Source organism: Cuculus canorus, chromosome 7 (assembly GCF_017976375.1).
Source record: "Cuculus canorus isolate bCucCan1 chromosome 7, bCucCan1.pri, whole genome shotgun sequence".
NCBI classification, from domain to species: Eukaryota; Metazoa; Chordata; class Aves; order Cuculiformes; family Cuculidae; genus Cuculus; species Cuculus canorus.
The window spans coordinates 874,317-1,012,504 of record NC_071407.1 but is presented as its reverse complement, the minus strand read 5'-3'; the positions used below and the strand labels follow the sequence as shown (position 1 = coordinate 1,012,504).

General features: G+C 47.8%; 9 protein-coding genes and 2 long non-coding RNA genes across 23 annotated transcripts; 7 read left to right on the top strand and 4 right to left on the bottom strand.

The window, feature by feature from the left end:
- Positions 1–2,412: 2,412 nt before the first annotated feature.
- Positions 2,413–26,488, top strand: DMBT1 (deleted in malignant brain tumors 1). Of its 7 annotated transcripts, XM_054071116.1 has the most exons (43): positions 2,413–2,513; positions 2,997–3,038; positions 3,718–4,029; positions 4,223–4,252; positions 4,912–5,062; positions 5,351–5,562; positions 6,059–6,100; positions 6,281–6,592; positions 6,786–6,815; positions 7,475–7,625; positions 7,914–8,125; positions 8,622–8,663; positions 8,844–9,155; positions 9,349–9,378; positions 10,039–10,189; positions 10,478–10,689; positions 11,186–11,227; positions 11,408–11,719; positions 11,913–11,942; positions 12,602–12,752; positions 13,041–13,252; positions 13,749–13,790; positions 13,971–14,282; positions 14,476–14,505; positions 15,165–15,315; positions 15,604–15,815; positions 16,348–16,389; positions 16,570–16,881; positions 17,367–17,408; positions 17,914–17,955; positions 18,136–18,447; positions 18,641–18,670; positions 19,330–19,480; positions 19,769–19,980; positions 20,513–20,554; positions 20,735–21,046; positions 21,240–21,269; positions 21,929–22,079; positions 22,368–22,579; positions 22,813–22,985; positions 23,810–24,198; positions 24,810–25,075; positions 25,611–26,488. In XM_054071116.1, exons 2-43 carry the CDS (start codon positions 3,008–3,010, stop codon positions 25,775–25,777), a joined length of 6,609 nt encoding a protein of 2,202 aa, XP_053927091.1. In that variant the 5' UTR covers positions 2,413–2,513; positions 2,997–3,007; the 3' UTR covers positions 25,778–26,488. The 7 variants fall into 7 exon arrangements, with proteins under 7 accessions (XP_053927091.1, XP_053927094.1, XP_053927096.1 ...); XM_054071119.1 differs by lacking the exon at positions 6,059–6,100; XM_054071121.1 differs by lacking the exon at positions 8,622–8,663.
- Positions 26,489–29,090: 2,602 nt separating this feature from the next.
- Positions 29,091–33,451, bottom strand: LOC128852669 (uncharacterized). Its single transcript, XR_008450638.1, has 3 exons — positions 33,321–33,451; positions 32,356–32,603; positions 29,091–30,287 (listed from the first exon to the last, which is right to left on the bottom strand). It is a non-coding gene; the product is annotated as an uncharacterized LOC128852669 (long non-coding RNA).
- Positions 33,452–33,963: 512 nt separating this feature from the next.
- On the top strand, positions 33,964–36,899 carry LOC128852668 (scavenger receptor cysteine-rich type 1 protein M130-like). The gene is made up of 3 exons (XM_054071140.1): positions 33,964–34,064; positions 36,037–36,129; positions 36,493–36,899. Exons 1-3 carry the CDS (start codon positions 33,992–33,994, stop codon positions 36,894–36,896), a joined length of 570 nt encoding a protein of 189 aa, XP_053927115.1. The 5' UTR covers positions 33,964–33,991; the 3' UTR covers positions 36,897–36,899.
- Positions 36,900–37,147: 248 nt separating this feature from the next.
- LOC128852687 (uncharacterized) lies at positions 37,148–53,231 on the top strand. Its single transcript, XM_054071526.1, has 16 exons — positions 37,148–37,191; positions 37,291–37,320; positions 38,456–38,506; positions 39,129–39,190; positions 39,502–39,573; positions 40,019–40,099; positions 41,204–41,404; positions 42,401–42,502; positions 46,672–46,704; positions 47,690–47,731; positions 48,472–48,507; positions 48,653–48,685; positions 48,802–48,858; positions 49,712–49,747; positions 50,332–50,437; positions 52,904–53,231. The coding sequence occupies exons 1-16, from the start codon at positions 37,148–37,150 to the stop codon at positions 53,118–53,120; spliced, it is 1,203 nt and encodes a 400-aa protein (XP_053927501.1). The 3' UTR covers positions 53,121–53,231.
- Positions 53,232–56,744: 3,513 nt separating this feature from the next.
- On the top strand, positions 56,745–66,997 carry CUZD1 (CUB and zona pellucida like domains 1). Its single transcript, XM_054071525.1, has 10 exons — positions 56,745–56,826; positions 57,439–57,451; positions 58,642–58,833; positions 59,001–59,215; positions 60,257–60,407; positions 61,759–61,982; positions 62,811–62,983; positions 63,594–63,979; positions 64,268–64,536; positions 65,762–66,997. The coding sequence occupies exons 1-10, from the start codon at positions 56,745–56,747 to the stop codon at positions 65,926–65,928; spliced, it is 1,872 nt and encodes a 623-aa protein (XP_053927500.1). The 3' UTR covers positions 65,929–66,997.
- A 196-nt stretch (positions 66,998–67,193) lies between these two features.
- C7H10orf88 (chromosome 7 C10orf88 homolog) lies at positions 67,194–73,397 on the bottom strand. Its single transcript, XM_054071131.1, has 6 exons — positions 73,267–73,397; positions 71,732–71,929; positions 70,558–70,630; positions 69,811–70,017; positions 68,645–69,114; positions 67,194–67,690 (listed from the first exon to the last, which is right to left on the bottom strand). The coding sequence occupies exons 1-6, from the start codon at positions 73,380–73,382 to the stop codon at positions 67,462–67,464; spliced, it is 1,293 nt and encodes a 430-aa protein (XP_053927106.1). The 5' UTR covers positions 73,383–73,397; the 3' UTR covers positions 67,194–67,461.
- Positions 73,398–75,312: 1,915 nt separating this feature from the next.
- Positions 75,313–94,529, top strand: LOC104058563 (disintegrin and metalloproteinase domain-containing protein 9). 2 transcript variants are annotated; one of them, XM_054072025.1, is made up of 22 exons: positions 75,313–75,560; positions 77,913–78,010; positions 79,168–79,244; positions 79,895–79,973; positions 80,916–80,992; positions 81,160–81,376; positions 81,894–81,959; positions 82,041–82,112; positions 82,790–82,962; positions 83,456–83,540; positions 84,978–85,099; positions 85,980–86,151; positions 87,090–87,179; positions 87,680–87,875; positions 88,000–88,105; positions 88,281–88,455; positions 88,855–88,935; positions 89,530–89,635; positions 90,356–90,488; positions 90,907–90,970; positions 91,376–91,428; positions 91,817–94,529. In XM_054072025.1, exons 1-22 carry the CDS (start codon positions 75,491–75,493, stop codon positions 91,893–91,895), a joined length of 2,391 nt encoding a protein of 796 aa, XP_053928000.1. In that variant the 5' UTR covers positions 75,313–75,490; the 3' UTR covers positions 91,896–94,529. The 2 variants fall into 2 exon arrangements, with proteins under 2 accessions (XP_053928000.1, XP_053928001.1); XM_054072026.1 differs by lacking the exons at positions 75,313–75,560; positions 77,913–78,010 and adding an exon at positions 78,683–78,802.
- On the bottom strand, positions 86,295–94,513 carry LOC128852732 (uncharacterized). The gene is made up of 3 exons (XR_008450760.1): positions 94,407–94,513; positions 88,250–88,439; positions 86,295–87,163 (listed from the first exon to the last, which is right to left on the bottom strand). It is a non-coding gene; the product is annotated as an uncharacterized LOC128852732 (long non-coding RNA).
- Positions 94,530–94,538: 9 nt separating the features above from the next.
- PSTK (phosphoseryl-tRNA kinase) lies at positions 94,539–98,435 on the top strand (the record flags this gene model as incomplete). Its single annotated transcript, XM_054071524.1, has 6 exons — positions 94,539–94,790; positions 95,161–95,440; positions 96,032–96,230; positions 96,672–96,747; positions 97,528–97,621; positions 98,227–98,435. Coding segments are annotated over 6 exons (1,107 nt in total), but the record flags the coding sequence as incomplete, so codon positions are not given.
- A 30-nt stretch (positions 98,436–98,465) lies between these two features.
- IKZF5 (IKAROS family zinc finger 5) lies at positions 98,466–112,430 on the bottom strand. 6 transcript variants are annotated; one of them, XM_054071708.1, is made up of 8 exons: positions 112,373–112,429; positions 111,097–111,181; positions 110,340–110,405; positions 109,424–109,518; positions 108,960–109,125; positions 108,237–108,419; positions 104,165–105,043; positions 98,466–98,844 (listed from the first exon to the last, which is right to left on the bottom strand). In XM_054071708.1, the coding sequence occupies exons 5-8, from the start codon at positions 109,090–109,092 to the stop codon at positions 98,729–98,731; spliced, it is 1,311 nt and encodes a 436-aa protein (XP_053927683.1). In that variant the 5' UTR covers positions 109,093–109,125; positions 109,424–109,518; positions 110,340–110,405; positions 111,097–111,181; positions 112,373–112,429; the 3' UTR covers positions 98,466–98,728. The 6 variants fall into 6 exon arrangements, with proteins under 6 accessions (XP_053927683.1, XP_053927682.1, XP_053927685.1 ...); XM_054071707.1 differs by lacking the exon at positions 111,097–111,181 and having other exon boundaries at positions 112,373–112,430; XM_054071710.1 differs by lacking the exon at positions 112,373–112,429 and having other exon boundaries at positions 110,827–111,480.
- Positions 112,431–112,525: 95 nt separating this feature from the next.
- ACADSB (acyl-CoA dehydrogenase short/branched chain) lies at positions 112,526–133,237 on the top strand. The gene is made up of 11 exons (XM_054071141.1): positions 112,526–112,588; positions 118,213–118,372; positions 118,581–118,681; positions 119,442–119,648; positions 120,073–120,243; positions 124,745–124,870; positions 125,644–125,736; positions 126,987–127,076; positions 128,609–128,746; positions 129,437–129,536; positions 130,205–133,237. Exons 1-11 carry the CDS (start codon positions 112,547–112,549, stop codon positions 130,273–130,275), a joined length of 1,299 nt encoding a protein of 432 aa, XP_053927116.1. The 5' UTR covers positions 112,526–112,546; the 3' UTR covers positions 130,276–133,237.
- Positions 133,238–138,188: the final 4,951 nt, after the last annotated feature.

The window sequence follows — 138,188 nt, the reverse complement described above, 5'->3', positions numbered from 1 at the left end:
CCATACATTTTTAGTACTCTGCCACCCTGCAGTTTTCTCATTCCCCTTATTTTTCAAGAAAAGGCGGTGCATTTTTTTGCTGTTTTCCCCTGCACCAACAGCAGAACAGCACGAGCTGCGACGTGGCTCATAAAAACCCATTGTTGAGGTGTTTTATGCATACTGCAGTTTCCACGTTTCCTCAAAGAGGAAGAGCCCAGAGAGTTTAATTCACGCTGGAAGGAAATGCCAGCAACTTCAGTGTTTGTGTTTAGAAGAGAACAGCAAAGCTTGCTGTGATGCCTCTGTTACTGTACGTGTAGAGTACTCAGTGCCTTATTTCAATGCCATTTGTTTCTTGCCTTTGCAGGCCCAGTGGCTGCTACAGAATGGCCATATCTAACAGGTAATTCATACTGGCCTGATCCACTCCTCGCCTTGAGCCAAGCACCACCCCAAACCCCTGCCGGGGCTGCTTCTGGGGATGACCTGAGCTTCCGCAGAAGGGTGACTGTGGTGGTGATGCTGCCCTGCTGCAGCCAGCAACCCTATCGTTCCCTACTCCATGGCAAGAGCCTGCGCTGTGGCGTCCTGTGGCTGGGAGCCAGTGCCATGTCTGTGCCTTTCCCTGCTGTCACCATCTGGAAATACCACTTTAAAGAAAAATTTGCAATTGGCTGTTACCATATCTCCATTCTCTCTGCTGACCTCAGTCAGGATGGAGTATGTCCTGACTATAATCCATAACGGTTTCACTTTGTTCTTGAAGACATGGGCTTGTAGCTAACTTAGAGTTGTACCCTTTGTACAAGCATAGTCCTCATGTGGGTGGTGTTATTCTTCCATATTTACAGGAAGTACCTTTGAAACACTGATGACCTCCACAGTGCCACCAACCTCAAAAATGGAGACAATCTTCTCAGGGGAGACTGCTTCCATAGAGGAGACAACTGCCTCACTACTAGCAACCTCTCTAGCAGAAACCACCTCCCTGGTGCAGATGACCTCCACACCACCACCAAACTCCCAAGCAGAGATGATCTCCCCAGCACCAACAACTATCCTAGCAGAGATGAGACCTCCACCACCAACGACTGCCCTAGCAGAGACGAACTCACCAACAACAACTGCCCTAGCAGAGATGAGCCCACCAACAATGGCTGCCCTAGCAGAGATGAGCACACCACCACCAATGACTGCCCTAGCAGAGACGAGCACACCACCACCAACAACAACTGCCCTAGCAGAGACAAACTCCATAGCACCAACAACTATCCTAGCAGAGACAAGCCCCCCAGAACCAGCGACCTCCACAGAGACATTCACCATTCCAGAGATGCCCACCATTGCAGAGACAACCACTACAGTGCAAACAACTCCCTTCTTCACAACAGAGATGACCACGAGAGCACGCATGGCTGACACAGCAGACGAGGACACACCAGGTAACCCTGTCCACAGCCACTTGCTGGACTCCTCGGTGCCCCTGATCTCCCTTCCCAGACCTGATTGCACTGGAGGGAGTCTCCCAATCCTGGGCCAATCCAGCTAGGCTGTTCCTGGCAGCCAATTTCATGGTGAGGACGCAAGCAGAGCAAGAAGAAGAGGTGGTAAACTGGGAAGTGAGGTCTGAGGTCAACACCTCTGTGGCCGTTGCTGGTAAAAGACACTGTTGGGGGTGGGCTTTCCTCTCACTGCAGTTGGGCTGCAACAGGGGACCATTCTACCTTCGCCCCTCCAGCTGCTGCACAGGTAGTACTGTAGCTATCTCCTAGATGAGCTTTGGGATTTGAGATGTGTCTGGAAAAGTGATAGTCGCTGCGTCAAATGGTGTGTAATGCAACTCAGGCCTCTGTGCCCATGAGATTCCCGCCCAGAGAGCAGAGGGCTGTGAAACACAGATGTCGTGAGGTCATTTCTATTGAATTACAGTCCTCCACATGACATGAAGTGCAACAGGACAGGGGCTCTTTCAAGACAGGCTGATTCATGTGCATGGCCTGCTCTGACTCTGATTGGAACCCTTTTCATTGATGCCAAATTCTTCCTTGCATCCATAGCTCCGGCACACACCACAGACTGGCCATCTTCAGCAGGTAATTAATGCCCACCAGATCAGCTCTGGCCTTGCAGCAGCCATGCAGCTCCCTGCTGCATGAACCCACTGGGAAACCGTGGGTTCAGGGCTGGGGGGACCCTGACCCGGTGCCCGTCTCACCCAGGCACCCGCCTGCGGCTCTCGGGCGGGAGGAACGGCTGCGAGGGCCGCGTGGAACTGTACGACGGCAGCAGCTGGGGAACGGTGTGTGACGACTCGTGGGACCTGAGCGATGCACGGGTGGTGTGTGGGCAGCTGGGCTGCGGCCAGCCCACGGCTGCCCCAGGCAGCGCACACTTCGGCCCTGGCACCGGGAGCATCTTCCTGGATGACGTGCGGTGCCGCGGGGATGAGCCCTCCCTCCAGATGTGCGGGCACAACGGCTGGGGCATGCACAACTGCAGGCATGTGGAAGATGCCAGCGTCATCTGTGCAGGTACGAGGGCAGCAGCAGCCACGGGTTCTCCCACAGGTCCCATGAGGCTGCATTCAGTGCCCTTCCTTGTTAGAGCCAGGGTGGAGGGGACACATTGGGGCTTTTCGTGCATGGTACTGGCAGCTGGGCTCATGCCAAAGCCCTGTTTTGCTCAACAAGGGCCCAGCCGGCTCTCCACACTCACAGGGTACGGGCTGGATGTGGAGCAAATGGCGACATTGGGGCATCTCGGTGTGGGGAACATGCGGTGGCCCTGTGGGCACTTGAAGCTGGTGTTGGGTGGGGGATGGCAGCAACGAGCACCACACTTGCTGTCCCCATTGGTGCTCCAGCCTTGTTTTTCCATGCCCACATCCATTTTGATTTCCATTCACACGTCCCTGTCCCTGTCTGTGTCAATGGAAATGTCCCTGTCCCTGCCCACGTCCATCCATCCCACGAGCTGCTGCATGCACTCTCGGTTCACTCTCTGGTTCCTTGCAGCTCCATAGCCAATGCTTCCTGACGAACGGCCCATCTCAACTGGTAATTCTTCCCCCGTACCCCATCCCACACTTGAGGCTGGTGTTGGGTGGGGGGTGGCAGCAACGAGCACCGCACTTGCTGTCCCCATTGGTGCTCCAGCCTTGCTTTTCCATGTCCACATCCATTTTGATTCCCATGTCCATGTCTGTGTCCCTGTCCCTGTCTGTATCCACGTCCCTGTCTCTGTGCCGATGCCCGTCTCCATGTCTTTGTCCCTGTCCCTGCCCATGTCTGTGTCCATGCCCGTGTCTGTGTTGGATGGGGCATGGCAGGAATGAGCTCCACGCTCCCTTCTGCCTTCACCACTCCAGCCTTGCTTTTCCACATCCACAGCCATTTTGATTTCCATTCCCAAGTCCATGTCCCTGTCCCCACCCACATCCACCCACCCCGTGAGCTGCTGCACGCGCCCTCTCTTCACTCCCTCTTTCTGTCTCTCTCCCTGTCGTTCTTGCAGCCCCAGAGCTGACCCTTGCTGCTCAACAGCCCCTCTCAACTGGTAATTCTTTTCCCCTCTCCATCCCCAGCCTGGCCGCAAGCCCCAGACCCTGTCCTGGTCCCTCGGGGGCCGCAGCGCCCCAGCTCATGGGCACCGGGGACAAATCCCAACCCGACTGGGGAGGTGGGGACTGTGGGTGCGGGGCTCGGGGGACCCTGACCCGGTGCCCGTCTCACCCAGGCACCGGCCTGCGGCTCTCGGGCGGGAGGAACGGCTGCGAGGGCCGCGTGGAGCTGTACAACGGCAGCAGCTGGGGAACGGTGTGCGACGACTCGTGGGACCTGAGCGATGCGCGGGTGGTGTGCAGGCAGCTGGGCTGCGGCCAGCCCACGGCCGCCCCGGGCAGCGCACGCTTTGGCCCCGGCACCGGGAGCATCTTCCTGGACGACGTGCGGTGCCGCGGGGACGAGCCCTCCCTCCAGATGTGCAGGCACAACGGCTGGGGCGTGCACAACTGCAGGCATGTGGAAGATGCCAGCGTCATCTGTGCAGGTACGAGGGCAGCAGAAGCCACCGGCTCTCCTGTGGAGCTCCCGGCTCTCTGTGCCCGGCCACCGTGTCCTCGTTCCCTCCTCGCTGCCATCCCAGCCGTGGCAGCGCTTGCCCCGAGCTGGGGCCGTGTCTGTGCCCCATTGCCTTTCTCCTGAGCATCCTCTCACTCGTGGCTCTTCCTCCTCACCCACAGCTGCTCTGGCAACCCCGACTCCTGCATCAGGTAAGGCTCTTCTGTGCTTCCTCTCACCATTTTTATTTGCGGGCTGTCTCCTTGTAGGGCTTTTTTACATTTGATTTCTCTTTCTATGTCCATCGGCTTTAAATCTGTGTGACAGCTCTTAGGCAGGCTGTGGTTTCCCCTTGCATTTCGGTGATGTTACAGCTTTTTGCAGCTACGCTCCTGGGGAAATAAGATGTATTTAAGACTTGGCTCAGAAGCCCGGAGAGCGTGTTTTAGTCTGAGACCACCGAACGACAGCTTCATAGAAGACTTGCAACTTATTTATCCTCCAGAGTCCTTGGGGAACAAAGAGAAGCAGCAGAGTAGCTGAGGGGATGCTGTCTGTTCAGGGAGGTCCTTCCCCTTGGACTGTCGTGATACCTCCCAGAGTCAGAGACCAGGGCAGAAAGCACCCAGGTGTCACCAGCACAGCCTGAAGAGGGAGGTGTGACACCACGGGTGTGACAGGGAATCCCCGATGCGACAGGAAAGTAAACCGAAGGCAGAGCCAAGTATTTGTTTTGCTGTGGGTCACACAGAACGTCACCTGCAGCCGGCAGGAGACCTGCTTTTCAGCAGCTGCAGATGAGACACTAACAAGTCAACTACAGGTTTGTAGGCGTCCCTGTAAGTAAATTCTCTTCCATTACTTTCTGCAGCATCCTATTCTTGCGGCGGCCTCATTTCAAATTCCTCTGGGATACTGCAGAGCCCCTTCTATCCTGGAAATTACCCAAACAACGCTGACTGTGTGTGGCAAATACAAGTACAGGACAATTCCCGCATCATGCTGACATTTAGAGATATCGCGTAAGTGAGACATTGATCCCCCGGGAAAATCACAAACTCAAAACTTACCTGAGAAATCGGAAAACCTACTTGGAACAGGCAGCCTTCCCAGTTTTAAAAGTACTTCCTATGCCGTCCAGCAGCTGGAAGACCAGAACAAAATCTGGATTGTTGTGGTGTTCTCTGCTGACAGTTTTTTACTACACCTACAAATAAAACTTGAAGCACTGAATGATTTTATCATGTGTCAGGCAGTTAAATCAGAGTTTCTGAAGCTCGTTTGACGAGGTGTTGACGTTTTCTCACCAGGATGCAAAGCGGCAGATGCCAGTTTGACTACGTTGAAGTCTATGACGGGCCCCTGCACTCTTCCCCACTGCTCGGGAGACTTTGTTCTGGTTGCTTCCCCACGTACACGTCCTCCTCAAACATGATGACCATACGCTTTCGCAGTGATTCGAGATACACCTTCCGAGGGTTTCAGGCTCATTACTCCTCCATTCCAGCAGATCTCAACACTAGTAAGTTCCCAGTCCATGTGACAAGCTGGTTTGTTGGTTTTATTAGCAAAATAATGGCTCTGGGGACACTTGAGGCTGGTGTTGGGTGGGGGGTGGCAGCAACGAGCACCGCACTTGCTGTCCCCATTGGTGCTCCAGCCTTGCTTTTCCATGTCCACATCCATTTTGATTCCCATGTCCATGTCTGTGTCCCTGTCCCTGTCTGTATCCACGTCCCTGTCTCTGTGCTGATGCCCGTCTCCATGTCTTTGTCCCTGTCCCTGCCCATGTCTGTGTCCATGCCCGTGTCTGTGTTGGATGGGGCATGGCAGGAATGAGCTCCACGCTCCCTTCTGCCTTCACCACTCCAGCCTTGCTTTTCCACATCCACAGCCATTTTGATTTCCATTCCCAAGTCCATGTCCCTGTCCCCACCCACATCCACCCACCCCGTGAGCTGCTGCACGCGCCCTCTCTTCACTCTCTCTTTCTGTCTCTCTCCCTGTCGTTCTTGCAGCCCCAGAGCTGACCCTTGCTGCTCAACGGCCCCTCTCAACTGGTAATTCTTTTCCCCTCTCCATCCCCAGCCTGGCCGCAAGCCCCAGACCCTGTCCTGGTCCCTCGGGGGCCGCAGCGCCCCAGCTCATGGGCACCGGGGACAAATCCCGACCCGACTGGGGAGGTGGGGACTGTGGGTGCGGGGCTCGGGGGACCCTGACCCGGTGCCCGTCTCACCCAGGCACCGGCCTGCGGCTCTCGGGCGGGAGGAACGGCTGCGAGGGCCGCGTGGAGCTGTACAACGGCAGCAGCTGGGGAACGGTGTGCGACGACTCGTGGGACCTGAGCGATGCGCGGGTGGTGTGCAGGCAGCTGGGCTGCGGCCAGCCCACGGCCGCCCCGGGCAGCGCACGCTTTGGCCCCGGCACCGGGAGCATCTTCCTGGACGACGTGCGGTGCCGCGGGGACGAGCCCTCCCTCCAGATGTGCAGGCACAACGGCTGGGGCGTGCACAACTGCAGGCATGTGGAAGATGCCAGCGTCATCTGTGCAGGTACGAGGGCAGCAGAAGCCACCGGCTCTCCTGTGGAGCTCCCGGCTCTCTGTGCCCGGCCACCGTGTCCTCATTCCCTCCTCGCTGCCATCCCAGCCGTGGCAGCGCTTGCCCCGAGCTGGGGCCGTGTCTGTGCCCCATTGCCTTTCTCCTGAGCATCCTCTCACTCGTGGCTCTTCCTCCTCACCCACAGCTGCTCTGGCAACCCCGACTCCTGCATCAGGTAAGGCTCTTCTGTGCTTCCTCTCACCATTTTTATTTGCGGGCTGTCTCCTTGTAGGGCTTTTTTACATTTGATTTCTCTTTCTATGTCCATCGGCTTTAAATCTGTGTGACAGCTCTTAGGCAGGCTGTGGTTTCCCCTTGCATTTCGGTGATGTTACAGCTTTTTGCAGCTACGCTCCTGGGGAAATAAGATGTATTTAAGACTTGGCTCAGAAGCCGGGAGAGCGTGTTTTAGTCTGAGACCACCGAACGACAGCTTCATAGAAGACTTGCAACTTATTTATCCTCCAGAGTCCTTGGGGAACAAAGAGAAGCAGCAGAGTAGCTGAGGGGATGCTGTCTGTTCAGGGAGGTCCTTCCCCTTGGACTGTCGTGATACCTCCCAGAGTCAGAGACCAGGGCAGAAAGCACCCAGGTGTCACCAGCACAGCCTGAAGAGGGAGGTGTGACACCACGGGTGTGACAGGGAATCCCCGATGCGACAGGAAAGTAAACCGAAGGCAGAGCCAAGTATTTGTTTTGCTGTGGGTCACACAGAACGTCACCTGCAGCCGGCAGGAGACCTGCTTTTCAGCAGCTGCAGATGAGACACTAACAAGTCAACTACAGGTTTGTAGGCGTCCCTGTAAGTAAATTCTCTTCCATTACTTTCTGCAGCATCCTATTCTTGCGGCGGCCTCATTTCAAATTCCTCTGGGATACTGCAGAGCCCCTTCTATCCTGGAAATTACCCAAACAACGCTGACTGTGTGTGGCAAATACAAGTACAGGACAATTCCCGCATCATGCTGACATTTAGAGATATCGCGTAAGTGAGATATTGATCCCCCGGGAAAATCACAAACTCAAAACTTACCTGAGAAATCGGAAAACCTACTTGGAACAGGCAGCCTTCCCAGTTTTAAAAGTACTTCCTATGCCGTCCAGCAGCTGGAAGACCAGAACAAAATCTGGATTGTTGTGGTGTTCTCTGCTGACAGTTTTTTACTACACCTACAAATAAAACTTGAAGCACTGAATGATTTTATCATGTGTCAGGCAGTTAAATCAGAGTTTCTGAAGCTCGTTTGACGAGGTGTTGATGTTTTCTCACCAGGATGCAAAGCGGCAGATGCCAGTTTGACTACGTTGAAGTCTATGACGGGCCCCTGCACTCTTCCCCACTGCTCGGGAGACTTTGTTCTGGTTCTTTCCCCACGTACACGTCCTCCTCAAACATGATGACCATACGCTTTCGCAGTGATTCGAGATACACCTTCCGAGGGTTTCAGGCTCATTACTCCTCCATTCCAGCAGATCTCAACACTAGTAAGTTCCCGGTCCATGTGACAAGCTGGTTTGTTGGTTTTATTAGCAAAATAATGGCTCTGGGGACACTTGAGGCTGGTGTTGGGTGGGGGGTGGCAGCAACGAGCACCGCACTTGCTGTCCCCATTGGTGCTCCAGCCTTGCTTTTCCATGTCCACATCCATTTTGATTCCCATGTCCATGTCTGTGTCCCTGTCCCTGTCTGTATCCACGTCCCTGTCTCTGTGCTGATGCCCGTCTCCATGTCTTTGTCCCTGTCCCTGCCCATGTCTGTGTCCATGCCCGTGTCTGTGTTGGATGGGGCATGGCAGGAATGAGCTCCACGCTCCCTTCTGCCTTCACCACTCCAGCCTTGCTTTTCCACATCCACAGCCATTTTGATTTCCATTCCCAAGTCCATGTCCCTGTCCCCACCCACATCCACCCACCCCGTGAGCTGCTGCACGCGCCCTCTCTTCACTCTCTCTTTCTGTCTCTCTCCCTGTCGTTCTTGCAGCCCCAGAGCTGACCCTTGCTGCTCAACGGCCCCTCTCAACTGGTAATTCTTTTCCCCTCTCCATCCCCAGCCTGGCCGCAAGCCCCAGACCCTGTCCTGGTCCCTCGGGGGCCGCAGCGCCCCAGCTCATGGGCACCGGGGACAAATCCCGACCCGACTGGGGAGGTGGGGACTGTGGGTGCGGGGCTCGGGGGACCCTGACCCGGTGCCCGTCTCACCCAGGCACCGGCCTGCGGCTCTCGGGCGGGAGGAACGGCTGCGAGGGCCGCGTGGAGCTGTACAACGGCAGCAGCTGGGGAACGGTGTGCGACGACTCGTGGGACCTGAGCGATGCGCGGGTGGTGTGCAGGCAGCTGGGCTGCGGCCAGCCCACGGCCGCCCCGGGCAGCGCACGCTTTGGCCCCGGCACCGGGAGCATCTTCCTGGACGACGTGCGGTGCCGCGGGGACGAGCCCTCCCTCCAGATGTGCAGGCACAACGGCTGGGGCGTGCACAACTGCAGGCATGTGGAAGATGCCAGCGTCATCTGTGCAGGTACGAGGGCAGCAGAAGCCACCGGCTCTCCTGTGGAGCTCCCGGCTCTCTGTGCCCGGCCACCGTGTCCTCGTTCCCTCCTCGCTGCCATCCCAGCCGTGGCAGCGCTTGCCCCGAGCTGGGGCCGTGTCTGTGCCCCATTGCCTTTCTCCTGAGCATCCTCTCACTCGTGGCTCTTCCTCCTCACCCACAGCTGCTCTGGCAACCCCGACTCCTGCATCAGGTAAGGCTCTTCTGTGCTTCCTCTCACCATTTTTATTTGCGGGCTGTCTCCTTGTAGGGCTTTTTTACATTTGATTTCTCTTTCTATGTCCATCGGCTTTAAATCTGTGTGACAGCTCTTAGGCAGGCTGTGGTTTCCCCTTGCATTTCGGTGATGTTACAGCTTTTTGCAGCTACGCTCCTGGGGAAATAAGATGTATTTAAGACTTGGCTCAGAAGCCCGGAGAGCGTGTTTTAGTCTGAGACCACCGAACGACAGCTTCATAGAAGACTTGCAACTTATTTATCCTCCAGAGTCCTTGGGGAACAAAGAGAAGCAGCAGAGTAGCTGAGGGGATGCTGTCTGTTCAGGGAGGTCCTTCCCCTTGGACTGTCGTGATACCTCCCAGAGTCAGAGACCAGGGCAGAAAGCACCCAGGTGTCACCAGCACAGCCTGAAGAGGGAGGTGTGACACCACGGGTGTGACAGGGAATCCCCGATGCGACAGGAAAGTAAACCGAAGGCAGAGCCAAGTATTTGTTTTGCTGTGGGTCACACAGAACGTCACCTGCAGCCGGCAGGAGACCTGCTTTTCAGCAGCTGCAGATGAGACACTAACAAGTCAACTACAAGGTTTGTAGGCGTCCCTGTAAGTAAATTCTCTTCCATTACTTTCTGCAGCATCCTATTCTTGCGGCGGCCTCATTTCAAATTCCTCTGGGATACTGCAGAGCCCCTTCTATCCTGGAAATTACCCAAACAACGCTGACTGTGTGTGGCAAATACAAGTACAGGACAATTCCCGCATCATGCTGACATTTAGAGATATCGCGTAAGTGAGACATTGATCCCCCGGGAAAATCACAAACTCAAAACTTACCTGAGAAATCGGAAAACCTACTTGGAACAGGCAGCCTTCCCAGTTTTAAAAGTACTTCCTATGCCGTCCAGCAGCTGGAAGACCAGAACAAAATCTGGATTGTTGTGGTGTTCTCTGCTGACAGTTTTTTACTACACCTACAAATAAAACTTGAAGCACTGAATGATTTTATCATGTGTCAGGCAGTTAAATCAGAGTTTCTGAAGCTCGTTTGACGAGGTGTTGACGTTTTCTCACCAGGATGCAAAGCGGCAGATGCCAGTTTGACTACGTTGAAGTCTATGACGGGCCCCTGCACTCTTCCCCACTGCTCGGGAGACTTTGTTCTGGTTCTTTCCCCACGTACACGTCCTCCTCAAACATGATGACCATACGCTTTCGCAGTGATTCGAGATACACCTTCCGAGGGTTTCAGGCTCATTACTCCTCCATTCCAGCAGATCTCAACACTAGTAAGTTCCCAGTCCATGTGACAAGCTGGTTTGTTGGTTTTATTAGCAAAATAATGGCTCTGGGGACACTTGAGGCTGGTGTTGGGTGGGGGGTGGCAGCAACGAGCACCGCACTTGCTGTCCCCATTGGTGCTCCAGCCTTGCTTTTCCATGTCCACATCCATTTTGATTCCCATGTCCATGTCTGTGTCCCTGTCCCTGTCTGTATCCACGTCCCTGTCTCTGTGCTGATGCCCGTCTCCATGTCTTTGTCCCTGTCCCTGCCCATGTCTGTGTCCATGCCCGTGTCTGTGTTGGATGGGGCATGGCAGGAATGAGCTCCACGCTCCCTTCTGCCTTCACCACTCCAGCCTTGCTTTTCCACATCCACAGCCATTTTGATTTCCATTCCCAAGTCCATGTCCCTGTCCCCACCCACATCCACCCACCCCGTGAGCTGCTGCACGCGCCCTCTCTTCACTCTCTCTTTCTGTCTCTCTCCCTGTCGTTCTTGCAGCCCCAGAGCTGACCCTTGCTGCTCAACGGCCCCTCTCAACTGGTAATTCTTTTCCCCTCTCCATCCCCAGCCTGGCCGCAAGCCCCAGACCCTGTCCTGGTCCCTCGGGGGCCGCAGCGCCCCAGCTCATGGGCACCGGGGACAAATCCCGACCCGACTGGGGAGGTGGGGACTGTAGGTGCGGGGCTCGGGGGACCCTGACCCGGTGCCCGTCTCACCCAGGCACCGGCCTGCGGCTCTCGGGCGGGAGGAACGGCTGCGAGGGCCGCGTGGAGCTGTACAACGGCAGCAGCTGGGGAACGGTGTGCGACGACTCGTGGGACCTGAGCGATGCGCGGGTGGTGTGCAGGCAGCTGGGCTGCGGCCAGCCCACGGCCGCCCCGGGCAGCGCACGCTTTGGCCCCGGCACCGGGAGCATCTTCCTGGACGACGTGCGGTGCCGCGGGGACGAGCCCTCCCTCCAGATGTGCAGGCACAACGGCTGGGGCGTGCACAACTGCAGGCATGTGGAAGATGCCAGCGTCATCTGTGCAGGTACGAGGGCAGCAGAAGCCACCGGCTCTCCTGTGGAGCTCCCGGCTCTCTGTGCCCGGCCACCGTGTCCTCGTTCCCTCCTCGCTGCCATCCCAGCCGTGGCAGCGCTTGCCCCGAGCTGGGGCCGTGTCTGTGCCCCATTGCCTTTCTCCTGAGCATCCTCTCACTCGTGGCTCTTCCTCCTCACCCACAGCTGCTCTGGCAACCCCGACTCCTGCATCAGGTAAGGCTCTTCTGTGCTTCCTCTCACCATTTTTATTTGCGGGCTGTCTCCTTGTAGGGCTTTTTTACATTTGATTTCTCTTTCTATGTCCATCGGCTTTAAATCTGTGTGACAGCTCTTAGGCAGGCTGTGGTTTCCCCTTGCATTTCGGTGATGTTACAGCTTTTTGCAGCTACGCTCCTGGGGAAATAAGATGTATTTAAGACTTGGCTCAGAAGCCCGGAGAGCGTGTTTTAGTCTGAGACCACCGAACGACAGCTTCATAGAAGACTTGCAACTTATTTATCCTCCAGAGTCCTTGGGGAACAAAGAGAAGCAGCAGAGTAGCTGAGGGGATGCTGTCTGTTCAGGGAGGTCCTTCCCCTTGGACTGTCGTGATACCTCCCAGAGTCAGAGACCAGGGCAGAAAGCACCCAGGTGTCACCAGCACAGCCTGAAGAGGGAGGTGTGACACCACGGGTGTGACAGGGAATCCCCGATGCGACAGGAAAGTAAACCGAAGGCAGAGCCAAGTATTTGTTTTGCTGTGGGTCACACAGAACGTCACCTGCAGCCGGCAGGAGACCTGCTTTTCAGCAGCTGCAGATGAGACACTAACAAGTCAACTACAGGTTTGTAGGCGTCCCTGTAAGTAAATTCTCTTCCATTACTTTCTGCAGCATCCTATTCTTGCGGCGGCCTCATTTCAAATTCCTCTGGGATACTGCAGAGCCCCTTCTATCCTGGAAATTACCCAAACAACGCTGACTGTGTGTGGCAAATACAAGTACAGGACAATTCCCGCATCATGCTGACATTTAGAGATATCGCGTAAGTGAGATATTGATCCCCCGGGAAAATCACAAACTCAAAACTTACCTGAGAAATCGGAAAACCTACTTGGAACAGGCAGCCTTCCCAGTTTTAAAAGTACTTCCTATGCCGTCCAGCAGCTGGAAAACCAGAACAAAATCTGGATTGTTGTGGTGTTCTCTGCTGACAGTTTTTTACTACACCTACAAATAAAACTTGAAGCACTGAATGATTTTATCATGTGTCAGGCAGTTAAATCAGAGTTTCTGAAGCTCGTTTGACGAGGTGTTGACGTTTTCTCACCAGGATGCAAAGCGGCAGATGCCAGTTTGACTACGTTGAATTCTATGACGGGCCCCTGCACTCTTCCCCACTGCTCGGGAGACTTTGTTCTGGTTCTTTCCCCACGTACACGTCCTCCTCAAACATGATGACCATACGCTTTCGCAGTGATTCGAGATACACCTTCCGAGGGTTTCAGGCTCATTACTCCTCCATTCCAGCAGATCTCAACACTAGTAAGTTCCCGGTCCATGTGACAAGCTGGTTTGTTGGTTTTATTAGCAAAATAATGGCTCTGGGGACACTTGAGGCTGGTGTTGGGTGGGGGGTGGCAGCAACGAGCACCGCACTTGCTGTCCCCATTGGTGCTCCAGCCTTGCTTTTCCATGTCCACATCCATTTTGATTCCCATGTCCATGTCTGTGTCCCTGTCCCTGTCTGTATCCACGTCCCTGTCTCTGTGCTGATGCCCGTCTCCATGTCTTTGTCCCTGTCCCTGCCCATGTCTGTGTCCATGCCCGTGTCTGTGTTGGATGGGGCATGGCAGGAATGAGCTCCACGCTCCCTTCTGCCTTCACCACTCCAGCCTTGCTTTTCCACATCCACAGCCATTTTGATTTCCATTCCCAAGTCCATGTCCCTGTCCCCACCCACATCCACCCACCCCGTGAGCTGCTGCACGCGCCCTCTCTTCACTCTCTCTTTCTGTCTCTCTCCCTGTCGTTCTTGCAGCCCCAGAGCTGACCCTTGCTGCTCAACGGCCCCTCTCAACTGGTAATTCTTTTCCCCTCTCCATCCCCAGCCTGGCCGCAAGCCCCAGACCCTGTCCTGGTCCCTCGGGGGCCGCAGCGCCCCAGCTCATGGGCACCGGGGACAAATCCCGACCCGACTGGGGAGGTGGGGACTGTGGGTGCGGGGCTCGGGGGACCCTGACCCGGTGCCCGTCTCACCCAGGCACCGGCCTGCGGCTCTCGGGCGGGAGGAACGGCTGCGAGGGCCGCGTGGAGCTGTACAACGGCAGCAGCTGGGGAACGGTGTGCGACGACTCGTGGGACCTGAGCGATGCGCGGGTGGTGTGCAGGCAGCTGGGCTGCGGCCAGCCCACGGCCGCCCCGGGCAGCGCACGCTTTGGCCCCGGCACCGGGAGCATCTTCCTGGACGACGTGCGGTGCCGCGGGGACGAGCCCTCCCTCCAGATGTGCAGGCACAACGGCTGGGGCGTGCACAACTGCAGGCATGTGGAAGATGCCAGCGTCATCTGTGCAGGTACGAGGGCAGCAGAAGCCACCGGCTCTCCTGTGGAGCTCCCGGCTCTCTGTGCCCGGCCACCGTGTCCTCGTTCCCTCCTCGCTGCCATCCCAGCCGTGGCAGCGCTTGCCCCGAGCTGGGGCCGTGTCTGTGCCCCATTGCCTTTCTCCTGAGCATCCTCTCACTCGTGGCTCTTCCTCCTCACCCACAGCTGCTCTGGCAACCCCGACTCCTGCATCAGGTAAGGCTCTTCTGTGCTTCCTCTCACCATTTTTATTTGCGGGCTGTCTCCTTGTAGGGCTTTTTTACATTTGATTTCTCTTTCTATGTCCATCGGCTTTAAATCTGTGTGACAGCTCTTAGGCAGGCTGTGGTTTCCCCTTGCATTTCGGTGATGTTACAGCTTTTTGCAGCTACGCTCCTGGGGAAATAAGATGTATTTAAGACTTGGCTCAGAAGCCCGGAGAGCGTGTTTTAGTCTGAGACCACCGAACGACAGCTTCATAGAAGACTTGCAACTTATTTATCCTCCAGAGTCCTTGGGGAACAAAGAGAAGCAGCAGAGTAGCTGAGGGGATGCTGTCTGTTCAGGGAGGTCCTTCCCCTTGGACTGTCGTGATACCTCCCAGAGTCAGAGACCAGGGCAGAAAGCACCCAGGTGTCACCAGCACAGCCTGAAGAGGGAGGTGTGACACCACGGGTGTGACAGGGAATCCCCGATGCGACAGGAAAGTAAACCGAAGGCAGAGCCAAGTATTTGTTTTGCTGTGGGTCACACAGAACGTCACCTGCAGCCGGCAGGAGACCTGCTTTTCAGCAGCTGCAGATGAGACACTAACAAGTCAACTACAGGTTTGTAGGCGTCCCTGTAAGTAAATTCTCTTCCATTACTTTCTGCAGCATCCTATTCTTGCGGCGGCCTCATTTCAAATTCCTCTGGGATACTGCAGAGCCCCTTCTATCCTGGAAATTACCCAAACAACGCTGACTGTGTGTGGCAAATACAAGTACAGGACAATTCCCGCATCATGCTGACATTTAGAGATATCGCGTAAGTGAGACATTGATCCCCCGGGAAAATCACAAACTCAAAACTTACCTGAGAAATCGGAAAACCTACTTGGAACAGGCAGCCTTCCCAGTTTTAAAAGTACTTCCTATGCCGTCCAGCAGCTGGAAGACCAGAACAAAATCTGGATTGTTGTGGTGTTCTCTGCTGACAGTTTTCTACTACATCTACAAATAAAACTTGAAGCACTGAATGATTTTATCATGTGTCAGGCAGTTAAATCAGAGTTTCTGAAGCTCGTTTGACGAGGTGTTGACGTTTTCTCACCAGGATGCAAAGCGGCAGATGCCAGTTTGACTACGTTGAAGTCTATGACGGGCCCCTGCACTCTTCCCCACTGCTCGGGAGACTTTGTTCTGGTTCCTTCCCCACGTACACGTCCTCCTCAAACATGATGACCATACGCTTTCGCAGTGATTCGAGATACACCTTCCGGGGGTTTCAGGCTCATTACTCCTCCATTCCAGCAGATCACAACACTAGTAAGTTCCCGGTCCATGTGACAAGCTGGTTTGTTGGTTTTATTAGCAAAATAATGGCTCCGGGGACACTTGAGGCTGGTGTTGGTTGGGGGGTGGCAGCAACGAGCACCACACTTGCTGTCCCCATTGGTGCTCCAGCCTTGCTTTTCCATGTCCACATCCATTTTGATTCCCATGTCCATCTCTGTGTCCCTGTCTGTATCCACGTCCCTGTCTCTGTGCTGATGCCCGTCTCCATGTCTTTGTCCTTGTCCCTGCATGTGTCTCTGTCTGTGTCCCTGTCCCTGCCCATGTCTGTGTCCCTGCCCTTGTCTGTGTTGGATGGGGCATGGCAGCAATGAGCTCCACGCTCCCTTCTGCCTTCACCGCTCCAGCCTTGCTTTTCCACATCCACAGCCATTTTGATTTCCATTCCCAAGTCCATGTCCCTGTCCCTGTCACTGTCCCCACCCACATCCACCCACCCCGTGAGCTGCTGCACGCGCCCTCTCTTCACTCTCTCTTTCTGTCTCTCTCCCTGTCGTTCTTGCAGACCCAGAGCTGACCCTTGCTGCTCAACGGCCCCTCTCAACTGGTAATTCTTTTCCCCTCTCCATCCCCGGCCTGGCCGCAAGCCCCTGGCCCTGCCCTGATCCCTCGGGGGCCGCAGCGCCCCAGCTCGTGGGCACCGGGGACAAATCCTGACCCAACTGGGGAGGTGGGGACTGTGGGTGTGGGGCTGGGGGGACCCTGACCCGGTGCCCGTCTCACCCAGGCGCCGGCCTGCGGCTCTCGGGTGGGAGGAACGGCTGCGAAGGCCGCGTGGAGCTGTACAACGGCAGCAGCTGGGGAACGGTGTGCGACGACTCGTGGGACCTGAGCGATGCGCGGGTGGTGTGCGGGCAGCTGGGCTGCGGCCAGCCCACGGCCGCCCCGGGCAGCGCACACTTCGGCCCTGGCACCGGGAGCATCTTCCTGGACGACGTGCGGTGCCGCGGGGACGAGCCCTCCCTCCAGATGTGCAGGCACAACGGCTGGGGCGTGCACAACTGCAGGCATGTGGAAGATGCCAGCGTCATCTGTGCAGGTACGAGGGCAGCAGCAGCCACTGGTTCTACCACATCATGTGGGAGAGGTTGCATTCAGTGCCCTTCCTTGTTAGAACCAAGGTGGAGGGGCCACGTTGGGGCTTTTTCTGCATGGTACTGGCAGCTGGGCTCATGCCAAAGCCCTGTTTTGCTCAACGAGGGCCCATCCGGCTCTCCACGCGCACAGGGTACGGGCTGGGTGTGGAGCAAATGGCGACATTGGGGCATCTCGGTGTGGGGAACATGCGGTGGCCCTGTGGGCACTTGAGGCTGGTGTTGGGTGGGGGATGTCAGCAACGAGCACCACAATTGCTGTCCCCATTGGTGCTCCAGCCTTGTTTTTCCATGCCCACATCCATTTTGATTTCCATTCACACGTCCCTGTCCCTGTCTGCGTCAATGGAAATGTCCCTGTCCCTGCCCACGTCCATCCATCCCACGAGCTGCTGCATGCACTCTCGGTTCACTCTCTGGTTCCTTGCAGCTCCAGAGCCAACGCTTCCTGACGAATGGCCCATCTCAACTGGTAATCCTTCCCCCGCACCCCATCCCACACTTGAGGCTGGTGTTGGGTGGGGGGTGGCAGCAACAAGGAACGCACTTGCTGTCCCCATCGGTGCTCCAGCCTTGCTTTTCCATGTCCACATCCATTTTGATTCCCATGTCCATCTCTGTGTCCCTGTCCCTGTCTGTATCCACGTCCCTGTCTCTGTGCTGATGCCCGTCTCCATGTCTTTGTCCGTGTCCCTGTCCCTGCATGTGTCTCTGTCTGTGTCCCTGTCCCTGCCCATGTCTGTGTCCATGCCCGTGTCTGTGTTGGATGGGGCATGGCAGCAATGAGCTCCATGCTCCCTTCCCCCTTCACCGCTCCAGCCTTGCTTTTCCACATCCACAGCTATTTTGATTTCCATTCCCAAGTCCATGTCCCTGTCCCCATCCCTGTGCCCACCCACATCCACTCACCCCGTGAGCTGCTGCACGCGCCCTCTCTTCACTCTCTCTTTCTGTCTCTCTCTCTCTCGTTCTTGCAGGCCCAGAGCTGACCCTTGCTACACAACGGCCCCTCTCAACTGGTAATTCTTTTCCTGTCTCCGACCCCGGCCTGGCCGCAAGCCCCAGACCCTGTCCTGGTCCCTCGGGGGCCGCAGCACCCCAGCTCGTGGGCACCGGGGACAAATCCCGACCCAACTGGGGAGGTGGGGACTGTGGGTGCGGGGCTGGGGGGACCCTGACCCGGTGCCCGTCTCACCCAGGTGCCGGCCTGAGGCTCTCGGGCGGGAGGAACGGCTGCGAGGGCCGCGTGGAGCTGTACAACGGCAGCAGCTGGGGAACGGTGTGCGACGACTCGTGGGACCTGAGCGATGCGCGGGTGGTGTGCGGGCAGCTGGGCTGCGGCCAGCCCACGGCCGCCCCGGGCAGCGCACACTTCGGCCCTGGCACCGGGAGCATCTTCCTGGACGACGTGCGGTGCCGCGGGGACGAGCCCTCCCTCCAGATGTGCGGGCACAACGGCTGGGGCGTGCACAACTGCAGGCATGTGGAAGATGCCAGCGTCATCTGTGCAGGTACGAGGGCAGCAGCAGCCACTGGTTCTCCTGTGGAGCTCCCGGCTCTCTGTGCCCGGCCACCGTGTCCTCATTCCCTCCTCGCTGCCATCCCAGCCGTGGCAGCGCTTGCCCCGAGCTGGGGCCGTGTCTGTGCCCCATTGCCTTTCTCCTGAGCATCCTCTCACTCGTGGCTCTTCCTTCTCACCCACAGCTGCTCTGGCAACCCCGACTCCTGCATCAGGTAAGGCTCTTCTGTGCTTCCTCTCACCATTTTTATTTGCGGGCTGTCTCCTTGTAGGGCTTTTTTACATTTGATTTCTCTTTCTATGTCCATCGGCTTTAAGTCTGTGTGACAGCTCTTAGGCAGGCTGTGGTTTCCCCTTGCATTTCGGTGATGTTACAGCTTTTTGCAGCTATGCTCCTGGGGAAATAAGATGTATTTAAGATTTGGCTCAGCAGCCTGGAGAGCGTGTTTTAGTCTGAGACCACCGAACGACAGCCTCATAGAAGACTTGCAACTTATTTATCCTCCAAAGTCCTTAGGGAACAAAGAGAAGCAGCAGAGTAGCTGAGGGGATGCTGTCTGTTCAGGGAGGTCCTTCCCCTTGGACTGTCGTGATACCTCCCAGAGTCAGAGACCAGGGCAGAAAGCACCCAGGTGTCCCCAGCACAGCCTGAAGAGGGAGGTGTGACACCACGGGTGTGACAGGGAATCCCCGATGGGACAGGAAAGTAAACCGAAGGCAGAGCCAAGTATTTGTTTTGCTGTGGGTCACACAGAACGTCACCTGCAGCCGGCAGGAGACCTGCTTTTCAGCAGCTGCAGATGAGACACGTACAAGTCTACTACAGGTTTGTAGGCGTCCCTGTAAGTAAATTCTCTTCCATTACTTTCTGCAGCATCCTATTCTTGCGGTGGCCTCATTTCAAATTCCTCTGGGATCCTGCAGAGCCCCTTCTATCCTGGAAATTACCCAAACAACGCTGACTGTGTGTGGCAAATACAAGTACAGGACAATTCCCGCATCACGCTCACATTTAGAGATATCGCGTAAGTGAGACATTGATCCCCTGGGAAAATCACAAACTCAAAACTTACCTGAGAAATCGGAAAACCTACTTGGAACAGGCAACCTTCCCAGTTTTAAAGGTACTTCCTATGCCGTCCAGCAGCTGGAAGACCAGAACAAAATCTGGATTGTTGTGGTGTTCTCTCCTGACAGTTTTCTACTACATCTACAAATAAAACTTGAAGCACTGAATGATTTTATCATGTGTCAGGCAGTTAAATCAGAGTTTCTGAAGCTCGTTTGACGAGGTGTTGACGTTTTCTCACCAGGATGCAAAGCGGCAGATGCCAGTTTGACTACGTTGAAGTCTATGACGGGCCCCTGCACTCTTCCCCACTGCTCGGGAGACTTTGTTCTGGTTCCTTCCCCACGTACACGTCCTCCTCAAACATGATGACCATACGCTTTCGCAGTGATTCGAGATACACCTTCCGGGGGTTTCAGGCTCATTACTCCTCCATTCCAGCAGATCACAACACTAGTAAGTTCCCGGTCCATGTGACAAGCTGGTTTGTTGGTTTTATTAGCAAAATAATGGCTCCGGGGACACTTGAGGCTGGTGTTGGTTGGGGGGTGGCAGCAACGAGCACCACACTTGCTGTCCCCATTGGTGCTCCAGCCTTGCTTTTCCATGTCCACATCCATTTTGATTCCCATGTCCATCTCTGTGTCCCTGTCTGTATCCACGTCCCTGTCTCTGTGCTGATGCCCGTCTCCATGTCTTTGTCCTTGTCCCTGCATGTGTCTCTGTCTGTGTCCCTGTCCCTGCCCATGTCTGTGTCCCTGCCCGTGTCTGTGTTGGATGGGGCATGGCAGCAATGAGCTCCACGCTCCCTTCTGCCTTCACCGCTCCAGCCTTGCTTTTCCACATCCACAGCCATTTTGATTTCCATTCCCAAGTCCATGTCCCTGTCCCCGTCCCTGTGCCCACCCACATCCACTCACCCCGTGAGCTGCTGCACGCGCCCTCTCTTCACTCTCTCTTTCTGTCTCTCTCCCTGTCGTTCTTGCAGCCCCAGAGCTGACCCTTGCTGCTCAACGGCCCCTCTCAACTGGTAATTCTTTTCCTGTCTCCGACCCCGGCCTGGCCGCAAGCCCCAGACCCTGTCCTGGTCCCTCGGGGGCCGCAGCACCCCAGCTCATGGGCACCGGGGACAAATCCCAACCCGACTGGGGAGGTGGGGACTGTGGGTGCGGGGCTGGGGGGACCCTGACCCGGTGCCCGTCTCACCCAGGCGCCGGCCTGCGGCTCTCGGGCGGGAGGAACGGCTGCGAGGGCCGCGTGGAGCTGTACAACGGCAGCAGCTGGGGAACGGTGTGCGACGACTCGTGGGACCTGAGCGATGCGCGGGTGGTGTGCGGGCAGCTGGGCTGCGGCCAGCCCACGGCCGCCCCGGGCAGCGCACGCTTCGGCCCTGGCACCGGGAGCATCTTCCTGGACGACGTGCGGTGCCGCGGGGACGAGCCCTCCCTCCAGATGTGCGGGCACAACGGCTGGGGCGTGCACAACTGCAGGCATGTGGAAGATGCCAGCGTCATCTGTGCAGGTACGAGGGCAGCAGCAGCCACCGGCTCTCCTGTGGAGCTCCCGGTGCTCTGTGCCCGGCCACCGTGTCCTCGTTCCCTCCTCGCTGCCATCCCAGCCGTGGCAGCGCTTGCCCCGAGCTGGGGCCGTGTCTGTGCCCCATTGCCTTTCTCCTGAGCATCCTCTCACTCGTGGCTCTTCCTCCTCACCCACAGCTGCTCTGGCAACCCCGACTCCTGCATCAGGTAAGGCTCTTCTGTGCTTCCTCTCACCATTTTTATTTGCGGGCTGTCTCCTTGTAGGGCTTTTTTACATTTGATTTCTCTTTCTATGTCCATCGGCTTTAAACCTGTGTGACAGCTCTTAGGCAGGCTGTGGTTTCCCCTTGCATTTCGGTGATGTTACAGCTTTTTGCAGCTACGCTCCTGGGGAAATAAGATGTATTTAAGATTTGGCTCAGAAGCCCGGAGAGCGTGTTTTAGTCTGAGACCACCGAACGACAGCTTCATAGAAGACTTGCAACTTATTTATCCTCCAAAGTCCTTGGGGAACAAAGAGAAGCAGCAGAGTAGCTGAGGGGATGCTGTCTGTTCAGGGAGGTCCTTCCCCTTGGACTGTCGTGATACCTCCCAGAGTCAGAGACCAGGGCAGAAAGCACCCAGGTGTCACCTGCACAGCCTAAAGAGGGAGGTGTGACACCACGGGTGTGACAGGGAATCCCCGATGGGACAGGAAAGTAAACCGAAGGCAGAGCCGAGTATTTGTTTTGCCGTGGGTCACACAGAACGTCACCTGCAGCCGGCGGGAGACCTGCTTTTCAGCAGCTGCAGATGAGACACTTACAAGTCAACTACAGGTTTGTAGGCGTCCCTGTAAGTAAATTCTCTTCCATTACTTTCTGCAGCATCCTATTCTTGCGGCGGCCTCATTTCAAATTCCTCTGGGATCCTGCAGAGCCCCTTCTATCCTGAAAATTACCCAAACAACGCTGACTGTGTGTGGCAAATACAAGTACAGGACAATTCCCGCATCACGCTCACATTTAGAGATATCGCGTAAGTGAGACATTGATCCCCCGGAAAAATCACAAACTCAAAACTTACCTGAGAAATCGGAAAACCTACTTGGAACAGGCAACCTTCCCAGTTTTCAAGGTACTTCCTATGCCGTCCAGCAGCTGGAAGACCAGAACAAAATCTGGATTATTGTGGTGTTCTCCGCTGACAGTTTTCAACTACATCTACAAATAAAACTTGAAGCACTGAATGATTTTATCATGTGTCAGGCAGTTAAATCAGAGTTTCTGAAGCTCGTTTGACGAGGTGTTGACGTTTTCTCACCAGGATGCAAAGCGGCAGATGCCAGTTTGACTACGTTGAAGTCTATGACGGGCCCCTGCACTCTTCCCCACTGCTCGGGAGACTTTGTTCTGGTTCCTTCCCCACGTACACGTCCTCCTCAAACATGATGACCATACGCTTTCACAGTGATTCGAGATACACCTTCCGAGGGTTTCAGGCTCATTACTCCTCCGTTCCAGCAGATCACAACACTAGTAAGTTCCCGGTCCATGTGACAAGCTGGTTTGTTGGTTTTATTAGCAAAATAAATATTTGTGTACATTTGAAGATCTTAAGGGAGTGAAATAGTGTGTGTAAAATATGATGGGTTGGTGTGTGAACTGCCTACCTTCTAAATTAAGGGAAAAACTATCATTTGGTTCAATTTCAACCTTTAATCATTAATGAATTTGTGAAGTCACTAATATATTGTATCTTCTTCTCCCAGCTCTGCTGTGCTTGCCAGACTACATGCATGCAGTGGTTAGCAGAGACTACCTCCAGTCTCTGGGCTACTCAGCGCAGATGGTCACCCTTAACGACGGTCGCTGTAGACCCACCATCACATCCCATGAGGTGATATTCAACATCCCCTACAATGGCTGTGGAACAGCACGCGAGGTACGCCTGCCTTGTGTGCACTGCACCTCAAGACTCACCATGCAAAAAGCTGCAGAAAGGACATTGTGGGACGCAGTGCTAAGAAATGAGCCAAGGAGATCCAGAGGTTTTCAACCTGCCATGCTTTAGGGAATCCCCGTGCTTATTGGAAATGAGCGTCCAGGGAGGAATGCACAGGAAGAATTTAGGTGAACCTTCTGTGATTTAAAGCAGAGGCAGTGTTTTGAAGTGCCGTGCAGGTTCAGGGCAGCTGTGTGTTACACAATCGGTGCTTCGTAGAGATGTTCAATGAGTTGGCTTTGTCTTGTCTTTAACAAAGAGGTTTTTCTCCTCTGATTTCTGTTTAATCAGATAGAATTGTGGAATCATAGAATCATGGAATGGTTGGGCTAGAAGGGACCTTAAAGATCATCTAATTCCAACTCGCTGCCATGGGCAGGGACACCTCCCACTGGATCAGGTTGCTCAAAGCCGATCCAACCTGGCGTTGAACACCTCCAGGGATGGGGCAGCCACCACTGCTCTGAGCACCCTGGGCCAGGGCCTTCTCACACTCATTGTGAAGAATTTCTTCCTAATGTCTAAACTCAATCTTCCCCCTTCCAATTTAAAGCCATTCCCACTCATGCTATCACTTACGTGCCCTTACAGTACTTCATCAGTCTTATTTGCAATGTGTGAGCAGAAAAGACCAACATCAGCCTTCTTGGTTTAAAGAGTTTAAGATGAGTCTACATTTGTAAACTACATATTACTCTATCAAAGCTTAGAACGTGGAATGTGATCAAAATTGATGTCCTCATTTTAAATTATGTATTCAACAGGAGAATGAGGATACAATCAACTATTCCAACATGATCAAGGTTACATCTTCTGGGTACATAATCAAGAGGAAAAAGGATATTCACTTCCATATCAGTTGCAAAATGCTCGAGAACACATGGGTGCAAGTAATGTATATTGCTGAGGATATCATAGACATGAACGAAAATCAGTTTGGAAGATACGACATAAACATCACGTTTTATGATTCCTCATCCTTCATGCAGCAAGTGCATGACTTCCCATACTACATTGACTTGAACCAAAATCTGTACCTTCAAGCTTATCTTCACAGCTCCGACCCAAATCTCACCGTGTTTGTGGACACATGCATGGCATCACCTAATCCTCATGATTTTAACACTCTGGTCTATAATATAATCAAGCATGGGTAAGAGCTTTCTCAAGTCACTGAAAACATAGCTGTAAACTCCTTTCTGCATATATTTAAAAGAACAGAGCCAATCTGAACCATGGATCAAAAGACTGTTAAAAGGGGTGTTTGGGTTTTTATTTTTATAGCATGAGCCTGGAAATAAGCATTCACATTTAGACCTTGCTAACATTTCATTTCACTTCCTCCATCCTCATCCTATATGCAAAATTCAAAGTAGTGGGAGTGAGGTAGATGAGCTGAGACAGTGAAAACTAGGAATCTAGTGTGCTACGTTTTAAATATTTTAATAAAAACCAGGTCAAGCATTAGGCTCATTTTTTTTAATACCTTGTATAGCAATGGACATTAGTAAGAGTCTGTTCTCACCTCTTCACCACTTACAGTCTCTTTGTCTTGGGGAAAAAAAGAGTCACCAATTCCCTAGCTGTTTCATAGGACTCAAATAAGTCTATATTTAAAAGTCTACACCATGCTATGGAAGTTGCACTTTTATCCCATTGTGTTCTTAGCACCTGGCTCTGATATAATTTTGTTTTACTGTATTTTTGCAGCAAAGTGCATGTGTGAATCCATGAAGGCCAATTTTCTTTCCTATTTCTTTCTAGATGTGCTAGAGATTCCTCCTATGCCACGTACTACTCCCCCCACAGCCACTGTGCCCGGTTCACGTTCAGTGGCTTCGAGTTCATCAGCCGTTACCCGTCGGTGTTCCTGCGGTGCGAGCTGGTGGTGTGCCAGCTGTGGGACTACTCCTCCCACTGCTACCGGGGCTGTGTCAGAAGGTCCAAGAGAGATGCAAGTCCTGACAGGGTGAACGTGGTTGTCGGACCGCTCCAGCTTCGGGAGGGAGCTGCGCAGAGCAGGAACACCGGTAACGTTGAATCGGTGTCTCTCATATTTACTCCTAAGACTGCATAGGGCTTCAGGAAAAGCTGTAGCTCTGCATTCTGGCACCTGGCACTGAATTCTGCTTTTGCTGATCCAAATGCCTATAAAAGTCTTTCTTTCAACACCTTGCAAACCCCATGTTTTCACCTGCATGTACAAAGAGTGCAGCTGCCTGGGCTGTCCCAAAGCAGAGGCAGCGTGCGACCCATCTCAGTGCTGTACCTCCAGGGCGCTAACTCGCTCTGCTCTGCCTGTGTAATGTGACGGCCAGCTGACTGCAAACCCCCAGCCTTCTTGAGAAACTTTTCACTGCCTTGGCTGTCTTCCGCTTACGAAGTTTGCTTGGTGAAGTTGCCACCTGTGCTGATAGAAAGCCTGTTCAAATAGTTTAAAGCAGTGGTTCTATAAGATGTCAGCGCATGTCTGACTGCTCTGGCAGCTACCTTTTGGAGTGCAGCAGCTCTTGGTTCTCCAGTCTTTAATACAGTGAGATCAGCCCTCTCTGCCTTCACTTGCAGGGCTGGACTCTCCTCTGCCTCCTTCCCAGGTGGTTCCCACCGAGGCTGATAAAACCCTCACGCCGGTCGTTGCTGCTCTCGCCATCCTGGCAGCTGTCGTTTTCGTTCTTGCCGGTTTGCTGGTGAGGCCCACACTGAAGAATCCGCTGTCACATGGAGTAATGTGAGACTGAATGTCAGCATCGTCCACTGAGTGACTGCTGAGCAAACATCACGTATTACAGCCACCCCAATGCTCCATTGATGACAGCCACGTGTGCCATTTGTGAGGAGCTCTGATGTCTTTATCTACAACGAATCCTAGCCTGTCACAATGATTTAAAATGCCTTTGTAGTCCTAGCACCCCTTAAATGATTAGGAAATAATCATAGAATGGTTTGAGTTGCAAGGGACCTTAAATTTCATCTAGTTCCAACCACCCCTGCCGTGGGCAATGACACCTTCCCCTACCCATGGCATCCATGTTACAAGGTGTTTGGTGCAATCATTATCTCCTTTTTCTCCTCTTTATTTCTCTTCTCACGCCCTTCCAAGACCATTTATCCAATGCCTCAAAATTCTGTGAGTTGGAGAGAAACTATGAATGAGGCATCAATAAATATTTCAAGGTTTATTAAAAGGGAGAAAGATTTAATTTGGGGAGAAGTAATAGGTCATGTCTGGAAAGGAAATGTAAACTTGATCATATTGTGGCATCTGGAATTCTAGCTCTACAATATTGTCATTTTTCTGAGCATAGTTCTTACTGTCAGATCTCTCAGTGATACACTGATGGAGCTGGGCAGAGATTTCCAACCTGAAGCAACGTGTTGTGTGAGGAGTGTAGTTTAAAATCAAAGGAACAAATGTTTACAAAGCAGTAATTCTATTCTGTCTTTCAAACTAACATCTCTGTGATTAAAATGCAAATGAATTTTTAATGTGTTGTAGAGTGTGGTCCATTGGATTAAAAATTCACCAAGAGATGGACTGAGCCCCACTTCTGAAATACATTGGGAATTTCTCAATATCGGCTTCAAAAGGAACTCTTTTTTTCCTTCTGCACATGCAGATTTACAGAGATATCTGGCCCTAGGAGGCTGGACTGCTGACTCTTGAGTCAGAAATGCCTTTCCTTTTGGCTGTTACTTCCTCCTGAGATGTCACACAAAAGCAAAATGACCCACATAGTCCAGGGGGCTCTTGTCTACCTGCATTCCCCATCCCTCTGTTCCCTCCAAAGCAGGTGGCTGAGTCCCCGCGCATCGCCTTCCACCCGAACAGGTCCCACTGCTGCTCCTACAGCTCTGCCAAAGGTGAAGACCTCAGGACAAGAGCCTCCCCTGGGTGCCTGCGAAGGATAACGGCCCTTTACAGCCAGGCTGTTTCCCCATGTTGTTGGAGAGAGAGCTTTCCCACCAGTATTGGGCTTTCTGCCTCTTGGTTGTGCTTTGAAACACTTCTACAGCCTGTTGTGAGGAGGAGTGAGGTGTCTCTGGTTTCTATGAGTGCTGGGCACACCTCTGGGTGTGGGGCTGGGCAAGGCATTTTCATAGAGTTAAACTATAAAGGGCAGGTAAACAAAGGAAAATCCAGCAGCGAAAAGAAAACCAATGTGCAAAACTGAAAGGGAACTCCTTGAAAGACTCCTTGGGTCCTCAGTGATGACAGATTTGCAAAGATCAGGAACATCAGAGCACAGGAACCGTCATGCCTTGAGGGATCTAGAAAAAGGTCCCCAACCTTTTAAGAGTAATTACCATTGCTTTTTTCACACTTGTCATTCCTATCATCTCCTTATGACACTCACCTCCTGCTCCTCCGATCCCTACTACAGCCCTGGTCTCGTCATTCCACATTGTGGCTGTTGTCCCCATGAACACTGCAGCCCGTTTCCCACCAAGCTGTTAGGTCTGGGCTGCTGCCACCGTCCTCTGTGCCAGCCACCCCTGTGCCTCAGCCACAGGCACCTCTGCTCGCCCAGAGCATCAAACACACGTGAGCTGGAATTTCCTCAGCACCACCACCTCAGCCCAACTTCTCCCCAGCAGAAGGTTCCCTAACTTGCCCAGGCAATCCTTTCTCATGCTCAAGGAGACTCACTGTTGGAATTGGCATCACTGCTGAAAAGAATTTTCATAATGCCCACTCTCAGCTCTCACAGCTGCCATTCATTGCCATTAGTTCTTGTCCTGTCCTTCTCGCCATCAGTAATCATTTTCTCCCCTTCTCTTCAGGTGTATTTCACTTGTTCGGTGTTTTTTTCATTAAGTTTTCACTTCTCTAGATTAAATAAATTCAAGAGACACAGAGCTGTTAAAGGCGTTTTGCTTGCAATATTTAAGAATCATAGAATCATAGAATAGTTCAGGTTGGAACGGACCTTAAAGATAATCTAGTTCCAACCCCCGTACCATGGGCAGTGGAGGCTGAACCACACAATCCGATCTAAAGCCTTGTTGAATCAATTGAAAGTTTCCTATTTATATACATCCTAAACCAAACAAACCTGGAAACCTCATCCAAGAGATTGAATCTCAGTGAGGACACTTTTCAGGCTTTACCAAAACATCATTTAAATATTGCAACACATTTCAAGTCTCCTTTCAAGAAGGAAGAAATTAGTTCAATTTTTAATACTGCCCATGGTAGGGGGGTTGGAACAGGATGGGCTTTAAGGTCCCTTCCAACCCAAATCCTTCTGTGATTCTCTGAAAGGCAGGCCTTTCCGAAGGGCTGGCTCCTAGTGCCAGGCTCAGAAAGCCAGCTGTGCAGCCCCAGCTGCAGAAGGGTGGCCAAAAGCTGTCGCTTCAGTTTCTTTTAGAGCTCCTGGGCAGTGTGCTTTTGAAAGCTGCGCACTGTGCAGGTAGAATAAACACTTGATTTGAGCCTTGCCAGTGCAGAACAAGTCATCTTTGTTTCACCAAAGTTCACTGGATTCTCTAAGGATCCTATTGTTTGGGAAGACAAGTGGGCTGCTCTCTGCCAACACTGCAAGCATTGATCCAAGCGTCACATGAGATGCTTCCCGAAAGCTGTGCAGTCTGGCAGCTGGGGTGACACTTCCAGATCAAGCTGAAAATGAACCCTTTGAGATACAGCCTGGAACCCCTATTGTCTTGAGGGGTTCCTGGCACTGCAGTTTGAATTCAATTTTTCTCCCCCAGTTTCTAAGGAGGCTCAAAGGCTGTGTGTTTGCACTGCCTCACACGTGCAAGCCCACACTGCAACCAACACCACTGTGCAGACAAGAACCAACATAGATGGTCTTACTTCTTGAGTGAGCAAAAAAGTCAGCATCTGGTCAGACTGTGGGCTTCAACCATTCATCTCTGTTTATTACTGCATTGATTTTACCATCAAAACCTAAGTAAAAGTCATTTAAAGCAGTACTAGTCAACCTCACTCCCCAGCAGCCCCAACGCCTCAGAAAGCCGCTTCCATTTTCACGATAACAAGTGCTTGAAGGATGCTGGAGACCATCACTGGCACCGCTGCTACCCAGTGTGACCTCCACCCATGGTGCCTGCTGAAAGTGAAGGGATCTCCTAGAAGCTGAGAAAAACCTCCTTATTAAGACCGTACCATTGCCCACATGAACATGAAAAGCAGGAAAACTTCAAGAATGCAGCACATGCCAAGATAAGCAGCCTGGGTTCACCCTGTGTTGACACAAAGCTTTGGCTGCGCTCAGGATGACATAACCCCCTGAAACGTGAGCAGAGCCAAGATCACCGGTACCCACTGACACTGGCAGAGCCTTCATCTCTGATGAAGATTTTCCCTCACAGGGGTGGACTGGATCTTCCAGAGGCTGGAAGGTGACACCCTTATCTCAACACAATTCTCCTCCGGGATCAGGAGTGCAGACCCAGCACTCAATATTCAGTTTTGTCCATAGAAGATCATTCACATGTGAGGTTTCCACTTTAATTACCAATAAATTCACCATCTTTTGAAGGTTGTTATCTGGGATATGATTTACTTCACCTAGGTTTGCCCTTTCTCCGTACATTCTGCCACGTGCAAAAATACCTTTCCCTTCAGAACTTACCAGGGTTGAAGTTAGTGCAATGAGTGGCAGAGAGAAAAAGAATGTATTGCAGGAATATGCATTTTAATTTCAATTGAGAATATGTCTGGGCAGGTAAGCAACAAAGATTAGGACACTACACAGCTCCATACAGATGGCACGAGTAACAGCAGCACTAAACGTACAGCACTGTGGGTCTTGACAGGAGCCAGCAGCCAGGCACGTACGCTGGGTCTCCAAACCTCAATGGAACATTGCATTTCCAAGCCCAAGCCATACCACAAAGCTGTATAACTGCTACTCACCATCCTTTGGGGCACACACATTGCACCCAGTCCCCTGGTGACCCCAAGCATGCAGAGGTGCACGTGTGCACAGGAGCAAGGACTGCTGTTATCAGGGCAGCAGGGACTGGGGCTGAGAGAGCAGGAGGAAAGGCAGCCTTTGGCTCCCCTGCCTGCTCACTTCTCCTGCTGCATCCTTTCCACCCTGCCACTCTTTGACAATACATTATTTTATTCCTGTGTTCATTACCAGATTTTTTTCTCAAAGCAGAAAAAGTAAGGAACCTTCGTTCACCCATACGTAGAATCACAGAGTCATGGAATGGTTTGGTTCGGAAGGGACCTCAAAGCCCATCCAGGTGGTCAGTCCCAGCTTATTCCTGCAAAGATATTTCAATGGAATCCTTTACAAACATTGGCTAGGAGAGTCATTAGGTGTCATGGTCTATAACCTCACTAAGTAATGAGTGAAGAACTGTAAGAGAACATGAAAGAGATAGACACCTCCAATCTTGGCAAAAGACAGGTGAGCAATGGAAACAACCATCCTGCTGTTTGTAGCTGTCTCTTATGCATGCTTTTATTTTCATCTCTGCTTACTTTCAACGGTATTTGACAAAGCAGAGACCTCCTTATGGACCCTACGAAAGCACCACCTCATCCAGAGGAGCTCACTTCCCAAGGACAGTGCCTGGCTGCCCTCCAGCGGCTGCAGTCTCCGGAACAGCTTCGCATTTTCCCATTGCTTGTGGCCTTTTAAACGGTGTTGGACCCAAATCCTCATGGTAATTGTACCACTACAGATTTCTATGAAAATTAAGCATTTAAATGCTTTTTGTGAGCTCCTTTTATTTGCTGGTGGTGAAGTTGCCCAAACAGGACTGCAGAGCAGCACAGAGAACTCATCCTTATGGTAAGGTGTCCTGTAGAGAATATGTGACATACACAAATATATGTGTGTGCGGACCTCTGTGTCTGTATTTCACAATGCAAAACACACACCAATATTCATATCCAGTTTGAAAAATCTGGAAAACGTCGTTTCCAGGGAGGGATGGTTTTGCCAGTGCAGCAAAACTTCACAAAGCCAAACCCCGAACCTGCAGTGTGAAAGCGTTACAGGAGAGACAAACAGCACTTGTTCTCCGTGAGCGGATTCGGACGGATTTCTGTCAGGGGATGTTCTGGGAAACAGACCACAAAGGTCATCCCTGCTGTCATCACCGCTGTTCCTGCCACACAGGATTACTCTGCTTGCTTAGCTTTGGATTGAGGATTTATCACCTCCTTTTTGACGGCACCTTCACTATCCGTGAGAGGAGCTGCAGTGTTTAACGTGGAGCATGGGTGTTCTTTGCCACCTACCACTACCCAATACAAACCTTGTACAAACCTTCTGCCCTTGCTCACATTTGTGCCTGCAAACATTACTTCTTAGATGTGGTGTAAAACAGCCTAAGGCGAGCTCAGCTTCACTAGGCAAGAGCTGGGGAACAGAGTTATCAGCCCTTCATGTGTTCGCTGGGTCCAACAGTTTCTTTGACATCTGTCTTACAAAAGAGACTGAGGGATCCTGAAAAAACAAACCTCGACACTTCTTCGTATTCAAGACACTGGCATTGAGCTGTGTTCCTCGTATCTTCCTTCCCCTATACTCAGGCTCCAAATGGAGGGGCCATGAAATGCCACCAATTAAGAGCTTAGTTAATAAATAGATGAGGTGCCTACAACCAGATAACGAGATTTACGTCCTCGCTTTCCATTAGCGCCCATGCTTCAGCTGCATGGGATTTCTTGGGCAATCAACTTCACTGCTGAGCCCACTGTTCGGCTGAGCAGCCAAACCGACACCTTAGCTACTTCTATAGGACTCTACTCCTCAAGAAAAAATGTCGTTGGAAGCCCAGCAGCCGGCAGGTTCATTATAAGCTGGATATGAAGTGCACTGAAATGGCGCAAGCACATCCAACTTCTGCGTCTTCCATGTGACATTGTTCAGATCCAAATCTTTAAACCCAGAGTGCTCAGACTTGGGTTGAATCACAAGATATAAAGAACTTGTTTGCCTTTGTTTTGAGAATAAATTCTTCATGAGGTTTCTTTGCCCTTCAAAAATGTTTGCATAAAATAGCTTAATTGCTGTCGGAAATACAGCTGGTACATCCCGTCCTGTTCAAGCCCAGCTTGGAGCTATTTGGATAGAAATGTATTGATAAGGATCTACCATAAAGCCACGTATTCGCTTCAGCAAATGACACAGAATTAATGTAACCACACACGGATCTAGGAGCTTAGGTACCTGACAGGACAGGCTTTGCTCAAGAAAGAATGGTGACGGTAAGAACAGGGGTGTCTCGGCAGGTATCGCACACCATAGTTAAGAGTTAAGAAAATAAGAAAAGCATTCATGGAAAGAATGTACCTTCCTTTTTTAAAATGGCTACAAACCTTTAGCTTTGGTTTCTTTCTCTCCCCAGCAGAGCCCCATCTTCTCTGGTACAGAGAGAGGTAGAGCTGAAGGCGTCCCTTTGGGGTATCGGAGGCCACAGTGGTGTAGACACCACCACCTCATGTCAGGGTCAAAATTATGTGGCCGAAGGGCTCCTGCTGAAGACATTCGCTGGAGGTAAATCTTTTCCAGTTGTATAGCATGGCCTTTCTAGGTGGCATTCCCTTTTTTTCATTCAAGTAAAAATCTGAAAAGACATCATGAAAACAGGTGAGGAAGGAGAATTTCCAGCATAACCCATTGCGCATTTCCTCATTGTGATGCCTTTTTTTTCATGCTTTCTCCAAGTCCTTCATTCATTGGTATTTATACTGGCACTACAATATCTTTTGCCCCTCGTCCCATGATCTCGTATCTCATGTGAGTAGAATAAAAATCTGTTTCTAGTTTCTCCTCTTCACCTGAAAAATAATGTATGTTGTGCCTTAATTCTTTTGTGTGCTATCTCCCAGAACTAAAATCACATCTCATAGCTCCTGACACGCAAAGGCTCTGCTCCCTTGGGCTCTGAATCTGTGAGGGATGTAACACACGGGACTGTGCTCGACCTCTGAAGACGAGAGAGAACTCTCAACCTACTTCAATGAGGAACACGCCAGCTGAGGAACTGCTAGATGGACAGCAAGGTTTGAATTGTCAGTGGAGTCTGCATCTCAACAAGCATTTATGATTACTGTAAAGTAATGAAGGCGTCAAATTCCCTTTGACAACTTCATGGCTAGTAAGGATCACTGGGATTTTCCCCACAGTGCTCACCACAGCAGATCAGTGTAGATCACTGCACAGAGCCCCTTTACCTCAGTCTGTACAGAACAGGGCATAGCAGCTGGCTGTGTCCTTCTGATTTTGCACACAGATTCCATGACCCGCACAGTTTTAGCTTGATTTAGCCCTTTGGCCTTACCTTGCTCCATTTCTTTGGTTGATGCAGTTCAGCAATGGTCTTTCTTTATGCCCAAAGAAGTTCTTCTCACCCAACTGTGCCTTGGCCAACGGCTCTCTTGGCTCTGTAGGCTGCAAGTGAAAGAGAGAGAACTGAGGATCTGAAACACACTGGAGGGGCCTCATCCCACACTAAAGAGGAGTCAGAGAAATACGGAAAGGTATAGAAACCTCATTTCACAGGAGTATCTGTCCTTTGGTAGAGACTTTCTTGATGTTTTTAGGATGCCAATTTTCTTTTCGCACAATTCTCACACCAATTTAATCTGGTTCAGTATGGTTGCAACTTGGAAACCAACTTAACTGGGGGTATGAGAAACCTTACCAAACAGCCTAATCTCCGAAACTAAACCACTGCTTCCTGGAACAACCACATCATCGACTCATGGCCACAAAGGTGCCCAGGGAGTGTTTGGGAAGATCTCAGGAGCCAGTCCGGAACAGCACTGTTGGGATCTATTTATCCGGGTGTCCAAATGTACACTGCAAAATGAAAATACACAGTAAATCACTTCCTTGGCATCGATCTGGAAGTTAAGAAGGAAGATCAAGTTGCACAGCACACGCCTTTGGTGTCAACCAGAACTCATCTCGTATAAATTCTGGAATTGCTTTGGGTTGGAGCAGAAAACCATGATGAAAATGGACCTTCATGTGAGTCTCATCTGGACGCTTCTGTTGAGTGCTGCTCTTCTATCTGAACCAGGTACCGTGTCTGATGTGCTTTCATGCTTGCAGGGAGATGTTACAGACAGCATTAGTTACTGAGACAGCCTGGCTTACCGGGAACCGGTGGCAAAGTCTCCTAGAATATTGCTGGCAAGATTTGTATTATCAAACTGATGGTTTCATTTGTCTTCTCATTCAAAAATTCAGATAAAAGCCATAGGTTGCATTTCAAAACATGATCCATGGAGGTTATGGACCAAGAAGGCTGAAGAATGTTTTTTGTTTCTCTTCTGTGAGGGGAATAGCTTGGGAAAATTGTTCTCCAAAAGTTCTTATTCTAATATTCTAGTTTAGAGTTTAAATTCTCTATTCTGTACATTTAAAGATGTAGAGAGAGAAAAAAACACAGAGAGCCTGCCAAACCCAGCTGGGAACATCGGTTAGTGCAGTGCCACGCTCATTCAAGTGTCAAAGAAATATAACCACAAACCTTCCTTATCATCTCGCCAACTGGAATGAGATACATGGATCTGTAATTGCCAGCATGGGCGCCTCAAATAAAGTCTCGGCAATCCCTGACACAAAAAGAATCATTTCATAGAGCGTAGATTAAGGGCTTGGCTACGTTGAATCATTTATGAGAAGAGAGCAAAGGCAGCCCAGAGGGAAGTTCAGATCAGAGAGGACTCAGCTGCGTTTCAAGAAGGTGGTCAAATCCCAGCCCTGTAATCTTTGTGCCTATGCAATACATTCACTTTTGTCTTTGATTTGACCTGATGTGGGCTGGATTAACTTTGACTGGAAAAATCACTTAGGATCCTGTCTTGAAAACTCAATATTTAGTATCCCTGATGCATTCTTGCAGGTAAAAGTCTGTGACAGTGAAGTGCCCGAAGAGCAAAAGCTAATTTGAAATCAAAGAAAAAAATTCCAAACTGAAATTTCTTCCCATTTTAGTGACTGAGGCACAGCTCTTCAGAGCACAGTAATTCTGACAGAGTGAGGATATTCCTGCCAAAAGCTGCCATTTGAAAGCACCGCTTTGACTCCTGGCAGCCTAAATAGCTTTCAGTGACTATATGCAGATTTGCAAAGTTTTTTATGTGACTAAAACTAGAGATTATCCAGACCACACAGTTACACTCCATGTTCGCATTCTGTTTGGGAAGACCATTTCATCCCCTGGGGTCTGAACCGTGATGCCAGAGTCTCATTTAATCAAACACAGAGTTTCAAATACCTTTGGCGGTGCGTAGTGCATTCTTCATAGAATCACGGAATTGTTTGTGTTGGAAGGGACCTTAAAGATGATCTAATTCCAAACTCCCTGCCACGGGCAGGGATGCCTCCCACCGGATCGGGGGGTCCGAGCCCCATCCAACCTGGCCTTGAACCCCTCCAGGGATGGGGCAGCCAAGACTTCCCTGGGCAGCGTGGGCCAGGGCCTCCCCACCCTCAGCGTGAAGAATTTCCTCCTGATGTCTTCACCGCAGAGCCAGACAGACAGAGCTGGGCAGAGCCAGACAGACCCGAGCGGGCGTGTGCAGAGCGCTGCGTGAGCTGACACGTGGGGCCGTCAGACAAAACAGACCTCATGGTCTGCACGGGCAAATGGTCCTCAGCCCCCAGTTGTTGTGGGAATCCCAAACAGCTCAGGTAATGCTTTCTACCGCCCCAGTGAAACCCGCAGAGCTCAGCTCCCAGAGGCCCATGTCTTCACTGGAGGTGAAGGACGTACATGAGGATGAATGGGGTCGGAACCCTTTTATTTTCTGTGCTGCCATGGAATAGGTCGCCTACAGTCATTATCTACTGAAACAGGAAATGAGCACGTCCTTCCAGACACAGGGAGGAACCGCAGGGCAGCTTCGAAAACACACCACGTGCCAGCTCTTATTGTACCTAACTCTGTCAACACACACTGGGTACCATCTCACAGCGCAGTGTCAAATGTACCCGGAACTGCGATGTGCCACAGCAATGCTAAGGTGTTCTCTTCTCTGCCACAGCGAGCGGTACCTGGTGGAACTCATCTGGAAATGGAGGTCAAACCCTATGGGACAGATTTTCAAAATGGATAAAAGAGAAATTTGAACGCACAGGTAAGAGGGCAAGAGATGCTCCTGGGTGTGAACACATCCGGCAGCGCTGCAGGGATGCACGAGCCGGCTCTGAGTGAGCTGGCTGTCTCTCCAGCACAGCCAACACTAACCGGCTGTGACAGGTGAGGTCCTGTACGCAGCAGAGCGGTGTGAACCACGCCGATGTGGGCTCTGCTGCTCAGCTCCCTGCCCTGCACTGTTCCGTGTGCTGCAGACCTTCCCCAGTAACCCCTGGGTACCGGGGACACAGCAACACCAGGCAGCTCGTCCCTGCGCAGGTGGGGGTGCAATCTTAGATGGAAGAAGTTTGGATATCCTGGGAATGAACAAATTGAGACGCTTACCTGTCAATCCTGGCTTCAGTTTCAGAAGATCCGCAGCTGCGACTGGTATCCGGAGGGGACCGATGTGCCGGGAGGGTTGAAGTGTACTACAACGGCAAATGGGGGACAGTCTGCGATGATCACTTCACTATAAGCAGTGGCAGCGTCGTATGCCGACAACTCAACTGTGGTGAAGTTGTTTCTGTCTTGGGATGGTCTTACTTTGGCTCTGGCAGCGATGACATCCACCTGGATGATGTGCAGTGTAGGGGAACCGAATCTTACCTTTGGGACTGCCAGCACGCCGGCTGGAGCACACATGACTGTGGGCACAACGAGGACGTCAGTGTCATCTGTTCGGGTAAAAAAATAAGTTATGCGTTCTTAAAAATCTCTTTGGGTTTTCTTGCGCATAAATGCACAAAACATCAGAGTAGAGCTTGAAAACGAGACTAGAGCAGAACTGTGTATATGTGGACACTCCTTGCATTTAGGCTGGTCTGCGTGGTTAAGGAACAAAAGGATGCCCTGAACGCAACAGCAAGAGCGGTAACAGCAAGCACCGAGTATGAAAATGGGGAAAAGAAGGCAGTTCAGGACCACTTTAGTCAGTTCTGACTATAGCCATTCCCAAGACAGGAAAGGCAAGCAGTTAAAAGGAGATAGATAGAAGCACATCCAGGTGAGCACCGGGCATGTCTGAACCGAAAATAGAAACTAATCCTCTTGTCATAAACAGGTGAAATCAAGGGCTGCATTACTAGAAGCAGCCTGGTTTTGAAGCAATATAAATAATCGCACAATAAAAGTAATTTTTTGCTTTCTCCCCCGTTCGCAGGTGCAGCACAGTCCACGGCTGCAGCCACAGGTAAGGCAGGGCTCTCCAGACACGGCTCCCTTTGCTCTCCACAGTCTCCCCAAATGCTCAGAGAGTAACTGTCAACTAAAAAATGACACAGTTACAGCTACGGCAGACAGCATTCTAGAAAGGTTTATGCTCCAAATTACTAGTTATTGCTCCACATTACCAGTTATTGCTCCAAGTTAACAGTTATTCATCCCCTGTAACATTATCTCTGCTCTTTGGATTGCTCGTAGGAACCGTATTGGCCACGAGTCTGCTACCAATTAGGGAAATCATCAGGCGAGTCTGAACACTCCAGGTCTAAGTTTCTGACTCCCATTTTTTTACTGTTCCTAAAATAATCATAGCACCCTGGAACCATTAAAGGATGGACACGACTCACCTCTCCTGTGGTTTCTAAGTGTTGAGTTAATTACTAATGCTCTTCACAACATGCAGCCACAGAGGACCAGGTGCTAAATTGCAGGGTTTTATCATACGCAGCCCAGAACTGAAAGAGCAGTTTTGAAAATCATTTCTTGTCAAGACTTGAGCCTGCAAACCCACATTGCTGTAGTCCTGAGCCGCGGCTGCACACCCTTCATGCCCTTCCTGCACAGATGGCACCACTGGCAAATATCTCTGAAGGGCATTTAGAACTGCCATTAATGGACACTCACACTGCCAGAGGTTACAGTCTGGTGCACTTACCCAGAGTGGCATGAAACCCAATCATAGACTCAGTGGGGTCAGAAAAGACCTCTAAGATCACCCAGTCCAACCATCAGCCCAACCCCACCATGCCAACTACTCCTTGTCCTGAAGCGCCACGTCCACACGCTTTCTGAACCCCTCCAGGGATGGAGGCTCCCCCACTGCCCTGAGCAGCCTCTGCCAGGGCTTCACCACTCTTTCAGCAAAGAAATTTTTCCTAATATCCAATCTGAACCTCCCCTGGCACAACTTGAGGCCATTCCCTCTCATCCTATTCCTGGTTACTTGGGAGAAGAGCCCAGCACCATCCTAATGTCTAAATTAGTTCACCAGTGTCTCAGTTCTCACGACCATTGTTACAGTTCTCTAATAAATTATTTTCTTTAAGATCCAGCAACCTCCAGTGAGCCCCAAACTTCCACTTCTGCATCAACCTTTTCCACAGACAGCACTGCTATGACATCTACTACAGAGCCCTGGACATCAGCCGGCAAAGGCAAGGGAAAAAACAAACTGCAAAAGTCATGTGCGGGCATTCTGAGTAATATATGTCATTTGTTTAGAGCAGACAGGTGGAACAGTGGGAATTCGGTGAAATATTTAATAGCTCTGCTTGCCATTAGCCCTGGGAGAGCCAATGGCCAATAGCATCTTCATTTCCATAGGAAAATGTGGTCAGAGGGAAAAAGGGCACGTGATTAAGTCTGCCTGCACATACAGTTATCCAGACAGCACGTGTGTGCGGTGAGATCTTTACTATTGGTTCATTTGAGGTGTTCCTACCTGGATATTTTCTTCACCTTTTAATAACTTTGCTTAATTTTTCGTGGTCCTTGAGCCGGTGCAGAGGTAGGATGGTGACAGGGTGTGCTTGTACCCTGCGCAGAGGGGCACCGGTTGCACCACCGCCCCTCCCAGATTCACTGATAATCACTAGCAGGAATGTGCTCTTCTGAGCCGCGTTACCAAAAGCTAAAGTCCAAGGAACTGTCTTGCCCGAAGTATTCATGATTTCACAGATCCTTGCAATACGTTTTCTTTTACACGGTGGTGTTTTTACCGAGTCACACGTTTCCCCCCGCTCCAGCCACCTCCGCAGACTCCTCCTCTGCCCCCAGCTCAAGCCCAGCAGAGACGGAGATGCCATCTGCTCCAGGGACCTTGGCAACCCTCGAGGAAGGTGAGGCACATGGGAAGTCACCTCCAAAGCATAAGGCAAACCTCATTCTTTATTCCCCCAACAACGGCCACTTTGCACCTTTCCACATGACCACTGCATTTCTATGAGTAAAAGAATGCATCCGGAAATACCTGCTGTCTTTATTATTAAATGAAGGTGAAAGTCTCCTTTTTCAGAAAAAAAATTAAAAAAGGAGCTATACATTGGCTCACTGTCCTGCAAAGCCCAAATCTACTTTCCTCCATCAAGATTTCGGTTCACTCCTAATTGCTGCCAATCTCCTTATTTCCTCAATTCTCTCCTGGCCTCAGTCACATCCGCTGCACCCACTACGGACACAGAGGAAAATACCACATCAGCTCCCAACAGCACGACTCATAAAGGTAAGAACAGCCATTTTCCACGTGCTATTTAAAATAAATATTCTATTAATTTGGAGTTTTCAGCCACATTAGGGTGTGACCACATAAACCTGTAACACATTCATAGCAGACAACTACAAATGAAACTCCCCTGTGAAGGAACAGCTCCCAGTATGGGCACTTTAATACAGGGCTGCCAGGATGTCGGGAATTTATGCTTTTAATGATTAATACATCTGAGATTGTAGCTATAAATACAACACATAAAAAAACCAAAAGCATTGGGGAGCTCAGCCAGGAGCTCACGTTTCTCTCCCTGGGTCAGACCTCTGCTCCCCACTCAATTGCCAGGCTGATAATGCAGCTTTTTTATCAAGTCTGAGACCCAAAGCAAGTGACTAGCTCCTCAAATCACTCTTGTACTTGTATTCGCTCCTTGCAACCATTTAATTTCTCATCTTTACAGTCTCCTTTTGTAGCAGAGGTGCCTCCACCGCCGTCACCAAGGAAAGCAGGACATCAGAAATCCCAGCTCCGCTGCAGACAGGTAACGGGCATTGCCCACCATGAAGCGTGTTAGAAACACGTGGTTAAAGGTCTTGATTAGGGGGGGACATCGATGCAAATGCCAAGGAATACTGCAAACCCACCTCCCAGTGCAGCTGGAGCTCGCTGATGCATCTGAGCCGCTTGGTCCCAGCGCGTTGGCTTTCTGGCTGTCAAAGGCACCGCTGCTGCCATCATCAACTGTGAACGCTGCGCGCAAAGGCTGCCTCGAGGCAAGCTCCACACTGCAGGATCTGAGCCACAGGGTCTGAAGGAAACTGTTATCTTCATTTTTGTTCCGTTAAGAAGTGAGGCTCGAGAAAAAAAGCCACCCACTCTCTGTTTTTCTCCATCTGTAACAGTACCTGTCAGGATTCTGAATAAGTTATAAACCTCCAGGCTCGAGTTCTCTTACCTGGCCAGTCCGGGATGAGTGGCTGATCCTGTACTCCCTCTCGAGGACCCCTCAGCTCAGATTTGCCCTCTCCCAGCCTGTGGTTCAGGATGCTGCAGGCTCAGCCCGGGGAGCTGGGGATGAGAGAGGCACAGCTCCCACCTCTAACGGCGATGCTCAGGCAGATCCAGCAGAGACCTGCGGGAAAAGCAGGTGCTGTATTTCAGCATCAGTCCTGATGGCCTCTCCCTCCCTTCTCCAATGACTCCTGCACCTGTGGGAGAAACACTTGCAGGCAGATAAGCCAGGAATAGCTGCAATAAACATCTCCCCCTCTATAGGGCCACAATACCCCTCGTTATTTCACTTTTTTAACTCCTTAATAACATTGACAATGCACACCCACTGCAGTGTTGAGAAACCAGATCCAAATAACGCCACTGCCAATTTCCAACGCCCATTTCTGTTCTTGCTCCTCACATTCCTTCAGCTTTTCTGACTCTCGGTGAGAGGAGCCTGAAACTTTTTTGATACTTACAATGCAAAGCATGAACATGAAAATCCATCTCTGAGCTGTGTCAGTGGCTGTGGACAGACTCCCTTTATCCACAAAGCCTGAAGGCAATTAAATTCATCAGGAGCTGATTTCAGTCACTCAGCCTCACCTGAATGCTTTCTCCTTCTCGTTTCTGCGGTTCTTTCTTTTCACAGCCTCTGAAAACACTGCAGAATCCTCCATTTCGCCCACCCCACCCACGGAAGGCGGAGATACCTCAGCTCCAGGAGTCTCATCCATTTCACCCACAGAAGGTGAAGATACCTCAGCTCCAGGAGTCTCATCCATTTCACCCACCCCACTCACAGAAGGTGAAGGTACCTCAGCTCCAGCAATCCCTTCTACAGCTGCAGAAGGTAAGAACAGACAATAAAGCCAAAAAATCTAATAATAATAGTGTTTATGTTTGTTTAAAATTATGCTGGTAGGATTACACTAACTGTACAACATATAAGATAAGACAAATGCTAATTAATCATCTCAGTGAAGAAAGAAACCAGCTTCTAAAATCTTGACTTCTAACATATTTGGCTTTTAAAGCTTGAGAAATGTAGAATTACGAATAATTTGGGGCTTTAAGCTGCTCATACTTTTTGCATCACTTGAGCATCACCACAGGTGCCCAAATATCAGGGCTTTTGTCTAGGGAAAAGTGGTTACTTTACTGTGGAGAGCACCAACGAGTAATTCAGATTGTGACATCTTCACATCTTCACCTGAAAGATTTAATAATCCTTGCTCTTCCCCAGACCTAAAGATGGAGATGGCAGCACGTGACACGGTACAGAAGCCATCTCTCTCGGCTTTCCCTCACTCACCCCTGTTGAACCCTCACACCAAGGAGATGGACGCTTCTGTGCAGGAATGGCTTTCCTCAACTCTTTCACAGTCCCTTCTCCTCTCCCACGTTCCTGCTTTGCAGCCACTTCAGTAAATGAAGAGGCTGAGCAGCATCCGCCCCAGGAATCCCGAGCACAGCTTAGGAAGACAAAAGTACACCTGCAAAAACAAACTGGAAACTGAGTGAGCTAAGGGAAAGCCATGTTGTGTGGAAAATGGATGCAATGAAGTTTTAATAAAGAGGGCTGTGAACACATTGCTCATTCTCCAGTAACTAAGTTTAAAAATGCAGATTTAAAGTATTTCTTTATCTCACCATGACGTGGTGGTAGGGAGTTGGGCAGAAGTGTGAGGGATGGGACCATGTGTGCTCTCTGCAAAAATCTCCCCCCATTTCCACACTTTTCTAGCAAAATGACAAATCCCGGTGATTTTAACCAAAAATTTAATTCTGGTTCCCATTGATGTTTGGTCATTACTGCTCATTGTTCCTAATTTTATTCCCCCCAAAGCTTTGACGGAACGTTCTCTGACAGAAGGTGACTTGGTCACATCTGCCCTGGCCAGAACAGAGCCGTTCACATCTCCAGCATCGCCATCCACGCTGAGTGAAGGTAACAGACAACCGGGTACAACCTGTGAGCTCTGCATGGTTTAGGGGCAAACCTGACCCTGTCCTGCATCACAAGGCACTGTCTGGGGCTCTGAAAGCCCCCGAGCTGCAGACAGGTGCCTACGAGACAATCCTGGGCACATCTCGCACGCGTGTCCTGTTCATACCCCCTTCCACACCTCTACGTGGTCCGTGCTGGGGAGGGGAAACCATCCCCACTTACACAGAGCTCTGCTCCAGCCCTTCTTCGGTGCTGGTCGTGCTGCAGGGCGTGTGCCTCTGTCCCACCCTTCCCCATCCCCTTTGCTGGGGCAACTCTTCTTCTGGCATCTATTGCATAAGACACATAGTTTTTAATGAATGATCCATTTTAATGACTCTATGAAATAATTTCTTGGGTATCAGAAAGTCTTAAAGCCAGGATTTCACAAGACAGGGTCATTTTGCATCAGCCACAAGCTGAGCTGAGCCCTCCCTACCCTACAGGCTGTCCCCACTCCTCTTCCACTGGAGCAGGCACTGGTGGCTCCAGTAGGCTTAAACTCCACTGCAAACCTCCCCCAGGGAGATGTACTTTGTCTCTGAACTTGACAGATACTTTCAAGATACACCAAAAAAATTGTGTTGGGCTCCGTACTCAAAGTTTTTTTATCGATGGTCGTTTTCTGTAGTGCCTATAGTGGCTTTTTTAGCTCTCTGCATCCTCCAGAGAGCAACAGAACTGGTGGACATCCTCCTCAGGACAGTGAAAGACACTTCCCACGTAAAATCTATTCAGCTCTCTCAAACTTGCCTTAGAGGTCACAATTTTCAAGCCTATTCCATTTCTGGATTCATGCACCCAAGCTCTCCCCATCATCTCCATCTTTCTTAAACATGCAATCACGCGCTGAGCAGCTGAGGTCTCTTCAGCGCCAGGAAGAATAACCAGCTCTCGTGAATCATTCAGAGCAAGACTGGATGGGCTCCCTGCAGCGTTCACATTAACAACAGTCCATTTTTCAATGATCCTTCTATGCCAGCTGAAAGGATGATGTTGCCCTTGTGCATTGGTCTTCTCTTTCCAGTGAGCAGCCCATTCCAACCGTCTTTATTGAATTTCAGCTTGCTGACTTTTGACATTGATTCAGTTTATGAAGATCACTCTGAACTCCCAGAGCCCGTAGCTCTTACCTCACCTTCTGCCACTGTCTGCACGGTTCAGGTTTCAGTGGCCGCTGCTCAGAGTCTCATTACAGGACGGAGGCTGTGGCTGGTGAACACCCACACCATCTGTTGGCCCCAGGTGCTGCAGAACATGACAAACAATTAGCAAGGCCACTGATAATTCCTCTCTTTACAACATTTTTTTAACACAAGTTTTCTTCTTCAGCCTTATCTGCCGTACCTGTGCACTAATAGATCGCACCCCTAAGCACTTCATCTGCCCATCTTTTAAATCCCTCCACCACCCCTCTGGGCAGCCTCTGCCAGCGCTTGAGAACCCTTTCTGTGCATTTTTCCTGATGCCCAGTCTGAACCTCCCCTGGCACAGCTTGAGGCCATTCCCTCTCGTCCCACCACTTGTTACCTGGGAGAAGAGCCCAGCACCCACCTCTCCACAACCTCCTTTCAGGCAGTTGTAGACGGTGATAAGGTGATGGGGTCTCCCCTCAGCCTCCTCTTCTCCAGACTGAACAGCCCCAGGTCCCTCAGCCACTCCCTGTCAGACTTGTTCTCCAGCCCCTTACCAGTTTAATTGCCCTTCTCAAACAGACAAACCTTCGTCACAGCAAGGAAGAAATCTCAGTCAGTGTGTTCCTACCTTTTCCTGCCATTAATCTCACTTGCAAAAGGATGGAAGTGAAAGCTCTTCTACCTTGAAGAACACTTTACAGAGCTCTGATCAGACCTTGCTCCTTGCCTTCCTTACCCAGGCTGGGCTGTGTTACAGCTGAGTAAGAGACATTTGCACTGCTTTGCTCATGCCAGCGGAACTGAGAAATTAATATGGTCCCTCAGCATTTACTTGTATTTGCTCGGTGTTCAGAAGTTGAACTTGAATTTCTCAAACGAGTGCCCTCTTGACTCTTGTGCGAGCTCGAGGAACGCAGTGCCTGGTGTGTGCGGTGTCCTGGGAACCGCTGGGTGCTCATGGCTGTCAACGGCTCTCCCTGTCTCTACTCAACCAAGTGTCTGAGCAAACCATTTAATCCTACTTATGCAGACTGTGTGTGTGTGGGGTGCTGTTCAATGGTTAAAGCGAGAAACAGGCTCCTCCCCAGCTCTAACATCCTCAGTATTTCATCTGTACTTGCTGCAGGCACTGTGGTTTGTGCTGAAGTCTCAGGAAAACTCAGTGCTCTCCAATTCCTTTCACTATGTTCTTCTCCTAACTAAGCACAAAGTGCTGACTTTGAAGAGATACAAATATCAATTAATTCCTTTTATTAATTTGCTGAAAGTAAAATGTTCCTTTTCAGCTGCCTGCAGGCACCCCACAAGAACACATTAGAGATAATTTAATTTGTTTCTCTCTGAAAGTGCCTCCGCCCAAAAAGAATTTCAGATTGATGTTCATATTTCAGATTAAGGAAATACTTCATTAGCTTAAAAACTTCAAAAGGACAGACCTCTCCCTCCCAGTAAAGCCATTTTTAATATCAGCTGAACCACAACAAACTTATTTCTGCCTGTAATGTGTAAGTCACGATCTGGATATAGAAATTTTACTCTGCCTCTCTCTCGCTATTCCCACCTGGATTTAGGGAGCTAAAGCAGTCCTTAAACTTTTTATCGAAGACTTTTCACCATCACTAGTGAATACTCAGTGCCAGGATCAACAGGTTCGTTAACTTTTGTCTCAATTACCTGTCTTCCCCCTGTGACATCTGGCAGTCTTGTACAAGTTCAGACCTAGGTCCTGGGGAGCGAGCCAAGCCCGTTGCTGCTGGTGCTGCTGTACGGGCAGCTCTGCCGAGGCACTCGGATGGAAGGAGCTTTGATCATGGTCAGCAGGAGGGAATGAAGGACAAAGAGAGCCCTCGTTCTGCATGGATGTGCTTTACTTGGTAACAAATGGCTGCCAGGTGACAGCAAAACGTCCCCAAACAAAAACCTCATAAATACCGACCCACCGAGGCGTAAGGCAGGTGTGTGTACTTGGAACGGTTTATGATGGCCACAAACCAGGAGGACCTCGCTTACATTGTCGGTAGTGTGCCTGATTTCTTTCTCTGAAAGAAAAATACCCTCTGGGCTCATAAAACTCATTTGGAACTTCAGCTCTCTGAAAGCCTTTCTCTCTGAAAGTGAGATAAATGTGTGGAGCGGTCTGTGAGCACCCAGCGCTCAGAAATGAGCCCGCTCTGCACAAACAGCTCTGCTGCTGCTCCAGGGAAATGAGGCTGTGCCAACCATCTGCCAGGCCAGAGGGTGAGCAAGGATGGGAAACGAAGGGGAACCAGATGCTGTTTAAACAAAGGGTGAAAAAACCCAGACCATATACCTCAGATTGCAAAGTATCCCAGGTAAAGGTTGGCTTTGGGTGTCTGAGTCCATGCTTTAGACAGCACTACGGTATGGAGGGATTGGATGGGGCTTTGAGCACCCTGATCCAGTGGGAGGTGTCCCTGCCCATGCCCATGTATCTCTAAGGTCCCTTCCAACCCAAACCATCCCTTGATTTTATGATTTTATTGATGAGAATGATGGTAAAGAAAAGGTAGAAACCCTTCCCTCTGTTGCGCAAAGCAACAGAATCATGGTTTTACACCATCACTACCACATTTCAGTCCTTCTCGTCCTGATTTCCCATAAATTATGAACTGTGACCAGTAAATCAAATTTCATCCTCTTGCATTTAGTACAAATCCATTTTTAGTAACTTGCTTCAGGATTTTTCCAAACTGATTCCCAGTGTTCCTGCAGTTCTGTATTCTGACTGGAGACAGCAGTGCAGTGGGGAGCCCAAGTCGCCCTGTGACCATGGCAAGGGGTGGTCCGTGGGCCAACAGAAGAGCACACTGCACGGCTTGGCAGAAACACCCCCAGCCTTCTCCAAGGCTTCGGAAAGCATCACCTCAGTTATGTTTCTGGAGAGAGCCCTGGCCGTGCTGCTGCGTGTCTCGCGTTAAAACTGAAACACTGATCCGACATTCCTTCTTTTGATATTCTTTTCTCTCCCAACAGTCCCTCTGGAGCTCACCACACCTGCATCAACAGGTATGGAGCACTTCAGTGTCCATTTGTTCGTCTCAGGCTTAGTCAAATACAACTTCTGCCACAGCAGAGCACTGACTCCCCTGGGCTTTAGCAGTGCTGAGCCAAAAGCCAGGCTCCGTCAGAGGTGAGAGCGCCCTCACCTCATCGCTAGCCCCAAAGAAACCAGGGCTCTCGGGGGAACACGAGCCCCTGGTGGGAACTGTGGCCAGAGGTGTCCAGCTGTGCTGAGCCCTTTGCCTTCGTGGAGACGCACACAGCCATACGCACGGCTGCCATCCCCCTCGGGGGCGGTGGAAATACCACAAACTGCTCTGCACAAATGCCAAATGATGGGTTAAGCCACTATAATGGACTGGATTAGGGATCTCATTATACCACGCCTAATTACCCCTAAATGACAACACGGCTTTGCTTTGTCAGTCTGTGCTTTGTTTGCTCAAGGTTGGACAAGCTGAGGCGTGCTCTTTGCTTTCTCTTTGACAGCCGTAGCCAAGCACACAGAGGCTGAAACACCAGGTATTTATTGCTGGCCACTCACTGAACCCTGGTGAGCAGAGGGACTGTGAGGGAGAGCGGGATCCCTGGCTCACACGGCCACCCCCAATCAAGTCAAGGGGTCAATTAATAGCCAGCAGCAGGAGGGAGCTGAGGTGTCTGCTCAGGCGCTTCCATTTTCGGTCTCGATTCAGGATTTGGCAGACTCCCTGCCTTCCTGGCAAGGCGATGCTGGCTGCCAGAGCGGTGTCCCGTCCAGATGTGCCATTTACGTCCCTGCCCAAGCCCAGGTTGTCACTGGAGGATTTCCCACAGGTGCGCACACCACTGCGCCAGCTGCAGCCCCGCAGCATCTGTGTTCACAGGCAAACACAGCAGCCAAATGTTCCCAGACACCTGCATGTGGCTGAGGCTGCTGCTCTGGGGCTCAGGGCAAAAAAACACATTTAGAATGCAGACAATATTTAATTGCACCTTTTCTCTCTCACAGTAACAGTCCCTCCAACTCCTGAACCAGCAGGCGTTACCACTCGTAAGTAATACTGCATTACTCTGGTTTAGATGCTTACTCTTCTGTCCAAGTTGTGACCACACAGTCACCACCTCCCTGTTCCCATTGTGTATAATCTTACGGATTTAGCTTCAGAGATAATCCCAATTGCCTCTCCCTTGGCTTCCATACACGACACAAGAGGGAAACAGGCTTGGTCTAGGTACCGGAGAAATCCCTGCCCTGATGAAGCACAGGGAAGGGGCAGCTCCAGGGGCAGACACACCACAGCAGGATAAATTCAGATTCCACTCCATGAAAGTCTGCCTGCACTTTCCAGGCTGTGCTTCCTGTGGGAACAGCCAGGCTCAGCGCCTGCTGACGCAGCAGCACAGACCTCACCACCATCAGTGCAGCACGCGCCACTGCTGTGGGCACCACACACCATAAACTGTACCTTTCTTTATCGCCTAATCCCTCAGCATCCAAACAGTCGTTAGCAAATATCCTGTGGGTTCCCAGGCCCCTTCATGCAGGACAGGAGCCTGCCGGAGGTCACGGCAGAGCCAGCCTACATGGGGGGTATGTGTTTTCTTGCCATTGAAAATGCTCCCACTCTGGGCAGACTCTGTTGGTGCCCACCCTGGGCAGCAGCGTCCAGGGTTGTGGCTAACCATCACTCGAGGGAGAGCCACAGGCCTCCTCTGGTTTGGGTGCCTGCCACCTCACCAGGGCTGGGACAACGGTTAACCTGCAGTTTTGCTTTCTCTGATGTCTCGAAGAAGCCCCTGCAGAAAGCACAACACCTGAAGCAGCAGGTATGTGCGACCACAGCTTCGGGAGAACTACTCTTAACACTTGATCCTGGGAGTAAACTGATTCCCTCCCCATCAAAAGTCCCTGCTCTGCTCATACAATAACAGAGCAGTTACTGAAGCTTGGCTTTTCCTTTCTCTTTGACAGCCCCGACTGAGCCCACCACGGCGGCCAAACCAGGTATTTATCGCTGGTCATTTACTGAAGTGTAGTGAGCAGGTCACTACATTTCATGTGAGCCATCAACGTATTTAAAATGTGGACAATGTTTAATTTCTTGTTCGTTGTTCTCACAGTAACAACCTCACATACTCTGTCGGTCGCTCCAACTCCCACAGCACCCATCACCACCAGTGAGTAACGCAGCATCCCTCTGCTTTCCAGCCTTCGTTATCTATCACCATCATAATCTGATTACGTGCTAGCATGGCTCCCTGTCTCCACTGTGTCCAGAACCTCATGGGTCTGCCATTTAACTTCGGGGAGGGTTCCTTTGCCTCTCATAGAAACCAAGGGATGGAAAATGCTCTTGGTACCAATATGGGAGAAATCCCTGTGCTGCCAAAAGGACCAGGGAAGGGGAAAGCGCTGGGGCAGACGCTACATCAGTATAAATGAATATCGGCTCTAGATCATCTCGCTCCTAGAAAGTCAGCATTCATGCTCTTTCATATCCCACCCTCACTGGAAGTCTGTGAGAATCCTTCTGATATAGTCATTGTAGAAAACCAAGGTCTACAATGGGATTTATTGAGAAATTTGAATTGCGATTTCTGCTCATTAATGGGAAATATTCTACCTCACACGCTTCGATAATGACTGAAGTCTTCTGTTAAAGCCTGTCCCTACCAGCTACGCACGAGCGAAAGGCACACAGCTGCCCCAGTGAAGCACACAGACTTGTGTGTACAAGATGCAGCAGCAAAGCATGCACTTCAGCACAGACTCTGCTTACACAAAGGAAACCATTCACTCTTGTTCCCACCGATGCTGGCAAGGGCTCATCTTTAGTACTCAGCCTGTACACTTTTCTTATCACGAGCACTTTGTCCAGGACAACTCTGTTCCTCTGAGCTGTTCCTACTAACATTTCCCAATCTGAACACATGCCGCTGACAACAGTTTATATTAATTGATGACAGAGAAAGCACACATTTTCATTATTCAGTCTCAATTGTTGTCTTTTTTTTTTTCCTTCATTGAAAGCCCGTCTGAAAACAACCCCAGCACCTACAGACCCAGGTAAGACATCCTCAGTCTTTCCTCTTTTTAGTGACTTCTCTTTCCAAGTGCGGAGTAATTGATGTGAGCTGGGAGAGCCTGGCAGTTTGCGGCAGAAGGTATAGGAGTGCAGAGGGAAGCGGGAGAGGCTGGGAGCAGGCAGAGGGCATGGGGATGCTGCATCTTACCCAGGGATGCTGTGAACCCTCCTCGGCAGTCAGTGTCAAGAGGATGAGCTGGTCTGTGCCTGCAGCATTGACGGAAAACCCACATTTAAAATGCCTGCCCAGGCAAGTGTGCACAGACTCCAGAGGGCTCGCAGGCAAAGGAACAGCTCATCATCACAGTCAGCTCACCCTCTTCCCACAAGAACGAACAGCAGCGCTAACTTGGTGACCTCGGGGTGAGTTGTAGGAGGCAGTAAGGAGCTTTTACTGGCACCCCATCAAAGAGAGAGCAATTAATTTCCTCCCCACTCAGTGCCATTTCCAGCCTCAGCAGCAAGGACCATGTTTCTATTTGCAAACATACCCGTATTTAACACGTGCTGCGTTTTATTCTATGCTCACATATGGTTCACTAACATTAAACTTCTCCTTCCCCAGCAATCCCCCCATACCTGCCCACCTACACGCAGCTGATGCTGCTGAGATACCTAACTGGGCTGTGTGGGCCGAGGAGGCCTGGGATGCCACGCGTGACGCTACAAGGGTAAATATTTACTCACGCACACGAGGTGTCCCAGCCAAAATGGGGCACCTCGAATGTGGTTTTACACTGGGTTCTTACACCCCTCAAATGCTCAGGTACAACATGACAGTAGCTGGAGCTACTGATCTATGACACCAAATGATGCTGAGAGGCTTTCAAAGATGTCTCAGAGGGGCGGGGATGCTGGTGTCACCTCAGCTGTCCCAGGGAATCCTTTGCAGGTAGCTCTAAGCTTCCAGGAAGCAAAGCTGTCCTTTCCAGGGCTGGGATGCCCTTTAGTTTATTTTAATGAAGCAGGAACAATACCAGAGTGTCCAGTGAAATTCCACTACCTTGTTACATTACAGTTTATAAAGTGAACTAATATATATTAACAACGTTGATACACTTCCACCCTCTAAATACTGACTGATAGAAGAGTTAGGGAAGGGAATTGTAACAGTGACCACCAGACCCTACTACCAGGCAGTGAACAGACACACGAGTAAGCCCAGTGCCAGCTGGGGATCGACTCCTGTGCTATCTTGCACAGAGGCTGGGGCACAAGGCAGCTTGTAGGAACAGATGGGCTTGAAATTATCCCATGAAAACACATCAAAATTATTTCTAAAAAGTCAAGAATATGTTTAAAGCTTGATATCAGATGAGGCCAACCCATGGCTTTGTGAGCGCCAGGACTCAGGAGGCCAACATGGAACATCCAAGGCACAGACAAATGTTACATTAACACCACAACACAATTAAGCTTCTAAAAGCTCATTATTCTAAGTTAGATGATATTATCAGCCTTCCCCATCGCACACACCTCCCAGCTCCGCTTCCCTTTTGTAACCCTCCCTCGCCAGGTCACTTTGTGCACGGTTAAATGTGACCGAAACAAAGAGACTTTGTGAGTGGGATACAGCCACGATGTACAAAGCGATGGTGTATCCGCTCCAACCTATAACAGAGAGCAGATTTAATGAGCTGGGCCTCAGCATGCTCACCACACACGGAGACTCCCAACGCACCTTGGCCAGCCAGGCAACAGTCTGTCAGGGCAGGGTCACTCTTCCCCTGTGGCCCTTCACACAGACCCTCCTATGTGTTCAGCTGCTGATCTCCATCAGTTTGTTCCCTTTAGGACTTTCTGCCTTTACACGCTGGTGTTTTCCCTCTTCAGTCCTTGAGCTACTGACTGAACCCCAATCAGCAGTAACTGATTTGCCAGTGATTTTGCCTCTCTTATCTTGCATGGCTCTGTGCACTTTCTCACAACCTGGCAATGTCCTCTGCTGGGAGCTGTTGCTGGGCCCCCACAGGTGGCCCAGGGTTCTCCCGGCATGGACCCCGTTACCCCTGAGTGCTCCTGACTTTCTGGAGACATCCAGAAACAGGCTTCAGCCACGCTTTGCAGCTCTGAACTTGTAACCCACCCAGCTGAGACCCATTTCAACACAGTGGGAGGACCCATTTCTGGCACCTTCTGCATGGACATTCAAATTCTCTTGGCAAACATTGACTGCAAATCTCACAGAGAGCGCTGGTGCCCAAACAATATCCACCGTTAGTGTCTCCATACCAGGAAACTCTCTCAAGCTGATTTATTGTCAAGTTTGCCTTCTTCAACTCACCATGTTTTTCAAAGTCAGTGAAGGCTTCATCTCTGTTCAGCCAAACCAGGATCTCTTTGTTTGTGCTGTCCTCCACAGCACAGAACCACGTCTGATCCTGCTGACAGATACAGGGCAGTCTCTCCAGATCCTCAGGACTTTACAGCAGTGGCACCTGATTTAGCCAGAATAGTAAGGAAAATATCTCAACAACCATTTCAAAGTAATTCCTCACAAATGACTGACTTCACACAGACAACAGCTACAGACACCAAAGATACATAGTCCTAAAAGACAGTTGAGTGACCGGCTTGCAAGCAGCAGCAGGATTTTAAAGGAACAAGCTATGAGAACAAACCCACACAGCTTTGGTAGTTGGCTTTCCATGTTTCACTCACCAAAGCAGGTTGCTAGGGAGGAAGAATTGGCATGAATTCGCAAAAGGCATTTCCAAATCACATAAAGAATTTAGAGAAAGATGAAGCACATGACTAGAGGGGTTTGGATGGTTTGGGACATGGAATTGTTTCTTCACAGCTCTTTTCTAAGGCTGAAATAAAAAAAAACGAAGTGCCTACACAGTAACTCTTCCTTCCATATTTAAAATTCCATTGGGTGTTCGTATTTCTGCACACACACACGCGCGCGCGCGTGGTGTCTGTGGGTGTTGTGTTACGTATTATACCAACACGCACAATTCCACGTGGCTGCATCCATATCCTGGAGTTCTGCACTGTGAATGGGCATGAGCTGCACAGGTAGAAATCTTTGAAGGAAAGGTTCTTGTAACTAATGAAATGAATGGGCTCTGTGACCATGCCATGATTTTTGTGTGACAATTACAGGTGGGTTTTCCCTTTTTTCCTTTTCTCAGGTGTGTCAGGGACCCAACCTGTGGGAATTACTACTCACCAGGCAGTAGGATGTTCTGGTTCAGGGTCAGAGGTCCCATATACCGAAGAGTTTGCCTGCGGTGCAGAATATCAGCGTGCTACAGATACAGCTACTCCTTCCACCACTACCAGGGCTACCTGAGGAGAGGCAAAAGAAGCACAAGTGACAGCATCACTATTATTATCGACCCCCAATAACAACAGCCCAAATAATGCTGCTTCTAACCACAATGTTGCTTTGATTGTTTATGTATGTGATCAGCATGTTGCACAATTACTAATTTCTAAAAATACGTTATGGTTGTAAATCTAAAGTTACTGCAATCTTAACCCTACTTGTGTTCCTTAATTTTGGATCTTTAGGATCTACATTGCAGATTTGTAAACCCTGAACCTCAGTAAATGTTGTGAGTGACAAAGAGTGCTCGGATCACATGGCTGTTTTTTCTCATCGAGTCTTTGTTTCACTCTTGCCGCTCTTCCAGTTCCCCCTATTGTACCAAACAGCTCAAACACTGAGGATGATTAACGTGCACACACCACAGGGTGGCTTTCTGAGCTCATGAGGAGATACAAATCAAAGGAGAAGCCTCCCTTGTAACCAGTAACGTCTGAGCAATTACCTTAAATAGCAACTCCAAAATACCGGGATAAAATATTATGCACATACTGAGCTAAAACCTCTATAATACACAAACTATTATAGCCTTTCCATATATGAAGTTTTATTACTGGAGATTAGAACTATAAAAAACTGTACGTCTAAATTTGCTTCATTATAAGCATTTGTTTCATCCTTTTTTTATTCAACACCTGTTCAAAGGATAACATTCTGAGCCAAGAAAGTGCTCTGCATTTTAATATTAAATTGTCCTACTTGGAATTACATAGTGAGAAAAATTAATAATTTTCAGTTCATAATAAATAAAAAAGTCTTGTGGATTGGAGGAGAACAGCACTCATCCCAGGGAAAGAGCTGGGTTAACTCTGGATAACCTGGGGAACTGACCTGCGTTTGAAAAGCATCTCGAAGGCCAAGACTCCGTTTCCATACAGTGAGGACATACGGGTGACTCGGACTCAGAGTGAGCTGCTCTGTACTGAGTGAGGATGCCAAGTGTCCAGAGGCTGTGCCACACAAGACGGAAAACATCCTCTTCTTCCAGCAGCTTTTCCTTTCACGCCCATCCCTTCAGAGAAGGGACTTGAGTCACTCTGAAGCCCAGCTTCTCCACGAACAGCTTAGCTTTCAGACACCAGAAGCCCACAAGCCCCCCAGCCAGGCTCCAGCTCTGATCTCCTGCCTGGGAGTTAAGCCCCGGCATCAGCCGAGCAGGGTCACAGCCAGAGCCCTCATCCTGCCCATTCTGAGCCCAAGTATTTCCTAAACATCCTTAGGTCACACAAAATTCCATCACACTCGCAACCCTTCTGCTCTGCTTCTCCCAAGGAATGATTTACAGTGCTCGAAATCCCACTTTCCTGCTATCCCACTCCTGGCTGCAGGCAGTGACAGAAAGTGCCTGTAAATACCATCATCTCATGGCTGAACCCGTGTTCCTTGGTGCTAAAAGGCACACTGACTCGGCCTGAAGATCTGCAATCTTAAAATACCTTCTGAACCATTCTCACCTTCTGTGAAGGCTCGCTAGCCATCCTCTTTAGAGGCAGAAAAGAGAGTTCAAAGCGGGCCGTTAACATTTCAGCATCCCTGATAGATAAACATGTCACATGATCTGAACAGGGGCTCAGCACATGGGGTTTGACAAGAGCGTGGACTCGCAGCTCCTCCGAAGCACAAGCATGTGGGGACCTCAAAGCCCATCCAGTCCCACCCCTCCCACAGGCAGGAACACCTCCCACTGGATCAGGGGCTCCAAGCCCCATCCAACCTGGCCTGGAACCCCTCCAGGGATGGAGCAGCCACCACTGCTCTGGGCAGCCTGGGCCAGGGCCTCCCCACCCTCATTGTGAAGAATTTCCTCCTAATGTCTGATCTAAATCTCCCCCTCATCCTATATCACTCCAGGCCTTTGTAAAAAGTCTCTGCGCTGCTTTCTTTTACATCCTCTTCAGGTGCTGGAAGCTGCTCTAAAGTCTCCTTGGAGCCTTCTCTTCTCCAGGCTGAACATCCCCAGCTCTCTCAGCCTGGCCTCTTAGCAGAGGTGCTCCAGCCCTCGGATCATCTCCATGGCCTCCTCTGGACCTGCTCCAACAGTTCCATGTTCTTCTTATGTTGGGGATTCCAGAACTGGACACAGGACTTCAGGTAGTGTCTCACAAGAGAGGAACAGAGGTGCAGACTCCCCTCCCTTGACCTATTGGCCACACTTTTGATGCAGCCCAACACACAGTTGGCCTTCAGGGCTGTGACCAGGCTATCAGAGCCACAGGCAGTTTTTCTTGGCTCTGAATGGACAGAGCATGGACTGGCAGGGCCATACAGCCAGCACACACATTGAATGCATATAAGATGGACGTTAGGTTGCAAACTTCCTTGCAAGTGGGGGGGTGGGGGTTAAGAACAAAAGGCTACACAGACCAAACGCAAATTTAGCATTTCCAGAAGCTAAAAGGAATTCAAATGCTAAGCAACCTCTGTATGCACCTATTCAGTGCCACGGGTTTAAAGGCAGTGTAAAGACCTGTAGTGATGAAGAGGGAGTTGCATTCAAAATCCCCAGAGTGAGTTAGAAATCAGAGAGAGCTGTTTTTTAAAGGCAACATTGGTCCGAGATCAAAAATACTTAATCATTACAGTTCCATTGTATTTCAGCTTTTAGAAAGTTTAGAAAAGAAAAAAAAACTAACGAGTTTTGCACAAACCTCCCAGTTTTCACAAAGGAAAAGCACCTGAGTGCATTCCAAGGAGGTCAGTGTGCAATGTGACTGGGAAGAGCGCCTGTTTGCACAGCTGTGGGATCCCGCTCTCCGGTATCAATCACCAGCTCTGGGGTGAACCCTACCTGCTCGCACACTGTGAGGTCAGGGTAACGGCACAGCTGTGGCACTGGCACAGCCTCTGGAAGCTTGAAAGACTGGGAATCCAATGCTGCAGCAGGAATCGCTCTGGAGTTCAAGAATTTTGGTCCTTATGGAAAGACAAAGTAGCATAAATACATCGGAGCAGGTACTCATTCGACTCATTCCAGGAGGAATTGAGGCTCTCCAGACTGCGCTTGTTCCCTTTCCTGGAGAAAGAAAGGCCAATTCATTGGATTCATAGCACCTACTGCAGGACTAAGAAGGCTTTATCTGCAAAATGGTTGCAGTGTGATCACCTTCTAAATCCATGACTAACGTGAATCTGGCCTTTTTTACTCATTATTGTTTCAGCAATAGGAAAATTAGTACTCACGACATCTCTATGGCAAGAGTCACACTTTAGACCCAGAGGAATCCCCAGCAGGGACAGTGAATGGTTTGCCCAGAGTAACCTAAAGGGATGGGCATCACAACGAAGGGGGGGAAACCAAGCTCCCGGTGACCAGCGCTAAGAGCAAACTGCTGAATGTGTCTCCCAGGGGAGTCTGTCAATCCCTCCAGAACATTCCTGCTCGTGTCAACACCCCTGAACAGATGCTTAATGAAATCCATTGAACAACGCGCTTTTGAAGCCATAAGGGCGCAGTTAAACTGACTCCACGTGATACACATCAGAAACATTGGCACAGCTGGTGCCTTCTCACTTCTATCTGTTAAAAAGAAACAGAAACGGAGAGGTTACGGCCTCCCTCCGTGATACCGTGCAACCCAAGCCGATTATGAAAGAGCAGGAGGTATAAAATGGAGAAAAGCTGAACCTCCGCAGCTGCCATCAACATGCAGGTGCTCCAACAGCTCCTCCTCCTGCCTCTCGTAGCTGCTTTGGCTCTCGCCGAAGACAACTCGATAGAACACAAAGGTATGGAAGCCTAGTCTTCTTTAATCTGTGAAATATTATTAACTGGGACAACTGGGATTTTATAGGCAACTGAGGGGGGAAAACATTAAACACGTCTCTAGAAGTGCATCTTATTTAATGCCCTGCTGCACAGCACTGACACCCAAACAGATCAGCGAGGGTTAGCAATGGCAAATAATAAAAAAAAAAAAAAATCAATATACAGCAAATTTTTAAGTTAAGAACTTGATTTTGAAGAGATTCTAATCTGGAATGGAAATTTGCATTTATAAATTAACACTATAGTGGAGAGACAGGAATAAAGTGACTTAAAAGGGAAACGGTTGCTTTTTAAGAGAGATGTGTTCCTGTTCCCACTGTTCAATCAGAAGCAATAAGTAGCCGTCTGTTGCTCAATTTAGGATCGCTGCTCTGCACTCAGATCATTTACTCGAGGTGCACAGGCACTGCAGGACAAGGAAGCAGCACTGCAGAGCTGCTCCAGGGGCGCCCAGCTATGGGAACAGCCCAGAGGATGCAGAGGGAGGGCAGAGCTGGCCCTGTAAACTCTTAAAACTGGGAGGTTTCGGGTGTGATGAAAAGCTCTCTCCTCGCCCTTTCTTTTCCATCCAGAGTTCATCAAAATGTGCGACCTTTCTAACCAGAACTGCGTACACTGTATAGGAAATCCTTCCTGATGGTTTAGGCCATTATTTTTAGATCGATATTGACATAGAAAAGAGATCTTCTGTTCAAACTGGGTGAACTAAAGTTTGTAATACAATGGCTATTACTGCAACCACCTTGTAACTTATTAACGTTACCTAACTACTGATGTCAGTGATGTCAACCCTGTTTGGTCTGTGGTTCTTTTCCTAAGAGAGCTGGGCTGCAGCCCCACATCCCGTGCCCCCACACAGCCAAGAGTGGACACGCTGGCAAAAAACACGGATAAAGGCCTGCACGCCCCTGCCCCAGACCCTCCCCCTCACCAACAAATGTGGATCAGGATATCTGAAAGAAAGGAAATGCTGTGTTTGTCTTTAATAGCCACCAAAGGCTTTTTCTTTCATGGATTTGACCTGTTTTATATTTTATTTTCACCACCCACATCCTTCTGCATCAAATATCCATGTGCAGAAAGCCAGTTCCTTTTGTTTGAAATTCACCACTTACTGGTTTTGTCCTAGGCCACCACGTTGCTGTATTGGAAGGGAACATCTCATATTAATCCTCTCCATCACTTTACAGACCACTAGCACCTGCTTTCACCACTCATTCTCCCCCTTCTGACCTGAAATGGTTCAGTTCATTCACTTATGCCTTGTCTGGAAGTTCTTCTAAACTTTTGGTCATCTCTGTGGCCATCTCTGAAGCTTTCCCTGTTCAGCAGCACCCCTTTGGAGATGGAGGAGCAGAATTGTGTCCTTTGGAAGCTCAAATCTGAAAAGCCTTTTTGATTCCCAAACACTTTTGAAGTAAAGGGCTGAACCTTAGAATTGGATTCAATGATCAGAACAGGGGGAAGCCTAGAGGGCTTGAAGTGCTTGTGGCGACAAACCGTGCTGAAGAGAGCTGCTGAAGTGTCCTGCACCACTCTGCATTTCCAGTTCTGCCGCTGGTTTCATCTGTGACACATGTTCCTGTAACTCCCTTTTCTCTGCTACTGCGAAAATGAGGATGAAAACTATTTTTGGATGTTCATTTGACTTTTCAGGTTTCATAAACCGCAGTAATATAAATGAAAACAAATAAAGAGTGCAACATTTTGCACGTCTGTTCATGACGAACTGTCCCAGAGTCTTTGCACAGGGGAGGGTGAAACACTGCTGCAAGAGAAACCTTGAGAGAGCCCCTCACAAGCTGGTTGTGTTGTTGCTGTTCTTCAGCAGGCGCCCCTCACTGCGGTACATCGCTTCACGACATCAACAAATCCCTGAAGATCGAACTAAACGCAAATGCCAACTGCATCTGGCAAATCCAGAGGGACACAAATCGAACAATTAGGCTCATTTTCTCCTATTTTAAGTGAGTATTTCTTTCAGATGCTTCTGTACTGTTTTGTTCTATTAAAGCACAGCACAGACAAGCATTATCTCCCAATATTTCCCTGTACTGAATCCGTGTTGAGGACTCTGGAGAGCTGGGGTATCTGCCCATGAGTTCAGGCAGTTCTCACTGTGCTTCTCCGATAGATTTGCTCCTTCTTCAAGCTGCGAAACAGAAAGTATCAAAATATATGATGGGCCCTCAACTAACGTATCCCTTCTCGGCCAAGTCTGTAACAACACCAATGCAGTTCCAGTACTTCAGTCATCCTCAAACAGTTTAACTTTCCTCATCACAACAAACTCCGTGCCTTTCACGAGGAACTTCTTCGTCTTCTACTACTACTTCTCACCAGAAACAAGTAAGTCAGAACTTGAGGCAGCTACCAATTACCATTTGAATTCCATCATTAAAAGAAACTTTCCCATTGAGGGAAAAGGTTAGGACAGCAATTAGAGACTACTCCTGGGGGGGGGAGGCGGGGGGGGATGGGGGCGGATGGACGGGAACTGGACAGGACAGTGGAAGGAAGCAAAACAAAAGCATGCTTGCTCGAGAGCTGAGAAAGTGCCATTTTATTCAGAAAAATGATTGCAAAGGCGGCATTGCAGGAGACTGCTGTTACTTACAGGTTTCTCCTGAATGTGCTCCGTTTGCTTTTACCCTAAAAGAGAACAAGTCCATCCAGTCCTGCTGAGTACGGGTCACTAATTCAACATGCTCCTTACCGTTTTCTCCCTAAGAGATAGGAATAACTTGGACAAAACCAGCCTCAGCTTGTGACCTCAGCTTCTGCTGACCTGAGTGGGATGGTGTTAAGCTCTGAAAAGCTTCAGTTTTACAGAGTAGTTACCACATCCCAGTTTATGCTGCTCCAGCATTTGATTTTGCTGCTGAAAATTGTGCCCTGTTTCTAGCCTACATTTGTCTCTCTGAGGTTTCCGCTGCCCTGACTTTATTTTGCCTTTGTCCATCAGGCAAAATCTCTCTCAAACTTGAACATTTTACGCTTACATGGATCATGACCAATGTTCCATGGTTCCTCTAATATTTTATGGGTTCTTTTGGTGGCTGTAGCATCCAGTTTTTCAAGACAGTACCTAATTAACTCAAAATGTAGACATCACTATATTGCTCACGTATCAAAGGGATACATCTGTCTCAAGCGCCATCGCACTGTACCTCATAGATGCTAAGTAGGGACCACAGGCTCCAATTTATAACACCCGCTTGACCTGAAATTCTCTACACAAGTTCTATCCTTAGTGCCATTCGACATTTCCAAAGGAATGGAATCCTAAAGAAATGGCCCTGCTCGTTCTAGAACGTTTGATTTTTAATGTGTTTTTACATTTCATTACATACACCGTTGTGTTAACCATGTCTCTATTCCTCTTTTCAGATATTGAAAACTGTGGGGGACAATTAACGGGTCCCAACGGGACATTTATCAGCCCCAACTACCCAGCGCCGTACCCTGAATTCGCATACTGCGTCTGGCATATACGAACACCAAAAAACACAAAGATAAACTTAGAATTTAAGGATTTCTTGTGAGTAAATACCCTAACACTCTAGTGCTCTTCATTCTGTTTACACGCATCACTTTAAACACAGGCAGAACTGCTTCCCAACTTCATAACATCCATGCACTTCTAAAACAAACGTGCCTTGCTGACTCTTTTGACATTGCAGTGCGTTCCACCTGGCTGTACGTTACGCTGTAAGTTACCCCACACCACCCACAGTGCCAGTCGGTGGAACACAGAAGGCACCTTGGGTGACTGGCCATGAGATGGAGGTCTGCTTTAAGCCACCCTGAATGATCCGAGTTTAAATCCAACAGTATAAATATAGCTTTAGCATGCTTAAAACAACCATGTGTATTGGAATTGCGATTTAGAACTTAAGCTCAAAAGAACAATAAAGCAAATATCACTCGCGATATGCTTGCCTCACTAGTAATGCCTTCAGGCAAAGAACATAGCAGAGCCCTGGCTAAGTATGTCCAAGTCTAAATGCCAAAGGATGCACTGGCATAAGGAAATCACACTAGCACAGGCTTTCCTGACCCATATCACTCTATATCAGGGTTGCTCTCGCAGATGTGGCGGGTGGGCTGGTAGCCCTTTCCCCTCATCACCTGGCACTGTGCATGGAGAGTCTCAAGATGAAGGGAATTAAAAGGGCAGTATTTTCAAGATCTTTTCCTGAGATATTCCAGCTGCAGAACGCTGTGTAAGAATTCAGCACAGAATGTATTCTACAGAAAATCATTACCTTGGCAACTGTCCTTTGAGACACAGAATGCTGCAGTGGTGTGTGTTCTTGACAGTCATGGCCAGGGTCCATCTGCTGGCTCAGGAACAGTGATGGAGATAGCTGGAGATAACACGCACCCCAGCATAGCCAGTACATTCACCAAGGGCAGCAAGCACAGAGATAAGCTCATACAGAGCACTGAAACAGTAAGAACCTTCCTCTGGTGACACACACAAGGTGTCAGAGACCTGCAAAAGAAACCCTACACTTTAAAAGCTCTTTAAGATATAAACATATATAAAATGATTCTGTGTGGTTCTTTTTACTAAATGAGTAGTAGTCAATACCTATACACTATCAGACCTATAACAACACAGCTGACCCAGCCTCTGCCGAGAGCAATAGCAAAACATTTGTTACCTCAATGGGAGCAGAACCATGCTCCCAAGTACTGCTTGCCTTTGAGGGCCGCCTTCTGTGTTTTCTTTGGTTTTAATGATGTTATTTATGTGTTTTTTTCTCCATTCTTGCATTTCAATTGACTGGAATTCAGACACTTTACCTGCCCTCAGTCCCCTATCTCGTATGAGCAATGTTCTCTACACTCAGATTCCCTTGTGATGATTTTTACTCCCTCTGCAGCCTGGAACTAGACCAGAACTGCCAGTTTGACTTCACAGCAGTCTACGACGGCCTTACCACTAACACTGGCTTGATAGGAAAAATCTGTGGTCGTGTTCAGCCCACATTTGAATCCTCTTCAAATACCATGACAGTTGTGCTGTCTACAGACTACGCCAACTCCTACCGAGGGTTTGCTGCTCAGTACACCAGTGCTGCGCTGCCAGGGCCCGTAGAGCCCAACGGTAAGCACGCTTGCTGCATGAATAGGAAGCTCTTTCTTTTTCTCATATATGCTTCTTCCAATCCCTCATAAATATCAAAAAGAACTGATGGTTGATGCTGGGGATTTAAACCTTTTTATAGGTAGCCATTAATTCCCTTTAAAACCCCAAGTCCCACTCAGATTCACCTACAGAGGATAAGTTATTACTTGACCCACCTGTCAAAGAAAGCCTGTTCCTCCACTTGTTGGTCTGTTTTCTGGCTGGCATCAGTGAAAAGATGAGTTTTCTCTTCTTTTGGACAAGGCAGGCACTGTTATCATTCTAGACAAATAACAATAAACTGGTGAAATGCTTTTATTCCCAGAGACACTCGGGAAACAGGTCTGCACCTGTTTGTCACAGGCTTTGGGTGTGTTGTGACTGCCTTTCAGAACTGCGCCAACTTCCTCACTGGTTCCTATGTCTGCGTGTCCACCTTCCCATTAACCACAGTGGCAAGGGAGCCTCTAAAGCCCTGTGTCTTCCACAAAGCGATCTCCTCACCCTGCCATTCTGCACTAATGCTTTAAGTCCTTTTCCCTTTCATAAAGGCTGCAGTTAATTCTGTTACTGGGATTCAAACTAAGGTTTCAGCCTGAGTTTTACATGAGTTTGGTTATCTCACGTCTTTGAAGCCAAGCATGAAATTTTGTTCCAACCTCTGCACAGTTTCAAATGTGCACAACCTGTTTCAGACTGACAAACAAGAACTGTGCAAGAGACTCAAGAATATAGAGCACCTGATGAATGAGCACAGTGCATGGTAACATGTTCTGTTCTCTGTTTTTAATCTCTCTTCACTGGCAGCATTCCTGACGTGCTCTTCAGACACCATGAGGATTGTTCTCAGCAAGGCTTACCTGGCCTCCCTCGGCTACAACGGAACTCACCCCCAGCTGAACGATCCATCCTGCAGCCCAGTTATAACAGATTCAGTCATCTTCTCCTTCCCATTAGGCGGCTGCGGAACAACTAAAAAGGTAAAGGGAGGGAAAGTTACATGAATAAGGTAACAATGGCTTCTGAATAATGACAGATTGTGAGAGCAGTCTAGGAACAGCTTGTGAATGAGCACATTTACTGTCACTTCACTCATCCACTCACACATGCCCAGTCTGGCAGCAGAAAGAGCGCTTTTCCTCTTGAACAGCCTGATGGTCAAGGAGCCTTTCAAATGAAGCCAGGCAAATCCACACAAACTAACTCAGAACGCTTTACCCCTCCAGACACAGGTTATCAGGAGCAGCATGAGGTTTGGTACACAACATAAACATTCTCTGCAGGCGATACGGCTGGCATTTACCTGGGAGGCCCAGAGCTAGTTGGCAGCACTGTTCTGATGAGGACTCTGAAGCATTCCTCTGGCACTTCCCACACTCCATGCAGCATTCCTTTTTTTACACATGGGTTGGTTCAGTGTTTTGCCAAGACGGGAGGAGGGTGGATGATAGTTTTTGGTTGCACCCTGTTTCAAATTTCAGAGGGATCTTGAGTTCTGATAACACAACCGGGCAGCTCTCACTTCAATACAATCGCTTTCATCCGCTCTGCTCACAGTATCACTCACAGTATCACCAATTCCTTCCACAGGATGAAGGCTCGAGCATCACTTACACCAACATCGTATCTCTCTCTGCGAATGGCAGCATTATCACTCGTCAGAACAGCGTAGAGATCATTGCCAAATGCAAAATGGAAAACAACTCAACCTTGGAAGTCATTTACATAACGAAAAATAATGTAATCCAGGACATAACAGCTATGGGACAGTACAACATCAACATGTCATTCTACGAATCGGATTCATTCTCCAGGCCTGTACAGCAGTCCCCATACTATGTAGACCTGAACCAAACTCTTTTTGCTCAAGTCAGTCTCAACTCTGCTGACCTCAATCTCCTGGTGTTTGTTGATACCTGTATAGCATCGCCTCAGCCTGATTTTGGATCACTAACATACGATTTAATCAGAAGTGGGTAAGGCCAAGTTAATTTGTTACTGTCTCCTAATCTAGATGTCAACCACAGTTCTTTCGTTTGTCTCTCTTCCACTTATCTTCTTTAGTAGACCGGTTGAAAGCCAAATCTCATAGGAATTTGAAGGCATTGCACACATAGAGCGAGAGACAAACAAGCACCACTCAGCACTGGGGAGAGGAAACCAGCCCATCACTGCCTGCCTGTACAAACCACGCCTTAAATGCCACAATTACAGGTAACACAACTTAGCCAGGACGACTGTTGTATGCGTACGTTCTCTTGCAGCTGCAGTAAAGATGACACTGTGGTAACCTACCCACCCCTCGAACACTATGGAAGGTTCAAATTCAACGCCTTCAGGTTCCTGCGGAGCTCTCCATCTGTTTATCTCCAGTGCGAGGTTTTAATTTGTGACAGCAACACCACGAACTCCCGCTGCACCCAAGGCTGCATCTCTCGGCAAAAGAGAACGGTTTCCTCATACAAGTGGAAAACCAGCACCATGATGGGTCCCATCCGCCTGAAAAGGGATCTCAGGTCTGCTGATCACTCAGGTAAGAAGAACACAAACATTAAGAACTTGATTAAACCCTGTCATGGTGTAAATCTATCACCTTCATTTCACTAGCGAAGTGAGTGAGGTTCACTAGTTCAAAACTAACACGGCAGCAGAACAATGGGTTTGGTCTGTGTTCTGTTTGAGCACAGAGGGACTTTTCAAACTGAACAACTTTTTGGACTTTTTTGTGCTCTCTGAAGTAGAGAAAGCAGCACTTGCTCCTAGTCACAAAAGCGGTGCATGTGGGATCCGACTGTGGATTCAGAGAGAGTTGGGAATGGCAAGAGATGTCAGATCTTCCAACATGACCCTTCTGATGAAGCACATGCAGGGACCAGGGCTCAGTTCTCAAGCTACACATTACTGAAAAAGCACATTCCAAATCAGAGCCCAGCTTTGTTCCAACCTGCGTATCTCCTCACAGCCCACTCAATCTCACCCAGCTTTCTTTGCTGGCATCGCAGAAAAGCTACGCCAGCTGATAAACACAGATGACTAATTCCAGGCTAGGCTACATCCTCACACTGTACATACTGCCTAATAGAAACAGAATACGAAGAGGACAGACACCAGAGCAGTAATCCAAATCACCACGCTTTAAATCAGAGCTGCAGAGCTGCTTGTAAGCAACCACACTTCAGCGCTCCAGGCTGACATGCTCCTTAGCACCATTTGCAGTCTGCCCTACAGCAGTCTAGATGAGCGCTGAGAGCCAGAACAGACTATGAAACACAGAAAAGTTCTTTTTAAGGGCTTGTGCCTCCCACTGTGCTCACCGATTCAACTTTCATGAAGCCCAAAGCTTCACCTAAGAAAAGCACCTTGTGCCACTGGCCACAGTACCTCTCACAACGGAGCATTACCAAGGGCCATCCAGTGACCCATTAGAGGGCACAGGGTCAGAATGACGAGTTTCCTTCTCTCCCAGCTCTGCTTCAGCCATGTTTCCCACCTGTCCAGCTCCACCACCAACAGCAGCGCTGCTGGGCAGAGACTCAGCTGCAACAACACCAAAGGATTTGTTAATGTTCAGTGCTCTTCTGCACAGGTTTTTATTACAGATTTTCACAACTCCTCAGCACTACAGATTCAGAATTCGCAACCGGTAGGGGTCAGTGCCTCAGAAACAAAATACTTGAAAAAATGCTTATTTAATTCTCATTGAAACAACATGGTATCCAAAATGTTAAACATCCCACTTTCTTTTTTTCTCTACACAGAATCCCTCACTAAAGCAAATGCTGAAGAAACACTGAACCTGCACCAATACAGCTTCTACGGGCTTTTGTTTCTGGTTTTACTTTCAAATATTGTCATTGTGGTAGCTGTGATCATAAACTATTACAAACGTCAGCCAGGATACGGGTACCACAAACTCCAGAGCTAGTATTAACTGCTTCAGGTTATTCTGAGTTTAATATCAACTCCTACTCAGATCTGCCACCCAAAGAGGGGAGAGGGAAAAACCCAAACCAACCAAAAATCAATAATCAGCCTTCGAATACACCACTTCAACACACATTTCTACTTTGTTTGTAATTAAATAAAAACCACCTCAATCTAGCATTGTACCTGAAATCACTGAGTTGGAAAAGCACACAAGCGTCTACCTCTGCATCATTGGTCTAAAAATTATCTAAAAATTACCTTTTTATCTTTTTGAATCCCGTTGCAAGTGCACCTCTCATGAGTTAACCTGAGGGACAACTGCAAGATGCCTCTTCAAAGTCTGCTCCTGCAGGGGGCTACCATCAAGATCTGACAGTCCTCACAAGGCATCGGATGCCCTGGAGAAGACGCAAACACTAGGTAACCAGCTAAAGACACCAGAGTGTACGTGCCTACACTGCTTGTTGTGTCAACACCTACTTCCCCACCAACAGCTTTTGCTCAATGCATTTTAAGACACCAAACACAACCGATGTCTGCACCTCCAGCTTAGGGGGTTGCCATGAAGTTGTAAGTTAAGTCGTGCATCCTGGAGTTCAAAGAGCAACAGAACAAAGTACGAAGTTTAACCTTCCACAAGAGAGGGACTTCAAGTCACGTTTCTGCCTCCCCAAATGACACCAGAACTGACCCCAGCAGGTTAAAGTAACTATAATGCAGTAAGGCTGTTTCTCTGGCATAAGGCTGGTGAAATGCAGCAGTTTTGACTCCAGCGCATTTTACCTGGCAGCGAGACCCCCTTGAGAGCAACCACGGCTTAAGTACTCATATTTCTTAGGATAATGAAACATGGACAAACACAAGTCTACTAAGTACACACATTTCAGTTGTTCCTCATGGCTCAATTAATTCAGGAGGCAAAAAGCATAATGACAGTCTGATTTACCACCTGAGGAGCCCAGATTCCTAACTTGGGTGCCTGTACTGCCCATAAGGCTGTAAAGAACTCAGGCCGGGGTTCCAGTCTGCCTGTCTCTCCAAACAGTCTCAGTTAGGCAATGCCAGCACTGCTCTTCTTCTTATAGATGGAGTAACAAACACCTCCAACAGAAGCACCATGAACACAAAGCAGCCATATCCTGTTCTACCAGTAACAGGTTACACATCAGAAATCAACACAATAAAAAAGGGAACTGATTACACATAGGTAAAAAGATAAGCTATAACTCAGTTTATTAGAGTACTTCTCCATTGTTCGAACCAAACTGGGAAACTGTTTCATATGGCTTTTAGTGACGTTCTTTAAATAAATAAACCCCAAAGGGCATACAAAATTCTTATATCTAGGAAAAAACACACTTTGAGATCTTTCAGAAAACTAACAATTGTGTACAACAGGATAGAATTACAGTAACAAAATGCAAGTCAGCAACACTGAGGTTCTTTACACTTCTAACTCGATAAATACTGAGCTTTGTAAAGTACAATTGCCCTTAGAGGACTTACGCTGCAGTCCTCCACCTACTCACATCTACCTCTCTCCATTAGAGACTGCCTCATTAGAGCCATAGTGCGCTTGTGAAATTCTGCCAGGCTTTGAGCTGTGAACCAAGTCCATCAGGAGAACCATTTTATCATCTATGTGTGCCTGAAGAGCCTGCAGCTGGCGATCAATATAGTCCGTTAGTTTCTTCTCCATCAGATCCATATTTTTTGAAATAATCTTTTCCAAATAGGAGCAAATAGGCTGCTGTTCTACTCTGTGAAAAGAGCAAAGATAAGAGTAAGTATAACCTGTTTCGTAAAGACACGAAGCATGACAGAGACTCAGGTACTTGTACTTCTTTTAAACGTAAACTTCTAGTTATGAGAAAATAAACTCGGGATGACAGGTTTTTAGCACAAGTGAAAGACCCTGCCTGCCACACTGTAAATGTTAGGAATGTTTGCAAACACGCTAGGACACAGAGCCAGCTTTCCAAAGGCTCAGTTATGGATGAGACAGCTTGATTACATGTAATAAAATCCACACAGCTCCACAGTGCACACAGAGCTCAAATCCTGTCAGTATGGTAGGCTTCATTCTTCACAGCTAAAGTGTTTCAACAGTCACACAAACCATGCAACTCTCTTTTTATCTGCTTTCTTTACACACACTGCACTTTGCCAGGAGCTGGAAATACTCAGGCTCGATTAGAGTTCCTACACCACATTCCTGCATGGAACCATCTCCACCAGTGATCCTCGGGTACCAAACTGGGTGCACTACAACCACTACCTACTCTGCACAGTAGATGCCAACAAATGACAAGGAACAGGAAAGATCATGGCATGCCATGTGAAAAACAGGAAGACAGAAGAATTTAGGAGGTACAAAATGAAAATGTAACAGACAAGACAGACAAACTAAATGTATAGAAACTGCAGAAATGCTAAACTATTTTTGAAACCACCAAAGGTGGAGGCAAAATACACATAGTTTAGTGACAACAAATGATGTGATTTCTTCTAATAACACTTCCGTATTCAAGCAGCTCATCTGAAAAATTACCTATAATCACGTTCATCACCACACAGCCTTCAAAACCACGCATCTTAAGTGATTGTTGTTAATGAGAATAAAATGCTTACACTATGTATTTTGTTTATTCCTTAAACTTGTCAATAAACACAGCCAAACGATTAGTTCAGTAAGCGCAGCAAACTGGACTTACCCATTACACTGAATGCCTTCCTCTTTGGTCACTGCGCTCTTCCCAGAAGGCCTATCACCACCTTTCAGCCGCAGATGATTCACCTGAGTGCACAAGCTTTGAAGAAATGGAAGCAGCACCTGTGGATCAGCTACCACTGGGGCGGTGCTCGCTTGCCCCTGCACGTGCAACGACTCCATCGCTATAAGAGAATTTCTGAGGCCAGCCGCGTTTTGCTGGGCAGTAAGTCTCTCAGCAGCAGAAGCACTCCCTCTCTCGGGTATGCATGTGTTCTGATGATGACTTCTTTGTAAGTCCTTATGTTCTATTTCACTCGTTACATGATTTCTGACAGGCAAAGGCTCACCGGCCAATGGATCTAATGGTGTCCAAGCAGCTGCCCCACACAATCCGTCGATTACACGGTCACCTCCAAAGTCTGCAGTTTTCCCAAAGATCCAATTAAGTCTGTCTCCAAGAGGTAAATTGTTCTGGTGGGAAGAAAAACATGATTAACATTTAAGTATTAAAATACATTGGAAACTGCACAATAATAACAACAGGTACTTTATAACTCAATAATTACAGCACTCTGCTAGGGTGATGTAGAGATTTATAAAGTAGTTGTGAGTTATATTCTTAGTAATAGTTTTTAATGTTAATTATCTTGTCATTCTCTAAGTAACAAAAGTTTCACTGACTTTGTTTTCCCCAAGACTGAACATTATTAACGCCAGGTGGATTTGGAATTCTGTTCAAACAGTCCACTTTGCCGGAGCAGGATCTAAATCAAATCAACGCTCTGTAAGAGCGTGTCCTGTTTCGCTCAAGGTGATACGCATTTAAAAACAACAAAGGGGACAAACTATCAACAAGCAGTCACCATAGAAATGAACAAAGGAGAGTAGTGTGGCAGGGAAGCTTAAAACAATGATGATACAGAGTTCTTAACTCTGGACTTGGGGTATATGCAGCGACTCCTTGAATACATAATCATTATTCGCTGCACTCCTGATCTACAGGCAGCACAGCCAAACCAGGATTAAAATGGCAGAACATTTTGGTTAAAAAAGAATAACAATCAAGAAGCTTTTTCACCAACTCAGCATAAAACAGGCTTAACCGTTACAGAAGGTAAGGTCACAGCTCAGCACTGTTTAAACTTAAGGAGAAGCACAATGACTCACTTTCTGCTGACACCGGACCATGTCCATGAGCTGCTGAGCTCCTGGAGACAGCTTAGATCCCATGGATTCCATTATCATTTGCACTCTGTCCAGGTCTATGTGCGAGCCTAGTGGAGGAGGATCCATCACTGGCTTGGCAGGCACTGTTTGCACCTGCACAACTATTTTCCTGATGAGCACTCTCTGTTTCTCACCAATGGAGAGCAGCTGTTGTAAGAAGGACAATGCGTTATTCTTTGAGTCTTGGGAAAAACAACACTAAACTCATTTTCAGGGAGATGAAGCAGATTTCTCCTTGCTATTACTCTTTGCGAAATTCTGACTGGAGCAGAGGTGCCTGCAGGACACCAAGATAAATCAGACTTGGATCCTCTCAGCAACTGAGAGCAGCGGCCATACAGACTTTCATAAGGCTACTGAACTGCACCAGAGCTGATGGCTCTAACAACACAGGGACTGTTGATTAGCTGCAGTTTACCTGCTTTACGAAGGGTTTTCCCCCAAGAGGTTATCATCTTTCTCATATAAAATATTTAAGCCTTCATAACTTAAACATGAAGAGAACTGTGATACAAACGTAAAAGGAGAACTCTGATACCAAGACAGAGCACCCTCACAGATTTAAGTGATTATACAAAGTGCTGAAGTGTATAATAACAACAGTCTGGCTAAAAGCAGTGCAATTCAGTTCAGTTAAGTCATTAAAAAGACAAAAGAAAAATAAATCAATTCTGTTCAACTCCCTACCTTAATTCTACAGGAGGCTGCAGGGCATTCGAACTTAAGGTACTTTTTGTACAAAGTAACCTTTTCAGCTTCACTAAAAAATAAAATAAACGAGCTGTGACATCACTCAAAGCGCTTTTTTCTTTAGCAGAAACACACTGAGTCAGTAAATATTCAGATAAGAAACAAGCCTGATTGGGACACAGGTTTAATGTGATACAGCATTTTTAATGCTTGTATGCAACTTGCACTGAATCTTGTTGGATACGTAAGTAGAAACGGATTTGTTTGGGTACCAACATGATCTGCTAGAGAAGCTTTCGGGAGTCAGGATGTTATTCACACATCTTCCCTGAGGCTCCAAGTTGGGTCTTTTTATTCAGCTAATTAAGCAGCAGCTCTGCTGTGTAATGGCTTAAAAACAAAAGACAAGATATTGCTTTAATTCCTCTGGAAAAGCCTGGAAGGGAGTCTCGAACGGCAAAACAAATCCATTGGGCTTTATTTTCTGTCCTGTTCTTAAAGTGTGAGATCACAGAATCACAAGGTTGGAAAGGACCCATTGGATCATCGAGTCCAACAGATCTCATGGTAGAGATCAGCTCAGGGCGATCTGCTGAAAAGACGAGCAGATTCGTTGTCCGGAAAGATTGAACAACACAGAAAAGCTGCACCTGTCCCGACTCCTCCTGCAGTTTTGCAGAATTTCAAAGCAGCACTTTATAGCTTATTGAATCAAATGTTTCACCAACTACAACAGAACTAAAAGGTAACCAGCATAACTGCAGCCTCATACCATCACGAAAGACGCAGCATTTGTGCTAGGCATCAGTAACCATGAGGAGTAACTGGCTCAGGGCAGCGGTGGACCCTTCATCCCTGGAGGGATGCAGACTTTGGGCCATGGTTTAGTAGGCAGTGGTGAGGGGCTCACAATTGGACTGGATGAGCTGAGAGGTCTTTTCCAACCTCAATGACTCTATGACTGCTCTATGAGCACGCCAGAGTTAACCCAGGCAGCTGCAGTGCCCACGCCCACTCCCAGTTTCGCACAGATCTTCCAGAACCCCAGGCTGGGTGGCTGTGGTGGTGCAGACATCAGGTCTTTACCAGAGCACAGTGCCCCAGCAGGAGGCGACCTGGAGGTCCTGCACCCCAAAACAGCCTCCCGCTCCCCCTGGCAGAACCCACTCACCCCAGGGCGCAGCTGGCACCCAGGCCCTCACCACGGCCAGTCCCGCAGTATTCCTCGCCCACATACACCTCCATGGTGCGGGCCTGGCTCAGGACACTGACAGACACCATCTCCCCGGTGGGCTGGCATTCCAAGTGCAGCACGCAGGACGCTTCGCTCCCGCTGCCCACCCGCCTCTCCAACACAACAGCCTCAATGCTGGGGGCAGAAAATATAAGCAATAATTACCTGACCATGACATAAATGGTATGGAATAAGGGGTGAAATGTTCTGGTTTCAGATAAAGTAGAATCAGTTTTCTAACTTCAGCTTAGTCTCATCTAAGTAACATAAACACAAAACAGTGAGGGGGGGGCGGGGAAAGGGGAAAAAAAAAGTCCTCTGTTACTGAAACCCCAGGCTCTTAGTGACTGCCATACAAGCCACAGAAACCAGACAGCTCTCACTAATGACCATTTCTTTCACAGCTCGAAACATTTCCCTCATAGAATAAGCAAATTATCTTCTCAGAACCATCTCTGAGTGCAGCCACACCAAGCCATCTCCTCAGCACCACAGGCAGCAACTCCAGTTTCCTCCTCATTCCCCTCCCCCATCCCCCACCATTCACCATCCCACACACAAACTCCCCTTCCATCCACACTCATTTCCTTCCCCCTCACACTCGTTCCCCCTTTCCTCCCCTCATTCCCCTTTCGCCCTTGTTCCTCCTCTTTTCCCCTCTCCCTTTTATTTCATAGAATCATAGAATATTTTGGGTTGGAAGAGACCTTAAAGATCATCCAGTCCCACTCCTTGCCATAGGCAGGGAGACCTCCCACTAGATCAAGTTGCTCAAGGCCCCATCCAGCCTGGCCTTGAACACCTCCAGGGATGGGGCAGCCACAACTTCCCTGCGCAACCTGTTCCAGTGACTCACTACGCCCATAGTGATGAAATTCCTCCTTACATCCAGTCTAAACCTGCCCATCTCCAGTTTATCCCCACTGCTCCTCATCCTATCACTATAAGCCTTTGTGAATAGCCCCTCCCCAGATTTCTTGTAGCCCCTTCATGTACTGGAAGGTCACTATAAGGTCTCCCCGCAGCTTTCTCTTCTCCAGGCTGAACAACCCCATCTCTCTCAGCCTGTCCTCGGATGGAAGGTGCTCCAGCCCTTTGATCATCTTTGTAGCCTCCTCGGGACCCGTTCCAACAGCTCCATATCCTTATGCTGGGGATCCCAGAACTGGACGCAGCGCTCCAGGTGGGGTCTCACCAGAGCGGAGCAGAGGAGCAGAATCCCCTCCTCTCCCTGCTGGCCACGCTGCTCGGGATGCAGCCCGGGACACGGTTGGTTTCCGGGCCGCGAGCGCACATTGCCAGCTCATGTCGAGCTTCTCACTGACCAGCACCTCACGCCCTTCTCTGCGGGGCTGCTCTCAATCACGTCATCCTGCAGTCTATATTGAAATCATTTTCCCTTTCCCCTCTCATTTCCTTTTTCTCTCACTTCCCTCTCATTCCATCGCTTTCCCCCTCACTTCCCCCCTCACCTCTCCTCTCCGCCGCCATCCTCCCCCTGCCTCACACACACCGCCCTCCCCAACCCGCCCGGCGCCTCGCAGGGCCAGGAGCTCCGCGACAACACCACCGGAGCGAGGGCGGCCATAGCGCGAACCGGAAGTGCCGGGAAACGGAAAGGGCGGGAAGGCGCCTGCGCGCGCGCGCCTGGGGCGGGAAGCGCCCCCTGAGGGGACGGACGCGCCCATTGGGGGACGTTCATTCCGTGAGGGGGCGCTTCCCGCCTTCTCGGGTGGGGACAGGGCGGAGGGGCCCCCCCGCCACCCACCCGCTGTCAGGAGAGAGTTGGAGGAAGGAGGAGCTTTCCCTAACATGGAATGAAAGAAAAGGAGATGCTTTCCTCAATTTGTCACGGAAAACAGGAGACCTTCCTTGATTTGTCATAAAAAAGGAAACAATTCTCTCAATTTGATGTGAAAAAAGGAGGCGCTTTCTCCAACTTGTTATAAAAATAGTTTCCCGGGTTTGTTAGGAAAAAAGGAGACACTTTCCCCAATGTGTTACTAAAAAAGACGCTTTCCCGATTTATAAAGAAGGAAACACATTCCCCAATTTGTTATGAAAAGGGAGACATTTTTGCCAAATCGTTATAAAAAAAGAGATGCTTCCCCAATTTCTAATAAAAAAAAAGACTTTCCAGAATATGTTATAAAAAAAAGGAGACAGCTTTCCCAATCTGTTATAAAGAAAGAGATGCTTTCCCCAATCTGTCATAAAAAGGAAGCTTTCACCAATTTGTTATGAAAAAGAGACGCTTCTTTCAATTTCTTGTGAGAAAAGGAGATGCTCTCCCTATTTTGTTACAAAAAAAAAAAAAAGACTTTGCCCAATTTGTTTTCCCTAATTTATAAAAAAGGAGACTCCCCTTTGTAATTAAAAAAGGAGACTCTTTCCCAATTTGCTACAGAAAAGGAGACCTGCCGCACTCCCGCTGGCCTCACCACCACCCACGGCGTGGGCAAACGCCAGTGTTAGTCCTTCTAATAAAGTAAAGCTCACTTGGAGAGACGGAAAAGCCTTAAAAGCATCCCATTGCTGTGGAATCAATAAAAAGCAACAGTCAGAGCTAAGGAATTCTCCATTCCCAGCTGCAGGGTACCTGTGTGCCACGTAGGAGAAAGACAATAAATAAAAGATGGGGTTCATTCAGTATTCAGTGGCATCCTGAGTCGGGGAAAGCTGCTCCCGGCGCTGCAGCACAGACATAAACCCAGGACACAAGGAGATCGGATTCTCCTACTCAGAGTTTGGCTTGGGGAGCATTAATTAGGTCTATGAAAATAGGAAGATGGATTGGAACAGGTTTTGTACACGCAAATACTGCAAAGGCAGCTGGCATCTCTGCTATTTTTCATTTAAGCCATTGTCTTGTGTGATTTACTAGCAATGGAAAAATGGATATGCTCTGTTTTAATCAATTAATGTATGTATGTAAATCTTGTAGCGTGAAGACTGTGTTGTCTCAGTTTCCTTTTTGAGTTTCTAAATGTGCTTGATACTTCTGAAACACACTGCAAAGTCTTCCAGTTTCAGAAGGGCTTGTTTTCTGCTTTTGGTGGCAATCTGGTTGCATGGTGCCTCGGAAGAGTATGCTGATCCTGGAAGGGTGACGAGCTGCACAAAATTCCAGACTTGTGGTGAGGGGAATTGTCTTTAATACAGAAGGGAGTGGGTATCCCCCCGTTTGGGAGATTCCCACATGTTTGTTGGATTCCTGTGTGTTCATGCCCATTGTGCTTTTGGTATTTTTAAAGATGAAAAATTGAAAAATTGAAAAATTGAAAAATAAAGAACAAGCTGAAATTTCAAAGAGTCAATTTATACTGGAGCTTTTTACTGAGCTGCGAGCAGCCAGTGTAAACATTCTGGACATCATATCCCTAGGCAGCAGCATTTCATGTCTCTAATCTGGTGTGATCTCACTGTGGTCCTTTGGAACAAACCAGTTCGATCCTGGTGTGGACTGCTGCTCTTGCTCCAACCAGCATTGAAGAATGTGCTGCTTTTTATTTGCCTTAAGCTGCCTAACCTGTTTTCTTGCAACCCTAATGGATTATATTTTACTTCCCGTTTCCTTAGCAGAGATGAAGTATCGGAGTGCTTTTCCTGCTCACCACCAGAGCAGACAGCTCCCGTTCCTCTAGTCCTCCTGGCAGCCAGGGACAAAGCATCCGCTCAGATGCGGGAAACCCAGTCATGTTAAGACACAGCCTGATTTTTTTTGCTTTTGGACTAACATTAATGGGAAAACCTTTTTGGATAAAAGGTAAGCTCTCTGGTTTTGTTGCATATTCAGAAAGTTTCTCCAAGTCTCCTTCCACTCTGCTCCTGATCAAAACAATGCCCACCTTTCACATCGAGCCACAGCTCTTCCAAGCTGTTAGCTGACTTGTTTCTGGAGACTACTGGTAGATGCTTTTTATAGTTGAGTTCCTTGTGGTTTCTTTCCTCTGGGATGTAGGAGGTATGTAAAGACATCTCCCAGGTAGGACAGCAGTTGTGACCACTGCAGTCACCATGCCCCTCACTAACGGTAAAGCCTGGACAAAAAGGTTTTGATCTTCAAGAATGTGAGAGGAAATTCCTACAGGTTTGTTTCCATTCTTCATTGACACTCTTCCAGTTATGATTTGGCTGCAGATTTTAGGTTTAGGTGTAACACCTGTTTCCCTTTCTTAGAAAGTGCTGTTTTAATGCTGTGCATTAACAATGGTTTCCTGCTCTCGGGTGTTAAAATTCAAATTGTCAGAACTGCATTTCCACTGTTAGTTCAACATTAGGTTGTTAACCTACACTTAACTCATGAAATGGAATGGATTTTGTCATCTGTGATAACAGAATTACTGGGGATTAAGAACAAAGTCAGTAGTAAATGTTGACTGCTGATATTCTATGTAGCCCTGTTTGCTAATAGCAGCTTCCACATTTTGATTGAATTGGGGGTCTCTAATGTTAAACACACGCTACCTGCACTGAGCTTTTAAAAATCCTGATGCTATCTGATAGTCAGAGATCATCGTTACACTGAAGAATCCTCCTCCCTGCTTTGAATGGAGGATTCTGTGGTTTCTGTGCAATTATGAATTCCTTTCACAGAAACGTGGGAGGCTGAGGGTGACCTGGTGCATCTGTAAATGAGAAGAAATCTCTTTGTTCCCTTATAAAAGAAAAATTAACTCTTTTGTTATTAAACCCCTGTTATTACTGATTCTGTAACCTGTTGAAAAGCAACGTTTGTGTCTCTGTTGACCCAAGTGAATACTCAAACCAGATTGATGAGCAGACCAGGCAAAAGAAGACAAATTCATGTTCAGACTATGTTTTACAAAGCCACTGGAGATTGGTTTTGTCTTTATAAAACTGTTTAATTTAAACCAGTTGCTCAGCAGACTTCTTATCTTCAGCTTCCTGCATTAGCGTCGTGTTGCGGAGGTAATTCTGATGTGTTGTACAAGGCTACAAATCTCTTAACAAAGGTTTGCTCGTCACTAAAACAAACACTGGAGCACTAGGCAACAGCAAGAGGCAGCACAGTGAAATGAGATTGTGTGCACAGTAGATGCAGGATTGTATCCAGAGGACAACTATTAGTATTCCTCATTCAGGACAATCAGGAAGGAATGGGAGGAAAGGGGTTTAAATGGAAGGAGAGGGCTGAAGTGGGAGTTGGTTTAATCAAGGAAAGGACAGAAGGAAGTAGAGATATGAGCAAGAGGGGGAAGATGAGCAAGTGCAGGACCTAACAGCAGCTAGAAGGCAAGACCACAGCAAACAGCTCTGTAACCACTAAAAAATTCCCCAGAGTACATAGGGACTGGATCTATTCTTCTGGAAACACAACATTCTCCAGTTCTCTGTCTAGCAAGCTTTGAAACATCCTGGCAAAGTTGGATCCACCATTCAAAATGGTTGTGCTCTATTACGATCGGCCACTCCTGGGGAGCCCTGCTGGAGATCTATAGATCAGCATTGTCTGCCTGGCAACCATGAGGGGATTTCATAAGACTTGAAGGAACTGAATTCTATCCAAGATGTTAACGTCTCTTGCACAGTTAATTTTAACTGGCCAGCTACTTCAAAAATGACTGCAAAGGGACGGATGGGCAGACAGGGAAGGCAGCTGGAAGGCAGCTGCATAAACTTTCTGTGCTGTATCAAATTAAAAGTATAGGGCATGGAAGAACAAATATTTCAGAAATTATAGGAAAGGTTACCCAGTTAATATCCAGGTTAGAACATGTGAGAACTAAGATTGTCTTTAAATCCTTCGACAGTTTTTCTCTGGGTGCTCCAGAAGACGCCAGCTTTGAGCTGAAGTGACCTTTTTCTTTTAAATCAATTAAACCATTCCTGAACTATTTCTTCATCACTATCAAAATATACACTGAACACAGCAGGGAGGGGAGTTCTAATTTTTCTGATTCTGATTCTTGGAATTTTCTGTGATGTTACTGTCTTGTCTTTATTTTATTTTGCAAACAGTAGCTAATTTGTTTTGACAATATCTCTGCAAAGGAATGACCTACATTTATTATCTCAGCTATATTGTCAGTAACCAAGACTAAGAGGTCTGACTTATCCCTTCTGATTCTTTACAAGTTTCAAGTTTTGTTTTTAGGTGTCTCCTCTGAACAGACATCCAGGCTCTCTGCACTAGAAATAATTATTCCTCGAAGCCTGACACACAGAGAGAGACATTACCCTCTTTTTCACAAGGTTTGTTACTCTGATTATTTCTTCTGACGCTGCTGATTTTCACAGTACTGTCCTATATTACACACACATACACACAATGTATTGTATATATAGATTATTTCTGTGAAGCAATGTGCTACCTCTTCAGATTCTTAGTGTTTTCAAGTAGTTTTGAGTAAATTTGTTGCCACGAGGTCTGTGATTTCACTCTATGTTAAGGCCTTTTAAAATTCTACTCCTGTTAACGGCCTTGTAAGACAGAACTGGGAAGGAACCTGAAGAGTATTTCAGTTTCCTCCAAGTCAGACTAGATGTTGAACTCAAACTAAAGTCCTTGTTTTATAAGGTCTTTTGCTCGTTGTAACTAGTCTTTGGATAATCAGAGGATTTCAACTGTGTAGCATCTAAAAGGCTGGTACTCCCTTTGTGGAAAAGGTCCCACAGAGTTGCACAGTTATGAATGAGTTATGAATGAATGAGTTAAAAGAGAAAGATCTCAGCTTTAATTCTCCGGTTCTGATGTAACTTAACTGTATTCCAGAAACTGAGGTCCATTGCTGAAGTAACAGTTAATGAAATAGCATTAGTCATCCTTGTGCAAACCAATTAAGGAAGGCAGGACCTGTGAGTCATTTGTCCAGTTGCCGATGGTCCAGATAAGCAGCGTCCTGAGACGCAATGTAGTGTGGGGCAGAGTGCACATGTGGGCTGTGCCCTTCTGGGACAAAGGGGCCTTTCCACCTTCATCTGAGCTGTATCTGCCTCCCTTCTGCTACGCGTCCAAGGACCTGGAGAACTACAGCGTCAGTCCAGGTTGAGCTGTGCTTTCACACTTTTCTGGTTCTTTCAATAGCACAAGCTCTAAATTTTCTTTTTTTCTGTAGACTCTCTCTGTTTTCCATTCTCCTTTACCCATCTTTAATGGCGGACACTTCATTTCTTGTGCAGCCTGTGTGCTTTTTCATTCTGTCTTCTACATGAAGATTTATAGCTTAGTATAATTTAAACTTTCCATAGGAAAGGATGCTGAGAGATGAAGGGCTGGAAGGTGTGTTTGGTAAATCAGGTAAATACTTCAGACATCCATAGTAGCTGGACTTTTCTTATCAAAGTAAATGAACTGACACGACCAAGTAGGAAATCCCCTAATTAAGTGATATGTTTTGGTCTGTTCTCAGGAGCATTTGGATGACAATCTTTCTTACTCAATCCACACCAGAAATGGAATGTATCTTCTAAAACTGAAGAAAAATAAGTACGTGATAGAGCGTTCTAAGGAATTAGTCCGTCTCGGGATTCAGTAGTGGAGTATAAAAATACAGACAAATGTTCATATACTGAAAAAATACAGAAGAAACCATTGAAATAGAAAATAGTCATAATTGCAAAATGACTGTTAAATAGTGTCCGTGTCTTGGCACTTGCTTGCAAACAGAAGGGAATCACATTTTTCTACTTGTGCAGAAGGTTATTTTGATTATTTTTTATTAGCACCACAAGAGAGTAGATTTCAGGAAAACCTTATGGAAAATTAGATTTCAGTTCAAAATCATTTCTTTATTAGTGGGGTGGGGAGGGCTGTCGGTGGTATTGTCCTTGAAGAAACGTGCCCATTACGGTTGTTCCTGAGCCTGTAACAGTCCAGGCCCTGATATAACATAGGCTGGTCAGGCCCTAGTGACCAAGTACAGATATTTTAGTTACAATATTTCAAAACAGCTTATTTTCCAAAATAGCTTATTTTTCAAATCATGCAGCTCGTTTTTGAGCTATTTTGTTTCACATCCTTGGATTTTAATAATAATTTAGTACAAGTGTGCTGCTAACAGAATGCAGTACCTGCTAGGGTTCTTATTTCTAGCTTTCAAGACCATTCAAAGAGCAGTCGTCTCTTTTTGTTTCCAGACAGCTTGTTAGTGAAGACTTTGTGCTGTACACGTATGGGGACAGTGGGAAACTGGAAGCAACACAATCAAAACCCAAGGTATTGTACAGGATAAAATTCCCCTTGTGTGTAAGAGTTCCCTCAAGCCAGGGAAGCTAGGCTCTATCAATAGAAGCCATGCTAACAATTTGATAGAACTGGGGATGACAACAAGGATGTATGCCTCTAAATAAATTTTCAAAGCAAAAATGAATGCACAACTGTTAATTTTGAGTGTATTTGTATGTCTGTAATAGGAGAGTGTGAACTGGTGACATTTCTGGCGGTGGGGGGGAACATGTGAGTGACGCACAGATCATACCCACAGAGAAAAGGTGTTAGCTGGGAAAGGCTTTTGTGAATTATCATCACGTTGTAGCATTTCTGTTTCACAGTTACCACTGACACAAACGCTACAGTTCTGTGGCTGTGGGCTGTTTGTAGTTTCACAGCATCACTGTTTTCCAAGGTGTGAAAGGAGATGCCAGGAGATAGTGCCAAGACAGAATCTGAGCTACCTGAGTGGGTCACCCTTGCATAATATGCAATTAATGGTACAATGGCAGCAGCAAAGCTCTATAGTTTTGAGGTCCTGGATCGAACAAGCCTTGCCAATGCTTTTGCATTTAATTTCAACTTTTAACTGCGTGTGAGCTCAGAGAGACTCAGCATGGTGCTTTGTGCCTGGGAGGAAGATCAGCCTTCGAGAGGAGTCTCTGCAAGAACTAGACGAGCAATGTGGGTGAAAGGATTGTGCAAAAAGCTGGTGATGGGTTAAACTAAAAAGCTGGAACAATGGGAGCAAACACTGTTGTAGTTACTCATATCCAGTAACTTTTTATTCCAGGAAGGGTGGGGTTACTTTTAAAACAGGTAACTCTGTACATCTGTAGTAGCCAGCCTTCATGTTACGCAATTAGAAAGGTTGGTTAGAAAATAGGTTCGCATTTGAAAGCAACAACCTTGTTTTGTCACTAATTACGTGGTTTTGTTGCATTTCAGACACACTGTTATTACCATGGCTACGTTGAAGGAATTGCTGACTCAATGCTTGCGCTTAGCACATGCGATGGCCTCAGGTATCGCCTCTTGCTCTTTGCCTCAGGGTTATCAATGGTGCAGTACCAAAGTCAAACAGTAAAAACTCAGTTGCTGTCTTTTAAGTATTCAGCTGTCAGTCACTCACCTGGTCATAACCGCTAGGATAAAACTGTGGAATAACTTTTTGTACTTTTATGGTTGTTAGAGGACTTCTCTACATCGGTGGCACATGGTACGGAATGGAACCGCTCAACACATCCAGCACATTTGAACACACATTTTACCAGTTAGAAGATACACAGGATATCCCTTTCCAGTGTGGTGTGCTGAATGGCAGCTTCCATCACGAGATGTTTGTGAAGCACTCTGTGAAATACGCATTTTCATCAAACAGTACCTCTAGCAGGGAACAGCTTTTGAGGGTAAATACCTTTATGTTCCTCTCCTGAGAGCCACAGTCAGAGCCATGTCCCCAGTCTATTGCAGCAGCAAAGGGGCTCCAGAGCTCTGGCTTTGGCATGGTAACATTGCAGGGGGTTGGCCAGGCAGAACACTTCTTGTTGCCTTCATTTGGATGGATCCCAAACTGGTGGCAGCCATGCTGAGGCAATCTTGAGACAGAAGAGCAGCACAATGACAGTTTAGCACAGCTTGAGGCAGTCCTTCAGCACAAGAGCAGAGCTTGCCCTAGACAGCTGTAGGTACAGCACGAGAGGCATGAAGCTGCCGTTCACCTCAGCCATCCTGGTGTCTGACAAGATATGTTGACTGACAGACAGATATTTATGTGGAAATATAAGGCAAATTAACCTTTGAGGCCACATCAAAAACATGCATCATTGCTTTATAAATACATGAAATTAACATAATGAGAAACATACACAACCCCCTTGAACTCATTAGTTATTGCATTAACTTATTGTGCTTTCTAATTTGCAGAAGAAGCGAGCTGTCTTGCCCCAGAGAAACTATGTGGAATTATTTATGGTCGTGGACAACCGCAGGGTAATGAGTTCATCCAATGCTAAATACACTCTATTAATTCATTGGTTGTTCTCTTTGACAATCTCATATGGTGTTTTACAGTTTTTGTTGAAGGAATCTGATCCTGCTGCAGTGCAAAAGGAAACGGTGGAGCTCATTAATTACGTGGATGGGGTAGGTCAGATAAGCTGCCTAAATTCGGTGGTTTCTCCTGTATCACAGTGTTCAAAAGAACAGCTAATGGAGTTCTGAAACTCTGTTTGGAAGCTGTACGCTGATTTGTAACACATTTCGGGCATGTTATGAATCAATGCACAAGTCTTGATGAGGTGCGAGATATTTTTAAACAACTCTTGTGTGCTCCCAGACTTTGACTGCTCTGGGAACGTGAGGTGTCCAGAATGTTTTCTGTTTCCAGGATGGGTAGTTGTCATGTTTGCAATTTTTCATTAAGCAAACTGTCAAGGCTGTGGACAATTCCATAAGCTTGCTGATAATCTGTTCCCAGTTTCTCCTCAAGGCAATTAGCTAAATAAATAATGAACATGGTCTTTCTGACTTCTCCAACTGAAAGATATGTTTAGGTAATGTCATGAAGTAGCTTTCCTTCAGTCATATATTCTTTCCTTATTTACTTTTGCATTATAGTTATTTCATATTTAGTTTATGCTTTATAAATATTTTATACTCTAGTTTATAAATACAAGTATTTTCTACCTAGTTTCAAAGAAACTAAAGTTGTGTCTCACTCACTGTGCTCAGGTTGTTGCTTACTCAGTAGCAGTGAAGTAAACTTTCATAATCCAGCTGAATCTGGCTGATGGACAGTAGTTATCATTGTGTCCTTTCAGATGTACAGAGCATTAAACATCCAGATTGTTTTGGTTGGATTAGAGATCTGGACTGACAGAGACCACATCTCTGTAATGAATGGCTCAGCTGGAGATGTACTCAGTAGATTCGTGTCTTGGAGACAGAAAGTTCTACTTAAACGATCAAGAAATGATGTCAGCCATCTCCTAATGTAAGTTTTTTTACACTCAGTGGAAAAACTAGCCATGCTGCCGATGCTGTTAATGCATTTGATTTGGGAGTTGTGTATGAATGGAAATGTAACTGGAGCAAAATTCACTCAACTTCCCAACTGTTTAAACCAGGAAAAATGACAGGAAACTGTAGTTAACCCTTTATAGTTAATCAGCTCTGGGTGGCTCTGCTGGAGCAGGGGGTTGGACCAGGTGACCTCCAGAGGTCCCTTCCAACCTCAGCCATTCTGTGAACTCGGAAGCTCTGACACAGCAGGCTTAGGTAACTGATCATTATTGTCCAGCTGTATTATTCAGATAGTCATCATTAATTACAGTGAAACCCTGACATGGTCATCAATTTCTTCTTGACATCAAGAAGACCAAATCTTTCCTTGCAATATTTGTTTCAAATTCATCAGTACCTTTCAGTAGAACTTGTGAAGTTTCAGCCCCTCTTTCAACACCACCTTCCATCCGCTCTTGTTGCAGAGGGAGAAGCTCTTACAGTGGATCCATTGGGATGGCTTTTGTGGGTACTGTCTGCTCACAAGTCCGGGGAGGGTCAATCAGCACTGTGAGTATGTCACATTGAGTGAATGGAAATAAGTAGCACAGGAGCTGCTGAACTAGTACAGATACACTGCTAGTGGGACAAAAAGGGACCGGGACAACTGAGGGCTTTCCTCTGTGCATTCACAAACCCAGAGCTGTAGACACTGCTACTGCCAGACACTGCTTCCGCAGACATGCCTTCTGAACACCCTCATAAGACTTGGAGGACAAGTCTTACGAGGAGCAGCTGAGAGATCTGGGGTTGTTTAGCCTGGAGAAGAGGAGGCTGAGGGGAGACCTTATTGCTCTCTACAACTACCTGAAAGGAGGTTGTGGAGAGGAGGGAGCTGGCCTCTTCTCCCAAGTGACAGGGGACAGGACAAGGGGGAATGGCCTCAAGCTCTACCAGGGGAGGATCAGGCTGGACATCAGGAAAAAACCTTTCACGGAAAGGGTCACTGGGTACTGGAACAGGCTGCCCAGGGAGGGGGTGGAGTCACCTTCCCTCAGGTGTTTAAGGGACAGGTGGATGAGGTGCTGAGGGCATGGTTTAGGGATTCTTAGGAATGGTTGGACTTGACGATCCAGTAGGTCCTTTCCAACCCAGTGATTCTATGATTCTATAAATGACATGCACTCCATTCACGTCTATGGCCAAGCCCTTCCAGTCTTGGACACCAGACTTGGTGTTGGGTAGTCTGTTTGATGAGATTTGTTATGTAAAGACTTTGGCATGTTTTTATACTTATATATGAAAAAAAAAAAAAAAAAGCTTTTCCCAATTTCTCTCCTCCTCACTTCCAGTCCTTGGCTGGCTGGGTCCTGAACTCATTTTCTGATCACCTCTGTAATTCATCTGACTCAAGGTTGCACAGGAAAAGCCCACCCTCATACCATTAACTTTTATAATCACAGTGGGTTTGGGATGCAAACGCAGCTACACAATGCCATGTATTTTCCTGCTCTTTCCATGAATGGGCAGCAAACGTCACGCACTTAAGTGTCCAGAATTCCCCACAATAAGGCAGCAAACAGGCAAAAATGTGAAATTTAGCAAAATTAGTAAGAAACTATCTTTTCCTCTGTCACCCCTGGGGCAAAACCAGTATCCCTAGAGGTTCCTGTCCTCACAGTATGGATGCCACAACATTGTGGACAATCACAGAAGCAGATTCTGTTCTTTAACAGCACATTTGAAGCTGAAAACCCCATTGAAAATGAGTGTCACGACTGATGAACTATAATGCAGAATATGATCCTGATGGAAGGAACAGAAAGAGGGGCAGGATCTGGCTCTACTGGAAAATAACCAGGGACAAATTGTCTTTTATTGCTGAGTTCGCTTTGCAATACTTTTCAGGATTCTGTGTTTGTAGCTTTGTAGCTGGAATAAATCAGTAGAAACACAGGGTTTGCCTCAGTTTCACAATTGTTTTTTAATACCAGTTCTCTTTAATAGTTGAATCATAACAATATGTTACGTCACGCAACAGTAGTGGCACATGAACTGGGGCACAACCTCGGAATGAAGCACGACGATAAGCGGTGTCCTGCATCCTACATTATGCACGGCACAGAGAAGTACGATTTCCAGTTACTTTATGTCAATAACTGCTATTTATCTGCAGCAACTCTGCCTTGTGTGCTGTGAAACTGCTGTGAACCTGGAGGAACTTCTGTGAACAGGGAGGTGTTTGAAGTTTAATCGCAGCAGTGAATTCACTGACTTAGGTCTTGATGTAATTATGACTTCTTTCCAATGTGGTCTGTTTTTCCAACCCAGTCATTCTTTAATTGTGGCATTCCTGAAAACTCATTTGGATTGTCTTCTCTTTTAATGAGAGTGTGTTGCTGGTTTTTTACCCTGCTGAGAACGCTTTACATCTCTTCACTGGGTTTGTGCAAGCAGGCCTCCTGCACACAGATTCTCTTAACAGTTCATTTAAACAAAACCTCCGGGCCTACATTTCTTTCAGTTCATTTGTTCTTTGGCTTCCCCTTAAGAGAAAAAGATCACATTATTTAATCTACCCACGTTTGTACCAATGAATCAGGGTGACTGAACACCGGACAAAACTGCTATAAGAAGATGCATTCCTGAGTTCTTGGGGACTCCGAGTCACGGTGAAAGTCCTTCTGGAGAGGATTTTTTAATCAAGCATTTTTAGACTCAGTACAGGCAAAGAATTTCTAAGGTGTGTTTTACATAGGGCATAACAATGAAGAATCTGATGGTCCCTTAGGCTTCTGAAAGTACTTGTATTTACGTTATACATAGCATCTTTAACTTCTAGTGCAGTACTTTAATGCAAAATAAAGTAAAAATTAAGCATCTCATGATCTTCTAACATTATGAAACAAGATACTTATTATAGATTGGCAGTACTTTAAGGGCCTGAGTTGTATTTTTTCCTGTAAGCAAAATAGTTACAATAAAGGAAAATATTATTATGCTTTCCAGTGGATCCAGGAATTTCAGCACCTGCAGCGCTGATGATTTTGAGAACCTTATTCTAAGTGGAGGAGGAATCTGCCTTAGAAATCCTCCCCAAGCAAGCAGTGTTTACAAAGAACCTGCCTGTGGGAATAATGTGGTTGATCACAATGAAGAATGCGACTGTGGCAAACCACAGGTAATGAACCGAATTCAACTGGTATTTGTATATTGTATCATATCGTATCATATCATATTGTATCATATCATATCATATCATATCATATCATATCATATTTGGTGTATATACTGGCCTTTTAGTATGCTTGATTTGCATTAACATCTGAGGGGTGTCCTTGTAAATTTACATTTTTGCAAGCAATATAAATATAAATTTTAGAAAAAGACTGAAATCATACTTTGATTTTCATATGAACTTGGTTAAGGGCTACTGAACTCAAAGGGCTCTGAGCCAATACTTAAACAAGCAGTGCATTGCTGTGCAGAGAGTGTGGAAACGCAGTTGTTTTCTGTGCTGGTTTTAGCACCACGGATATTTCTGTTACAGAAAAGACACTATAAAGAACCCACAGGTTTCCTAATCATAACTCCTGCGCTTTGCCCACAGCTAAATTACTTTTGTGAGTCAGATTTGTGTTACCAAAATGTCCTTCAAAGAATGGAATGTATTGGCTCGTTCTTTAGGAAATAAAAGTGCCTCAAACAAAGCCACCAACAAATCGAAAGGCTGCCAGCAAGCCCTGGTTCGACTGTATTGGCCTTCTTCCGAGTCATGAAAAGATACCAACAATTCTCCATATCAAACTGCTGGTGGAGTGGAACGATAAGATGGGGGAAGGGGTGATAAGAAGTGTTTAAAAAACAAAGTATTCTGCTGCATTGTTGTCCATTTAAAGTGTAAACCTGCCTTATAGCCCACAACACATCAATGCAGATGTTTTTCTGGTGACCTGCAGTAAAGCACTACAGCCACTGCTGGCTTCTGTTAGAGCAAGGGCTGTCAACCACAAAACACGTGAGAGCGGCAGTGTATTTGCAGTCTGGTTTGTCCGTGCCCTTGGTTTGGTAATGTCCTCTCCTAGCTCTGTAGGGAGGTAAAACCACTGTGTTCTTCAGGAATGCACCGACCCTTGTTGTGACGCTGCAACCTGCAAACTCAAGCCGGGATCGCAGTGCGCGCAAGGACTGTGCTGTGAAAAGTGCAAGGTAGGTTATGTTTATTAAGCTAGATTGATACTAATTACTAGTACTTTATGATGTTTGAAAAGAACTGTCAGAGCACTCCAAATATTTTCACATTCTCAAACTGCATTCACCAGTACAGAGCATGTCAGCAGAGAACCTGTGTCTGATGACTTAGAAACGGAATGTCAAGTGTTATTTCTCACAGGAGCAGGAGCGATCAGGGGCCTTGGCAGCAGAGATCCCCATGATGCAGCAGCAAGCTCCTCCAATGTCTGTGGCGTCTGGCTGCACTTTAATGTGTGTGCGTGCTTGAACCACCCCCATCCTTGGCACGCCCAGCTCATAAACCTTATAGCTGCACCATGTGAAACCGAGGGTGGGGTTGGATATTCGTTAGATATTGATCCGAAAAACTATTTGTCTTCCTGAAAACCACAAAATGTTCTCGGCTGTCACTGTTCTGTGATGGAACTTCCACTGTTGCAACATAAAAGTAGAGTGGCGTTCCTCTCTGGTTCCAGTTTAAAGTGGCGGGAGCAGAATGCAGGCCGAAAATGGATCCCTGCGATCTCCCCGAGTACTGCAACGGCAGCACTGCCTACTGCCCCGAGGACACTTACATCATGAACGGTTACCCATGCAACAACAGGAAGGCCTATTGCTACTATGGGGTGTGCCGGAGCTTTGATTCCCAATGTGAATCCATATATGGAAAAGGTACGTCTATAGTTGGACATAAAAAGACTCGTAGTCTCCTCAGAGACATCTCAGCTCTTTCTTTTCCTCTTTCATATTTTTAAGGCAGCGTTGTGGCTTACTAACATTCACTTTTCTCATACAGGGGCACGGAAAGCACCTGATGTATGCTTTGAGAAAGCAAATATCAAAGGAGATAGGTTTGGCAACTGTGGGATGAGAGGCGGAGTGTACAAGAAGTGCTCTGTTCAGTAAGTCACCAGCAAACACAAGCTCACCCTAAAACTTTCAATGTGAAAAATGCATTCTGATACAGAGTCTAAGAGATCTAAAAGAGTGTCTCCTGGCAATGCAAGCTAAAACATTTGACCCAATAGTGGTTTTTTTCTTCTCACCTTGTCTCTGGGTGCCATTTGTCCATCCCAGGCACAGTCTGTGTGGCAAACTGCAGTGCACATCCGTGAGTCTGCAAAACCTCCCTGCCTGGAGCGTCATCAATAACGCCTCAGGGGTGTTATGCTGGTCTTCTGACTTTGACTTGGGATCCGACGTCCCTGATCCTGCTCAAGTTCATGATGGAACGGCCTGTGGAGAAAACAAGGTGAGGTGAATCACAGCAGCACTGCAGAATATATCCCACCAGCAGGAAAGTTCTGAGTTTTCAGAAGCATTACAGCGTTCTCTGCTTTGTGTGCCAGAATATCTCAGAAACTCAGCTTTTTCAGATATGCACACAAACCTAATTGATTAGTTCTTGATAAATCACGATGCCATAAATCGGTGATGTAGTCAGTTATTCACATTATTCTATCAAAATGCATCCATAAGCTTAAAATCTGAGAGAAATACGGCTTTAAAATTGTGAAGTCCTGAATGTACTTTTGTTTCATGTTTAAGCAAAAGCTGTAGACTTGTGAACATGTACATGTATATAGCATATGTGTACAAGGGTGGGATATTTTAAGTTCTGCATTTGAAAGCCAGTAAATGCTTTTTACAGGCCTGTATAGATTTTGAATGTGTTAACGCAAGTCATCTGGGCTACAACTGTGATGTGAAGCAGAAGTGCAACAACAATGGGGTGAGTAGAGGCCACTTTTGTGCCCTGTTTCAAGAAGACGAAGGGATCAGCACAGAATAAAAGCAGTCCCCAGCCAGGTGGCTCCGTTCACTTCTGAGCTGCGTTAGAAGCCAAGTCCAGTTTTTATTTGCAATCCATGTTGCTCACATGCTGTGGACCTTTTGGCACCAACTGTGAAAGACATTCCTGCTGAATTTCCCCAGAGAATTTCTAATATTACCAGGCTGTGGAACTGTGAAAGATAAATACTACTTTGAGGAGGACAGTTCAGTGATTCCTGATTTATGTATGTCTGCGTGGAAAATAACAATGCAGTGCAAAGGCTGGAAAACTGGGAAGGTCTTTGGACTGCAAATAGGCAAATAACAAAGCAAAGGTTAACTTCTGAGGAGGATTAGCGTCTGTCACCTGGACCCCTCGGTGGTTTGGGCTGTAATGGGGGGGAGCTGAGCTCATTCCCCAGCCAGACTGTGCAGTATCTCTTGTTTCCATGTGCCGTTCTCGGTGTAACCCCAAGCACATAGTGCAGGCTGACGGTGGCCACTTCCCAAAAGACGTTGTTGGTGTGACTAAACCCTGTCGTGCTGCCCGCAGGTGTGCAACAACAACGACAATTGCCACTGCAACGCGGGGTGGGCGCCTCCGCTCTGCGACCGGTTGGGCTATGGTGGCAGCGTGGACAGCGGCCCAGCGCACATCGGTAGGACAGCCACCCCAGCCTCATTCCACCTCCACTGCCCCATCAAACAAGCTGCTGCCAGCAGGGGGTTTCCAGTCTCATTCCAGCTGGGTTTGTCACCTGCATGGGACACGTAATCAAGGGCTGACCTGGAGAACAAACACTATTGTCTGATGCGGAGGCTTGCAGCCATCAAAGAAGTTGGTCCAGTGGAGAATTTTACCTCCAATTGGTCTGAGATAAAAAGCAATGCTTAGATTGCTTAGAATTACTGTTAATTTTTTTAAACTCTTACATATTTACAGAGGTATTTAAACCAGAGTTCTGATGCAATAAGTATCATAGAGGAGGACTATAGGCTGAGAAGGAAACCCACAGCATTTGTGTATGGAAAGAGTCTCAGAAATGAGAGGGGTTAGGGAGGAAGAGACAACAGGCAGCAGTTGGGTCATGCAAGAGCCACAGAATTCTGCAACGGGTAAACAGAGCAGATTTTGTACAGCAAAAAGTTGTACGGCATCTAATATGGGGCGGGTAAGGCAGAAAATTGGTGATAACACAGGGCCAAATCCTGCCTTTCTGATCACAGTGTTTTATCAATCTCAGTGGAGTTCCTAGGTTTCATCTGTTGCAATTCACAGACTGTAGTTCTCACAACAGAGAGGTGTTTTTAGGCAGACAAAATGCTTTAATACAAGGTCAGATGAGATGACTCACACAATTTCAATTCCTTTTCCCTAGACACCTCACTTCGGGATGGTCTTCTTGTTTTCTTCCTCCTTGTGTTGCCAATAGCAGTTGTCACCATCATGGCAGTAATCAAGCGGGATGCAATAAAAAGGAAGTTTTGCAGGAAAAGCAGAAGACAACAGAGGTATTCACTTACTGCAAGGCATATGTCAGCACTGGAGAGCATGCTCCAGATTGATCTAGCAGCTCTTTTCCTACACAAACAATTCCCTATGTCCTCAAAGAAAAGACTGCCCTGCTGTTAGCAGTGGCAGGCAGTTTAATAGCCGTACTCTGCTATTCTGCAGTTTAATCCAGATACTCCAGCTCCCAGTTCTCCAATGTTTTTTCCCCCCAAGTACATTGCACTTTCCTGACTGCTGATGATAATTGCACGGCATGGACACAGGGGCACAGCACAGTGGAAGTGTTTGTCCAGGCTGCCGAGGGGAGCAGTCAGGATCCAGATCTCTGAGCTGTAGCCTCGTCCCTTGAGCACTGCTGCACCCCTGGCAGCAGTTACACCACAGGTGATCTGCCTAATGAGATGGCTTTTATTGCAGGGATAACAACGTGCAGCAACCAAAGCAAAGTAACGGACTGAGTCATCACACAAGGAATGATCAGGTAAGAGGGATGACTTATTTCATGTCGAGTAATCCAGATTGTACAGTGCTTTTTCTCTAGCTTTGTGGCCCTTTGATACTTTGAAACCATCTGAATTTCCATGGATTTAAAGCAATCCATAATGTGTCAGACAGGATTTCTCTTCAGGTGAGGGTGAGCTTTAGTCCCTGTCCTGTCCACATAGGCTGTGAGTGGGATGGACAGAACAGGCTCAGCAGAGCAGCCACGGACTGGACTCTGAGCTCTGTGCCGAGCACCGCGGAGGGGCTCAGCTGGGTAAACACTGACAATTCTGAGACCATAGCGCTGCAAGGGAACAGGAAGAATGTCACAGCAAATGCAAATTCCTTCTAATACCACTCTGCTGATACTGACTAAGCAGCCACACTTTGACTTCTTTTCCAGCCCGCTGCATCAAGGCCTGATTTTTTTACCATCTCGCATTTCCCTGCTCCAAGGTCTGTAGTATCCTAAACCTTCCTTACCCCACGTTTGCTACCATTGCATTGCTGTGGTGTTGTAAGTTCCTCGTGTCTCGTGTCCTGCCTGGGAGGACTTTTCGTGCAGTGTTGTATGAGATAAAATAGGTGAAATGCTTGAAGGAGAAATGCTGGTTTACTGCTTTTATAGAAAACAGCATAACGGGACATGTAAACACTATGTGGGAGAGGGAAAGAAGGAAGGAGGAGGGGCAGAGGAGGGAAAAAAGGAGAGAGGGAGGAGCAGAGGGAGGTACATGCATGTATCCATGGTAGCAAATGTGTAGCAATGGTACAGAACTAGTTCAGAAACTCCAGCTGTCTCAAGCCATTAAATCCTTTCCAAATCGTGTTTCCCACACTTCAGGCAGCCAGTACAGACGCAGTTTCCTGCAGCTCCTCCAGGACCCGCACAACCCACAGTCCCACCTCGACCAGCAGCCTGAAAAGCTTCCTGGGAACCTGCAGCCAGCTCCAAAGAGCAACTGGTCTGAAAAAGAAAACAAAGATTGCAGTCCTCCAGTCCTCTCCTCGTGCAGCCAAAGCACCCTCTGAGAGCACCGACCTCTGCGAAAGACCTGATGCTAAGAGGCACCGAACACAGGCTTTGTAACTTCCCACAATTTTGCTGTTGCTGTATTTGTGCCTCTTCTACCTCAACTCTCAGTTTAAGTGAGAAGCCTGAAGCTCAGCTCCTGGAGCAAATCAGAGAACAGGGCTCTCCAGGAGTGCAGCCGCACTTGCAGGCCACAGAGAAGGGAACTCCATTATTCTGACACAATTGATTCCCCTCCACCCAGATGCTGCTGTGCAAACAACAGCGCGGGTTGAGCTCTTGGGGAGCAAAGCCTGCCTGCTCCCCACAGCCGTGCGCAGCCGGGCCCTCCCGGGGCTGCTGCACGCAGCTGTACCCCTGTGCTGTGCACCTCAGGGCAGTTCCCAGGCCTTGCTCCAATCCCTACCTCTGGGATAGCCATTCCAAAAGCTGGGATCCAGGTCCCGCTTCTCGTTACTGACCAGCCACATCAGTTCAGTGTAGAAGCATTTTATTTTAACAAAAGTCACAAAGCCCTTGAAGGACTATAAATGGTGCAGTGAAGAGGAAACAACCGATAGCAGCAGAAGGCTATGGCTGTATGCCCAGAAGCTGAGAGGGAGGTGTAAGTTAGAAAAGTAGAAATCATGATAACTTAGGGGAAAAACATGTAAAATATGCAAAGCTAAGTAACCAAGTAAGGACTTGATCTAGGCGTGTGGACTGTAGCAACTAACCAATAGTAGTATACACTTATATGCGTGAACAGCTGTCTGTAACCAATCAAGTGATGCCAAGTTTTAGAGGTAACATAACATTGGGTATATAAGGAGCTCGCTAAGAGCAATAAAGGTCTTTGATCCAAGATATCGGAGTGCGTGCCGTCAATCTCCTCAGTTCAGGGCATTTATAGCAGGACCCTTGTACCAGGAGATGAGCGCTGGGAAGAGCTCTGTGGATAATGTCCTGGAATCTGACAGACAGGAGCCATCGCTGCTGTTAGAGGAAATATGGGGTGTCAGGAAAGAGCATCGCACAGTGCCGCCGTTCTCCCGTGTCTGCTGGTTATTGCAGCTGAGGTTTCTGCTAGGAACCGACTCTGCTACAAGAGCGACAGAACCTTCATCACTCTGAACACGACACTTGGGGAGCAGAGCTGGTTTGGAGGAATACGGATGAGTTACACAGCTTGTCCAGAATGGCATTGAACAGGGAAGAAGCAAAACCGACTGGGAGGGTCCAATTATGGAATTGCCTTGCTGAGGCAATATTCCTGACCCCTTCAGTGGTCATTTCACAGCAGGGCTTGGCGAGAGGACCCAAAATACACCGCAGGCACAGAGCGTCTTCCAAAAGCATCATTGGCCTTGATTCCTCACAACTTCAAATTGTCATTATTAAATGTCCCTAATAACAAGTGCTGCTGCTGTCAGCGAGGCGGCGGCGCTGCCCGGTGCGCAGGGGCCGATCTCGCTGTTCAGAGCCTGCGCCAAGTCTGGCCCCGCGGGGGGACGGACGCCCCCAATGTGGGTGTGAGGCCCAGGCACTGAACCCACAATGTTATACGTTGCAGATAGATCCATATCTGTAGAATTCTCAGAAAAGCCGTGCACATTCCTAACCAATCACACTAGCTTGATCTTTTACTGTGCATGCGCCCCGAAACCCTGACTGCACTGTCCCACAATCTTCTCCACGCCGCCTCGGGGGCCGCACAGCCCCGCACGGAGGAGCTGCCACGGTTCCTTCTGGCACTAAAGTTCAACCATCGGTGCTCGTGTTTCTCGGTTCTCACAGCATCACTTTGTTTACCAGACTCTTTGTGGTCTTCAACTCGCCCCACGGTGCCCGCGCGAGGTGAATTTTGCTAAAAAGACAGTAAATTTAACCAAGCACCTCCTTTTTCCATAACAAATTGGGGAAAGTCTCCTTTCTCATAACAAGGTTGGTGATCTCCAATCTGACTCTGAGCTCCTTGTGAAAGCGTTTGTGCTTCGGGGCCTTTTTGCGGCTTTATAACTCCATGGGTTTATGGTTTCTTTCAGCAGTCTCACACCGATGCCGTTGGCAACAACCGGGCGGCGCCCCGGGCTCTGAGCACCGGGATGTGATCCAGCCTTATCCCCAACGCGGAGCGCGCGTTCTTGGCTGCTCCCCGCGCCTCCCACCGCCGCCGGGCTCACCGGGAGGAGTCCTGCCTTCATTCCCGGTCCGGAGCGCGTGACCCCGGGTGTTCCCCGCCCCGGTCCCACCGGGATGCGGTACAGCCCGAATCCCTAATCCAGAGCCGGGGTTCCCGGCTGTTTCCCACACGGCCGCGCCGCTCCCGGGCTCACGGGGAGGCGTTCCTGCCTTCATTCCCAACCCAGAGCGCGTAATCCTGGGTTTTTCCCCGCCCCGGTCCCGCCGCTCCCGGTCTCACCGGGATGCGTTTCAGCCCGGGCTGGAGGGACCTTAAGGCCCCGCCGGTCCCGCCCGTGCCGTGGGCGCGGACCCTGCCCGGGGCGCCTCCCGCCCCGCCCCCGCGGGGACGCGTTCCAGCCCCTCCTCCCCCCTCGGCCGCTCCGGCCCCGGTGCGGCGCCGCGGGCCGTGTCCCCCGCGCAGGCGCAGGGCGGGCGGTGCCGGGCCGGGCTGGCGGCGAGCGGTGGCCCCGCGCGGGGCGGGCTGTGCGCGCTGGGGGGGCTGCCGGCCGCGGGCAAGAGCTCCCTGGGCCGCGCGCTGCGGCCGCGGCTGCGCTGGGGCTGCGCCGTCCTTTGCTACGACAGCCTCCTGGCGGGCGGGCCGGAACCGCGGCCGCCCCGCGCGGTGAGAGCGGCGGGGACGGGGGACGGGGTGGGGATGGGGAGGGGGGACGAGGGACAGCAACGGCACGGGAAAGGACACTGCCGACTGGGATGGGATGAGTGTATTGGGGATGGGAACGGGGATGGGATGGGAATGGGACAGCAGTGGGATGGGGAATGAGGGACAGGGATGGGCTGGGAATGGGTTTGGGGAGGGATAAGATGGCATGGAATAAGATGGGATAGGAATGGGTATTGGGGATGGGGATGGGCACAGGGATAAGGGGCAGCAGTTGGGGATAGGGATGGAATGAGGACAGGGAAGGGGGCCAGGGCACAGGGATGGGGGGTGAAGACAGGGGCCCCTGACCCATGCTCTGCTCCCTCCGCAGCCGTCCCACTGGAAGCAGAGCCGTCAGGAGCTGCTGCAGTGCGTGGAGCGCATCGTGCGGGCGCTGCTTGGCCTGTCCCCGCTGCCCGGCCCCGGCCCACAGCCCACCTGGGAGCGCGTGCAGGCCGCCTGCCGCGAGCAGGGGCTCCTCGCCAACAGCGGTGCCGGGGATGGCTGCGTCCTCACACCCGGAGACACCACTAGGCCGTTCTACCTCATCCTGGACGACAACTTCTATTACCGGAGCATGAGATACGAGGTGTACCAGCTGGCTCGCAAATGTGAGTCCTCCTGGGCGTCAGGGCGGGATCGGCTTCACAGGCAGCTCCGTGCGCCTCAGCTGCTTTATGTGAAGGGTCTCGTCACTCCCAGTTCCTGGATTCCTGCCGGATAAGGAGCACTGACATTACTGTATCAGTAGAAATTGCCAGGTCACTTACAGCCTTTCTGGGCCTCAAGTTGCACCAGGGCAGGTTTAGATTGGATATTAGAAAACATTCCTTCACTGAAAGAGTGGTGCCCAGGGCAGTGGTGGAGTCCCCATCCCTGGAGGGGTTCAAAAAGCGTGTGGCTGTGACACTTCGGGACATGGTTTATCCGGCACCTTGGGGGTGGGCTGACGGTTGCACTGGATAAGCTTAGAGGTCTTTTCCAGCCTCAATGATTCCATGATTCTGTGATCTCAGAAATCACTGCTTGAGCAGCCCTGAAGGTCAAACTGTTGGTATTATTCTTGTTAGGTTTGTGTTCTTTGCAGGCTCAGAACTAGTGTTGAAATTCTCATTCATGTAACGCCTTCATCCTGCGAGTTGCTTTCATATAGTTTCAGCTGAACATTTCAAGGGTAAAATCACTTCTTTATGGTCTTTCAGATTCATTGAGCTACTGCCAGATATTCTTGGATTGTCCACTCGAGTGCTGCTTGCAGAGAAACCGTCTAAGAAGCCACCCAGTAGCTGACGAGACGATATGTTTAATGGCAAGAAAGATAGAAATGCCGGATGTCAAGAAAAACGCATGGGAACGGAACAGCCTCATCCTGAGAAGTGCTGACGGTGCTTTGGAGGATGAGTATGCAGCGGGGTTGATGCCAGGGCTCTCACTGATTGATTCATAAACGCATTGGGAGAAGCTTTTTCCCTAAAGTGATCTAAAGAATATGTGAAGAATACTCTGCATGGCGATGTTTGGGAGTCAGGCCGTTACACACGATGGGTATCAGTGGTTGGGAATTCGCAGCTGTCATTCTTTGCAGAGTTTACACCAAACCTCACTGTTCCACTCAGCTGCTGTTGAGAATTTGTGTCAATTGGCTGAAAGATGAAGACTGGCAATAATTGGTTGTAGCTTTGGTTGTAACTGTTTTCAATTGAAGCGGCTGCGCAATAATTATTTCATTGATTTCCTTATTCCATTGATTGCCTCACAAATTTAACTGAAAACTTGTATTTTTTCTGTGATGAGGTGTCATCGCAAAGGCAAGAAATGTCTGTGTTAACTCTGTTTTCTCAGCAAGCAGATCATTGTTTTGCTGGCCTCCGCGCTGGAAAACCCCATGAAGCCAAACGAGGAGAACACTGAGCAGAAGGTAGTGTGGTGCCCTCACAGCTCTCCCAGAGGGTGTGGGGGGGACCTGGGGTCAGGACACTGGGAAACAGCTACTGCATTTCTTGAGTGCAAAAGCACACACAGAGGGGTTACCCCCCCTTGTTTGAAACGGGTCCTTCTGTCACCGACTTAAACCACTGAACTGTCTAACGCCCCCTGCCCTGGATCAGAAACAGCATGGCCAGCAGAAGGGCAGGGATCGCACCCCTGCACTCAGTGCTGGTGAGGCCACACCTCAAATCCTGGGTTCAGTTTTGGGCCCCTCAGTACAAGAAGGACATTTTGAGGAGCTGGAGTGCGTCCAGAGAAGGGAACAGAGCTGGGGAAGGGTCTGGAGCCCAGCGGCTCTGGGAGCGGCTGAGGGCCCTGGGGCTGTTTAAGCTGTAGAAGGGGAGGCTGAGGGGAGACCTCATCACGCTCTGCAGCTCCTGAAAGGAGGTTGTGGTGAGGTGGGTGTTGGTCTCTTCTCCCAAGTAACAAGGGATACGGCGAGAGGACGTGGCCTCAAGTTGCACCAGGGGAAATTTAGATTGGATATCGGGAGGAATTCCTTCATGGAAAGGGTTCTTGGGCAGTGGTGGAGTCCCCATCCCTAGATGCGTTTAAAAGTTGGGTAGAGGAGGTGCTCAGGGATGGCTCAGTAGTAGACGGGTGTGGTTGGACTCGATGATCTCAAAGGTCTTTTCCCACCAAGCGATTCTATGATTCCAATGTAATGCCTGTGCCTGTGTCCCTCCTCCCTGCGTGTCACCCTCGCCAGGATGCGGATCGAGCAGCCTGTGCAGCCAGCGCTGTCCATCGGGTGGATCAGGCCTGCAGGCGCATCGTCTCCCTGGCGATGAAGGACGCAAAAGGTACATGTGGCCTGCAAAGTGGGCCTGAACTGACGGAATTCCCTTGAGGTAAACTGTTTGGGAATCCCAGCCCTGAAGGTGGGACTGAGCGATCGCCTGCAAGGTCTGCTCAGAGCTTGTAGCGTGTCAGTCAAAGGCTGTACATTTTGTCTTTAAGGGCCACAGCCATGATTCAACAGCCGGAGCCCCTCTGCTGTGAGGCCGGGCTGAGAGAGCTGGGGTTGTTCAGCCTGGGGAAGAGAAGGCTGCTTAGAGCAGCTTCCAGTACTGAAAGGGGCTCCAGGAAAGCTGGGGAGGGGCTTTTTACAAGGGCCTAGAGGGGAATGGTTTTAAGTTGGAAGGGGGAAGATTTAGATTGGATATTAGAAAGAAATTCTTCCCACTGAGGGTGGGGAGGCCCTGTCCCAGGTTGCCCAGAGCAGTGGTGGCTGCCCCATCCCTGGAGGGGTTCCAGGCCAGGTTGGATGGGGCTTGGAGCCCCTGAGCCAGTGGGAGGTGTCCCTGCGCATGGCAGGGGGTGGGACTGGATGGGCTCTGAAGTCCCTTCCCACCCAAACCATTCCATGAGTCTATAAAGTTAAAGCTCAGCTGTAATTTTCTTTTAGATCACAACATCCTCCCGAGCGCGATGAAGAGCCTGGCAGAAGAACTGAACAGACTCAAGGCAGAATTTTTGGAAGACTTGCGGCAAGGAGATAATCTGAAAAAACAAACTTGCACAGAGGATAAACACTTGGACCCTGCTGCCAGCGTCATTCCCTCATTCCAAAACAAGGCAACGACTCTAGTTAATAAATATATTTTAAAATAATGACACAGAGGATGTTGGTGTTTTTTACGGGCCCAGAGTATTCACAGTGCAACGCCGTGAATGGAAACATCCAGGAGGTGCAGCTGCCTTCTCTGGCGGCTCGCGCCATCCCTAACTCCTGTCCCTCTGTTACGGGGCAGAGACACGGCCCTGCTGCAATGAGTGTGACTGTGGAGACCGAGCCAACCACAAAACATCTGTAGATTTTAAACGTCGCAGAATCACAGGAAAAGTCAGTCCAGAAGGAACACTGAGAAGCCATCTCACCCCATTTCCCGCTTACCACAGGACTAATCTCAAGCTGGATCTGCCTTCCTGGAGCCTCCTCTAGCCGCAGGTTTGAAGAGCGCCTTGGATGTTGCCGGCTCTGCTCTGTCCAAAGGGCTGCTGAGCGTTTCCAGGGAACATATGCCTGGGAAGGTAGGAAATGAGAAGCAAGAGGGAGTTTAGCATGAAGCAGGATGATGATGAATGACGGCATCCACTGTCGGGATGTTGGCACCCAAGTTTAATCCAAGTCCCGCTTCAGTTTCCCAAGTCCCATTTTCAGACCAGGCTCTTAGCTCCTCTGCTTTTTCTCCTGACAGAAACTGCAAAAAGCAAGGAATCGGGGATGGGGTTAAACAGGCTCTTGGCTTGCACGCAAGTGCATGCACACATAGGAGTTGCTCCCATGTCCAAAGGAACGCAACGCTGGGTGCTGCCTCCAGAGCTGCCAACAACACATGTAGATGCTCCATACGCAGTGACAGCCGCCCTGCCATGATAAACACTCCAATTTCAGATGGACAAGCAGGCTTGATAAGGAAATATGAGGAAACAAAGCCTTTGGGAGGTGACCGTATGTGCAAGAGTAGCAGTGGGAAGGAGGCAAAGTGTGTCCTGGCTCAGCACTAAAATCAACCCTTTCTTGGCTAAGCAGAGTGGAACAGGAACACCCGTTCCCTGCTCACCCAACAAGTTAAGATCCCCTTCCTTCTACACCCAAAGCCCTGCTGGTCATGGGCAGCTTGCCTATGCCCCCTGCTGAACACACGCAATTAAGAATTAACGAGAGACTTAATTAGAAAGTGTTATTTTATTCCTATTTACAAAAGCAGAGCTTCACAACATGAACTGCACCAGATACAGCCGAGTTATTCCGGAGTTAACCTGGCCCGCTGAAAACAGTCACTACACAATAAAATGTATTTTACAGCTCAAACGGGCTTCGTTTCTGCATACAAAATGTGCTCTTTCCACCGAAATACAGGTTATTAACTAAGAGAACGGGCACGTAGAAGCACACACATGGGGACTGTGCGATGAAAGGTGCTCGAGCAGGGGCAGGGGCCCTGTGGCAGAACAGCCACTAGCTGTGGAGTTCCCAAGCAGTTTAAGAACAGAAAACTTGCCAGTGAAGCCTTCAAAATTACATTCCCTTCGTCAAAAAAAGAAATAAAAACCAAACAAGCAAACCCCAAAACATTCTGGAACAGAACTAACAACAACAGACCGTTTTGCTAGGGAAGACTTGGAATGGCACCAAGCTTTATGTTCCGATGCCAATCTCCATTTTAAGTCAAAATCCTCTTCACCTGGGCAAAGACAACTGGTTTTCCTATTGGCTGCTTCCCAGATGGCTGAAGTGTTCAGCGAGATAATCTACCAAGACCATCAGTCCGGTATTTGCATGCTCATGGCAATATTCAGTCTCAAAACCAGAAGTCCACATCAGGAGTATAAATAGTGCATGTTATAAAATAATCCTTTATCATAAACACAAACCCCCTTCAAAGTGCATGCGTTGCAACCATCAAACTTCATGCAGTCAAGCTACGAAAGATTCCAGCTCGTTCCCAAGCTTCCCAGCCAGTGCCAGTTCAGCCCCTCACCACTGTGGAACACAAGGATCCAGGGTTTTTAATTACAAGTGTGTGCAGGCTAGCACTCGGAGAACTCTGTGTGGGATGTCCTAACCGAGGGCTTGGACCCTCCAGTTCCTGACAGGTCTGCCTCTCCGACTCTGTGTGCAAAGGAATCATCAGGATCGCAACCCTAAACCAACATTCCAGTACTAACTCTGGTCTTTAAATCACAGTAAATAGCATGTGCAGAATTATGAAGAACGAATATGCAAACGCACCCGCCGAAGCTGCCCGGCTGGCACCAGGGAGCGGATAGCACCAGGCACAGCCCAGCACCCAGGATCGTCCTGGCAGCTCAGAGGGTGGCTCCGGAAGGACCGGGGAGCCGGCAGGGATACACCCCACAGAGCTGGCTGTGCGATCCAGGGATGGGCAGCCTGCCGCTGCCCAAGAACTCCCCTGCAAACAGGAGCGCATGTGAGTGAAAAGGGGAAGTGTTTTCATCATTGTTCAACAGTTCAGAGATGTCCAAGCTGGTTTTCCTTTCCCTGGGTACCTCAAGGCAGAAACAATGCTGTGAAGCCAGCGGTGTTAAAACGCTTCCACACAGTGACTGGCAAGGTCTGGGGTCAGGTTTTTCTGAACCGAGCTCTATTATCGAGCAGATGCGTTCCCTGCCCCAGCAAATCCCTCCCCAACGAGGGCTGTGTCAGTAAGACCCTGCAGGCTCCCTCTTGCAGCATCTGTCAGCAACCTCGCTACCCTCCCACCTCAAATCTCATTCAGGGCAGGGTGGTTCAGAAGCTGTTTCTCTAAATCACCTGATCGCAAGCCAACGCAGAAAGAGAGGTCTGTAACGTTTGCAGGCACTGCCCATAGAAGTCCCAATGGATGAGAAATCACGGAAGCAGAATTGGGAGCTGAAATCACATTGGAGTTTATCCCCCTACGGATACCAACAGGGAGAAAGGCTGGAGCCACAAACCAAGGAGGACTTGGCCATTGGGATCAGCAAAGATAGATGCTTGCGTCACCTAAAGGAGAGGAGAACCACCTCTATAAATCCCTAATTGTACCGGTCTCCAACAGTAATGCCTGAGGCTCCAATGCTGTATTTCAGCCACATTTGGATTCCAGACTGTGCCAACATGTGTCGGAGAGTGCTGTCACTCCTACACCATGCTCTGACCAGAAGCTTTTGCGTCACAACACCTATGCCGGAGCAGTAACTTCCATCTGGATTCCGGGTCAGTCACCTTGCAGCCCTTCACATAAAGGACTGTGGGTGTCCATGCATGCAGAGCAGCAGCTTTGCTTGCAATAAAACAAAAAGCAACAAAGAGATGTTGTGGAATTATGAAAAGCACCATCAAGAAAAATGGAAACTGCATCCTGTTTTACAGATCCACAGACATGGATCCAACCAAACATGTTTGCAGAAGCAACAATGCATTATACTTCACCGCACTGGAAACACTTCCGGTGTTATTCCTGACCCCATTGCTACAAGACTACGTGCAGCCAAGGACCCAGTTCCTTCCATCAGTTACTCCAGCACAGAAAGCAGGTGAGTGAGGGAAGAGAAGTGTATTTGGTTCCCAGACTTCTAATTCGTTAAAGTTAACACTGCTTCTAGAGCTGAAGCTGTCAGCAGGGGAGTTTCCCTGTGTGGATCTCACAATTGAGGCCACCATAAGCTCTTTCCATCGGCCTCAGGAAACTGTCGCTCTCGTGACAGCAGAAATCTGAATAAGCCCCACATCTGCTATTCTGATTCCAACCTCTGGCTTGCAGAACATGAGCCAAGCCTTCCTGCTTTTAACAAAAGCCATTTGCCGCCATGCTTTGCTGATAGGAAAAGGGGAATACATAAGGAAAGCTTCGATTTGCCTCAGGTACAGCAAACCGAGGCCAAAGTGCATGTCTAAAGATGGGAAAAGCAACAGCTCCTTGCTGTCCTGCAATGTTATGAATCCCTGTGGAGCACACGAGAGTTTTTGTTGATTTTGCGAGGATGTTTTATTCAGGTTAAAGTGCCTGTCCATCAGCCTGGGCACCTCTACAGCCGCATGTACAGCGTAAAAACCACAGACACATGCAATGGGCTGCCCGTACATCCCAAGCCACCACTCGCCACCTACATCGTCGTTCACGACAACAGCGAATGCCACCAGCTGGTGCTCCTGTGCCCACCATGAACGGCTCCAAGAACTCCAGCACACCTAAAGGACAATAAATCCAGGAAGGGGACACAACAAACCGACTCAGAATGAGCTGAAGTTTGCCATAGGCATGGTTATACGACTTCCAAACACGCAGGCGTAGCTGGGCCCAAGACAGAACCAAACAGATGAGTTTTAATTTGTAAACCTCCTCTCTGTTTCTGTTAGAGCATCTGTCTCTAACTGTGCAAATCTTAAATATCTGTACAGATTAGTTTAAGGCAGTTAAAAAATCTCACGGATATATATTACCTCTACAAGCTCTTCACTCTGACCACCTAAAAAAAATCACTCCCTATTCAAAATAATGACGTGTACAGCTTGGCAAGTCGTGTTTCAAAAAAGGCGTCATGATTAAACTTTCCTTTGTGTAACTAGAGAATGACAAGGCTTTAACTCCTCCTTTTTTCCTATAGGAGTCCATTCACGACAACTCATTAGACAACAATTAGAGTCTGCGCCCTCACGTGACGTTTAGGCTACACTAAGCAAAACCAATATATTAAGCAAAACCTTCAACAGCCTTCAACAGATCAAGGCAAGTTTTAAATCACACTGAATTTGAACACGAAAGTTGCTTCTGTTTGATTTCCCGCTTAGAGGCAATTAGTTTTTAATGGTAACTACATCTTCAAAGTAGCCCCGCATCACTGTGGCAAGCTTCTGTGTTACATGGTTAAGCTTTTATGGTTAACTTTAGTGAACAGCCCAATAATCACATCCTGTGTTTCAAGACACGCTCTGCTTCCACAGCTGCAGAATGTTTATTGGCATTACGTGCAAGCAACTTAAATTTAGCAACAAAGGCTATGTTGATGCAGCAGGGTGAGAGAGGTGACTCTCCCCCTTTACTCCGCTCCTGCGAGACTCCACCTGGAGCCCTGTGTCCAGTTCTGGAATCCTCAATATAAGAAGGTGATAGAATTGTTGGAATGGGTCCAGAGGAGGCCATGGAAATGATCCGAGGGCTGCAGCACCTCTGCTATGAGGACAGGCTGAGAGAGTTAGGGTTGTTCAGCCTGGAGGCTTCCGGTAGACCTTTAGAGCAGCTTCCAGTATGGAAAGGGGTGACAGGGAAGCTGAGGAGGGGCTTTTTACAAGGGCATGGAGGGATAGGACGATGGGGAAGTGGCTTTAAATTGGATGGGGAAGATTTAGATCAGACATTAGGAGGAAATTCTTCACAATAAGGGTGGGGGGGCTCTGGCCCAGGTTGCCCAGAGCAGTTGTGGCTACCCCATCCCTGGAGGTGTTCAAGTCCAGGCTGGATGGGCCTTAGAGCCCCTGATGGGAGGTGTCCCTGCCCGTGGCAGAGGGTGGAACAGGATGGGCTTTGAGGTCCCTTCCATGCCAAACCATTCTGTGATCCTATGATTCCAATTCTTATAGCACTTATTTGAAAGGCTACACACAAAACAACACCCACATCTCACACAGAACTTCCCTGGCAAGTGTTACAACCACATAGAAATAAATTCACCTCCTCTGTCGAACTGATTAACATGAAGATTCCTTACAGGAATGTGCAAGCTTTCCTTCAGCAAGTATGAAAAATATACTGTAATACGTTAAAAAACTAAACAGGAGCACATTCGCAGTCAGTGCTGGCTGTGCTGGCCTCGGGCAAAATGGCAAGCAAAGTCGTACTTGTTTTTACACTTACACCCACAGATGTTGCACTGAAAGGGGTTTTCGAACCCATGACATCCCATGTGAATGGTATAAAGGATATTGTCTGCAAAGTACATGTCACAGTGCTGGCAGTGGTGCAGGAGCTGGGGGTCCTGCACCGGGAGGGTCGGAGCTGGGGTACTGGGCTGGCTGTTGCTGATGCTGGGAGTACTGGTGTGGGCGCTGCGGTCGCTGCTGGGACCCGCCACTGGGCTGTAGTTTCTGGGGTTGTGGGTGGGCCGTGGATCTGGGCTGGTGGGAGAGGAGCTCTGAGGAACGTTCGCTGATGCATTGGAAGCTCCCGCAGGGGCCGCAGGCTGCTGCATCATGAACGGCTTTTCGTCTTGGCAGGAAACAACATCAGGAGAGGTTGGGTTTTGGCTTTCGGGTGGCAAGCTGGATAACTGTCCGGCCAGTGTAGAGAGCTGGTTTAAAGGATTATCTACCATAAGGTCTTGTGGATCTCTTGGCAACCCACTGCTCTGGGATGGTTTTGCCATGCTCTCATATGCCTCAGTCTGGATATTGGGGATTTCATGAGTGAAATCGTTAAGGTAGTCTGGTTTCTGAACCACCATGGAAGGTGGACTCAGATTAATTAATGCTCTTCTACTGTACCCCAGATTGCCAGTCTTCTTCTGCAAAACCCCCCACATCTTCTTGCTACTGAGGGAAGACCTCGTCCCCTTGATGGGCACCATCTTGTGTTTGCGCCTGCGGTGGTGAGACAAGTTGCTTCGGTCACTGCAGCGAAAGGAGCACAACTCACACTTGTATGGTTTCTCACCAGTGTGCGACCGCATGTGAGCTTCCAGGTGACGCTCATAAGCCGAGGCAAAGGGACACAAATGGCATCTGTGTGGCTTCTCACCTGGAAAATCAAAACAAATTATGCTATAGCATCTCAGAGTGCTGGAGGAAGGCTTTGCATGGAACAGGTAGCAGCTAACCAGGAGCTGCTGATCACACAGCTTCGCTTTAGTCACTGCCAGTCTGGAGCTCCGATGGGTGTTTGGTGGAAGAGCAGAGCTTGGACTCTGCCTCACCCATGTGACAGGGAGCACCAGGAAAAATGGGACCAGAATCAGCGTAACAGACAACCTGTTGAGGAAGCGCCGCAGCGGTGCCAAGGACTGAAAACAGACATGTCTGTGTGGTGCTCTGAGCTGGATCCCAGCTCCCTCTCACCTGTAAAGCATGTGAGCAGTTGGCTACAGGAAGGTCTACACCACCAAAACATAATGACTCTTAATGAGAACTGTGTCTACACGCTGAGGCAGGGTATCCTTTCCTTTTTTTCCAAACTGTTCCTACTGTTCCAAATTCCTACTGTTAGACATTCTGGCACCCTTACCTAAATAACTCGTGTATACACGCACCCACTCAAGAACTGAGTTCTGAACAAGGACTCTGTGTTTAAAGAGCTGTTAAAGGAACACAAAGCCAGCTCATCCCTGGACAGCATGTGCTCTCAAACCAGGTATTTCCTTCCTGACAGGTAGAATGTTGCCCTTCTACTACATTTTACTTAGAAAGCATCACACTAATGCCTTTAAAAGCACTTAGAACATAATCACAAACCAAAACATTTGTCACAAAACCTTTTGCAACTTGTGATGTTCCCTTCACATGCTGATCTCTCACGAGTGTTCAGATCCACATCTGCAGTGTCAGAAACACCTGGAGGATGTGATGCACATTCAGGTGCTGAAAGGAAATATCATCTCATCTTTCTATCTAGACTGCCAGGGCAATTCTAAATAACTGTCATGCGACAGATTCTCTTGCCACATAGCACGGCAAGCTCCAAAAGAGTGGGAGCAGGCTCCTTCTCTTTAGTCTGTACAGTTTTGAGAAGCATTTTTTCCTATTTTTAATACTGGGCAGTACATCTGTGTGGTGGCTTTCAAAGTTGAGCGAGAGCAGCTCCAACAGCCACAGATCCAGACGCAGCAAGGGCTGCTATTGCCCTGCATGCACTGCCCAGGCCTTGTAAGATGCCGTGTGACGGATACAGAGAGCCCTTCCCACGGCAGCATCCCACAGTCTGAAACAACACTCTGGGACACTGAAGGTGGTATTTTTTTCCCTGTATCACTGGGTCTTCAAGAGGAAAGAAAGCAATTTTTGTGCGGCCTCCAAGTGCCTTACTTCCACCAACAGAAACTATGACTCCTCCAAAAGCATTTACATTACAGATGCGTGTGTGTAAAGATCTGGAGAGTGGGCACAAACAACAACGGAAAACCACTGACGGGCTCCCTGGATTCACAACGAATGTGTCAATCTGAACAGCCTTATTTTCTTCTAAACCATTCACACAGAGATAGATTCGCACAACTTTAATATAACACAGCCAGTGAACGATTAATTGCACTGCTGCTAGGCTCAGCGTGAAGCTGCACTCAACAGCAGTTCTGTGACCATGCCTGGGTCACAACTGCTTTGGCAGACACCTTGCTGCACTTGCAGCTTGCCCAGGACGTGTTATCTGTTTACTCGTACTGCTCTAAGGCTACCAAGTAGATACTATTTCCTTGTTTTAATGCCAGTTCAGACACTCCGAGCCGGCACAGTCCACGTAATCCATCTCTTGGCTCTTTGCCACACTTCCCCACTATCCTTCTCCCACTGCGTGGCCCTTGCTTCTGAAGCTCAGAAAAGCACTGCAGAGAGTAAAGCTCTTAAAAAAAGGCATCTCTCGCTGTCCGCACATTGTGAGGCCAACAGCAGAGGACCGCTCTATGAAAAACAAGACAAAAACCCTGCTCCAACACACACTCTGCTGCTTTGCAGATGCACAGCAAGAACAGCATCAACGCTGGGTCAGATGCAGGTACACAAGCCACGGGGTTTCATCCCCTATTGGAACTACACAGTGTTTCCACTGGGAGTCTGCAAACAGCAACAGCTACACACAGCGGCCACTCACGGTAGCACAAGAGAGGGATTCACAACATCTTCAGAACCTGAAACTCAGAACTCTCTCATTTCTAGTTGATTGCTGTTTTCTATCCCCACTATGCCTCGTCGACACAAGCCAACACCGCAGGGCTGATGCAAGGAGCACAGGCTCCCCCAAAACACACCCTGGGAGCTGCTGTGCAGAAGCTGCAGTTCACAGCTATGGTCGGACTAGAAACAACCATACTTGATGTATGACAATTACATCCACGTGACAGCAGCGTGTTCCTCACCTCAAGTCCCAGAATGCCACCCACCCACCACCACAGAAATGATGCACTTGAACTGTTGGCGCAGGCCAGTCCACACCAAACTGGAAACCTGTAAAACTGCTGGGTTTTGCAGAATCCAGGGTTTTTTGGTTTTATGCCATCAAGCTTTCCATAGCAGTGTTGCATATCTGACAGGCACCAGAGACTTCACAAGGACCTGTTGACTGGTTTCTCTTATTTGTCAAAAAGTTGAAGCTGACTTCACAAGCATTTCGGGATATCCTAACCTTTACTGTGAGTTCTGCTTTCCAGTTTTATAAACCCAGCAGTGGCAAACACTCTTAGGCATGCCACAGTAAGTACTTTTTCTTTCCAGCACTGTTATTAACCACTTATTTGATGACATGGCCTCACATTCGAATATTCCATCAATAAGAAAACTTTATTCTTATTACCATGTTTTGTACTTCCACATCTGATGTGTTGTACAAGAATATGTTCACAGCTAAACAGCAGAGAAAGAAAAGCCACATAAATCTCCACCTGGTGGCAGAAAAGTTCTCACTTTTCTGATTAGTAGGGAAAAACTACAAATTATGTTTAGGGCCCTGAATTTACACTGATGCCTTCATGCCAAACTGTACTCTCTTATAAAGTTACTTCAAATTCAGTAGTCTGCAATCATAAATGCAAGCAGGAATTTGCATAATTTAAATAGGTAAGTGGCATACTTTTAAATAAACCGTCTATTAAAAAAAAACAAACAAGTTCTAATTGTTGAGGAACTCTCAGACCTATCCCGCTGCTTGAAGATGCCAACTCCTAACATGGAAATCATTGAGTTAAACCACAAAGCCTCACGGCAGAGCACTGCAGAACACTCCATACCTGTGTGAATCCTGATGTGCTCTATGAGCCGCGCTGTTCCTTTGCTGGCATAGTTGCAGTATCGACACTTCAACTTCCCGTCAAAGGTCCTTTCAAACCCATCCACTAACATTCCTGAGTTTTCATCCAGTGAAACTTCAACAGAAGGGTGATCCAGGCCATTCTGATCCCCTTCAGTTCCAGCTGCGAAGAGGTTTCAATTAAGAATTGGTAGGATCACTCTATTGTGCTGAGAGCATGCCAAATGCCTTCTGCTTCTGCATACCGTTGGTCTTTAAATATACAGAACCACAAGGAAACCTGATTGACTGAAGCAAAGCTACACACACATCTTTGGTGATCGTAGAATCATTTGGTTGGAAAAGACCTTTGAGATCATCGAATCCAACCATCCCTGTCCACGACGAAACCAGATCCCTGAGTACCTCATCTCCCCCCCTTCTAACCCCCTCCAGGGATTGGGGCCCCACCACCTCCCTGGGCAGCCTCTGCCAGGGGCTGAGAAGCCTTCTGGTGAAGAAATTTTTCCTGATGTCTAATATGAAGCTGCCCTGGTGCAACTTGAGGCTATTTCTTCTTGTCCTATCGCCTGTCACTATGATGTGACAATGACTTATCAGAAACGCTTCCACAGAATGTAGCAGTCTGTGTAATTATCTGGAGTGTAAACAGCACAGCCATTCTCAAACAAATAAAATGTGACAGCAGTGAAATGAGCTTTACCTCCCTGAAGAGTCTCTGCTTCCTTGTCTCCACTAACGGATCCTGAAATCATGTTCACATGGTGAGTCTGCTGCGTAAGGTATTCCTGGAAATCTTTTACGAAGTCTAGAGGCTCTGGTTTCTTTTCACCCATATTCAAACTTTTTATGTTTACAACCTCCTGTGCCTAGAAGAAAAGTATTTCCAACACATGAGCGTCACTGGATTTGACTGCTGTCGTAAAAACAAGTTTGGGGGGTTTTCGGTTTTAAAGTAACAGGACTGCTGTTATCACAGCACGACCCAATGCACAAACTGACAACCATCAGAATACCGGTTTTAGAGTTTTTAACTCACTAAAGATCAGCAAATACACATTACTGGGGAAACCGCCCTCAGCAACAGTAACGCAAGGACATTATCAAATCAGGTAAAATTACATAATAATCAAAATCAGCTTGAATTCTCTTTTGAATGGACTGTACCTGAACTTAAGTTCCCTGCTAAGTAGAAGGCATGCTCCAAGACGTACTCGCAACAGGTCAGCTAGAAAGCACAGAGCACAGCTTCTCCTATTTTCCTGGAACGTAAAGACAGGAAATACAAGCTCATTATTCTCCCCATGAACTGTTAGAAAGAAACCTAAAAAACAAATATGTTTTGGAGGACGGGTTCTCCGCTGCTGTGGGTTTTAATAAAACAACTGCACTTCAGCAAAAGCTTTGCAAAGACTGCATCTATTCCTTTGCCTATCTCAGAGACAGACACTTCTGTCTGATCATCCCAATGGTCTCTCTGGTGAATACGTGGCTCCAAAACATACCAGAGCTGGGTCAGTCACAGTTACAGCACCTGTAACGCTGGGAAACCAACTGAACGTCACTGATGAGCAAAGACAGGAAGAAGCACCAGAAAGAAGTATTTCATAGTTCTCCCAAAATTTTAGTTTCCTGTCCCGCATAACAGCCTTGAATAATTTAATTATTTTACACTGAAACAGTAGTAAGAAATCTCTGGTTGTGCTCTGTTCTGGGACTGCAAATGACAAACCTCCTCCAGAGGGGGTCAGTCAGGAAGAGGGGAATGAGTCAGTCACATCATTATTCCTGCAGATTATAACTAGAAATAATTTATAATACTACATTCTTAATAAGAACAAAATTCTGTTTTCTAGCTGCTACCACACAAAACACTAAGTGACCTACAAAGACTGAAGTTCTGACTTCCAGAACACATTCAGACACAGTCTCCTGTATTTTCAGTCATTTACAAGTGTCAGCTCATTTTTGGCATCCCGATGAGCGTATTCTCTCACATCACAGCTAAGTGTGCTCAATTACTATCGTCACTATCACCATAAAGTTAGCTTTGAGCACTTCTTTACATATCAGTTTTGCCTACCCTTTTTCAGGCGTCCACAGCCTCGTGTCAGCTTAAGTTAATTTGTGTTCCATGCACTGGCATCTCCTGCAATAAAAGATATTGGGATGTGAGTTAAAGGCATGGAAGAGAAAAACAGGACACGGCAGAGTCCTCACCAGGCCAACTTTCATCATACTACAGTAATAACAATTTAAAATCAAACCATTCTAAATGTTGAATGGTTCAACATAAAACAATGTTGAAAGACCATCTTCCTCAGAATAATCCTTTGTGTAAGGTACAGAAACCTATTTGATTACTTTTATAACGATGTTTAGTTTTTAAAGAAAATTACGCAGAATTTTAAAAATCCGATTAGGGAAAAGACATCATTTTGGGTATCAACTGCTTAAAATTTCACTGATTTAATCTGAGGACCTTTCACTTTATATTTTATGTCCTTGTAGGTAAATTGCCACAACACAACAACTGCTTCACTCCTCTGCATTTGTACCCACAAGAGAACCTTTTGATACTTTAGGTGGTATTTTTTACAGCTGTTCAACCAGCATCTCTTTTTTGAAGAAGGACACAGATCAGATGCTTGCTATGTCACTGCTGCCAACCTGTAAATGCAATTTGAATTGTGAGAACCTGAGCAGCTCACGTTCCACGCGCTGGAACGGTCTGGCCACACCAGAGTGCTTCACGTTCCACTCACACATAACACATTCTGCACTGACAATTACACCTTCCCCAGCGTTGCGTGCTGACGGGTAGAACCCTGGTTACTCACTCTCTACTGGTTATTCTCGCCCTACACGGGCACAACTGCTGGGTTCAACACCAGTCACGGTGCCGGTGTGTGCAGAGTATACCACCTGAGAAGTGTCAGGACACGCCAGAATTAACAGCACCATAAATATTTTTCCTAATAACTTCTGCTGAAGGGAATAATTCAGACACATAAAACCCAGCAGTTTCACAGAAAGAGCTTGCGCTGCAGTACTTCTATATGCCCAGACAAGTGATGGCTGCCCCATTCCTGGAGGTGTTCAAGGCCAGGGTGGATGGGCTTTTGGGCAACTTGATCTGGTGGGAAGTGTCCCTGCCCACGGTTGGGGATGGAACTGGATGGGCTTTGAGGTCGCTTCCCTATCCCCCTGTTGCCCCTCCTGCTCTCCACTGCCCCCCAGCTACCCACTGCTGCCCCTCTCCCACACCCCCCTACTTCATACCCCCACCGTCCTCGCCACCCCTGCCTCTCCACTGCACCCCCTCCCCACTGCACCTCCCGCTCCCTCTTGCCCCCTCGTTCCCCAATGCTGCCCTCACGGTGCACCCCGCTCCCCATCGCCCCCCTCCCCACTGCTACCCTTCTGCCCTCCTCATTCCCGACTACCGACCCCCTTCCCACTGCCCACCCTACTCCAGTCGCCTCCATTTCCCCCCACAGCCTCCCTGCTCCCCACTGTCCCCTCGCACACTGCTCTCCTCAGTTCCGCTCCGCTCCCCAACGCTGCCCCCACACTCCCCACTGCCCTCCTCACCCCCAGTCCTCTCACTGCACTCCCTCTTCCCCCGACAGCCCCGCACTCCCCACTGCCCCCCCACCTCCCCAACGCTGCTCCTCCTCTCCGCACTGCCCTCCTGCTCCCTCCGCCTCCCCACTGCTCCCCCACTCCCCCAACGCTGCCCTCACTACATCCTCTCCTCACTGACCCCCCGCACCCCACTGCCGCCCCCCGACTCCCCCCGTCCCCCTCTGTCGCCCCCCGACTCCCCCCGTCCCCCTCTGTCGCCCCCCCCCCCCCGGCCTCAATGCCGCCCTCACCCCACGCTCTCTCCATCGTTCCCCTGCTCCCCCCCACCGCCCCGCCGCTACCCCAGTGCTGGCCCCCCTCTCCCCCTGCCTTCTCACACCCCCACTCTCCACTGCCCCCCCGCCCCCCAATGCTGCCCCGCCCCTCGCCACTGCCCCCCTCACTCCCGACTACTGCTCCCCGACTGCATTCCCGCTTCCCGCTCCCCCCCTGCCCCTTCGCAGCCCCCTCCGCAGCGCCCCCACTCACAGCTGCCGCCCCGCCGCCGCCATGTTTGTTGTGCCATCCCCCTCAGCCACGCCTCGCGAGAGCGCGCCGGGGCGGAGCAACATGGCGCCGGGGCGGGGCCACGGTGGGAGCGAGGCGGGTCCAAGATGGCGGCCGGGCGGGGCCGAGCTGACGGCAGGGTGGGGCGGGGCCAAAATGGCGGCGGTGGCGAGGGGGCTGAGGCGGAGCAGCGCCCAGGTGAGCGCACCCCAAATTGTGACAAATATGTTATTATGAGAGTGATTGTTAGGAAAAAAAAAACCGCAAGGAGCTGACACGCGGAGCCGTTGCTGCTACGGAGCGCGGAACGTTGGGGTTTAAAGCGTGAGCGGTGTTCTTCGCGCGGCTGCCGCTGCTCAGCAGGACCGAGATTCCGCCCCCCATGAACACCTTCTGCGCTTCTGTCCCTGCGCGCTCAGTATCTTCTGATTAAAAAGATTCGCAGGTTCGGTTTGTGATCGGGTTTCCTGGCTGTGATTTAGATTCCAGGCGGCTGGATGCTGGCGTTGTGAAAAGTAGGATCGTTCAGTTTGTGTCGATACGTTTTTGTCTTGCTTAAAAAAAAAAATCATCTAAATCTAATTTCTAAACCTTATTTTTCCAACCAAGATTGCCGTCTCGTTTAGATTGTAGGTGCCTCAGAGGCTGGACCAGATGATCCCTGAGGTCCCTTCCACCCTGGCATTCTGTGATTCAGTGTTTTGCAGACCCCGTCCATTCCGCGGGGACGGTAACGCCCTGTTCGGTGCTGAGCAGAGGGGGCTGTTCCTGCCACCACCTCTGTCTGCAGCCTTCCCCGTCTCAAAGGCAAGGTCAGGCAGAGCTGGAGCCCGCTCCGAACGAGCAGAGGTTTGGCTGTTGTGAAGTTCATATTAAATATGAGTCCTTGGAAAGGGATAGAATGTGCATGGTATTTCTGGGAACATTTATACACGTGCATGTAAGTGCAGAATACATCCTGTCCCAGCTCTTGTCTGGCTGCACACTCCCTTGTGCACCTGATAAAGGGAGCTTGCTTTCTATAAGCCCAAAATAAGTCTTAGGAGAGTTTATATGCCAGCATTTTCGGTATCGGAATCATGGGATGGTTTGGTTCAGAAGGGACCTCAAAGCCCATTCAGTTTCACCCCCTGCCATGGGCAGGGACACCTCCCACCGGATCAGGGGCTCCAAGCCCCATCCAACCTGGCCTTGGACACCTCCAGGGATGGGGCAGCCATCCTTCCTGTGCTGAGGACTCCAGAACTGGACACAGGACTGCAAGAGCGGTCTCACCAGAATGGAGCACAGGGGCAGAATCCCGTCCCTCGCCCCACTGGTCCCACTGCTTTGGATGCAGCCCAGGACACAGTTCGTTTCTGGGCTGCGACCACCCTTTGCCGACTCATGTCAAGCTTCTCATCCCCAGCACCCCTAAGTCCTTCTCCTCAGCGCTGCTCCCAATCCATTCTGCTCCCCTAGCCTCTAATTGTGCTTGCGATTGCCCTGACCCAGGTGCAAGACCTTCCACTTGATCCTGTTGAACCTCATGTTGTTCACACAGGTGGTCCCGCGCCCCCGTTGCACAGCTCTCTGTGCTCTCCGGTCCTGGCTGGGGGGAACGTGGGCGGCTGTGGGGGTGTTGGGGGCCAGAGTGGGTGCAGCGCTGCCAGGGTGAGGGCAGCTTGGGAAAGCCCTGTCCTTCTGCCTGGAATGTTTCGGGGTGGAGGGGTGGTATGGGGCAACTTTTTGGATAATAAGGTTCTTGTGAAACAGGTTGGGGTTAGAGCAGCTCGTGGCTGGTGTGAGCTGGCAGCCTGGCTCTGGCAGCAGAAGAGTTGTGCTGTCTTCTTTACTGATTCAAACAAGCTTGTGGTGTTGTAGGGGCATCAGAAGACAAGCAAACGAGCAGCAAACCCGGGTTTATGCTGCACACGCTTTTACTGTGCAGAGCGAGAAGACATGCTGGGCTGAGACCTTCTGCAGGTGTGTGACACCTGAAGTAAAGAAAAGCAGCCTCTTAAGTGAGGGCAAGCAAGCTCCTATGATGGAGCTTCTCTGTGGAGAAGTGGGAGCTGTCTGGGAGCCAGCCAGGACAGATAGAGAATGAAAGTCCTCAAGGAGTGCAAAGTGAGCTTAGGAAAATGTATTGCTGTGGCCTTCTTTTATTTATATTTTGATGCTGCTGCCAGGTCAGCCAGCGTTAAAATCTCATTGCAGATTGGGAAAGAAACGCAAAGAATTAAACTTTAAAGACCTGAGGTGGAGGTAAGAATTGAGATAAACAGGAAAATCAATGTTATCAGCAACCCAGAAACCAGTTTTCAAACACGTGTTTAGTAGGGCTGGATACTGATGTCATAGCAGTATATAATATATATATAAATATATAAAATATATATATATATAAAAAGAGGAGGGAAAGAGTAGGAAGGCAGTCTCACAGCATTTGAGTAATGTGTGTGCGCTTTAAATTAGCATCTGAAGGTTAACAGTGCTATATGGGTGCATGACTCCTGAGAATGAAAGTGTAAACAGTAACGTAGTCATTTGATTTTTTGTAATCAATGTATGTCAAAGCCAAATCCCTTCCACTCCGTGGTGTTACTGTGGAGTGAAACCTGTAACGCCTGTAGGCTGCTGCTCTGCCTGTGGGTGTTGTCCATGTAGGTCCCGTCTCTGGGGCCATCCTGCTGGGTTTAGGACTTTTCAAGGTAGCCTTGTTGCAAATGTTCCTTTTGTCCTGTAGCACCATCTCAGTCGGGTGTCAAACAAGGTTTATCTGATGGTGTCTGTGTACGTAGGACAAGGGCTGCTGTGTTCCCCCTGCCACAGCAGGACACCTTCCTCTGCCGCTCCACGGAGTTGGTTGCAGTGGAAAAGCCTCCAAGGGGAAGCTTTGGGGAAGGAGGAAGCCTTGGGATAGGTCTGCGAAGGAGGGAGGGTCAGTGGGCAGAGCGACCCTTCCCAGGAATGCTGGCTTTCTCAGAACCTTTGGAGTTGTTGCCTAAAGCAGTCCTGCCGTAACCTGGGACAAACATCGAGCTGCTCACTGCGTTTCAGAGCTTCTCCTTACTGGCCAGGCTGGGCACAGGTCACCTCAGGCAGTGCAGCGCTGCGCGCTCGTGCCTCACCTTGCTGAGCTACGTCTCAAGTTTGTCCAACTTCCCATTGTCATGAAAGCACATGAGAGAAAAATCTGTATGTTTTTTAGTCTACAAAACCTATACTTCCCGCTTTGGAAAAGATGAATTCTCTGTGTGCATTTAGTGATGGGTTCACCTGCGTGGTCAATAATTCCACGTGTCGGGTGTCATCAGATGGAAGCAAAGGTAATCCCAGAGCGCCACTGGTTGTTGTTCCAACAGTGCTGCCTTATTGCCTGCTGAGCATACCTGCTTGTGTTTTGTGTTATAAAAAAGCCCTGTGCGTTGTTCCTGACAACTCTTGGTCAACACTGGTGAAATATCCCCAGTGGTTCGTCTCTGGTTATGCCACCATGGAAGAAAAATGCTTTTTCCTTTGTTCTTGGAAATAGAGTAGTGGAGGGAGCAGGAAACCTTGTTTTGCAACCTTAAAACCACTCAGGAAGCATATATATACCGAGGAGGGATCTTTGGGCTTTTCCTTCTCAGACCTGTGCCAGGATTTAAGCACAATTAAGAACACTTTGCTAAGGACATGGACTTATTCGGGTGGATGTTCAGTAGTCTCTCAATAGTATCTGGTGTTGAGCAACCCTCCATAGCTGAATATTCTGCCAATAATCCATTCCCAACTGACACCTTCCAGAACATGGATTTTTTTTCTATTAAAGCAACTCATATTTTTGTTTTCTGTACAGAGTCTTCACTCAGGCTTTGTATTTGTGGATCAGCCCCAGTGGTCAGTATTATGTCGCCCGGGGTGCAGAATGTGAAGGAAAATTGAATGTTGATAGCATATTTGACTTCTGTATTACCACTTCATACTATTTGTTTGTGCCATACATGACTGGCAGCGCTAAAGTTGTGCTTTCCTTACCATAATGGACTGATGCATCTTGTCTCTAAGACAGAACGTGTCCGTAGGTCTCTGTACATCAGTTCTTCAGCCAGGGAGATGACAGATGCTGAAAGCCAACATGAAAGAGAGTGAATTATTAGAAGGATCAAAGGCATTTTTACTTCCTGACCCCAAAGTTTCTGCTGTTGTTTGAGGAATGCCGCTGTCCCCGTGTGCTTTGCAGAGCTGCCCTGCGTTCTGCCCTCCGCAGCAGACTGGTTACGGCACCGGCAGCCTGCTCACTGCGGGGTTCGGAGGGCGTGCGGGTAGGAATGTCTGTTGGCAGGCGCACGCTCGTATGTGTGTTTGTATGGCACAGCTGGCTCTCTACGGGGGCTTCTGTCAGCAGGTGCCTTGGTGAGACATTAATATCTCCGTATTTTAGACTGACACAGCAACAGTGGCAGGTATCTGGAGCACGGATCTGATGTGCCGACGTTAGCCACAGCATGAACTGAGGCTTGGGACCTGTGAGAGCAGGGCAGCGTTTCCATCTTGGCTCTTTGGAGATCAGTCAGGTGAACTGTGCTGCTTTTTGGAATGCTGGTTTTCAGGAGTGCATCCTGCAGCAGCTTGGCTACTGTTAGCCTGCTGTGTTCAGAGCCAGATCATGTTCAGTACATGCCATGTTCTTTTAAAATCCTAAGATTCTGTGATTAGAAAGTACATGGACTTCCAAAGCAAATGCGTTTCTTTGTGAAGCTTACTGTTGTCTACTAGAGGGAGCAGTTTATAGTTCCCCAAGGTACAAACTCAATGACCTGTCCCAGGGTCTGCCCACCCACCAAACAGTCCCGGTGCACAGCTTGCTCCCAAAAGCTCCTCTCTGCTCTGTTCACTTTTGTGACTTTTGCCAAATGTGCTCGGTGACAGTGCCCTACCATAAAATGCTCTCTTTGTTGGACAACCAATACTTGATATCATTTGAGATTGTTGTGTATTGTGGGCAAATGGGGAGGGGCAAAGCATAAATTACTCAGTTTTGGTTCCCTGCTGTACTTTTTTAACAAATCAACCAAATAAGACACATCTGTTATTGGTTACATAGTACTTTAAACCTGCTGACTATGGGGTTTGAACTAACTGCATAGGAAACAACTTCACAGAGGTATTCAAACGCCAGGGCATTGTCTATGAAATATTAGCTCATTCTGAAAACCATGGAGTGGTGGGTAAGAACTCAGTGTGAATACAGAAATCCACAGTGGTGCTAAAAGCTGTGCAATTCCACAGGAAAATACAAATAATCGTAGGGAAGTGCCATCTGATTGCTTTAGAAACAGAGTCACTGGCCGCTAGGAAACCAGGCAGAAAGCAAAGTGTGTCCTTAAAGTTGGCAGATCTTCTGAGAAAAACATTTGTATACCTATTCCACATTTACTCTTATCGTATTTGTTAGGGAAGACATTAATTCTAACAAAATATACACTTGCCACTATAAATATTGCAGCAGGCTTGTGAAATCATCTATAAAAGTAAATGCTAACAGCAGAGTTTATTTGCTGTAAACACTAAAATTGACTAAAATTCATGTTTGTTAGTACTTTCTAAAATAACATTGCGGTAGCAAACTTTCAGAAAGAAATTTGTTTGGATTTAAAAGAAGAATAATTAAAGGATATTTCCTTTTAGGTCACTGGGGGGGGTTATAACTTCTCAAAACCCTTTAAACCAGACACAGAATGTAAGTTCTATTTCCTGTTCATTTACTGGAAATAACCACTGGGTAAAATCACGTATTGCTGTCTGTACTCAGATACCAATGCTGTTATTGTTTGTTCTGCATTTACTGTCAACAGCTGAAAAGAAATATGACAGCATCCTGGGCACCTTGGCGGGCTTCTCTGTCTGCCTTCAGATCCTCCACATCGGAACCCGTGCCCAGCGTAGCCAGTGATGGAGTCGCCTGTGCTCCGCTGCAGACATTCACCGAGGAGGAGATGATGCTGAAAAACATGGGTACCTATTGTCTGTGTGGTTAAAAGGCAGAATATAACCAGAAGAGACATTTTAGCTTAGAAAATTCATTATTTAATGATAGTTGTTGTTTAATTAGAGTTACTGTTAAAACTGCTTTAGTTCTCTGGAGAAAACTGTACTGTTCTTTTTCCGTGTTACCGTAGCATGGTTCCACACTTATACTCTCGCTTTCTCCTCTTCGTTGCAGTGACAAAGTTCGCGCAGGAACGAGTTGCACCTCTGGTACAGAAAATGGATGAGAATTCAAAAATGGAAGACTCCATAATACAGGGACTGTTTGAGCAAGGGGTCTGCACGCTCTTACTTAATCGTTTGTTCAGAAAGTGATGTCATTTATGAATCTCTGGCTGTGCACTTCGGGGGTGTATAGGTTAAAAGACTGACGGGTGTAATTCAAATGAACCAATGAATCATTATGAATTTTGGATTCGTCATCACCCTCTGTCTTTTCTTGTAGAGTTCTTTCCATCTCTCCCACACCATGTTCTTTGTCTTATCTTTGAGGTCCTTATGTCCTCTCCCCCTGTTTTTTCAATCAGATAAGCATGATCATGCAGAATTCTTGAACCTCTGTGATGCTGATAAATGGTGCTGGAAGAGGGTGTCAGGAGTCCTCTGTGTCCTTCCTGGGCAGTCGCATGGGCTTGTGTTGCAGATAGCTTGTGGATCGCTCCAGGACTCAATTCTGGCCTACCCTGCTGCCAAACCTAAAGCTTGCCTGGGTTTAGAATGTCCTGTTACACAATGGCAACTCATAAATATCCATCCTGTGTTGAGACCGCAGTTGTTCTGGGAAATGTGGTCAGGCTAGAGCAATGACTGGCCCGTAAGCTGTACATGTTCGTTATTTCCTGCAAGAAATGGCTGTTGGGTTCTGTGAAGGACTGTCATTTTGCTAAGGATGTTGCAGGAGCACAGGTCTTCAGGCAAGGACCTGCAAATACTTGCATTCTGTGGTTCTTGTTTTAATCTCATAAGTATCAGCTTGGACTAACAAGTTATCAATGAAGGCTAACAGATTGGTGGATTTGCATCTTTTCTGTTTCAGCTGATGAGTATTGAGCTTGGGGAAGAGTATGGAGGAACGGGAGCTTCCTTGTTTTCGGTCATATTGGTGGTGGAAGAGTTGGCTAAAGTTGATCCAGCTGTAGCTCTGCTGTGTGAACTCCAGAACACACTAACAAACAGGTTGTTTACCACATATGGAACAGAAGAACAGAAGAGAACTTATTTGCCCAGAGTCGCTAAAGATACTGTGAGTCAGGGTCTCACTTTACTGAACTATAATATTTTTAGTAGTTAAGTAGTGTCGGTGGAGTGGCTTTTTCAGTAACTGCAACATGTTAAAATCCGAGTAAACTTTGAAACGGGTCAGAGCTGAGACCTGTGGTGGTTTAAGTACCTCCTGTTATCAGCAGCTGAGAGGAAGAAGTAGAAAGGTGCATATTAGTTTCATTGCTATTTAATTTACTGTGGAAAAGAACTTCAAAGCAGTTGGCTTTGAGACCTGTAATTATGTAGTGTTTCTGTTTTTCATCTTGTACCTGAAAGTTAGTTACTTGATTTTAATAGTTTGAAACGTTTGAGTTTAAGGTTTGTGCTTGTTGATAACTATTCTTGTTGCAGACTTTGTTACATGTTCAGTAAAAAACACAACTGCTTTTTCCCTTCAATCGCAGATAGGCAGTTTTTGTCTCTCGGAGGCCGGATCTGGCAGCGATGCTTTCTCTTTGAAGACTCGGGCTGAGAAGAAAGGAGACTACTATGTTATCAACGGCTCAAAGATGTGGATTAGCTTAGCAGAGCACGCGGGAGTTTTCTTTGTGATGGCAAATACGGATCCATCCTCAGTAAGTTGCGACAGAATAGTTGCATTTCCGTGACAACTGGTTATGTATGAAACCGTGAATTTTATGTTCATAACCTGTTGCGAAAGATTAAGATTCTTTGAGGCTTTTCCTAGCTGACAGCAAACCTTTACAAATATGTCTCGACAAATGTCGCTGTTGAGTCACGACACGGTGATGTGGAAGCAAGTTTCTTTATTGAAGTTACAGGGCTGGCCGGCCCGGTGCTTGATCTTACGCGCGCTTCTTATACCCTTGATTAACACACGCGTCTCCGCATGATTGGATTAGCTTATACACAAACAATCTGTGAATGGATAGTGCTACTTTCATGCATGGTCCTATATTGTCTGCCCACTTCCCGTCCCATGATCTCCTTCCGGGTGCATTAATCAGGGGTCCTCAGCCCGCTGTGGACCCCACAATTCCCCCTTTTTGTATTTGTGCTGAAGAAAATTGCCCGTTAAAGATTGCCTGTGTCGGCTGCTGCGGGGCCCTTCGCAGCAGACACACAATGCAGGGCAACATCGACAGCACAACTACAAACATACCCATTCTTGAAAACAGGGAAGCAAAGCAGCATCAATATTTGACCACGCTGAGCAATATTGTAGGTGCATCTGAAAAGTATACAAACAGTGACTTATACTCCGTTTCTACTGATCCTAACAGCTCTAGTCTGTGGTTCCGATATACGACTTATACTCCAGTTGTTATGGCAGTTCTTTGATGTTAGCAAGGGCTATCCATCACACTCGTCTCCAGCTGTTTGATTCTCCACACGTGGCCTCCGTGGCTTATCCACAGCAGGGCGAACACAACGAGCAGGGTACCACCGAGGTCCTTCATCTGTGGAAACACAAGCATACCCTCGACCCCAAGTTAATAGCTTGCATGGGCCTGACCACTGACCACTCTGAAGGTCCTTCACTTGAACCTTCACTCTATCAGAGATAGCTGTGGTAGACTTCAAGGATTCAAAATGTCGAGTCATTGGGGGATTCTGATGTTCCTCATTGATAGTTAAGAAATTTAATACATACATCACCTTGTTCAGCCTTGCTTCAGGTGATTCCCCAGACATTCCCGCCTTTTGTTTTTGTAAAAGGCACTTAAGTGTACCATGGGCACGTTCTACAAGTGCCTGACTGGTGGGGGAATGAGGAATACCTGTAACATGGCTGACACCCCAAGACTGTAAAAATGATTTCACTCACCCAGAAACATACCATTGTCAGTTTTAATAGGGTAGGCTGCGTTCTTGTACAGTTTCCCACAGGAGCTTCATAACTCCAAACAACAGGTGGTTTGTCACTTGTCCAAGACTGCTCGTAATTCCACCACTTGTGGGGAGCCTTGTTGATGCTCAATTAAATATTGCCGATTTTGTCCATCAGACCATGTAACAGCAGCTTTCCCTGTTTTCCCAGACCCATCTGTGAAAACTGTGGGTCCATCAACAGGTGCTGTTTGGCTTAACAATTTCTGTGCGATAGAGATTTGAGTTCCCAGTTTACAAAGTGGATGGGAAGGAAAATGATACGATATCTGGCCTGTAAAATTAAGTAGCGCTGCTTGAAGTGCAGAACTATTGGCAAGACACCATTCAAAATATTGAACTTGTAAAGGAATAACAATACATTCCGGATCTCGTGCCAATAGTTCCACACATCGTGTTCGAATTTTTATAATGAGTTGAGCTAACAGCTCATCTAATCCTGGAGCAGCCTTTTTTGTTCGAAATGGTAAGAAGATCCACTCCAGTATATGGAGGGGGTCTTCCCACCCCTGATCCCACTGCACGAGCGCAGCATAGGGCATCGAGTCTTCCACAAAGACCAATGCCTGCACAATTACAGTCAGGTCAATGCGCCAGACGTGCTTTTCCTGAATGGCTTTGCTCTACAAGTGTCAGAATGATAGCAATAGCATTCAGGATATTTCTGCCGTACAACACTCAGTGCCTGGGCTACAAAACCTTTTTTTTTTTTTTTTTTTTTTTTTTTTTTTTTTTTTTTTTTTTTTTTTTTTTTTTTTTTTTTTCGGAAAACCTTCCAATGATATCTTGCATGATTAGTCGGAGGAACTGCAAAAGTAAATTTTTCGACAATATTTCAAAAAACTGTGCACTGAACAGGCTGAAACATAATTTGTGCAATTTGGGCAAAGTCATATGGTGTCATTTCTTCCATAGTTAATAGTCGAAGCAATTGCATTGTTGCAGGGGAGCTGGGACTATACTGTGTAACGGTTTTTTGAAGTTCCTGTACTACTTTCCAGGTGTATGGTCTGTGCTCATCCATAACTCCCCGTCCTGGATCCCCCCGGACCACCGGGAATGCCATAGCTGTCATAGGACTCAGGTCACGCTCCTTTAAGAGTGTAGTTATTGCCTCAGACAATGTCCACTGTCCTTCTAGCATAGCCCATTGTTTTACCTTTTGCCAAAATACACATGGATCATACGGTCTCACAGTAACCTGTGCCGAGGGTGGATGCCACGCCTGAGGGGTTTTAGGTTTACCGGAGGAACCCCTAAAGGGTGGCTCAGCGCTAGCCTTGGTCTTTCTGTTTTTTAAAGCAGCCGCCTCAGTGCCCCCCCCCATCACCGCGGGATTGTCCCAATCATCCGGCTCATCTGGCAAAGGCGGGAGTAGCAGTGGATTGTATGGTTCGGGTGTCCCTCGCTCTTCAGGGGGCAGTGGAGGGGCGGATGGCATTACGGGGTTAACCCGCCGTCGGCTTTGTTTATATATCGGACAAACCGAGTCTGTTTCATCGTCTGACTCATCAACAAGAAAACGTTTTCGCGCTAACCGAGATGGTTTATTCTCTTGGTGCGTTACCGGATTTCTTGAATTTAGATGTTGAAACTCAGATAGAGATGCAGAGTCTGGGTCGGCAGTTAATATAGAAAATTCCTCTTGCTCCGTTAACAGATCCTCAGCAGATGGAGGCTCATCTCGGGAGGCAAGGGGTGAAAGATCTTGCTCTGCCTGATCCCTCTGTTTTTTAAAGTCTTTCAAAGTATCAAACAAAAGGCACCATGTGGTTAACAAAGATACTGACTCTTTGTCTCCACGTGAAGCACTATCAAACAGCCTGTCCCCTATTTCTTTCCAATTCAAAACAGTAAATGATGTCATTATATCTGGCGTATAACCCTGTCTCTTACTCCATAAAAGCATCTTTTGTAACATGAATCCCTCTAGCTTTTACCCCCTTCTTTTCTAGTATTTGCTTCCACATGCTTATAATCATTTCCTCCTCTTTTGTTAGTGAGGCTCCCATCTTTTTCCCCAGCAGCTCACCTGCACTCGGTGGCTTCTTAAAAGTCCCGGATCCGGAATTAAGCAGCTTCTCTCGCCGCTCCTCTTGGCTACTTTTGCCGAAAACTCTTTGAGCAGCTTCTCTCGCCGCTCCTCTTGGCTATTTTTTGCCGAAAACTCTTTGAGCAGCTTCTTTCGCCGCTCCTCTTGGCTATTTTTTGCCGAAAACTTTTTGAGCAGCTTCTCTCGCCGCTCCTCTTGGCTATTTTTGCCGAAAACTTTTTGAGCAGCTTCTCTCGCCGCTCCTCTTGGCTATTTTTGCCGAAAACTCTTTGAGCAGCTTCTCTCGCCGCTCCTCTTGGCTATTTTTGCCGAAAACTTTTTGAGCAGCTTCAATCGCCGCTCCTCTTGGCTATTTTTTGCCGAAAACTTTTTTATAGTGGCTGTGCCACCTCGGGGAACCCCAAAATTAAAGCTCTCATAAAATCGCTCGCTATATCACGTCGCGGTCACCAGATGTCGCTGTTGAGTCACGACACGGTGATGTGGAAGCAAGTTTCTTTATTGAAGTTACAGGGCTGGCCGGCCGGTGCTTGATCTTACGCGCGCTTCTTATACCCTTGATTAACACACGCGTCTCCGCATGATTGGATTAGCTTATACACAAACAATCTGTGAATGGATAGTGCTACTTTCATGCATGGTCCTATATTGTCTGCCCACTTCCCGTCCCATGATCTCCTTCCGGGTGCATTAATCAGGGGTCCTCAGCCCGCTGTGGACCCCACAGACAAAAACCGAGAACTTGGGTAAAACCTTTCATCCTACAGAACCCTCTGACAGGAGTTCATTATTCATTTGACCAGTTTAGGCTAAAGATATCCTGTGTCTTCCTGCAGTCCCTTATCTGGGTGTGAGGAGTGTTTGACAGCAGGCAGGGCCTCACTTAACAGCAACGACCATCCTCTCTATTCCATTTGCCTAACACCAGTCCCCTGTCCTAGCAAAAGAACTTCTAAAGTTGTTCTGTTTTCCACCTGGAGTATTTTAAAACAAAAGTGTCTCTGGCCTTTATTAAACCATAATTAGCAGCCAGCGAGGGGACAGATGCTGATGGCAGAGTTTTGTTTAGTAATACAGTGATAACATTTCTGTACTGGAATTAGGTATTTAGACTAGCATTTGGTGATATTGGTGTAGAAAATACTTCTTTATTCATTTTTAATTTGTCCTAGGGATACCGGGGAATTACGTGCTTCATAGTGGATCGCAACACAGAGGGACTGCATGTAGGGAAGAAGGAAGACAAGCTGGGAATCAGAGCGTCTTCCACCTGCCCAGTAACATTTGATAATGTTAAGGTACCGTGAGCTGTTCGGCTGTTGAAATACAATTTGCACATCACTGGAGCTTGACCACATATGAGAATCATAGAATCATGGAATGGTTTGCCTTAAAGCCCACCCAGTCCCACCCCCTGCCACAGGCAGGGACACCTCCCACTGGATCAGGGGTTCCAAGCCGCATCCAACCTTGAACCCCTCCAGGAATGGGGCAGCCACCACTGCTCTGAGCACCCTGGGCCAGGGCCTCACCACCCTCATCGTGAAGAATTTCTTTCTAATGTCTAATCCAGATATTTAGTCTTTCAGCTGAAAACCATTCCCCCTCATCCTCTCCCTGCCCTCCCTGATCCAGAGCCCCTCCCCAGCTTTCCTGAAGCCCCTCTCAGTACTGGAAGCTGCTCTAAGGTCTACCCGGAGCCTTCTGTTCTCCAGGCTGAACGACCCAAACTCTCTCAGCCTGGAGGAAAGAATCTTAGCTGAATTCCCTATGTTTTTTCTCCTTAGACACACTGATTGCTTGGCATATTTTATCTTTTTCCTTCCTATTCCTTCACGGAAGCGTTGAGGAGAGGGTTGGGTTTCTTAAATTTTGATCCAGTTTTTCTCAATCATCTCTTTATCGTCACATCTCAGGTAATGTTCTAAATGGATATTGTGGGAATCAGATGGCTGGTTTATGCCTTATGCCTTCACTTATGAGGAACATTAAATAGAGTCTATGCACTGATTCACCTGTGAACCGTACCAGCAGTTCCAAAGAGGAATAACTAATTGGTTTTATTCTTTAGGTTCCTGCTACCAATATCCTGGGACAGGTCGGGCAAGGCTATAAGTATGCGATTGGAATGCTGAATACCGGCAGAATAGGAATTGCTGCACAGGTGAGGAGTTTGCTTTAATACTGACCAGTCTGTAACCTTGAGTTTGAGTTGACATTTACAGCATATCTAAAGCTAATAACAATGAACTGTTGATTATAGAAAGTACTTGATTAAAAACTAAATCCCCACTAGATGTCACTGTCCCTGTGGCTAAGGCACAGTAAATACCAGCACAACTGCAAGTGACATAAGCAACGGATTTAGGAAACGTTACCTGGCAGTTAGTTTGCTTTTGGTGGTTAACTGACTGCTGTTGGAAAATATTAACGTTTTCTCTTCCACTACGCACATTTATTTCACAAAGAAAACTAGCTTCGGAAAATATAACATACTGGAATGTACAGTAGCAACGCTTACACCTGTGGTTGCATGGGATTGCCAGATGTGACTGTTTGCTGACTGATGTTTTCCCAATTTATTTTTTTTAAAAGTATGATTTTTTTGGTAGCAGCAGTGTCCCAGTTCATTGTGGTGTTTGAAAATTGCATCTTATGGTGTCTTAAGGGAACGTATTTGCTGTCCTTACTAGCAGGTGTATATTCGACAAGCTTGTTTCTTTACTATCTTGTTTGAAACGGAATACGCTTCTCAAAATTTGATATTTAAAACCATGTAAAACTAGTTTGTTTTCCAGATTTCTTACTGTTTTTTCAGCCTAACAAATCCAACACCACTGTAGATGCGAGCTACTTCTTTATAAAAGTGTGTGGGTAGTTTTCCCAGCTGTTAACTCTCCAGGATAATAGTTGTGGTTTGTTGTCCTTGCTGCAGGGTGACGAGACTGTGTGAAAAGACAATGGCTGTTCCAAAATTGTTCTCTTGCATTGTTTTTTTTCTAAAAAATGCTGTAACAAATGATCTCTCCCCTTCGTCTGCTAATTTTCTAACTTCTGAAAGAAGTAGCTAATCGTGACAGTCTGGTGTCTTCTATAAAATGAGAAATCATTTTTGGTATGAAAATAGCTGTGAATACTCCTTGGAATTACTTTTCCTCTATTAGCACCAGGTAGAGCTGCAGCTCTGTAGTTCACAGTGATTTTCCCAGGTAATAAAGACTTTTGACAGAAACACTGAATATTTGTGCAGTTGCATTGGACTCATAACTTTTGCTCAACAATTAGTGGTAGTGTTCTTACAAATATTTTGCCTTCAGTGAGAACGTTTCTTTCAGGAATGGAATTCAGGCTCACTCCTCAAAGTGTGGGCATTTTTGTGTCTTAACTCCCCTCCACGTGTCTCATTTCCTACAGATGCTGGGACTGGCACAGGGCTGCTTTGACCACACCATTCCCTACACAAAGGAGAGAGTCCAGTTTGGGAAAAGCGTCTTCGATTTCCAGGTATGTGTCAGCAGACAAGTAGGAAGCTTCCTCCAGGAGAGGAGGAGTCACTGCAGTCGAGGAGGCCAGGGCAGTGAATGAGCCGAGCTGGAAAATCCATGCTGTGCCTCATGTCATGTCTCTGCTTCTCGATATTGAGGAGTGTTCTTCAAAAGCATCTCAGATGAGCCATGTAAAATACATCCATTCTGTGCTGTGCGCCATCACAAGTGTTATATCGTTTAAAACTTCAAAACATGATTCACATAACTCCTTGTCCATGGTAGGATATTCACTGTCTTTGGAAATAATACACAGGGAGCTCCTTTCTTCTCCAATTTTAGTATCATAGTGTGCTGAGCGTGTCGCAGTTCTATACCCTCTCATGAGGTGGAGGGGAAGGTGTTTTACTGGAGACACTAGGAATTATAAAAAGATGAGGAAAACTGAGTTATTAGATTTCCTGTGTTGTACAAAGACGTTTAGTTTTCATGATAATATCTGTATCTTAGAAGGAAAAGGACTCTTTGTTGCAAAGATGATGTGTAGTTTAACAAGGAGGTTATAATGTGGTAATTACTCTATACTTCTCTTGTTCAAAGAAACTGACATCTGGGATGAAGGGAGGGAACATTGGTACTACTCATAATATAATACACATCTTAGGAAGCACCCACCTATATCGAGGAAATTATTGGATCGGTGTCTTTGGTACGGGAAATGGAATTTACAATTGCCAAAGTGTTCTGTTTTTCCCACCTGCATAAGTGCATTTGCAGATTTTAGGGAGCAGTGTTAATGTTCTAACAAGATGAAAGATTGTCTGTGTTTTAGGAGTGAGTTAGACAGCTGAATGTTTGTTTTCAGCCATCGTCACATTCGAGTCTCCTTAAATAACCCTGTTCTCCTGTAGTACCTACCATTTAGAGGTGAGCTGCAACACCTCTTGCTTTCCCCTTCAATCTGTTTATCAGTCACATCCTCTACACTTCCATGCTGCTCCCAGCTCTTCTCTCGTGGCTGTGGGACATGGAAAGAAGCAGAAGTTGTTTATTCCTAGTTCTCCTCTTTATTTAGAAGGTACCTTTCTCAAATCTTTCTTGGTGAAGCTCCTCAGGGAACGAGACCTGTTCATGTAGGAATGTTCTCAACAGGCAGCTGCACTGTAAGCACACAGCTTTGACCCTGCCGTGGCTCTGCGGCGCCGAGGAGAGCGTCAAGGTGTGGCTGAAGTTTTTCTTGGTATTCATGGGTGCAAATGGGTTCTTGTTGAACCCTCCTGTCCAGACAGCCAGGCAAAGAGTTCCCCACTTCTCCTGAATACAAGATGAGGGAAGGAGGAAATGTGAATGCAGTTCCTAAAAGGAGCTCAGTAGCTCTGAGGTTTTCCAGTGTGGATGTCCTAGACCCAGAGCTGAGCAGAATTACAGCCCATTTAGATATGGGTTTGGTTTAGAGTGTAGGTGTGTTCCATGCTGAAAAGAATGGCTCTTCCTTGAAACTCCGGCTCAGCTGGGTGCTGGTTCTGCGTGATTCTGGTGTGCTTCTTGCAGGGGATGCAGCACCAGATAGCCCAGGTGGCCACGCAGCTGGAGGCAGCGCGGTTGCTGACCTACAACGCAGCCCGGCTCGCGGAAACAGGAAGGCCGTTCATAAAGGAGGCCAGCATGGCCAAATACTACGCTGCTGAGGTAATGTAGAGCTTCTGTACTCCATGGGTTTATTTCACTGCTGTTTAAACATTTTTCTGTTACCGCATGTGTACCTTTTAATTTGGGTTTTGCTGTGAAATCTGTGGCTTTGTTACCCTTTTCTCTTGTTTCTCATTCTCTGTCTGTGTATGCAATGTGAAGCAGGCCACCAACTGCTCACATCCTGGAATAAAACCCTGAAAAACAAGCAACTACATTAAAAGGGAAAGTTAATTAGTGCTTTCACTCATGTAGAGAGATTTCGTTTTCACAGAACCCTCTTTTGTGGCTGGAGAAGTGTCACGGTGAGACTTCATTTGTGACTGTTTATAAACTCCACTAGTCACAACTGCAAGTCTTGATACGATCCAAAACCAGATTGCTCCAGCCTCTTTGTGACTGCTGCCTGGTGCACTGCTGCTTGTCTTTTCATAGCACAGCACAGGAATTACTGCAATAACGGTTAATGCATCCTTGGTATCCTTTGATTTAGGAGAATGTAGTTTTTATTCTAAAATAACTTGCATAAATGTGATGAATAAAAAAAAAATCAGTCCTTCCTCTTCCCAGCTGTTCTGGTTGCTGCTGTAATTACTGGTTTGATGTTACTTTAAATAACTACAAAGAATAAAATACACTATGTTTCCATGAAGGTAGATCCTGAAGTTTTAACTGAATCTCTCTCCATAGGTTGCAACACTGACCACCAGTAAATGCATTGAGTGGATGGGCGGCGTGGGGTTCACAAAGAACTACCCCATCGAAAAGTACTACCGCGACTGCAAGATAGGTGAGCGCGAGTTTGTGAACAAGTGTTTTTGTAGCATCAGTCATATTAAAGGTTGGGGATGAAGGACTGGCTATGTTTTTAAGATATTTTTCCCCTGAAGCTATAATCAACGCTGATCCAAAGGCTCAGCTGTAAGAAGGTAAAACTTCAGGTATAGATGCCTGTATCTGCAAGACTAGTTAAAATGTTTAATTAGATACCAGTAGAATGCAGAGACACACATCGCATCCCATTCTACTAAAGAAAATTCCAGTTCAGAGAAGACTGAAAATACGTCTTTTGGCTTGAAGATCTTGATCTCTGTGGAGTTTTACTTTCAAGACTTCCTGGTTTACCAGTGTAATCCTTGGCATTTTGAGCATCATTACCCTTTGGTTCTTATTGCTGATAGCATTTTCAAATACTTAGTTTTGTTGGTTATTTAGGAGCTGCTTTTCAGGAAAATGACTTGTCATTATGTTGTGCCAGCAGAAGAGTGTTTTAATTGTTGCAGATAATAAAATAGGACTATTTATGTAAATAACAGTTCTGTTTCTAGAACTTGCTCAGTAGAGCTTCACTTCATAATTGTAAATGTTCTCACTGGCCTGTTAGAACAACTTCCTGGTCTCTCTTTGCGTACCCACTGTGGTTTTGTAGTCTTCTGATTTGTTTTCTTATGATTTCAGGTACAATCTATGAAGGCACTTCAAACATCCAGCTGAGCACCATTGCAAAGAGCTTGGCACAAGAGTACTGAGACCTCAGGGACTTCTTGACTGCCAGTGGAAGTTGCTTCACTGGACATTTATTGTATATCACACATATATTTGTAATTATAGTAATAATAATTAAGAGTACATCACCACAGACAAAATCATAAGGAAAACTGTGAATTCACCACTGAGTGAGTATGTGCTTCATGTGAAATCATGAATTCCACATCCAAATCCAAACCACGGGTTCCAAGGATCTCTCTCTGCCTGGGACACCTCTGAGCTAGCACGTTGGCTGGAACTGTCACTTCAGGTTCTGCAAGTAGTGATCTCCACTGCGAGATTTCAAGGGGAAAACAAAGGCAGCCAAACCCCTGCTCACCTGATATGGAAGGTTCTGTTGGGCCCCCTGGGAGGAAGCACTCCACGCATGCAGCGGAACCGTTGCATGGCACAGAGTTGCTGTTTGCCCCGGCGCCCTTTATTAGCGTGGGGTACAGGAGAAGCATGTGGGAAGAGATGGAAGTGAGGGTTTGCTTTCTCCCTGGTGGAGCCATGTCTGCGGAGCTGCTGTAATTGGAGTAATTTTTGTAGCAGCCCTTAGTGTGTTCTTAAGTATATCTTGGTAATTAAGCCCTTCCAACCCCAATTTGTGGCACTGAAAGGTGGATAATATCCACCTCCCTTTCCAGCCTTCTCAGCTGTTAAGGGTTTTAATCTAAGAGGCTATTTATAGTTCTCCTTTCATAAAAGGTTGAGTTGAAATCTTTGTGAAATGGGGTTAAAAAAGCTCTCGTAGTTCTGCAAAAAGACAGAGAGATAAGCTAGGTAATAGCAATGCTGTGAGATTCACAGTGGCCTTTCCATGTTCAGTGCATTTTACAAACTTCAGTCCTCAGAGCCTTCCTGGGAGTTAGGGAGGGAGCATTAATTTGCAGCCTGGAAAACTCTCTTCATGGAAGGTAGTGGTTCTCTAGTAAAGTTTTTCTCCTTTTGAGAGAGAGAGAAAGAGAAGCGGGGTTGAGAAGTATTTGCTTTTTTATCAGTCTCTTTACTTCAAAATTAGATGGTTTATTTCCAGAAGAAACCTTGTCAGTGCTGGAAAACTCATTTGCTGAGAATCAAGAGACAGTAAGCTTAACACATGAAAAATTGTCATAATTGTAATCGGCAGTTTGTTTCAGGTGGGGTTGGGAGGGAAGTATCTGTTCTCTGGGTTTGGCTGCCTTAGAAGAATTTTATTTTAAAGCTGGTTCACCACTGATGATTCACTTTGAGTAAGCTTGGAAAGTTGCAGGCTGAGAGTCACAAAGGATTTTCTAGCAGAACCAGGGGGAGTGACACTTTAAGGACATGATTTTGTAAAAACAACAGACTGCAGTGCCTTACACAACGCAACAACGGGGAAAGCACTATATCTGACTCCCTGTCCGCTTTGAAGGGAAGTAACTACTTCAGTGAGTTGCTGCCCTCCACACACGCTTTGCCTGTCGATAGGTGAGGAGTTCATGTAATTATACTTGTGCCAAACGCACCTCCTTTCTCAGTTTTATCAACAGCTCCAAGTTTAAAAATATAAGGATGGAGAGCTAGACTAGGTGGTTCCTCAAGCTTTCTTCTAGCATTATTATTATCATTATCATTATCATTATTATCATTATTAATGCATTTCAGATTGTTTGCAGGCTTTCTTTCAGCAGAATTGAAATGGCTGGGGAGATGGCTAGACTAGAATTAAGACTGCAGACATCGCAGCAGTTAACTGCAGTTATTCTGCTCAACATAGTCTGTGAGTCTAAAATTATCATAACCGCAGTACCAAATACTTGAGTTAGCATTGATTAATGTGATGAGTTGTGCTAATGTGAGGCAGTCCTTAGCTGCTGCGGTTGCGCCTGCTTTGCTAACGTGAATGTCTGCAGAGATCGGGATTGGATTCACCTTATTTAATAGGTCTCCTAGTTTGCCATAGTCAAGGAAACAGCCTGAACAGCCTTATCAGCTGCTCCACAGGTCTGGTCAGAAGAGCAAGGTCAAGCCTTTAATGCTACAGCTGTAAATACTGCATCCGTCTTGGTTCTATACGCTTCGTTCAACACAGAGTAAGTTGTGAAAGAAGTGTATGTATTGTCTGTGGTTGTTGTTTACCAGATGCTGCAGAGGAACACGTGCACAAATTAATTATAACCCCTGAGTTTCTTTCACCATTGTTCTAAAAGGACATGTGCTGCTGTGGAGAGCGTTTCCTGTCCTGGTCACTGGCTCCAGGGAGAGTCACTGTGTTTCATCTGCTTAGGTGTGACTCCCCTGCTGCCCTAACAGAGACATTGGTGTAGCAGTGAGCTGTGCCCTTTGTCCAGGGGCTGTGGATGGCTGCCCGCACCCCAATTCAGTTTGAGACAGGCATTTAGGGGTTGTCATAAACTGCGTTTCTGCATCTGGCACTGTGGGCACAGGGCAGCTGGTGGCAGCCGGCTGCACCAGTAGATGCAGGGCTGCAGAGCTGACGCTGTGAGCGCTGTCATTCTGCACTAACGGCAGGGCTCAAAGCTGCTTTACGCACAAGATGTGTTTATATTAGTGAGTTTTCATAGGCCTCGGTCACTCCAGTCCATCCAGTTTGTTGCTCTGGAATGGCATCTTCAGCATCAGGTGTTGCATCGGGGCTTCCCCGGTTAGAGGAAAAGACCTGTACTGAGAATGGATTCAAAAGTGCCTGTGTTTGCTATTTGACTTGATATGATGTTAATTTTGTCTATCAGGCGATGGCTTTCTAATGAATTCCTCCCAGATCTTGCAGTTTTTATACTGGGAGGGAATTCCTGTATCACCAGTAAGGTTTCTTTAGTTTGGTTCTGTTTGTGATTATGGTCTGTGGCAGATTTCCACAGAACGGTTTAATCGCTATTTGGGAAATACTCAAATACAACATTTTTTGTGATGTTTTCTGTTCTGTTGTTCTTTCTTCTGTATTTCTTTTCCCCATATAAAGATTGTGTTACTAAAGGCTTGTGTGAAACACAGAGTAATTGTTCATGGGGAGCCTTTTGCTGTGTAAAGAATTCTGTAATGAACGTGTTATTGCCTTTCCATTTGGAAATCTTGTGGTGAGAGACGCATTTCAAGTTCTTCCTACCAAGCTAAGCTTAATTTGACACACAGACTCCTTTGGAAGCAGCTGTCTGATGTTTCTGAGCTTGTGTATTGAAAACGTGAAAGCTGAAGGAGCATTTTTCCTCAACCCCAGAACCTATTCGGTGTGCCAAGGTGATCGATCCTCTCCGAAGTGAATGACATGGAAGTGATTACTACAAATACTTTGTAAATATCCCTAGAAGTGAGAAATGGAGCAAAGGAGGCAGAAGATCTGCATGGATGAGCAAGGAGCTTCTGGAGAAACTCAGCTGGAAGAGCCAAGCTTACAGAATGCGGAAAAAAGGGACTGGGCGCATGGGAAGAATATGGGAGGGCTGTCAGAGCATTCAGGGATGCCATGAGGAAGGCTAAGGGCCTGCTTGGAATTAAATCTGGCAAGTGACATCAAGGACAACAAGAAGGACTTCTTCAACTACATCAGCAGCAAAAGGAAGACAGGAAAATGTGGATTTGCTGCTGAATGAGGTGGGTGCCCTTGTGACAGAGGAGACAGGGAAGTCAGAGTTGCTGAGTGCCACCTTTGCTTCAGTCTTTACTGCTAAGGCTGGCCCTCGGGAATCCCAGGCCCTGGAGGAAAGAGAGTGGAGAAAGAAAGACGTTCCCCTGGTTGAGGAGGATCAGTTTAGAGATCATCTGGGCACATCGGACACTTGCAAATCCATGGGCCCTGATGGGGTGCACCCACGAGTTCTAGAGGAGCTGGCAGATGTTACTGCTTACCCAGTCTCCATCATCTTTGAAAGCTCATGGAGAACAGGAGAGGTGCCTGAAGGCTGCAGAAAAGCCAATGAAGATCCTAAAGAAAAAGCACTCCCCACCTGACAGAAAGCTGTGTCTCAGTGGCCAAGTAACAAGCACTTACAGAACTGGGTTTATCTAATATACACAGTGAGGACTTCTGAAGATGTTCATTAACCATTTTGCAGGGATCTTGGAAGGAAGGAAAGCTGTTGCATGCTGTAACCACTCTCTTACCAAAAAAATATTCGACTAGCACCAGGAAAAACAACAATACAGAAGGAGATCCCCAACGTCTGCATGGCAAGCTTGTGTTATTTGTAGGCTATCTAACCAGGAAATGAGCACATATGGAATGAAGAGTAAATCCTGCTCTATCCAGTCATACCTGGAGGTCCTACACCCTGTGTGATTTGTTGCACAAACCATTGCCTCAGCTTGGGACGGCTTTAAAAACATCTGTTGTGAGTCCCCAGCAGGGCTGGACCGCTGCAAGTGTGTTTAACTGAGAAGAGAAGTCAGCTTCCAACAGGAGAACTTAAAATGAGCTTTGCTTCACCTGCCAGTGGCTTGAGGGCCATGGTGGGAAACCGCCTGTCAGTGAGAAGAACAGAGCAGTCTTGCTTGGTTGGTTTGGGGCCAAATGTGGGCTGGCAGAGCAAGAAATACATTAATGTTTGCCAGCTGCAAGACAGTTGTCTTTCCTAGGACAGATAAAGCGAAGGGAAGAGTGGAGCTGCAGCATGATGGGGTCCTGTTGAGTTTGTGTCCCCTGTCTCTTTGGGTCCCTGAATTTAGATTGTTCCAGTTTTGAGAAGCTCCATCTTGGAGCCTGCAGAAAGACCCTGGGTGGGTCTGCACTTCTTAGGAGACAGTTCTGATACAACCAGACCAGGTGTTCTCCTGGCTGACGGGTGGTTTCCTGCCTTCTCTCATGACCAGTCAGCTGAGGCTTTTAAACGATCAGTTTTCTGATCATTGTTTCCACCTGGTCAAGTTTGCTGTGAGTTTCTTGGATGTTTTTGGCCTGAATGATTTTCTAGGACACACTGCAAGAATTTGTTGTTCACTGATTTGCATCCTGAAGATGCAAATCAAGTGCAAATTTTTCAATATCACCAGAGCAGGCACCCAGTTTTAATTTGATGCCGTGTCGCTGTGATTTTCTGCCTTGGTTTAGATGGTACCTAAAGACAGGATAATTACATTTTAGAGGGACGCTGGCTTCTCTACGTGCTTTTGTATCTGTAGGAGTATGAAAAACAGAGAGTGGTAGAGATTGTGAGTCCCAGAAGCTGCAAACGTTCTTTATGCTCTAAAATATTTGCTGATCTAACTTTGTTTATGGAGTCCTGCAGCACCAGCTGAAGGACCAGCTGAAGCAAAGCAGCCAGCTATGAGGTGACACTAAGCTGTAGGCACAATGGTTTACCCTTCTTTGCATTATATCTTGTACAGAACAGCTTTGTGTCAGCCCTGCTAAACTGACCTAAAACGAATTGGGGAATAACTCAGACATTAAAGTTAAGCTTCTGGAAATTGAGTTCTTCTGGAAAGCTTTGTAGGACTGTTTTCTTTAATGCAGCTGTAGAAGATACGGTTGGTATGGAGCAAATGTGTTTCAGTGCAGAATGTGATGCTGTTTGTTTCAGGAAGGAAAACAGTAGATGTTCTGTTCCGGAGACGAGGATGTTTACACACCAAACACAGCATTTGCTCCAATTGTTCCCTCAAGAATTGAAGCAAAGCACTTTTTCTCAACTCAGGTACTTTTTGAACTTTGAAAATGTTTTATGACTCCCTATGATGTGCTGCAGGATGGTTAGATGACATGAAGTCTCTATTTACGTTTCTAGTCTTGTTTTCCCCACGTTCAGATGAAAACTTCTGTTTCACTGTAGGATTTTAATCAAACACAAACTGTGCTGCTCCCTTCTTCAACCTCAAGTTACTCCTTTAAAGAGGAAATCACTTGCTCAGTTTTATTCTGGCAATGTCTACCTTTGATGGACGTGACAGGCAGGTTTGATTGTTGCTTGAATAATAGAAGCTAGATTCAGCAAGCTCTTTATCATAAACTAGATGTGACTGCTGTGCAGGATGCTCACTTTCCAAGGCCCCAGGGAAGGTGCAGCAGCAAGGCTTCTGTTTTACAGTGGAAATATTTTAGCTCTACTGTGCTTTGACTTCAGTGACTGCATTTGCAAAGATAAACACTTCTCTGGAGTTAAGAGAGCTCCTCGTTATTTAATAACTATTTAACATGTGCCTGATTACCCTTGTGTGAGGACCTGGGCCACAAGATAGTTGTGGTTGTCCTCTGATTCTCCAGGATGCAGACACCACAGTGGGTTAGAGTGATGATCGAGTGTCCCAGACCGTTGTGATTTCATAGTCACGCTCCTCTGCACTGCTGCTTCTCCGTGGAAGTGCCCAAAAATCTTTTGGTTTAGACTGTAAAAGCCTTCTGGCACTGAATTACATCTATATCTTGACTGAAACATATCTGCTCTGCGCTAACCTCATTACCCAGGAACGACTGCTAGAAGAGGAAGTGAAGAATAATTAAATCATTCCTAACTGAAGGAAATGCTTCGCAGAACTATCCAAATTCCAATTTGGTCAAGATGCTGTGGGTACATATTCCATTTCTGGGAAGGGCAGAGGGAGAAACAGTTATTTTTGGTTACAGATGACCGGGATCTGGCTTCATTTTTCCCTCTTGCCTCAAGATCGGAGTGCATTGGGACATCCCTGATCAGGAGGGAGCACGGTACCTGCCATCACTTGCTTCTCAGTGCCTGTCCTGCTGTAAGAGCCTGTAAATTAAACTTGCCCAGCTTGCTGCGAGTGTCGCCTGCTTTGATTGACGCTTGAAGCAACGATGTCTCTGCAGTGTGCGCTGCCCTGGCTGCCTGCACAGCACAAGGGCACAAGGGAATGGGTCCACTTCCCCTGCTTCTCAGCCTGACCTGCACTGCCTGGAAAAAAGGGAGGATTTCACTTGGCAGTCAAAAATGAGATTCCTGAGTGTGCATGGGGAGCCTGTGGCAGGGCACAGCCCTCCCAGGGCTCACGTCTGCAGATTTTCCCATTTCTCCATCTGCAAATCTCACTCTTACAAGGCTTAAGGCAAAAAATAAAGCAGGGGTGGGGGGAACCGTGGCTATTTTTGCGTGGGAATGTTTGCAAATACATTAGTGATGGGTAATTGAATTATTAACTGGGGAAAATGTAGCTGGAGTGCTGGAAGAAAGGCTCCACAACTTTTGTCTTTCAAGGAATCACATTTCTAAAATGAGTTCTGCATTCAAGAAATCCGCTTTGAGTTAACAACAGAGGTCCTGCTTTTCCAGCTTCTCCCTTAAAAGATACATCCGACAGTAATGAAGTGGAAGTAGCGAACTTCAGTGATGTGCAAAAGGTACCAGCCTTATATCTCTCCTAAACGTGTTGATTTATGGGCTGTTTGCTGTTTTTGAGAACACAAAACAATTAATTTATGTGTGAAAAGAACAGGGAATTAATCCTAGAGAGCCCTGGAGCCTTTAAAGACCTGAATCATATGTTGAGCTCGTTTAAAACTTGCATAAGAAATTAATGTAGAATAAAGCCCTTTAATTTGAAAAGTGCATCTATAGTGGGTGTCCCTAGGATATCTTCGAGATCATTATTCAGAAAGGTTAAGGAGGATTTTATTTTTCTCCATTCTTTCTTTTTTCTGTATGCAGTGTGTATTTTCCAGTTTGCAGCTCAACATGGTGCATTTCACCTTATAAAGGGACTGGGCTCTGAAAAAGGAGCGGGGAGCTTTTTATTCACCTTCCACTTAATTTCCTTGCTGCCTTGCCAGTCCCAGCTTAATGAATGTAATTGCTACCTTTGATGAAAATACTATTATCAAGATCACACATTACATTGGAAAACAGTTTTTCTTTAAACACAGCTCCTGCAGTCTCTAATTACGCATGTAACAAGTGGCTCCCGAACAAAAGAGCATGTTGTCTACGATTGCTAGGAATTGGAGCAAGGCAAATTGGAACAAAGAACAGATTAGATTTGC

What these genes read in the sequence shown, in the direction of transcription:
- DMBT1 (XM_054071116.1), top strand. Translation starts at nt 3,008, where the DNA reads ATGCTTCCTGACGAACGGCCCATCTCAACTG. An exon ending in TCCAGCAGATCTCAACACTA is followed by an intron (nt 8,126 to 8,621) that starts GTAAGTTCCCGG and finishes TCGTTCTTGCAG; the next exon opens with CCCCAGAGCTGACCCTTGCT. An exon ending in CGAATGGCCCATCTCAACTG is followed by an intron (nt 17,409 to 17,913) that starts GTAATCCTTCCC and finishes TCGTTCTTGCAG; the next exon opens with GCCCAGAGCTGACCCTTGCT.
- LOC128852668 (XM_054071140.1), top strand. Translation starts at nt 33,992, where the DNA reads ATGATGAAAATGGACCTTCATGTGAGTCTCATCTGGACGCTTCTGTTG. An exon ending in TGCTCTTCTATCTGAACCAG is followed by an intron (nt 34,065 to 36,036) that starts GTACCGTGTCTG and finishes TCTCTGCCACAG; the next exon opens with CGAGCGGTACCTGGTGGAAC. An exon ending in AGAGAAATTTGAACGCACAG is followed by an intron (nt 36,130 to 36,492) that starts GTAAGAGGGCAA and finishes TCCTGGCTTCAG; the next exon opens with TTTCAGAAGATCCGCAGCTG.
- LOC128852687 (XM_054071526.1), top strand. Translation starts at nt 37,148, where the DNA reads ATGTCTGAACCGAAAATAGAAACTAATCCTCTTGTCATAAACAG. An exon ending in GTCCACGGCTGCAGCCACAG is followed by an intron (nt 37,321 to 38,455) that starts GTAAGGCAGGGC and finishes CCTTTTCCACAG; the next exon opens with ACAGCACTGCTATGACATCT. An exon ending in CCCAGCTCCGCTGCAGACAG is followed by an intron (nt 40,100 to 41,203) that starts GTAACGGGCATT and finishes TTCTTTTCACAG; the next exon opens with CCTCTGAAAACACTGCAGAA.
- CUZD1 (XM_054071525.1), top strand. Translation starts at nt 56,745, where the DNA reads ATGCAGGTGCTCCAACAGCTCCTCCTCCTGCCTCTCGTAGCTGCTTTG. An exon ending in AGGGCCCGTAGAGCCCAACG is followed by an intron (nt 61,983 to 62,810) that starts GTAAGCACGCTT and finishes CTTCACTGGCAG; the next exon opens with CATTCCTGACGTGCTCTTCA. An exon ending in TACGATTTAATCAGAAGTGG is followed by an intron (nt 63,980 to 64,267) that starts GTAAGGCCAAGT and finishes GTTCTCTTGCAG; the next exon opens with CTGCAGTAAAGATGACACTG.
- C7H10orf88 (XM_054071131.1), bottom strand. Translation starts at nt 73,382, where the DNA reads ATGGCCGCCCTCGCTCCGGTGGTGTTGTCGCGGAGCTCCTGGCCCTGC. An exon ending in GGTGCCAGCTGCGCCCTGGG is followed by an intron (nt 70,631 to 71,731) that starts GTGAGTGGGTTC and finishes TTTATTTTTTAG; the next exon opens with TGAAGCTGAAAAGGTTACTT. An exon ending in CAGCCTCCTGTAGAATTAAG is followed by an intron (nt 70,018 to 70,557) that starts GTAGGGAGTTGA and finishes TTCTTACAACAG; the next exon opens with CTGCTCTCCATTGGTGAGAA.
- LOC104058563 (XM_054072025.1), top strand. Translation starts at nt 75,491, where the DNA reads ATGTTAAGACACAGCCTGATTTTTTTTGCTTTTGGACTAACATTAATG. An exon ending in GCAGGGAACAGCTTTTGAGG is followed by an intron (nt 81,377 to 81,893) that starts GTAAATACCTTT and finishes TCTAATTTGCAG; the next exon opens with AAGAAGCGAGCTGTCTTGCC. An exon ending in GCGACTGTGGCAAACCACAG is followed by an intron (nt 86,152 to 87,089) that starts GTAATGAACCGA and finishes TGTGTTCTTCAG; the next exon opens with GAATGCACCGACCCTTGTTG.
- IKZF5 (XM_054071707.1), bottom strand. Translation starts at nt 109,092, where the DNA reads ATGGGTGAAAAGAAACCAGAGCCTCTAGACTTCGTAAAAGATTTCCAG. An exon ending in AGCAGAGACTCTTCAGGGAG is followed by an intron (nt 108,420 to 108,959) that starts GTAAAGCTCATT and finishes ACCTCTTCGCAG; the next exon opens with CTGGAACTGAAGGGGATCAG. An exon ending in GCACATCAGGATTCACACAG is followed by an intron (nt 105,044 to 108,236) that starts GTATGGAGTGTT and finishes TTGATTTTCCAG; the next exon opens with GTGAGAAGCCACACAGATGC.
- ACADSB (XM_054071141.1), top strand. Translation starts at nt 112,547, where the DNA reads ATGGCGGCGGTGGCGAGGGGGCTGAGGCGGAGCAGCGCCCAG. An exon ending in TGAGGCGGAGCAGCGCCCAG is followed by an intron (nt 112,589 to 118,212) that starts GTGAGCGCACCC and finishes TACTGTCAACAG; the next exon opens with CTGAAAAGAAATATGACAGC. An exon ending in CAAATACGGATCCATCCTCA is followed by an intron (nt 120,244 to 124,744) that starts GTAAGTTGCGAC and finishes AATTTGTCCTAG; the next exon opens with GGATACCGGGGAATTACGTG.